Below are 144,179 nucleotides of genomic sequence, written 5' to 3'. Positions count from 1 at the left end.
CGTGGATTACTTCTTCCGTGCTTTTGCAGTATTGCTGACGAACTGCATACTCTCAAAAGCAAACCATTTCGAAACGTAAAATTTGGAGTGCGCTACAAAAAACAAAATAATAAGTTCCATCTTTGAAGAGAACATGTTTTCAAACGATCTACGTACCTGAACCCGTTATCATACTTTTTTTAATTTTGGCATTTTCTTTTCTAAAGTATGCGCACAATGATTGCCAGTTTTTGATGACTGCATTTTCGGGCTTCTCCAGGTCCGTTGCGATATCTCGCCATGCGCTCACCTTTTTATTGGCGTCCATTTCAGGCTTGGACGATACCGACCAAAGAACTGGGTGCATCTTGACTAACTCTATTAGTTTCAGGCTAAGAGCCTGATCTTTAATGTCCTAAAACAGAATAAAAAAAAATTCACAGTCACATATTTTGAACAGCAACAATACTATACTGTTGTTTTTAACAAACAACTACGGCTCCAGCTCAACCAAAACATGCTTATTAAGGGCTTGCTTGGTTATTATTTAATCTGGCAAATGCCAACAAATCATACTTACATTCATTTCGCACGGCGTTTGGTTATGTTCCATCTTTTCACTTAACACGACCGTTGCTTATAAAACCTTACCCTTTTTATAAACAAACGGAATGTTCCAGATATCTGTCAAAAAGGTTCGCGACAAAGGTTCGTGCTATCCACCAAAATCGGTGAACCTTTTCTGCTCGAAAAAGGTTCGCGAACTCTGCTCGATTCACTTACACATTCAAGAAAAGGTTCGCCGACCGTCGAAATTCGAGCAGGGTTCGCCTCGTGTGACCATACCTAAAAAAATATACGACAATATTGTGTGCATTTATTTTTCATCCAAGGCTCGTCTTTGCCAATTACGCTGAAACCACCGGTTGATCCTAAACCTACAACCGTGGTCAACAAAAGCGGTCCAGTAGTTTGTTCGGATGGTGAAATAGCGAAAAGCTGGTGGAAATTCTTCTTTACATTTTATTGAAACATGATTATTCTACAGGGATGATTTGATAAAGATATGTTACATTTTTAGCTTGATTGGAAACCGAGTCACAATACCATAAGAAACGCAAATCAATACACATAGAAGTGACAGCAATCACTGCTGTATCGACTTCCAACATTTCTCATCGAAAAAACAGTAAAACATTGAGCACTTTTGTATCATATTGTAGATTGAGCTGTTGGTTAACTATTTCAGACACTTATGACCATAAAGCAAAAAATGACCCTTTAGAACGATTGAAAGCTAAAATAACGGCAACGGCAACCAAACTTCGATTTTAAAATAATTAGGTCTTCTGAAGATCTGCATGAAACTGATAAAAACTAGAAAATTAAAATAACTTCAGCAAACTGATTGAATGGTTATAAGCTTACTAAACTACAACGGATAGAGGCAGCAGAATGCACGAAACTATAGATTTAATTATCGATAGAGAGTTTCTCCCTTTAGAAAGCTGGACTGGATTAACAAAAACAGGACCCAACAAAATAGAACTAAGAGTTTTGTATAAAATAAAAGAATTTTTTAGCAGGATAGCATCATCAGAACTTGTAGCGATGCAAAAAGAATATTTAACAAAATTCTTCCTTAAAAAATACGTTATGCTAGTAAAAGGGTTCATATGAAAGATATATGAAAATGATCTTGTCGTTATCGTTCAAGTTTGCTTTGAAGTTAAGATATGTTATAAGAAGTCATCAATAATTCACTTTCACTTTTAATTTAACCATTATATTACAAGTCTCTGGTTGACATTATTTTTCTTTAACTATAACATTCAATTTACAAGTGTATGGAGTAATGGGATAAATATACATTTGTTTTCTTCAAGACCAGTAGCCAAACAAATCAGTTTACTCTCTGTTGCTTCGCATATTTCTTCAGAGGCTGAAACATGTAACAAACAAGTTACCGAAGAAAATGCGCTTTCACATCACCATATATTTCAGATTCAGTTGATTCTTTGGCTATCCTATCTTTTCTGGCCATTCTTCTACGGAAGCTGCTTCGTTTCGTAAACTCTTCTTATTTGCCTTTCCCGTCAATATACTTATTTGTACATTAATCCGGTTTTTTTTCAATTGATGAAAATGTTTGGGAATGATTGCTTGATTTCATTCAGTTATCAAATAGATAATTTCGAGTGCTCAAAAGAAGCAAAGCACTTTTTCTTTACAGTCCACTACTCAAAGCCATCTGTTAGAGTTTGCTCAAGACTACTTTTTCCGCCATTTGTTAGAGTTAGCTCAAGATAGAACAGTCAAGAATGAGAAATAGAAAGGGATGATAGACTTTGCTTTGCTGTTTCGATCTGAAACCGGATTGACGAAAATATTTCAAACTTACGTCTTCCATTAGATTGCATCTAAGTTGAACTCGAACCGTACAATGTAAATGCATATGACAACTCGAACTAGAGAAATTTTTTTTCTTGGGTATAAGCTTCAGATTAAAAGAATGTGCGTAAGGTTCACATATGACTCCACTTCTTGGAAAGAGTGAGACACCAAAAATTATGCAAAACCTTACTTTTCTATGGGACAACGCTGAACGCTTATCCCATTCCATTGCATTGATTGTCTAAGATAAAAGCACGCTTTCAGTGAACCAGAACAATAGCTACAGCAAACTTAATATGCATGAGAATCAATACAACAAACTTTTTAAAGGAAACGGGAGGATCCCTTAAGCAAGCAGCTTTACTAAGGAAACTATTCCACCTGGAGGAACCTGCCTGCCTAGAGAAATTATGAATAGGTGTTTTGAAAGGGTTTATAAAAAATTAAGGCAAAAATATTACAATTACGTTTCATTTAACATAAGTTAAAGGATATCAAGAGACCACGAATGTCACTCTCAACATGGTTGAAGAAAACCAACGTGCAAAATTTAAAACAGATACACAAAACATATTTTAAAAAATTTGTTCGATGGCAATTATGTGATCGAATCACCTCACTTGTGCATATTATTGCATAAACAACACGCGCTAACCAAGCGGTTGGCATACAAAGGGTTTACCAACAAGCTAGCTGGTAAACATGAGGTAAACGCACTCAAAGTGCAGCGTAGGCTATGTACTAGCTTGCACCGGAAAACCACCCTTTACAACCTCGACCAATTACAGCACAAGTTGACATCATCTAGCCGAGTCAACTATTTCGGCAACCGTCACAAACACTTTTCCTAAAAGACGTGTAAAATCGTACAAAAAGTTGGTATAAATAAAGAACCAATAGTTTAACAAAAGAGATAGTTCATTGGAGATAACGATAAATTAAACCTCGTATCTATTTATTGATTTCTCCTAAAACGTCGAAGTCCCCCTACCCGAGGTAAGGCCCGTTCCGTACCGTCTATTTGGGAAAACACCTTAAGTTTTTCCTTGCTGTCTGGTCAGCAGAGTCCGCCCGCGACTGTGCGCGTAAAAGTTCTAAACGGTTAAAGTTTGCGATGCAGCAAGTCCACCAGCTCCACCATCTACCACAATTATCAGGAAATTGTTGCAATACTACTGTGTAAAAAAAGTAAGGTGACTGTGGTGCTCAAACTGGATGCGTCAAAGGTATTGGTGGATTGTTATTTTTTTATTGTTGCTATATGTGTTTTACATTTTTACAGCAAGTTTCATGTAAAAATATTCATCCAATTAGGAGATACGATTTATTTTGTGCGCTACTACACGTATAACCCTCGTTTGGTTAGTTTTTTAGTTCTGGCTTATTCCTTGCACGGTATTTATTCGATTGATTGATTGTTTTACAGTCTGAAGCATAGTTACAAGTCTCGTCTACAGTAATAATGCATATCGTCTTGTCAATTTAGTCGGATAGCGTTGTTTCATCCACTTCAACGCTACGTCTTTTTTCAAAAAAATTCAACGATTTTGGTACCAGTCGAATTCCAGGCCCAAAACCACCTCTAAAAAGTTATTTACTGATTCTTTCGATAATTTTATATTATCGGTGAAGTCTCTAATCATCAATCGACGATTATTTAACATTCTTCTTCTTCTTCTTCTTGGCGTAACGACCTCTTGGTCATGCCTGCCCGATAAGGGCTTACGAGACTTGTTTCCCTGTTGTACGTGGATAGTCAGTCCTCTCGTACAGGGGAGGGTCCGGTCTCGGTTGGGATTCGAACCCACGCCGTCGAGGTGGTGAGCCCCGGCGCTCATGGGCCGATTTTCTAACCGGCGCTACCGCTCAGCTGTCGCGGACCCCCATTTAACATTAATTCCCTAATATTTTGAACGTGAGCTTCGTCGAATGAGGAATCGTTGAGAGTAATGTGTCCCATGACGCCCTTTTGGCCATTGTGGCCCAGGCGGCCATTTCGGAATTCACTAAACCCCTAGCAAAATTTTTTTTTTCGACATTACTGCATCACCAAAAGCTATTTCAACGAATCCGCAGCTAAAAATTAGTTACGCATACAAAATTTTAACCAAATTCTTTGTTCCACAGATGTGGCCAGGGACGACAAACAAGGGTCATACGTGTAGTAGGCCACAAAAAACATTATATCTTCTATCCTGATTAATATTTTTACATGAAATTTGCTGAAGAAGCCAAAAACACATATTTCAACAATTAAAAAATTATAATCCGCCAATACCTTGGACGCGCACAGTTTGCGTACCAAGGTCACCTTACTTTTTGGACACAGTAGTACCTTCTCCATGAACGCCATAAATAAGAAAACTGTGCAGCACGTCACCGCTTTGTTTTTTTTTTCAGCAGCCTTGAAATCGAGTTAAAAAGACCTTAGGTTCTAGGCAAATATCCTCTTCCATCCTGCATTGCAACTATCCTTAGCAAATCGCCTTGAGAAAGCCTAACCGTCGTCGAAAATCCAGAGCGTAGAATCGTCCCCCGCACAATCTATCTCGCTTCGCTCGTTAACCTTCGCTGTAGCTTTGAATGCTCAAGGTCAAAACTTTTTAAATTATGTGCATATTGCTTACTTGCTTACCTTTTGCTATCTTAAGTCAACGTAACACCCTAACGCAATTTGATAGGCGATACGACGGCCGAAATTACTTGTAAAACATCTGCCTAAACTATAACGGAACCGCTATCGAACAAAATATATTTGAAAAACTATTAGAACTTGGATGGTTTTCCGTTTAAGCTTTCAATCAGAAAAGCCAAAAAAGTGGTTAACTGATACCAAGAAACTTTAAGACGCAATTACTGACTAACGATGGTTCAAAATGTCTATAACGTTAAGATTCATGATAGTTGCGTTATATAAACCGTGTGACAATGCGTTTCTCTGGCACAGCTTCAAATGTCCTTAATTTTAATTTTTCTGTCCGTTAATTAAGAGCATAACCACAAGCTGTGGAGGAAACCATCCTATTGACTCGGTGACCTACCAACCTGGCTGAGGTTATGGTAAGACAAGTTATTACGGCCTGGTTGCACGATCTAATTTTTGCCAAACAAATTGTAAATAAATCTTGTAAGATTGTGTTAATTTGAGTTTATTAAAGCTTCAAATCAGAAAGAAGATGGTAACTTTTTCAAACTGTTTGAACCTTATTTAAATAAGGGTTATTCCGATATAAGAAAGGCTTATTCGCTAGCTTATGATATACTCATGGCACAAAGGTAATGAAACATTCATCGGGCCTCACAAAAGAATTGTTGATCAATGAAGACTTTACCTGAGGGCAGTGCTAAACTCTGTCACGATGTAATAATTTTTTGACTTTCGTAATGCCAAATTGAGTCAAATTTAAAAAGCAGGGCTAATACCAATGATTTGTCAAAAACCAATAATTTTCTGATGTTGCGACAAATGTGTCCATTCTTTTAATACAGCTTAGTCATCGCGTTTGAAAAGCATTATCTCAATGGGGAAATACGTTAAATGGCTTATGGCATAACGTGTTCGACCTTTAACGAGACCACTTTTCATTCCTTTTAAACACTTCTTAATCGAGAAGTCGTATTATGAATAACAAAATTTTAACCATCGAAGTACCGTTTTTGCTGTAAATCTTTATCTTATTTTTACTCACTTCTTCCTGTTTGATAAATTTTTATTTACAGTCTTTTAAAAAACTGATTATTTCTTCTGAATTAAAGCCTGCCGATTGCAACACGTTTGTTAAATAAGCAGTTTGTTTTATCTCGGATTCATTAACCGGTATACGAAAATAACGCCACTTGCGTTCGAATATTTTAATCGCCATATTGAAGTCAATGTGATACGCATACCAGACGATACTTTTACCTTCCGAGTCCAGTTCACTCAAGCAATTAAATTCTTTATGTTTGTCAATCATGTAGAAAAGAAATGAAAAGATATCCCGCTTATTTAAAATTTCTTTTGCCCCGGCTGATTTGATGCAATAAAAAAAAGCTGCATAGTTTTTCTCATTACCGATTTCTGTCACAGCTTTAAAATTGAAATGTTTCATCAAGCAATGTGCAAGAACTATCCATGATTTTTGAATTGCGATATGTAAAAGATTTCTCCCGGTTGAATCTTTGTAGTCTAATTTGTTATTTGATTTCAAAAATTTGCAAATACTGATACACAACTTAGAGCGTCTTAGATAGTGTTTGCCATAATAGCTCAAAAATATTACTGGGTCTTCAGGTATCTGAAAAATGTGACGAGTTACAAGACATTCTGCTATATCAAAGTTGCCAGTATAAATGGCAATTTGTAAAACATTTCTTGCATTTGAGTCCGTATAATCACATTTCTTGTTGTTCACCAGTATGTCGCAAGCTTTTTCGCAAACTTTTCTGGTGGTGCACCTAATTTTTGGAACAAATTTCAAAATATCTTCGGCATTAAAATCATCAATTTCAAAGTGGCTTAATAGTTCTAAAATATCCGTTTCATTTAAATTTTTGAGAGGCTTAGAAAACTGCCTTTGTATAATTTGATATGCAATATCTGGAACATTCTTGACCGCATGATAAAAAATACTCTCGCCTTTCTTATCTTTATGATTGAAAAAAACTTCTGGTAAATCCTTATAAAACTCTGCTACCATATCGAAAATTTTCGCTCGAATCTTGCTTTTAGCTGAATTCTTTTTCACGCAACTAAAATAAGCATCGTAATGTTTACCTGTTGAATCTATTTCTGTTGTATTGCTTTCCAAATCAAGCAACATCTTAACTATATTGAATTCAGCGCTTTCAATGGCAAGAATTAAAAGATTTCTTCTTAAATCATCAGCATTTTCAAACTGCTTATTGCCTTGAACCAGAAACTTCAATGTACTCTCATGCCAGTGTATGCGATTGTTCAGAAGAAGATGTTGAATCCATGTATTGCTAAGTTTATTCTTAAATTTCAGAAATAAATGATTTAAAATTGAAAGGTTTTTGGTGTGTATTGCCAAACATATCAGCAGCTCGGTACCGGAATCGATACCAAGTTTGGACGGGAGTCTTAAATCGTGTGGAATCGTGTGACATAACAGATCGCTCTGCATTAAAAAGCTCTTTTCCAGACTTTCTTCAACAAGTTTTTTCTCTAATGTACCATCCTGAAGATGAGCGATTTTGTGTTTTTCACAGTATTTTTGGAAAGCATCTTGAAATTTCATTGGATCCTCTTCCATAAATGCCACTAACATCAAAAGTTCACTCTCAAGTCCAAGGGTGTCAGGAATATCGGTTTGGCATTTTACAATTAAGAACTTGAGAGCATTGATTGACCGTTTCGCTTCTGCTTCTTTCAATAAAGTTGCTCCTTTTGATGATATGTCTATGCCTGCCTGCTCTACGACAATTTGAAACAAAAGAGAATCACGATCAATACATTTCAAAAGAAAAATCAAGTCTTTCTGTTCAGATTGCGATTCGGACAAATCAGTTGTCTTAAACCACGGATTCCAAACCCATTCCCTTGAACTAGCTTTCTTTTGCTGATGGATAAGAAAAGACTGATGCACAAACTTTGAAAATAAAAGCTTTACGAATTCTGCCCTGCGATTCCGTCCTACACTTGGTGGTACCGTAAGAATCTTGCTTTCAAATTTGAACAGCTTATTTAACCCAGCTCTTGTTCGATCCTCGTTATCAGTAATTTTGATTCGTAACATTTTAAATGCAAAATCAAGAGCAGTCCAGCAAAAGAACTGGTCCTTTCGATACTCATAATCTTTTCTTTCCATCGAATCAAGAAGTAAACATACTATTGGTTCCCTACGGTAAAGCAGCGCTAAGTGAAGTGCAGTTCTGCCCCAAGCATCTGTTTGCTGAATCAAGTCTGGACATTTTTTCAGTAACATTGTAACCTTCACTATCGATTCATCTAAAACAGCTGCATTAATTTCGTTGCTTTCGCAGATCTTTGTTTCCAACATCTTCCTCACGTCTGCAAAGTCTTGTCTTTCAAACATGTTATTTTTCAAGAAGTCCCTTACTTTGGAATTACCAGCATTGTGGAAGAACCATAGAGCTGCAAAGTAATCGACAAATATTCTGTGAACAAAAATTGGCACATCATCAACCACTCCGTTAATGACGCCGGACTTTTCCGTTGAATTTTTCAATTTTAAAATATAACTTTTGCCAGCCTCCTGCTGTTCTGGTGATAAAAGCTCCTGAACTTCCTCGTTGAGAGCTAAAATTGCTAAAATAGAATGTGTTTCATTCATAATTTTTTTGCTCTGCTCAGCAACATTTCTTGCATTTGGAGTTTTAGAGCAAGTGCCATCCTTCTCCAAAGTGATAGTAAGCTTCTCACTGATAAAAAAAGAAATCAAACACAAAGGAGAAAACAATTTTTCACATTCGCTGAGTGTTTGCTGCGGATTTATATAAGATTCGTCGATCAAATTTTTTTTTACTATTTTGCTCAAAACAGTCATTCCCAGCCATAAGAACAAAGGAATGGTAGCCATGTTTGAAAGAAACATATTCAAAAGTTGTATGTGCAATTCCAAAATATTTCCTTTAACTTGTTCCTTGAAACTTTTATAGCCTTCAAACATTTGTGAAAGAAATCCAAAAGCGAACCCATAAATTTGCTTCTTTGAAAAATTTGGCAAGTAAAAATATCCATCTGCCCCCAACGCACTATCCATTTCTCGTTTGAAATCGTAAGGACGGCTAGAAACGAACAGTTTACAAACTCCTTGGAGACTATGAAGAGTTTCTAACATCTTAAGTACAATATTTTGGTAATCCGGAGCGATTTCATCGAACCCATCCATCATAACAATGAGCTTGCGGTGGTTGAATTTACTCAGAAATATCCGAAGCATAACCAAATGTTCTGCAGAACATACAAGTTTGCTTTCATTGAGCACAAGACTTTCCTCCGTGAATTGAAAATAATTTGAAAGTGTGATCGCAGTTTTTCGCAAATCGGTTCTTTTGAGAGCTCTTTCCATATTTTCATGGCAATCCAAAAAAACAAGCAAGAAAAGCAGTCTTATTGTTTCAATTTGAATATTCTCTTGACCATTGAACTGCGTTTCTGAAAAATCTGTAACATGGCTTATTAAATTTATTTTGATAACCCAAAAATCTTTCAGATCCTTCCTCGATTGAAGAAAATTTGCAAGCCACGTCATAAAATATGATTTTCCTTGTCCGGCATGGTTGAAAATTTTTACTGATTTAACTTTCAATTCAGGCAAACTTGGTTCGGGTAAAAGAATATTTGGAGTGTGCAAATGACTTACTGTCTCAAACTTTTCGGCAGACAGCTCCTCCGTTTTGTAGAAACGCCCTCCTAATAAAAACCTTTCTATAGGCACTCTTTTCTGCGTTCTACTCTCTGTCGTGAGTTCATCATCCATATCAGTGACCAAATTAAACTTTCTGTAGTAGCATATTGATCGACTTTCTGGTTGCGTCGCACCATATTCGAGCAGCTCACGGTGAATATAAAATTCCTTTATGAGTTCGTACCGATCTTTGTTGATGTTACGACGCAAGACCGAGTTCTGTTCAAAGCTTAAAACTTCGGCAACGTAACTAAAGACATCTTTATCTTTGAATATATCTTCACACGGAGTCAAGGTACCTAATAACAAAAAGTTTTTACAAACTATTGTGTCTTTGCAATCATCCGTCAAATGTTCAAACAAAAGCGGTGAATCAGTTTTATCAGATTGACTGTACTCATCGAATGTTATAATCATTTTTTTATAGCGGCTGTTGTTTTCAAGTGAATTCCAATTTGAATATTCGGTGAAAAGTTCTTTTGTTGACCTTTTGCTTAAGGCGATAACCAAAATAAGTGGAAAATCTATTAAGCTGAAGGCTTTTTTTACTTTTTCGTTATCTTGAGCAAATTCTTGTTCGTCCAAAAACAGAAAGTGCAATCCATTTTTAATTACATTTCGCACGTGTTGACAAATTTGATCAATGAACCACGAAGGGTAAAAGTTTCTCGACACGTGTACTTTTTCTAAAGTTGTTTCTTGAGTTTTTTTATCTGAAAACCACGTTATGAGTTTTTTAAAGAGTTTGGACTCCTTCAATCGTTCAATTTTGCATTTGTACCCTTCGTTTCGAAATGATGCGCAGTTTTTTTGGGTCAACGAATCAAGTTTTAGGTAATGCAATGAAAATACAGAACAATCGTAAAACTCTGATACATTCTGTTCGTTTACTTGTGCTCCAGTGTCTCCCATGTGCTCCATAACCCAGGTTGAAAGTCTTTCGTAGATAAACTCCTGCGACGGTTTAGATAGATTTTCATCAATTATGTTGGCAATGTAGGGAAGCTGGTTTTCCTTCTCTAGATTTGTGCTACAGATCAGCCTAAATGAGTTATAAAACGCCTCTATGTCATCTAGCTTCAATACTTCCGGGAAATTATCCACTTCATTGTCTGGGTTTTCTAATTTTCCATCAATTTGTCTGAAAATTTCTTGAAAAACAAAGTCAAATTCTTTGTTTTTAGGTTCGAGAACTTTCAAACATTCAGCTTTAAAATGCTTCATAAAGGGATGGTCAGCAACTTCAGGTTTATCGAAAAATTGTTTGTTTAGTGTATAAGACTTGTTTGTTTTGGTATAGCCGGTGATCATTTTTTTGATAAGTGGTCTATATTTTTTAAAAACAGGAACATTAAAAATGATTTGTTTTTCGCTGAGCACACTTGTGGCTAAACGTTTTGCCAGAATTTGCAGATCGGAGTTTTCCATAAGGTAATTTATTATTGGATCATTTGTTTCTGTATCAAAATTCTTCCATTTGAGTTTATACACTGATCTACTTATGTCCGTCAGAACAGATGACAAGATATTATCATGGGAACAGGTTTCTAAGTATGGTTTGAGATCTTCCCCAATTCCAATGGTGGAGCAAATAGCAAATATATTCGTTGCCTTTGAATCTTTTTTAAGTGACCGATAATCATTGAAATACTGATATAAAGCATAATCTTTTTTTTCGGTACATAAAAGGTGTTTCAGCTCGATAGTTTTTTTAACATTTGCTTTTGTCTTTGCTTGTATAAACAAATTAAAAGCTTCACTACCAATTTTACAACGAAGCACGACATCGTCAAATTTTTCTGTTTTTTCATCATCGCTGTTGATTGTGAATTTAACTTCCTTTTCAGCACGCATTAGCTTGACCATAGAGCAAATCACCACCAAAACTATTTGTTTATGAAAAGTAATCCCTCTCAGGTTTGCTGCAACACCTCCTCTTTTGCTGCAATCCGATTTATCAGAGGAGTGTGGCGCGGTAACTTTGTTTTCGTTCTCACCTTTGCCGATGGGACTCCTTGTTGAGTTGCTTGAAGCCATTCCAAGAATTTCGGAATAAAAACTGTCGTCGTCCGGATTTTCTTCGTTGAAGGAAGAAAGGGAAGAATTGATGATCTCGGGCGTCCGCATGAGTTTCAGAAGCGGAGGTAATCTCGAATGAGGCTGATACAAACACCTCGTTGCCACAGCATTCTACAACAGAGTGAAAGAGTAGAAAATTAATTTGTTAAACGAATCGCTTAAATCATCCTACATAACAAAGTATGTAAACTGTTGCAATCTTCCCCATTTGTTTTAAATAAAACTTTGACGTCTGGCTTTTATGTTGGCTAAATTCTCTTGCTTCTGAATTGAAATATAAACCGTATTGCTTCGCAAACTATCAAAAGAATAAAATCCCGTCAAGTTTGATTGTGATTGAACTCTTATATGATATTAGCTTATAATAAGAAATTCTCTTGTCAAGATGTAAATTATGAAAATCTTCAAAAAACACTGAACCATTTTTTATCAATCTTTGTACACACATTCCTTTGGTATGAGAGAAGGTTTCTACGAACACTTTAAGTCCTGAGTCTTTAAACTTTGTTTTGTTTACCGATTTCCTATTGCTAAACTTTCGTTTGTTTGTTTAGTTTACATTCAGCAAAGAAATTCCAAGTGCGATTTAAACGAGCAAGTATAAACGGTCAGAGCTCCATGCCTTTCGACATACTGGAAGATAGAACAATCGGCCCCGCAACAGGAGCCGCGCTCCGGAACAGTTGATGTGGAGCTGGCTGCGGAGCCGTAAGTGCACTCTCGAGTGCACATCGCTTCTGTAGAGTTAGCACTTCACGATGTGAAAACGAAAAAGTTAATTTAATTAATAGTTGCAAGCACCGATCATATTTTTGAACGTGCAAACATTGAGTGATTATGTATGTGACTGACTTTATGCGATGCACTGCATGTTCCGTGTTGCTCAACAGTTTTCGGGTATTATTGCCTAGGTATTTTCGAATTCAGCGTTTACTTTCGCTAAGCAAATGTTTCCGAAAAGACTGTTTGTAACGTAATACTTGCGCGTAAAACTGTGAAAAAAATACCTTTAGAGGTCTAAAAATGAACATTTATGTTTTTACAACGGTTGCAACACGGGTACGCATTATGAAAAACTCGTTGATCGTACAGGTAGTATCGGGACAGCGTTTAGCCAATTTCGAAAAAATTATGCCTTTTTTGCGATGGTTTTGCATTCAGGTATGGTACAATGGTCCTCACACATGGTCGCTATGCTTTTTTTGGTCATTGTAAAGCTATGGTGTTGATGAAATGTGAAAAATTTCCTGCGGCATCCAAGGTGTTCTTTGACCAGTGTTTTGCGTTCTTAAACACTGGTAAGGACTCGGGGAGGTTCAATGGGCACTTGGTTAGATCAGGCAGGGAACTGCGGGACCATTCAAGTAGCTGCTACGTTTCAAGCTAGCCAAGGTTGTGTTAGCCTCAGAATTGTTTTGGTTTTCGTGTAACAAAACAACAAAAACTTTAATGCCACTGTGCTTGAAGGTTTTTGAATATTTAAACATGAACATTATTCTTAAAACTGCACACGTTCAGTTATTTTATGTTATGTTTATTTTTACGGATGAAATGCATTTTTTAAAACCAAATCATAATCAATTTATTAATTCAATTGCCTCTTCAAAGGGGTGTAGGAATGCTTAGAAAACCCTGCATTAATTTGATTTTACTTAAATCTAAGAAAATAAAAACTCAAATTCGTGGCATACTGGCAGACAAAATAACTTTTGATTACAAATTCACTTGCGATTTCCGTTTTTAGCAAACAATGTTTCACAGCGACAAAACAATTATTCTTGTCATTCACATAAGTTTAATTTCTCAGAAGGATCCAGCTCCGGCTAACTGACTGTTTATTAATAACTCACTTGCGTTCACCGTTTTTCACAATCTTAGTATCAAAGCAGGCATTACAGTGTTTCTTGTTATCCCCGGTTCGTAACACTAGTTTTAATATTCAGATGGATCCAGAATCGGCTTTTATTTTATTTTCCATTGAACTTTGATACGCTTTTGAGAAAAGAAATAATAATAATAACATGCCCCACAGCTTAAGCGAAACAAGAACCTTAAACTTATGCTTGCATAATTAACATTCTTTTCATCTCATCTTTTGTGCACTCTTTAGCTCTGATCTTCCACACACCTCTCTGAATGAACGTTTGGCCAACAACTGGCGAACAATGGTTTGCTTTTGAACACGTCAAAGAACATTCAGCATACAATTTGGCAATTCGTTTTCGGTATTCTTCATATCTTTGCCTCGTTTTTACCCGTGGTAGGGACAGTAGCCTTTCATGTGTGGTACTGAAGGGAATGAAGTTGTTTGATGTGGACACATACCATCTTACGTTTTCGTGTGAAAGGACTCGACAGTCGCAAACGGGTTTAAAGTGTCAGTCGACATTTTAACATAACGGTACGAGAAGATCATTCTGACATATAGCTCGCAGTCCCTCAGACACAAACGTTTTAATGCTTAACATTGCGTTTGAAGTATAGATTTGGACTTGTGATCTTAATTTTCGTTGATGATCAAATGGCCTTGGGTTTGAGAACCCTTGCAAGTGATCTTCATTTTCTCAATCTTATCGGCTATGGCACTTTAGCAATCATACTTATATAAACTGTTTGATCTCTCCATTTGCATACAAACAATGTGAATGAAGCAAAAGACACTTGCTCATATTGAGCTTCAAATTTGAATCTTAGTCAAGAAACTATTAAAATAAACAAGTTGAGCATTGCCTTTTTGCCGAAGGAAAATCCAATCATTGTTAGGAATTCTAATGCACGACCCTTAAAACCCTATTTTGAATGTGAGAGCAGCTTTTCTCGCTTTGCAAAACACATCGGAGAGTGGTTCTTAAACAAAACGATTTTCGAGGACAAAAAAATTAACTTCTTGGTATTTTTTCATATAATTAAGCTGGGAAAGTCCAGACCCAAGGAGAGAAAAAATGGCGTTTCGACCCGAACCCATGAAAAATCCATACAAAAAAACCCCTCCACAAAGGGAGAGTTACCCCGCAACCATTCTTCCACTGATTGTCATACCCCTCACTTCCTGATGACAATCCAAATGCTGTCTGCTCTATCGTTCCGTCCTTTTCTCTCGCGTTATGTTCCCAACAGCATAGGCTTGTGCGTGTGAGCAACAGCCCGTTGAGGAATTGTTTACATTTTGAAACAAACGGTCATGCTGTGTGCTGTAAATACTTGGTGTATATTTAATTCCATAAATCCTTTGAAAATGTGGCGGCAACCCGAATAAAAACATTTGCGAAATAGTGGCGTTTTCTATCGGCGATCCGATAATCGTGAAAAAATGTTCGCATCGTAGCAATCTGCAGCAAATATCGAAGCTTTAGTTGTAGCTGCTGTACCTGTGGAAGCAATTTCTGCCAGTTGAAAATCGAGATGGAGTTTATGATGAAATGGGGCTTTCAACACTACTTGATATCGTAGATAATAATTTGGAGCGCAAGCGCAAGAACATTATTAGGAACCAACCGTAAGCCATCGATAGAGATAATGGAAATAAGCGGCGGCCTGTATTGGTATCATGGAATAGAAAATTTTTTATCTGTCCAACTATAAAAAGTTTGTTTCAAACAGTGCATTTTTGAAGCATTATAATTGTAAGTGTAAATAGCAAATTTTTATTTCTTGTTTTTTAGCAATGCAACACTTATTCATGCCAACATATATCAATGGATGGATTACCATTGCATAGAGGTGGCAGCATGGAGTTTTGGCCAATATTATGTAATATCCATGAGATGCCGAAAGTACCAGTGATGACGAGAACTATTTTCTGTGATAGAAGGAAGCCGACGAACGTTGAGGCATCTTACGTCTCATGGTCATGGAGATGAACAACCTCGTGGAATATGGAGTAAACATCAACGGGAAACATGTGTCGATACATCTAAGGGCCATTATTGCAGACACTCTAGCAAGAGCATTCATAACAGGTTGACTACAAAACTTATCGGTAGTCAATTTCACATGTATTTAATTTTTCTTTCATTTAATTTTCACAGGTCACAGCAGTTGCATGAAATGTACCGTCGTAGCTCAATAAGTCAGCGTTGCTCGCACCATTGTATTTTCTGGGACACAAGCAACACAACGAACTGATGGAGGATTCAGGCAAGGCGCCTATCCAGGGCACCTAAGAACGATGACACCTCTTTAAGATTTAATATTTTTTTACATAGTCCGAGGATGTCGTGGTAGCGGATCGTTTGCATCTTATCGATTACAAAGATTATCATCATGAAGCGACTGCTGGTGGGCTGGCGAAATGAAACAGTGGTAAAGTAATAATGCAAGCCTTGCAGACTACAAAACTCATGCAACTAATGAAAGAAGAGTTGTTCTCTGATTCACTTACCAGAAATCGATGGCTGAGATGCTGTATAATATGTAATCGTTTTGAAGGTTACCGTTGAAAGCTCGTGCTAAAAATAAATGATACACAGTATATGTCTTATAAATGGCACAAACAAAAAGTTTTATCTTTCTAACATGATTACAATAATTACCGTTATTTGTCGATGCTAGTGGAATTTGAAACGGTACACTGTGACGATGGAATGTCCTGAGCCGGTTTTCAGTTGTTTCGGTTGGTTTCTCATGGATTGTCCCGGTGGATGTCGTAGCATGAATACTTTCACTCATAACACTTTATTGGCGGGTGCTTTCTGAGAAAAACATGCTGCAGTCACTGTCAATCAAGTGTTAAAACCTAAAAAACAGCACAATGGAAAAATCAAGCACATTTTTCAAATGCACAAGAAAATTTCGTCAAATTTTTCAACTACCAACTTCTAGTTTCATGATTTCATACTGCCTACTTTATTCCGCGCGTGCACTTTTGAGAAAATGTAACCATCATTAAGTAAAATAAAACAGACAATCAACAAGACACTTTCCAACATCGCCGATGGATCAACCGGTCTGCGCATCGTATGGTATGTATAACGATAAGTGTTCAATCCTCACTAACCAAACAATATAAATTTCTCTTCAACAGCTACCTCCAATGTATTCACGACCACTGTTAACCATGCCCGCGACAGTAAAAACAGAAAGAATATCGAATCAAGTGTGCATTACAGGAAGAGGCTGAGAGGAGAGTGAAGAGGGAAAGATAGAGGAATGAGGAGGGAAAAACAGACCTAGAGAGGATATTATTTTTGAACCTAGACGGATATTTTTTTCGAACCCACCATTTTGATTTGAACCCCCCATAAAACTTGAATCTGACAGCTCGTCAATATCGCCGTCAAATCGGGTCGAAATTTACTGCGCATCGTGCCCTGGACCGACCCGTTTTCGACGCGAAAACGAGTCGGACCAGGGGCCGGAAATATTTCAAAAATCCCCTTGGGGAGTATCAAACATAACATCTAATTCCAAGAATGTAAAACAAGACTTGTGCGTAAGTCTGTTAAGTGAAAAGTGAAATTCCTTGCAGACTTACGTTAAGCTAGTTTTTTAAATTGATTGTCTTTGTTAAAAAAGTATGCGGATAACTTACCAAGTGTCCTACAGGCTGATAACGCTAACGGGTTGAAATAACTTGGAACTGTCGGGTTTGAAACTGCACTGCTAAAAGAAGATGAAGAAAATGTAAAAGATTATAACTACAGTTAAAAACTTCCTTCCATAATGTAAATTATCTTAATTGTCCTCAAAACGAGCTGTAAGGAAGAAATACGTCGTTGCAAAATACGCATTAGCTAGCATCATTCGATTTTGCTGGGGCCGCCAGGTACAAAGATTAACGTTTATGTTTTTGCTACGGTCGCAGCACGGATACGCATTTTGAGAAACTCGTTGATCGCACAGATAGTATCGGGACAGCGTTCAGCACATCTCTGAAAAATCTATTAAGAAATATTAGAATGTGTTGTTTCTGAGCGATGCTTGTATCGCTAGCACAAGGAAACCGGGCGTGCAAGATGTAGTGGTGGAAGAAAGCCAACCGTCAAGCGGAGGGCAATCTCTAACCCTACAAGCAGTAGAGTTGAAAATGTGCGCACTGATTGAAAATGTAATGAAAAAGGGACTAAAGGAGATAAAAGAAGAAGTGTGTGTGTGTGTGGAGGTAGAGCGCGAAGTCAAGTTAACGTTGCGCGATGCTAACACCACCACTTTGAGAGCCCTCAATAAGCCGAAGGTTACCGTTGAGAAGCCTTCACCGGTGAGTGCCAGAGAAAAGGGGAGTGAAAGCTTTGCTACAGTAGTGGCCAAAATAAGTGGGGTGCCTTATATTTTGGACAATAACGTTCTAAATATTATTAGCAATTTGGACATAGGAAGAGCTGTCACCAAGCCCGTAGCAACCAAGAGTGCTGAGGAGGGGGCTGGCTCTGGGCCCAAAATTTTTTAAAAGGACGTGGCGAAAATAGTGGATCAAAAGCTCTCCAAGTCCTTGGTAATACACTGCGTCCCAAAATAATAGCCTAACTCAGTTTTTTCACTCATATGCTATTTCAAATGATCGTCAGTTAAACCAACCGACAGAAACATATTCCTTAATCTAAAAGAAATGTGTTTCACTTCTAATTTATCAGAAAAAAAATTTAATGACAACATTTTTTAAAAAAATTTAAAAAACGGAGTGTCCCATAATGATAGCCTCACTTCAAAAATCATTCAAATTAACAAAGCAACCCAGTTCCTAGCCTCGTTATTAGTTGCCAAAAGCAATTTTTAAGTTCTCTTATTCTAATTTGTAAATTAACTTAAACAATGGAAACAGAAAACAACTCTAGGAACGAGAAAAAAAGTCAAATTGATGCTAATCGCTTTAATGGCAAGTCAAATGATGAGATTGGTGTGCTAATAAATAGATTCACAAACGTCATTAACGATTATGTACAATATTCCAGTTAATATGGGCTTCAGAAGTCTCCTGCTCGTCTTCAAAATCTTTCCTCGCGTGATAATTGGAGGATTTGTTAAGTTGCTTTCAATGCAACCAAAGGTTGCCGTAGGACAAAAAACGATTTCTGGTTGAATGTGCACACAAATGCTGTGTTGCGAGCTTTGAATTCATGTTTTGATATTGTAAGAGAGTCCATGAAGAAAGTTTCTGCCCTCAAACTTCACCAAAAAGTCGCTAGATTGGAGTTTGCTACAGCACATATGACATGCAAAAATGAGTGGAGAAACGTAAGTTGTCTGTTTGCAGTCTTGTTCAGATTTTAAATTATAAATTTGTGTTAGGTGAATTATAATAACTACAAAAAGTTTAGTATTGATGAATCGGATGGTTATATCCATTACTGGCTAGATTTGAGACGATAGCACGATTTTTCTACCGTCGCAATTTTGAAGGTGAATCAGTCATGATTTGGGCTGCGTTCAGTGATCTTAGTAGAAGTGAATTGGCCATTCTACCTACACGTATGAACAGCGATATGTTTATCGACATCCTGGACAATCATTTAAAGCCTTATTTGGAAAATCACAACACTCAACAGCTCATTTTTGAGCAAAAAAATGCTGCCAAGCACACAACCAAGACAACAAGAACTCACCATGCACGATCGAGTATCGAATCAATGTCTTAGCCAGCCGTTTTCCCAGACCTTTAAAGATTAGAAAATGTTTGTGGAAGGCTAGTTCAACATATTTATGAAGATGGGATACTATACGAGACCATATAGGAGCTAAAACTTGTTATCGCAACTGCTTGGCGTAGCTTATCACTAAATACGTAAAAAAAATTATCGGAGAGCATGCCATCACGAATTTTCAAAGCAACAAATCGTTATGAGGGACCCACTGATTATTTTATCATGGGTTTTGAATCCATTTGTGCTATAGTTGTTGGTATTTAAATCAAAATTTTGAGTGAGGCTATCATTTTGGGTCACCACTGATGTTAGTTTCTTGGAACAAAAGGGATTGTTAATTCGTTTTCTTCAACAATATTTATGCAAAGTAGTCATTGTATACATACAAATATTTGTGTTTTTTTTTGAAAAAAATTGTATGTTCGGTATTTGCCCTGTACAGAAAAAACTAGGTGAGGCTATCATTTTGGGACGCAGTGTAGTACCGAAGGTGGATCAATCTTGCGACAAGAAAAGAGTCGAACTACGCGCCCGGTTGAATCTGAGGAAGCAGCAGGTGTCGGACTTCCGCAATGTTAGGAAAGATCAGGTTTTTGTGCAGTGTCCTGCAGTCACGTTGGATGAGGTTAGGAAGGAAGTGCAGAACAAACTTGGGGATGCTTATTCCTTTCGTTTGCCGTTATCTAGAGTAAGGATAATGGGAAAGACGGAAAAGTACTCCGACGAGGACGTGATTGCACTTCTTAAGGAACAGAATGCAGGGATCCCGTTCGTGACACTTCAGCTTGTTGGAATGTACGAACGTTGGTTCTACAAGTACCAGAAGTACAATTTCGTGATCAATGTGGACAGGGAATCGGCACAATGTCTAGAGGACCTCAAAAAGGTCAAAATAGAGTTATAGCTGGTATAACGGGTAGTGTCAGGTGTGACCCGAGTATATGACGTCTACTCTCCGTCAGCACCTGTCTCTAGAGATCAGGAAGATCGGTCCCTTCGAATTGGAACGTCAAGGAGAACGGACGAAATATATCGAGAACACAACACATTATTATAGGTTTTGACAGTAGTGCGATAAGCACTTCTGTTCATGTATTGCGGTGTTTCCGGTGCGGGCAGTTTGGGCACAAGAGCACCGGGTGCAATAAGGAGGAAGCCTGCTCTAGGTGCAGTGGTGCACACAGGACGTCGGAATGTAAGTCGGCGGCCTTTAAATGTGTGAACTGCGTGTCTGCGGGTTCTAGGGGGAGCGCGGAACATACCGCTTTTAGTGGCGTGTGCCTCATATACAAAAAACAGGCGTCGAAGATTGCTAAGCATTCCCAATAGCAGAGATTGCTGAGGATAGGACAGCGATATGAAATCATGTATTGCAATGTCGCTGGCCTATCGTCAAGCTTTGTTCTGCTACGCGACTCTGTAGAAAGGATGCAACCCGCTTTGGTCCTTCTATCTGAGACGCATACAACGGAGTGTGAAGCATTTGATCAGTTTGGTATACCGGGGTACAGGGCCGTGTCCTGTTTGTCCCACTCACGATAAACAGGAGAGGTTGCAGTTTATGCTGGGAACTCGGTTGTTTTGAAGGTGATTCTAAACGAATCACTGGAAGGCAACTGGTTTTTGGGGTTCACTGTGACTCGAGGCATGGCGGCTGCAAACTATGGCGTTCTGTATCACTCACCTAGTTCAAGTGACGCACGATTTGTCGAAATTCTGGAGGACTGGTTAGACAGATTTCTAGATTTTGGCAAGCGTAATGTCGTGGTTGGTGACTTCAACATTGATTGGTTCAATGATGCGAGGTCCGAAAAAATGAAGAAACTTATTGACTCGGTGTGCCTGAGGCAGAAGGTTAGTGCAGCTACTCGTATTACGGATAATAGCAGGAAATTGATTGACCATGTGTACTGCAACACAGACTCAATAAGCGTGGTAACAGATGCTTGTGCAAAAATATCTGATCATGAAACTTTGCTTTTAAACTTGAATGATGAACGTTTCAAGACAGTTCAAAAACAAGTTGATTGCTGGAAGTGGCACTCTAAAGAGGGTCTTTGTCAGGCGATCACATTGGGTCTACTACAGAGGGAAACTACAAATTTCCATGAAGCTGCAAATCTATTGAAGGACAAGCTCATCCGACGAACTTCACGCTGTCCACCAATTATGCAGTTTTTTATGTTTTAAAATTTGAAATTGAGTAGGGTAACTGTACCTAAATTGGTGCACTTAGTACTGTCAATACCAAATAGGTGTAATTTATGAGTCTTATGGACACAATTTTCTACATATTTGAATCAACTATGATCGAAACATGATTTTTCTTCTGGAAAACATCTATTTTCACCGTAAACCATACAATTTCGTTCGATCTCAAGGGATTTCTAGGAGCTAAACATTCGGTCCCCTAATAACCTCATTTCAAAATTCTTGCCTCTGTGACATTGTCCATAAGCAGCGTCACAATCAATCGTGTTCCATTAAAACGTTTAGGAGCTTGAAGGTTTTGAATCATAATAATTACACTCCCTACTGTAAATCGCAAAAGATGCGGCGGCATACCATGCAAATCCAAAGAATTCAGAAATTTCACTAGTTAATTCACGGCTTCGTGTTCAATTTCCACACGGTCGATTGATTTGTATGATCCAAAATCTCCCGGAATTTGGTTTAGATCTGTTCAGTTGAGGTAATTTACATCTATAGTTTTCGCAGCTAATATAGCACGTGAGCTCAACCAATCGTAGTTAGCATAATTTCGTTTTTTTTTATAGAGCATTTATATTTAGTGAGCAAATTTGGATACACATTAGTTATGAGATCCTCTTTAGTTGAAGTGAATTGGCAAATGGTAGTGGGAATTTATATGAATCCACTGGAAATACCAACCAGAATGTTCTATGCTATTGCAAGTGCACTCGCATATTCATAGTCAATCGTATGGTTTTTACGTATTGCCACATCCGAAGAAGCAATATATTCCTTTCCGTGCGCGTGTCATGCAAAGGGAATGGGTAAGCTGGCTGAGTGTCACTGAACAGCTGCCGAAGCATCGCTCAATCAAGTAATAATTATAAATAAAATGCGGTATGGTGGACCAGCAAACCAGGATCAGTCATCTCAAATATTTGCCTGCCTATGTGTGACTGCAAGGCCACCTACTCTTAACATTTTAAATCTGAATTTGCTTGATAATTTGAATTTGATCGATATTGGCCATGTTTTTTATTTTCAGTGCGGAAACCGAAAAATAATTTAAAAAAAAGTAGATTTTTTGTGGAAGTGGTGGATGTGGTGGACGTGGTTAAGCTGGATTTTTTCAGTGATGTAGGTTGTTGGAACCGCTGTAATGTATCGGTCCAACGAAGCTGTCAGAACGGAAACGTCGCCGCGATGGCGATGTTTTGGAAATATATAAAAAGGATCGAAGGATGCGCCTTCGTCCTCTTAGTAAAAACGTAAGCGAGAAAGCCAGACAATTTTTTGGCTATTGCGATTACAATAAAAAGGTGTTTTCACAAAGGCAAGAAAAGCTGGACATTTTATATTCTCGCTCCACGTAGAGGCCGTTAAAGATTGTCTTTAACATTCCAAAAAATTAGTTTGGAACTAACATTCCGTGAGTTTCTGTCGGAGCTTTCGCGCCGTAAATTCGTTCGTGAAACGGGAACGTGCGCGTAGAAATCTGCTTATCGACGACTCATTTTTTCGTGATAGCGTGCGTTATAAGTAAGCCGACGTTTAGTTCGCGAGTACAGCGGAGTGAAGATGAACATTAATACTCCGGTGCAGGGAATAAGTGATGTAGTGAGGTGTTACTTTGTTTCACCCGCGAGGAGCCCAACGACAGAACGCGATGGCGTCCACAGCAAACCGTTCGGCCCGGGACCATCTTATTCGGCTGCGGAAGGAGTAATGCCTCCAAAGGGCAACGCCGGGTGCATTACGTTGCGTGATGCGAAACCTGCGAGTTCGGGGCCCAGTTGGCAAGTTTCATCAACATCCTTCGCATTGTCGTCAAGCGACACGTCCGCCGAAGCAACGACGCGCAGTGAGACGAGTCGAATGGCTCGTATAGAAGAAAGGAGACGGAAAATGCTCCTTGATTTGGCGATGCTGGATCTGCAAATTGCCGACGCGAGAAGAGCGGAGGATGAAAGGACGAGGGCACATTATGCACCTAACCCAACCGAAGTGCCCGTTGCGGCGCATGATCATCCCGGTGCGACCCGATTAGAAATCGTAGCCGAGTTCGATGCGAGCAAGGAAACCCGGCCGGCCGGGTTTGATCATCGGGGGACGCGCGAACAAGAATATCGCGAATGGTTCCGGACCATGGCGCTAACACTCGGACAAGGTGAGGCAGTAGATGACCCGACGAGAGGTCATCAACCTTGGATGTTTGGCCACGCGAAGGAGTACGGCACGGGAGTTGACGGGGGAAAAAACATTTGCCTCGCATGGGGTCAACCACCGCAGACTCTCCCGACACCATTTTATGCCATCAACACTACCACACGCGCACCAAATACTTCTACACAATTATGCTGCACCACGGTTCCGAACCAAAACAAAGTGGTTGGTTGGCAAAGGACACCGACAGAATTTTCGGCGACGCGCAGACCGGGGAATGAAACGGCACCAACGGAGTACGATTCCACGAAGCTTCGAACCGCACACCGTTTCGACACGACACACACTCTGGAAACCACAGGCACTTTGGAGGTTTCGAAAAAAAACGAAACTGACGAGAGCACGATGTCATCATGCTCCCAGGAAACGACGATGGTTGATCGGAATTTGGCGCGGCTGATCGAAGTGACCATCTGGGTCCAGCGACGCTTCCGAGCGAGACGGATGTTGAAGCTGCTCGTTCTAAGCGGACATTCGAGTCGCCAGGGTAATACACATCCAAACGGTCAACGCAAAAATCATAATGTGTGCATCACAAACGACGATATGAGCATCAACGCCCGGCCGATCGCGAGCGCTGCCGACCTGGGGCGGACGTACGATGTCAAGCTGCTGGAAGCGAACGGCCAATACGGTGACACCGAACGCCACGACTCTCTACCTCACATTCTCGTCTCGAACTCGGTGTCGCACGTCATGCTCATCCAGATCGGTTGCGGGGAGTTTACCAGGACGATCAACTGCTTGTCGTTTAGTTGCTCGGACAGCGGGAACGTTCGGGCTGCGATCGACAACTTGCCGGACAAGATCATCTCTTCTTGGGACGAACAGACAGCGGAGAGGGAACGAAAGATCACCGAGACGCGGTGCTTGATCGATAACTCGTTGGCGGCGGTGTTCCATCCGATCGAGGAAGGGCAGATCATCACGATCGGGATTGACCATATCACATTTCGGTCGCTGAAACAACACGGCATGCAGTACAAGCGAATGGATGCGTTCTTGGGCAGCGAAAAGTCGAAGACGGCGATCTCGTTCACGCAAGCGAGCAAACCCAGGTGCTCCAACGTTATCGGCCGGTTCCTGAAGCAGGCATACCCGGGGTCACTATCAATGATGCGTGCGCAGCGTGACGGTGAGTTTGTAGCGGGTGTCAAAGACGGGTTGCTGCTGTTGTTGCTCTTTGACGACCCACTCCACATGCAAGCGGAATTGGGCGTGGAGGATCGTTTCGGCGCAATGAAGGTTGTGACCCATTGCACAGGCTTCAAGCTACTTATCGCTGCTGTTGCAACTCTACTTGTGACCGACGGCAAGCACTGGCGGCTGCAGATGCGGTAAGGGGGCGTGTACGTAAGACCTGCAAGTAAAATTGCAGTGTTAGATGTAGGTAGTAACTAGTAAACTTACCTGTGAGGTAGCTGATACTTAAGTTGAAAAAACACACGCGGTTTGATGCGTATCACAACAGCAAGTTCGACAGCTAGGTTAAGTGCGACAACGGTGACAGATGACAGAGCTCTATGACAGGCGATTAAGCTGCGTGTAGACACGAGCACCTGTTTCATACGTTAACAAAAGGTAAGCCGTCGCCACACTAGGAGGGAGAATGTTGGAACCGCTGTAATGTATCGGTCCAACGAAGCTGTCAGAACGGAAACGTCGCCGCGATGGCGATGTTTTGGAAATATATAAAAAGGATCGAAGGATGCGCCTTCGTCCTCTTAGTAAAAACGTAAGCGAGAAAGCCAGACAATTTTTTGGCTATTGCGATTACAATAAAAAGGTGTTTTCACAAAGGCAAGAAAAGCTGGACATTTTATATTCTCGCTCCACGTAGAGGCCGTTAAAGATTGTCTTTAACATAGGTAATGTATGTAAGATAAGATTCGTATTTCATAATTATTAATTTGCACACTATTTTAATGAAAAAAGCCTTTTTTCGAATTTTCTGAATTTAAAGCTTGTTCTTTAAAATTTTCACTCTGTTCATTTTTCTAAAACCTTTAAAGGACCAATAGGAAGAAATCGGCAAAAGATTTCGTTGGAATAAGTTCGGCCGTTTTGTGTTTTCGTAAAAGACTGATTTTTTTTTACATGGGAAAAAACCGTTTTCACCGAATTTTGTCATTTTTCGGCTTTTTCTTAGGAATTTTAAATTTCCGTAACATTCCTTGGGTAAAAAGGAACAAATCATACGAAGACTTCATCATGATTGATCCAGCCGATTTAGAGTTTTAGCATCACGAACATAAAAACATACATTTTTATACATATAGAGAAGAAGAAGAGATACACTACAGAGTGCTGTCAATAGTTTAGATTATGAAAGGACCGTGGAGACTTGATACTCTGGCAGATGGTATACGTAGGCTCTGGAAGGGAACATCCAAACGTAATAGTAGGGAACTTCGGAAACTTCTTAAAAGCATGATGAAACCCGACAAGAATACTGCTTCCTACGTGAAATTCGATAACTGTTTCGAGTCCGATGAAGCGGTGATCGCAGGAAGGTTCAACAACTTTCTTGTGAATAGCGTCACGCTTGTGAACAGCAACATTCCGACGGTAGACGAACCAGTAGACCTGAGACAAGTTGATGCTCCCAGGCATAGATTTTCTTTTCAACCAATAGACATGAGCATGCCAGGGCAGATATGTTTTGACCTTACCAATACGGCAGGAATAGGAAATGTAAATGCAAAAACATTGCAGGAGTGCTTCCATGTGGCTGGGGAGACGCTCCTGGACTTGATTAACCAATCGATGGAGAGGGTTGTTTTTCCGGATACATGGAAGGAGTCATTGATTGTACCTATTCCAAAGCTGACTGGAGCTATCAAGGCGGAAGAGTTCCGCCCCATCAACATGCTTCACACTGTCGAGACGGTCCTGGAAGTTGTGATCGAAGACCAATTGGTTCAATACCTGGATCAGAACGGCCTGCTCGCCCGGAAGCAGTCGGGATATCGGGAAAGACATTCCTGTGAAACCGAACTTAACCTGGTGCTTGCAAAGTGGAAGCGGTTGATGGACAGTGGACAGCCGGTGCTTGCAGTTTTCTTGGATCTAAAGCGGGCATTTGAAACAATATCGAGACCCTTGTTGCTCACAACACTTCGACGATTCGGTATTGAGGGGAAGGAACTCAGTTGGTTCAGCGATTATCTGACAGGTAGAACCCAGAGGACAATTTTCAAAAAATCTGTTTCAGATCCCATTGAAAACACCCTTGGGGTTCCACAAGGAAGTGTTCTTGGACCAATTTTGTTTATCATGTATATAAATGACATGAAGCAGGTCTTACGTTCCTGCGAGAAAAATCTTTTTGCTGATGACACAGTAATATTTATATCGCGAAAGGACGTGAAACAGGCAGAGTCCCTTTTAAATGCAGACTTGGTGGCTCTGGATGGCTGGTTGAAATACAAGAAACTCGCATTAAACATTAGTAAAACACACTACATGGTGATGTCGAGGAGGGAGTGGATCGGCCAGCTTTCCATTGCCATCAACACGGAACCAATTGACCGAGTCTCCCAGGTGAAATATTTGGGAGTCATTCTTGACGACGGACTTACATTCAGTGCACATATTGATGGGGTCATCGCTAAGGTGGCAAAGAAGTGTGGGGTGATAAGTAGACTGGGGAACAACCTAAATTTTTTTGGGAAAGTTCACCTCTACAAATCCATTATCTCACCACATTTTGATTTTTGTCCATCAATATTGTTCCTCGGCAATCGGACACAGCTCAAAAGGTTGCAAAAAGTGCAAAATAGGGTAATGAGGTTAGTGTTGTGTTGTAGTCGGTACACGCCGTCTGCTGTTATGCTGGATGTCCTGCAATGGATGTCGGTAGAGCAGCGGATAGTGTATCAGACTATGATACTAATATTCAAACTCCTGAGGGGCTTGTTACCGGGGTACCTTGGAGGAAGAGTAGTTAGGGGTTCTGACGTTCACCGGTACAACACTCGAAGGGCTCATGATCCTAGAACGTCGAACTTTTCAACAGTATTTGCCAGAAATTCTTTGTTTTGTAAAGGTATACAATGGTATAACAGCATGCCTAGAGAGATTGCCGAGGCTGCAAACGTTCGCGAGTTCAAGCGCTTGTGTGCCGTGTACGTTAAGCAGGTTGTTAAGTAGCACCCAGTAGAATGTGCAATGTCTCGTAGTTGTCTATTGTGAAAATTTAATGTTTGTAAGCATCGCACTTGTCATCACGATCTCACAGATGATGATGATGAGATTTTTGTTTTGCAAATTTAAATGTAAATAAAAAAAAAATGGAACAACATATCTTTGAGACACGCGCGCGTAAAAGTGGAAATTTGAAGTTGATCTTTCTGTAGGAACTGCATCAGTCGCTCTTGTGCAATCACGTAGCAGGCGCCTCGAATTCATCCATTGATGATATTTTCGACGTGACCAACTGTTTCACGGATAAGGTTTGCTTAATTTGCCAATCCTGGAAAGTGGTAACTCCCCTCCATATGTTGGATAAGGGAGATACCGGCTACACGAATAGGAGAGAGCATTTTTTGGCCGTGCACTCCGGAGAGCGGTTCCACGACTCCTGTCTTATGGAAGTTGTGCTAACCGCTGTACGCAAGGAAAAGAGAGCTGACTGGTCTTTTTCGTGAAGGGTCACTTTGATCCCACCACTTCGTGATTTGCCTTGGATATTGCTTACAAATATCTTATGATAACTCCGCCATTCTCAAACCTGTGTTGGGGTAAGAGGTGGGACTCATCATCATCTTCCAATGATTGGTTGATCAGTGAAAGAAGGACCCCCCCAACTACATGGAAACAGTCACGCAGTACCTAAGCATTCACTTTGCTAATTCCAGCCTTGTTCTCTAAGCTAAAACAAATCGATTTGAGCTTTACAATCGATATTGTTTCGAACCTTGGGTTACTATTTTTTCTCAATGCCAAAGGTTCAGCCACGGAAGGAATACTTTGATGAATTGAGTTGACACTATCAACAAAAAAAGTGTTCGATCTTTCAGCAATGGTGCTTTCCTCAAAAATGGCGCATCTTTCAAATGTTACACTTAAACCAGTCTTATCCTCTGGCTTAAGCTTACAACCGGATATGGTTCGGTTCGTAGAAGACTTGGAATACCCAATTTGGTAAAACCACGTAACCCACCAACTCTGTTTAAAAAGAAATTCAGGTGTGTATAATCCCAAATGAAGCCCCCCCGTACCCGCTTCGTCGTCATTTTTTCCACATGTGCGCCTGAAAGTATGCTATAGGTGGCACATCAATTCAGTTTGAATATTTGAACCGTTGAATTTCCGTTAGAAACTGTAATGACTTGAACTAATCGGTAAAACTGAGCAAGATGGAGATCATAAACCAATGAGATGGACTGAAGAAATAAGTTTGAAACGGCGGCGCGCCCGCAGCGAGCGCAGCGAGCGGACTGCGCTAGGTCTACCGAAAAAGAGTGTTTGTTATAAATTTGTGAAATAAGGGCACCCCTAGGTTGATGGCGTAGCCGAATTTTGATAGACTCATGTAAGTGATGCATGAGGGAGTTTATGTTGTACATCCTTTCCAGAAATCATCATCTTTAATTTAACGAGAATTCAATTCAAACGGTTCACACAACGGCACGGTTCACCAATTGCATACCTTTACGGTGCATCCGCTCACAAATGGTGTAGCCACAACAGCGATTTCGGCTGGGGGGGCTTCATTTGGGATTCTACCCTCAGGTGTTTTTCGATCAGCTTATTTATATGAAAAAGATGCTCGATAACTAGTCCTATCCATAGTAACTTAAGTGTTGAAATGGCAAATTTTCTCTAAACACTCGTTTGGCCATCGCATGATGCATTGGCGACATAACCGGTATTTATTTTAGTTCTTTCTTATGAAAGCTTTTTAATCCACTCCATTGTTTAAAATGTTTATTCTTTTGAATAGTTCCTCTGAAATATCGGCTTCCCTATTCATATTTTACAATAAAATATCTTGCGCGGAAGATTTGTTTATTAAACAACTTCCATAGACACATCATACACTGCGCCCCGAAATGTTAGCCTCGAACAGTTTTTTCACTCATATGCTATTTTAAATTATCATAAGCTATAATCAACGACAGGAACATGTTTCTTAATCGAAAAGTAATGATTTTCACCTATTTTTTATCAGAAAAAAAATTAAATTATAACATTCTTTTAAAAATATTAAAAAATGGAGTGTCCCATAAAGATAGCCTCACGTCAAAAATCCTTCAAATTAACAAAGCAACCCAGTTCCTAGCCACGTTTTCAGTTGCATAAAGTAATTTTGAAGTACTCTCACTTTAATTTGTAATATAATTTAACATATAAATATAATTATAATATAATATATTATAAATATATAATATAATATAACATCGAATGCGGAAAACAACTCTAGGAACGAGAAAAAAGTCAAATAGATGCTAATCACTTTAATCGCAAGTCTAATCATGATGTTGTAACTACAACCGGTAGAGTCACCGAAAGAAGAAGATTTGTAAATGCTTTTGGACGTGATCCACTGATCAGTCAAAATATTAATTTATTTTCTCCTTCTCACTATTGCGACTGGCGCATATTTCTTCGGCGCTGCTTTTTATATAAATCCTCACTAGCGCCCTCTTTTGGTAACGATCCTTTGCCCCCGGAGGCGTATGACACGTCCCCACAAACACTCCCACGCAGGTGTCCCCATACGGCCCTGTCATTTCTGACATTGTCTCCCCAAATAATCGATCAATTGATCGGCTTATTTTCCTTTGGCCGTCGTAAGGACCTCGTGTTTGTTTTGCTACCGTAGCGGGTGAGTGTTTTTGTTTATGGGAGCGAAATTTACTTTTACTTATAATTTTAGGGTTACAATATCTCGTGGAAATTGGAATGGGTCTCCCCGTAATGCCTTCGCTCTCTTTAACGCGCCGTCTCTTCACTGGGTCAGTCTGTATCTTCCTTCTTCGCACGATTGGCATCGACAAAGAAGCTAACCTCGCCTTCTTTGTTGCGACGTCCGAGCTGTCCGTACGTACAGCAATTCCTCTGCCGTCCGCAATCGTTCCGCCACCACGAGCCACAGGTAAACTCGCTAACGCCGCCAGAGCCGGATCGTTTTGGGCATCGGGGCTGGATGATTTTTTAAGTGTCCGTTGGCACGCGGTGTCAGCTCTGGGACCGCAGGCAACTGTAGTATCCAACGTTTTAACCGAATGACTCGTTTTCAGTAATTTGGAGGATTCCGGCATCGACGACGGTGCTGATGCTGCCAACACGGGCGTTGCTGGTGGATCTGTGTGTAATGGGACAGTTCTCACCGTTGGAGCTGTGGTGTCATCGAAGCTGTCTTCCCTAGCCGCCTTCACCTGCCGTTGAAGATTCACGCGCTCTACGTTGTTGTACTTCCACGATGCTGAATCTGGAATGTTGTCACCGGAACAGATGTGGTAGCCACAGTAGATGCTGGCTTGGACGCGTCTCCCCGTGCGAGGACCGAACACTGTCCAGCCGAGACGTGATTTTGTTGCAACTGGCTCGTTTTCCTTGCCCTCAACGCTGCAAAGCGGCTGTCTTACGAAACAGTTGTCAATTCCGATGAGGATCCTTGGCTTCACCTTCTCATATGACCTCAAAGGAAGCCCATGCAGATAAGAAAAGCGCTTGACCAGTGTCGGCACCAGGAGGGTCTGTTCGGGCAGTGCCAAATTGCGCACAGTGTGTACCGTTTCAAGTACACATGACTGACTTTGTTCCCCTAGGCCGGACAAACGTAGCGAGAGTCGAACTGACTCCCTTTCTACCCGCGTTGTCTCCCCGGTCCAACGAAGGCGAAGAGGATCCGGCGTACCTACGATGCCCAATTCGTCCACCAGCCCCTGCTCCACAAAGGCTGATGACGATCCATCGTCGAAAAAGGCGTACGTTTCGATCGACCCATTCGGCCCGTGCACCACTACCGGAGCGTAGCGAAACAGGACTTCCTCGCAATCCGCTGTGTGCGTGTTGCAGTTAACCAGCGTCCGGATGAGTGCGGGTTCGGTTGCCTCGTCATGCAGCAGTTCATGATGACTTGATCTGCATCCGTCCTTGCCGCAGAAGGTACTAGAACGGCACTGACCCGGGTGCCGACCCAAACATCGTCTACATAGTTTGCCGTCTTTCACTATCACCCAGCGACTTTCAACCTCCAGTTGGCAAAACCTTTCACAATCCGCAAGTTTGTGATTTGTCCCGTTGCATGCGTCGCACCGTCTTTTTCCTTTTGGTGGCGCAGGATTGTGTGTCTGCAGTGCCGGTGTTTCTGAGGGAAGTGTAGTGATGTGTGTGAAATTTCGGCTTACCTGACCGCGCTGACTTTGTTCGGTTTGTGTTGTGTCGTAAAGCGGAACCGATAAGCTTGCCGCCCGTACAAGTCGATCCAACCAGTGCTCAAGGTCCATGAGCGTGACTGCTGGCAGGTCCAGACGGTGATCGTTCCAGCGCAATCGTTCGCTCGGTGGCAGCTTTTCTACGATCTCATGGAGCAGTGTTGCGTTGCACTGGTACTCCCATAAGCCGCACGCCTTTACGGTAGCACACATGTTCAGGACAGCTACTCCGAAATCCACCAGCGTCGCGGGTCGTGTTGCATCGGGCGAAGGCATCCTTCTTAATCTTTGGACGAGTGAGTTCGCAATGATCTCCGGTCGCGCAAACAGCGTACGAAGCATGTTTATCGCTCCGTCCAGGCACGATGGCAACAGCAGCCCCGGTAGTTGATGTAGTTACAACACATGAGATTGGTGTTTTAATAAACAAATAAATCCGAGTTCTTCGCAAACTGCTACGACTGCGATCATGACGTTAGCATTTAAACCAAAACATGGCTCGATGGCCCAATTCCTTCGTCGATGTTTTATGATTGTGGTCGTTGAAATGTTTACCGTACTGATCGCTCACCAGCTAACAGCTCTAAGACAAGAGGAGGAGGTTTTCTAACTGCAATTTCTCCGAAGTTCAACTCATCTGAATGCACTTGGAACTCGAACAGAATAGAATGCATATGGGTCCGAGAGGGATCCTATTCTTCGGCTTTGTGTATAGGGTGTATTTATATTCCTCCTGATCTCGCGAATGATCCACATACGGTCCACTCGTTTTGTGCAAACCTTCGAGCCATGAGATAAAATTCTTCCAAAGCAATGCTCGTGTTTGGTGACTTCAAACAACCTCATCTACGTTGGAGCACCCTACCGAACGGTGTGCAGAGCATAGAAAGCATGCTGTCTCATATTTCAAATTCTTGCTCGATGCTCTTGGATGAAATGAGTTATTGTTATCTACATTAGCTGAATTCCGACAGCAACGCTCGGGGTGCTATCATGGATCTAATTTTCGCCGAGAAAAAATTTGCCAAAGCCCGGCTGTGACTGATATTTGCCTCGACCCATTACCACAGCTAGATGCTTATCATCCAGCTCTCACCTCAAGCTTTTCCATACAGTTAGCTCACACTTAATTGAATTCTGTCCCATCTATTCTGTTGCATTGTCGTTGGAACTTCAGAACAGCTTATTTTGTTGGACTATGCTCTGCTTGCCGTTGGCTGGGATAGCGTGATGTGAAGCTCAGACATCAATGAAAATATTCAACAGCTCAACAGCCAGATTGTTGACTCGTTCGATCAGCTGGTTTCACTCAGACGCCCCCCGGTGACACAACCGTGGTACAACCACTCTCTTCGGCGCTTCAAAAAAAGGAGAGCCAAGCACCACCGAAAATACGGACGGCATCACTTTGAGCGAAACCGGTAGATGAACTTCAAAGCTGCGCGCAAATTCAAATAGCATAACAAGCAGGCGTATAAAGCTTACTTCAATAAGACACAAAGCAATCTGAAAAGCAACTCGAAGAGTTTCTGGAGTTTCGTCAACCGTAAACGGTCTGCCGATGACCTACCATCTACGATGCATCTTTGCGGCGTTTCATATTCTGGCAACGAGAATTTATGTGGTGCGTTCGGTAATCACTTTGCTTCGCTCTACAGATCGTACGTTACATCTCCATCTGAAGTTGTCAGTGCAATCAAGGGTCTTCACGATTCTGTCGACATATCACGATTCTGTCGACTTTGCCAACCCTACCGGAAGCTGAGGTCAACGCGGCTATAAAATAGTTGAAGCCTTCCTTTGCTGCTGGGTCCGACTACATACCCAGCACAGTCATAATTCGCTGTAGAGTGGCTCTCGTTCCATTTATTATGAAATTGTTTGACAAATCTCTGCAGTTAGGAAGCTTCCCACTCATCTGGAAATCATCGTAGATGTTCCATTTGTAGAAAAGGCTAATGAAAAAGACATCGCTAACTACCGGGGCATCTCTATGCTCTGCGCAATCAGCAAACTGTTCGAAGGGCTAGTCAGTAAAAGTTTGTTCTATGGATTTGGTCAGTTCATCACCCTGGATCGACATGGATTTATCCTAACCCGATCGTTGGATTTTAATTTTGTCAACCTGCTTAATAATTGCTATTACTGTCTCGAAGAGAACATACAGCTAGACTGCGTTTACACAGATTTAAATGCGGCATTTGATAACGTTGACCATTTTGTTTGATTGCCAGTTGACCTGGCTAAATTTACCATGTATGGTGTTAACAGTGATATTGTGCTCTGGTTGAGTAGCTTCCTTTCTAGAAGATCAAAACAGGTAAATATAGGTAAGCCATACTCTGCTACATTCACAAACGCTTTTGGTGTCCCGCACGGCAGCGTTTTAGGGCCTTTGCTCTTCGTTTTATTTTTAAATGACTTTGAATTACCTACCTGATGCTTGCAAACTATTGTACGCCGACGACCTTTACATTAATTTACCAGTTCTAATTTCACCGGCTACCATATTATTAAAAAGTGTTTGGATGAATTCAGCTCATGGTGCATTAGAAATAATAGGTGGAATGGCATACGAAGTTGTTTGATGTTAACCACGGCTTAAATTAAGCGATTGTCTATTTTAGCCGCTCGAGTTTGGTATCGCGTACTTTTTCAATGGACCATGGTTAAAAGTTAAACCATTGATACAAATCCTACTTTGACGCTTCGATATCAAACAATTTGAATTGAACGTTTTCCAAACAATTTTTAATAAAAAAACTCCTTTGCTGTTTTTCATTATTAATTAATATTGTTACTAGTTTTTTTCTTGGCATTGGAACATTTTTATCAACTACAAATGAACAAATAACAACACGATTAGGAAAACACAAACTTGTGAAAACTTTTACCTAGTGTAATTCGTAAAAACATTGGCCATAGGCCCACAAGAGGTGGGAAATTTTACAACGGGAATCAATGCAAAGTAAATCTTCTGCCATTCTGCCAAAATTAAAACGACTGATTCGTATCGATGCAAGGCATTTGGGTCAACAGTTAATTGCATTCAAATTATAAAAAAAAATAAAGAAAGGTTTCCAACGCTGCAACTTCGCCCGATCACGCGCTAGGCGAAATCAGGCAACACTGCCTTGTTCCTTGGTTCCCCCACTACCACTTCGCTGCTGGCTGAGGCTTCCCCGACCGCTCAGTCTTGGCTGAGCAGCCGTCAATGATGGAGGTACCCCTCGCGTCAGCGTCCAAGTGTGAATTGCGTTCTGTAATACGTTTTTTTAGTGCAAAAAAGGCGACACCCATTGTAATCCATCGTCAACTAGTTGAAGTTTACGGGGAGAAGTGTATGGACATAAAAAACGTGCGTAAGTGGAGCCGCGAGTGCAATTCCGGGCGCACTAATGTTCACGACGAGGAGAGAAGTGGCCAACCGTCAGTCTCGGATGCAATTGTTGAAGCCCTAGTGGTGGCAGAAATGCTCAAAAACCGCCGTGCGACAATTAGGGACTTGGAAGAGAAGCTTGGAGGAGTGTGTAGCGGCGAAACAATCCGTCATATCCTTGTGAACAACTTGCAGTATCACAAAGTTTCTGCGTGATGGGTGCCGAAACAGCTGACCAAAGACCACATGAAGCGGCGCATGGAATGTGCGACCAAAGTTGTAGCCAACGTTTCCCTTGACCTGCTCAAGAAATTTGGCTGGGACATCATCGATCACCCTCCCTTTAGTCCCAACGTGGCCCCAAGTGACTACCACATGTTCCCCACCCTGAAAAAAACATCTCTGAGGGAAAAAAAAGTTTGAAAGTGACGCGGAGGTTCAGAAAGAGGTCAACACCTGGCTGCGCGAGGAGGACGGAGAGTGGTATTCTGCCGGCGTAGACAAGTTCATCGTGCGGATGCGCAAGGTGTTGGAAGAAACTGGCGATTATGTAGAAAAGTAGCCAAGACCGTGGCCTTTCCAACAGTGTAGCGCTTTTTGTAAATAAATGTCATTTTCTATGAAAACAAAAATTGGAAACCTTACTTTATTGTCAGCCCTCGTATCAACTTTTATTTGCAGATTATCTTTATTCAGGAGTTTCTTTGGCATGCCGCTAGTCCCAATTGGGTCCGAAGGCGTACCGTGGAAACGCGAATTAGTTTTGCGGATATGGTTTATTGTTTAGGTTTGGGACTGTTACAGTACAAGGTAATTTATAATGTTTATAAAAGTGTACAGAGCCAGCGGTAATTTGTAATAAAGATAAAAAATTGAGAATGAAAATATTTTGCGGAACTGGGGGAATTATGTTTTTATGATGACCATCACTACACAGGTTACTCGGTGGCCGCCATTACTGACCCATGCGCATGCGCAAATCGCCCACGACGGTAAATCAGACTGTCGTCTCGTCCGATCGGATCCGGTCAAGGAAGATCCGAAGAACGGCCGCTGAAAACCGCCGCACTACATCTTTCACGCGATGCTACACATTTCTGCCGGTCGGGGCTAGGGTTTAGTGCACTATTTTGATATAGTCTTTATCTTCCGCACACCTCTCTGCATAAACGTTTGACAAACAACTTGCGATTCATTTTTTGTTTTCTTCAGGTCCCGAAAACTTTCGGCCTTATAGATTGTCAATTATTTTCGAATGTCGTCACATCATTGCCTCTTGTTCACCTGTCCTTTCGACATCTGACTCTTATGTGTCGTACTGAAATAAAAAAAAAACTGTTTTATGTGGTCGCATACCGTTTTTCATTCTCTTGTAAACCGATTTAACAGTCACAAAGGACATGAAAGTGTCGGTCCGCATTTTGACATATTGGTACGAGGAGACCGTTCTTTAATATTGCTTGCTATGTTAATCCAACAATTTGAATCAAATCGGTTAAAAGGTCCTGTAAATCGGCCGTTTTAGCAAGCACTGAAACCGAGTCCTGTAAACGGGTCCTGTAATCCGATCTTGTTTTCGGGCCCTTTAAACAGGAAATGTTGCCGGGGCTTAAAAATTGGATATTTACCCAGGCCTTGCAACCAGGTCCTTTCTACGTGCCCACTTATCGAGCCCTGTAAACGATTCGCGTTATCAGGCTGCCTAATGGGGCCCAATGAGAACAAGGAAGAAGTTAAATTGCAGATTGCAAGTTAGCAAAAACATGTTTTGCAGAATCGTCTACCGAGGTGCAAACATTGCGATCGAAGCTTTATTCAAATGATGTAATAAAATCGATCCGCTGGGGTTCGCGTCAGCCGAGCGGTAGCGCCATTTTCAAAATCAGTCTTTGGGCGCAGGTTTTAGGAACAGTCTGCATTACTTACGCCAGCTGACAATTCGGCTCAGAAAAGATATTCTGGCCGACGATGAAAACAGTGAAAATGGAAACTTCGGCGATCAGTTGAGAGCCACAATTATGTACATGACAAAATGTGGAAAGGAATTGCATGATCGGATGCACTGAGCTTCGTTGCGTTGCAGAATTTTACAAAACAGTATACGGTTTTGAAAAAAAACTCGATGGAAGAGAATAATAAATATCGAAGACGGTCAAGGTTTTCAAAAATTTTAAATGTAAAAGGTTGAATTATACATTAACATTTTTTTCTACTTAACAAGAGCTTTGAAGCTACACTGTCAGCACGGGAACTCGTTTCTGACCGTTTGCTTCAAATAGCTTCGTTCAGATCGTGAATTAATGAGGATGAGTCTCTCATGACAACTCCGGCTTTTCATTATCAATATTTACATTTGATTAAATGGAAAGCCCTAAGAAAAGAAAACTAATACCCTTCTCAGTAGATAACTTTTTTTTTCTTAGTTGTGAAGTTGTGGGCAAGTTTTTTGGAGTCACTTAACAACTGAATATGACTTGAACCAAATGATAGATTTAAACCAAGCTATGATAAATTGAACGATACTTGTTAAGTTACTTCTGGTAATCTCGCGGCAGATTATTTCCTTACTCAATTTTTTAAGGTATTGCAGAATTTTTGGCTTGGAGTGTGTTATCTCGGAAAATAACTAAAAAGTCAAGTTTAGTTGATGGTTCGAAATTGCATGTGTTTTTAACCAATTTTCCTCAATTTTGATCAAAAACTAAAAATAATATTATCGCCACAACCTCGTCTCTGAAAGTGCTCAATGGAACAGCCCTATTTTTTCTAACCTTTTTCATATCATTTTTGTAAGCCTTCGTTGATTATATATTCCACTATTTTTTTGGCAGCGTGAACAGAGATTTTATTTTTTTTAACGCTTACATGAATGTTTAACACGTTTTTTTGATTTTTTTTAAGTGAAGCCGTTGGTTGTCCATTTGTTAATTTTCTGTTGAATGCACTTCGTTTTTGTTACCATTACCAGTATGGAATATTGTTGACAAGGAAGTAAAACAGTGTCTTTTTATGACGCATATTTTTTGCTGCTTCATTTATATGTATTAATTCGTTCTGATTTGTATGGCCGATCACCTATAGCAAATAACGCCTGCTTGAAAAATTACGCTTCTTTTCTTTCGCTGCTCTGTGATAAGCGACAATCTTGTGTAACCATTTTTCTTCATTGGCTGCTTACTTCAGGCCTTCCTTTATCGTTATGGTGTTACTGCTGTCAATGTTTTTCGTTTGAACAAGAAAAGAAGTTAGGAAGGGGAGCATACACACCTTTCCATCGCATTTTCCCGAATTAAATTTAAAAACGCAATTGGCAAATTTAAATCGGTTTTGAAAAAGGTAAGTTTTAGAGCATGAGTGCATATAGCATATTAAACCAGCTTTCACAAAAATAAAAAGCATCGGACATACACATTAAGTTTTGTCCATAAAATTATACAAAAGCTGTTTTTTGACAGATGTTGAAATAACACGAATAAACATCTGTAGTACCATTGCTTTTTGATCACAAACTTAAACTCAAAGAATAAATATGACAATTACGATCATATACTTATCAAACATATTTTGCCAACGAGACAGCTTAATTCAAACGCATCACTACGACGCACGTCAGATGTTCAGAAAAAAGCATTTTATTTCAGTGAGGTTTAAAAGAAAATCAATCATCTGATGTAACAATCCATATCAGCGATTGAACTTTAAACGAAGCTTTGTTTATATTTTTTGATTTCTTACTCTCAACAACGGTAAAGGATAGAATCCAACCTTAGCTATTTTTAAGAGGTGCAGAACGATTTTCTCGTTTGCAAAGCGCACTTTCTTTAAAATGGAATCTACTCATGCGCCCCTGCTTAAAAGACTTTCTAATCCACACAGCGGGCCATTAGAAATCGTTGGTCTCAGATTGTATCTCAAATAGCATCAACATCATTTTAGATAACACTGAAAGTCTACGAGCAGTGCTTCTATGATTGAGTTACGGTCTTTATCGGAAAAGGTAAGCACCACGCGCTATACCGGTTCTCACGGGCAAGCAGAAGACGCCAACTCAGCAGAACCACCGAGACGAGCATCACCGGTTCCCACGAGCTGTACCAGACGCCGAATCAGCAGTTCACGCACACTCACAGCTGAGGACAGTTAGGCAAAGCAAAGTTAGGAATAATAAGTTTTAGTTTAAAATTCAAGAGAAGAGGTCATGCCTCATAAGCAATAACGAATATTGTTTTTTTTTTTTTAAATTCAATTCTTCGCCCTCGACTCATCTATACTTCTAAAATTCTTGTGTCACGGTGTTAGTGTTCAAACTCCTCCTAATCGACTGAACCATTTAAACTCAAACTTTGCACACACGTTCCTTAGGTATGAGAATAGGTTTTTAACTATTTTTCATATCTGAAAATTTTATACTTTTTTAATTAATTACAATTATCGATCGCCATACATTGGTTTGTTTGTTTTGTTTACATTCAGCAATGTCACATAAAGGAAACTTTAACAAGTATAAACGGACACAGCAACATGCCTTTTCACAGACTGTGGTGGTGAGTTTAATACGTTGGTGGTGAGTTTAATTCAAACAAGTCGTTTCATATAAGTGACGATAGTAAAATCTTTGTAAATTTTTGGTAATAATAACTAATGTTGTTAATTGGTGATAATAGAATATGTGTGCAAATTATTGATGCTTAGAGCATTGAGAAAACCTTCTCATTTACCAGTGTTGTGAAAACGAATTTCAGTATAGCTACTACAGCGAGGCTATGAACTCGCGAATAAGGACGAGGATGCTTATTCGTCACGTTCACATGGAATCCAACGTGGCGTAAGTTTTACTGTTACCAGGAAAAAATGCGGCGCATAGTCATGATATAACAAAACGTGTGTTCACACATTAATGTCGCTGATAAACTCTTTTACAAAACTACATGTATTTAGTCCAACACGCTATGATAAGTATCGAGGATCTTTGCATGGTAATTGAAAATTTGGCGCTAAATTTAAGTTCGCCAAATCGTTGTGCATCTAATTTGATGGACACTTAAATAAGTCGTGAACTGCAGCATAATATTGCAGTCATGTTGGATGTCGTTTCTCACAACAATGTTGACTGATGAACAAGCATATGTTAACGATCGCATTATCAAGGCAGTATCAACGGGACAAAGTGGTATCTTTTTTTGGATGCCCCAGTCCGAACTAGCAAAACATTTCTCATATCGCTCTTGCTTTCCAAAATACGAGCAAACAATGACATTGCAACACCAGTTGCTTCATCTGGAATTTTAGTTGAAAATGGAGGTAGAACGACCCATTCATCATTTAAGCTACTACTTAACATCAATAGGAACCCAAAAGCCGTATGAAACATCAATAATCAAACACTCATGGCCTAGGTCATGGAACAGTGAAAAATAATTATCTGGTAAAAATGCACCATGGCAAAGAAGCATTCTCTTGAGGCGCTGACTCAAAGACGTGAAGTGTAATAAAGATTGTTCCAGTAAAACAGTAGGTCCGTGCAGTACACTATTCTCGATATACGCGAATTCGCAATATGCATTTTTTTATAACTGACAGCTCATAAGGTTGCTCGACTTCTGATTAGTCAATTTGACTTTATTTTGGTAGAATGAAGTTTTTGATATGCACTTTTTAACAGAGATATAATGATACAATAGAAAAAATGGAACGCTTATTAGTGATTTGGATTGAAGATATGTTAAAAAAGCGGTTCCCACTCAGTGTCAACTCTTCAATATGAAGTATAAACGATATGGCAAAGGAAATCCGCAATACGCGGAAATTCGATATACGCTATTGCGTTTGGTCCCAAACATTCGCGTACTGCGGAGACCAACTGTACTGTGTTTCTTCTCTCAGGTGATTTCAAGCAAACTCTTCCCGTAGTGCCACGATCCACCTATGCTGATAAGATCACCTAAACTTGTCTTACTCATCGGTGTTGTGGAGCAATTTCGAAAAACTTTAGCTAAGCATAAACAGGCACGTCCAAATGCTACAGGATCCATCAGCTTCTACTTTCTCCAAACAATTATTAGACATCGGCAATACACCTTAGCAGATTCTTAAAAGCTCTAATAGAAACCCGATTTGGAAAACAGATATGTACGTCATACATGGCTTACCAGGCGTACATAAAACATCGTTCATTCAATTGGTCTGCTTGATTAATAACAAAATAAGGATGATAATCATTAGCAGCCTCACTATAAGCTTATTACGACGTAAAAAGTGTAAATACAATGAAATTAATGTACTTAAGAAATATAATGTGACCTTTAAACCAATTTTTAACAACATCAAACGGGTCAGCTAGTAATTGTTTATTAACAAAATATGTGGTTTTAAAAACCTTACTTAGTTGGGCAACAATCTCAATTTTTTTCTGAAAAATTTAGCTCCACAAATCAAATTGATTTCTGTGCATCAATTTTATTTCTCGGCAATCAAACACAGTTACAGAGACTGCAGTTATTGCAAAACAGAGTAATGCGAATGATTTTGTATTGCGGCCGGTATACTCCTTTGATTGTTATGCTTGACGTCTTACAATGGATGCCGGTCAGACAGCGGATAGTGTTCCAAACTGTAGTCTTTGTGTGCAAAATTTTGTAATGCCTGGTACCAACGTATTTGACTTCCCTGCTATCAGTCTGAAATACAAGACTTCCCTGCTATCTGTCTGAAAAAGCCCGAAATCCGTTGTTTTTTAAAGGAGAACAATGGTACAACAGGATGCCGAGAGAGATTAAACAAGCGCGAAATCTAAGGGAGTTCAAACGCCTATGCGCCGTTTACGTCAAGCAGGTAGTCTGACGCTGTGCTTGTAATGTATTAAGTAAATAGTGTAGTTTTTGAGCCCCGTAGTATTGCATTGGTCAACACGGTCTTTGACTATGGTGATGATGAGTAAAAAAATGAACAGGGACTTTTTATTTTTATTATTTAATTTAACTTAATAGAATGAATGAGTCTATATAGTTTCCAGACACGCGCGCGTAAATGAGGACAATTGGTGGACATGGCTGTACGAAAAGAACTAGTAGTATCTACATGACTCGCATTATCAACCAATGGTAATGGGCGGTGTGAACTACAAACAGAGCAGAAATACCCTTTTACACTCCGGAAGGTGGTGCCTCGTTAACCTTAGGGGACTCGGCGATTTGCCTTTCAAGGTGATTGCTCGGGACCGTTGTATGCAAGGAACAAGATCAGGTCCCTTAAGTAGTACATGTGGGTTTCACCACACTATCAACCATTGATAGCTGGCGGTGTTAACCAAATCTGTGCAAAAATAACTGCCCTACTCCGGAGAGTGGCCCCCTTTTGCTAGTTGGGAAATCTAAGATGTACCTCCTTGTGCAATTGATGGCGACCGTTGTATGAATGGAGCAGAGATGGATGCGATTGTTCTGGAGAGTAATGCCCCAATGCCCCCTCTCGTTTGATGATTTATATTCAATATCGCAAGATACTTTCGTCCTTCTCAAACCTATGTAGGGGTTAGTGGTGGGACTCATCATCATCATTATCATCATCACTGCAGGCGCAGAGCAGAAAGGCACCGCGGTAATTTGTTACTGAAGGAATGTCCCTTTTTTTGTGGATGGGGCAAATCCAAGAATTTTACAAATATGGTTGAAAGCCCCGCTGGATATCGAGCGCTCAAAAAGAGAGCTATGAACGGGCACCAAACTCGACTGGCAATGGGAGCTATCGGATACGTTTTGCTCTATCGATCGATATGGTATATCGACCAACAAGTGTTCATTTTCGGGATACTTGGTTCACTTGGCAATCGCGAACGTTGAAAGTTATCTATCGATACATCAGTGGATAAAACGGCTGTCAAACGCGAACAAATTTGTCGAGCAGTTGCTATATCGATAGATACTGCTATCGCGAACGCTAGAAGATGAACCCTATCGATCGATATACTATCCACTGCTAGGGACCAGTCGATAGCTAGTTTAAAGTTCATTTTTGATGGTGGTACACTACAAAATCGACGCGAATCCACAATAACTAACACTAGTGAGCAACACAATTCGTTATTTCCACCAAATTCACTGGTTTTATTGATATTTCTTTTCAATTATTTTCTTCTGTTTACCAAATGTATCTCTTGAGCAGTATGAAAAGAATACTTGGATCCAGCTGGATGACGATTGTCTTCCATGCGATTTTTACATCCATTGAAAAGTAGCTAATTAGCAGCCAGAAAACTGGTTGCCTAATCGACCGATAGATTTATATCGACCGATACAGAAAAAGCGTACGCGATGCAAAATTCGAGTAGATAACTTTATCGACCGATAAAAATTCATCGATCGATTCGTGAAACCTACTTCGTTCGCGATAGGCGTCAATGTTTCAGAAAACAGACCGGGAGACCATCCGCTCTTGGTGAATATGACATCATGAGCCAACGGATGGATCGATCAACCCGATCGACTCCCACCGGGACCTATGTGACATATAGAGCGCCGCTATGGGTGGTCGATAAGCCCGGCGCCAAATCAGCCTGGTTAGTGACTGGTGTGGTAAACACCTCCTTAAAGTGGGCAGACAAAATCGACGCGATACCAAAATTATCGTCCGCAAATATGTCATCGCGGAACATGCGAGACGGGAGTGAGCTCGAGTTTCGGCGATAGTTGACAAAACGCCAAAAAGGAACGCGGATTGGAATGGAAACGGGATTGTAGATGAATTATATTGCCCTTAGACCGAACACGATTATAGCCACGGTGCGCCACGGATGCGTATTTAAAAAAGCGCTTAGAATACGACGAGTGGTGTAGCTGATAAATACATATTGTCCGAGCCCAGAGAGCGCAGAATGTGGTCAGACCAGGGAGGGGTAAGGCGGGGTTTAAGGAAAGAAGTGCAAGGCGAAATTTCCTGAACTAGTAAGGCATTGAAACACTGCACCCCTTGGCCGATCGTCGGATCTTAAAAAAACAAAAGACCAATCGACGCGGGAAGGGATATCGTTCAACTTGCAATAGCAAGTTTTTGCAAAATTAAGGAGCCTGAGAGTATTAATCAAGGGTCGACTAGAAACACTAGGTTGCGAGGTGCAAGTAAAATTAACTGCTGAATCAAACGGTGGGTGAAGTGGGTCAACGGGCAGAAGAGGTTCGACGGCCGGAAAAACGCGGCAGGCGGCGATGGCCGCTGTGTTCGCCAGCACAAGGTCCAGTTGGCGATCGTTCACATTGCGAATCCCACTCAGCTGGTGAAGATCGTGCATGTGCAGTAGATTGATGAGGCTGAGGGCGGCAGGTGAGGCGGCGCACGGAGTGAAGTACAGTACCGTTGAGTTTTCGATTGATGGGAGGTTGGTGCAGGCATGTGTCCAGGAAACGAGCGAATGGTTAAAATCACCGATGATGATAAGCGATACGTCGCGGGATGGTCTACTCGAAATTGCGCCAATACACTCCAATAGGTTGCTAAGCGTCCTGCGATCATTGTTGAGGTAGGGCGGGATGTAGACGGTCCCATTAACGATGTGTTGTCCGCTGGTATACACGTCGATCCAGACAGTTTTCAGTGAAGGTTAATAAGACCGCAGCTCGTGCGAGGGAAGCCGATGAGAGCACGCGATCAGCACTCCTCAACCTCGTGTGCGTGTTGAGTTTACGTTATTACGATCACATCGGTACACCGCGTAACGGTCAAGATCGAAGAATAGGCTGGTGGGCAATGAGGGGTCAAGCTAGGTTTCAGTGAGGAGCACAGTATCGAAGTCATACTCCGACATCGCCAGTCGAAAATCGGAACTCTTCGTGCGCAGGCTGCTGTCGTTCTGATAGAACCAGGCGCAACGTTGTGAGCGGGGGTCGGGGACAATCGATCGGGTTAAAATTTGGTTTCGTTGGTCGGTAATCTGCTATTGTGTTGGAATGGTGATGGGAGTGGTAGGTGAATAACTCCTGCTGGCTGGTACTGGAACTCTCGGGTCGTGCCCAGAAGTGCCCACCCCCAAGCCAGAACGATACTCCGAGCCGGACAGTATACCATGGTTTGTGTTTCTTCGATTTATGAACTCCTTGAAGACTGTACCCACGGGCCACGTGGTAAGTGACAGAGCATTCAGTTTATGCATATTATTCAAGGTAAATGAGAAATAATAATTAATTTTTGAAATAATATTCAAAGAGCACGTGAGTTATGCATCCCAACTAAGGTTAAGATTTTTGGGAAATCATAGGAACAGATTTTCACTTATATCTATGTTTTTTTCTGTCAGTATTCATCGTTTTAATGCTTAAGACTCAGCAAAAGTTAACGGTCTAGGCCGAAAGCTGATTAACTGGGTAGTTTTGAGTCCAGGTGCACATCTTTCTTCTGGTCGCTGGAAGAAGTCGCCCTCAACAAACGTGGTTTTGATACCTGAAAATTTCGGGGCTCTGATACCTGAAGATTTTGAAAAAAACTGACACTTTTCTCCGCAGGTACAGTTTTCTGGTTCGTAAAGCACCAATGGACTAAGAATACGCCTCAAAGATCAATTTTCGTGGGTGTAGTGGGGTATTTTCCATCGTTTTCACTACGGGTAAAAGAAGTTTAACATTTGTTCCAAGAATGCGGAGTATCAAACCAGGTCAAAGTGGGTTTTCAACAGGCAGGCTTATTTCTGTTTCGAGCGGGGGAAGAGGTTTTTTTAAAAATCGTTGGGTATTTAAGCAAAAAACAGATTTAATATAAGCTTCGGCGCAATGTTTGTAACATTTTGTGTCAGGCAAACTTCCCGTTGATTATATCACTTTGAAACCAAAACGATATGATTAAGCAGATCTTTTTGCAAGGCAAGCGATAATTGACTGATTATTTCACTTCGTTTAAACTGTTTAAAACCGACTTCTGCAATACATTGCGGTTTTTCGTTTGGTGCACATGTTTGTTGGTGTTTTCTTTAACTTTGAAAAGCAGAGTTACGTTTAAGAAAGAGAGTATTACGCACTCGTTGTTTTTAAACCAGAAAAAAACCGTCTTTAAGGATTTTTTTTTTAAATCGTACCTTTAATGTTCACTGCAATACTTTTACTTTGTTAAAAACCTTAAGAAATATCTTTAATGTCCCTTCATAATATAATGAGGCTACAAGGATTAGAAAATGTAACGTGCATTCACGAAGAAGGTAATCTATGACTTTTAAAGTCTTATACTTTCAGAAACTTCAGTTCTTGGTTTCTGAGAGTTTTTATTTACACTTTCCCCACTTCTTGCTTTCATCATCTTGGATTTCTAGGAAGAGTGGTTTTGATCAAAGGTTTGTCAAACTATTACGGGCGTTACCGTCTGCCACGACGAAGCCTTTCTTTGCTCCGTACACGTCATTTTGATTCGAAGAAACCAAAAGAGCGAAATGGTCGACAAACTTTTTGAACAAAAATGAGCACGAGTTTTGCCACGTCGTCCGACAGCCTAACATGCAATGTTTTTCCAAGCACCATGCAAAAACTTGATCAAAACGCCGCCAAGTTTGTTACGCTGACTTTAAACGATTCTACTTTGCATTTCTTTTTAAATTATACTTCTCTGGCTGAGTCATTAGTTTTGTATCAGCATTACCTAGCAGAAAGTGCATCAGAGCAGAAAAATATTCAAACGGTAGGTATATCATCCATAATGAATAAGCTTATTTTTTATTTTTAAGTTAATTTTAAGGCTGATTCATACTCCAGCCATGAAAGTACATATTGCTTGTGTGCAACGTATCCGCACAAAACCTCGCACTCAGCGGAGATCATATATAAATTCACGATTTGAGTGCATGTTTAAATGCTGTTAAAGCGTTGTTCGTTGTTTTTCAGCTACCACTTCTTTAAACTTGATATGCAAAAACAAATTTTTTCCACTGGTGTACGCTTCGCGGTTCGTTTTGTTTATAGCATTGTTGAGAAAGTTTACATAAAGCACAATTTTCCATAAATTTATTTTAATTTAAAACCGTACTATGCGGCGTTCCAAAAATTCAACTGCGGTTTGTCGCTTTTCCAACAAAATAGGAGCGATGTTTCCTTGCGACCCTTTTTTTTACGGCTTTTCTTCCGCTCCTTCTGTTGGACTCATTTAACGCGATCCTATCTATCTAACCCTGAACCCCCCTGACTGTCACATTTGCCATCAATCGTGATCATGTTGTTAAACGAAGTTTACAGGCATCTTTGATTTTTTAATACAACAGCTTCGGAACAAGTAACCAAATTCCATAGCTGTTGAGAAACATATGGTTAAACGTCATATGACCCAGCGAAGGATATAATTGCTTATGTCGACAGCCCATGCTCTAAAAAACACGATTTATTTGAACATGTTCCCTGACATGTACAAATAACATGTTCTCCACTTAATTGTTCGGTGCCGACAAGTAAACTTTTTGCCAAGGAAAGACCAGTGCTTTGAGTAAACATATTACTATACTTTAGGCAAAGAAGAAAGATGTTCTTATCGAACTATTTAGTAGATTCTCAAGAATGTGTTACATGTGTTAATAAAATCAAGAATAGCTGTATAAAACATTGCTTTGATCTCATTCCTCTTATATCCTTATCCACAGGATGAGCAGCAAAGGGAAGAAATTTGCGGAAAGGTTCGTGTCCATTAGCTAACAAAACAAAAATAACTACAGTACATCACGAGGGCTAAAACGGCGTTGAAGAAAACGCAAACGAGTACGACTTACGCTGGAGAATCGAAAAAAAGAAACTTTTGGAGACAAGAAAAGATCACATACTTGCTTTTTTTGCTATTAAGCGTAAACTTTGAGCAAGTTGTGTGTTGCGTATATCGAAGGAAATAAACATAAACAAAAAACTATTTTCAAAGAGGTCAAAGCGTTTAAGCAAACTCCAGGAATGTTATGAGACCATCAAGTAAAACATTCAATCCGGTACAATGTAGAACTGTTTTTGTTTGGTTGCAGTATGTTCTTTATTCATGCTACGTTGAGTTCGTCAATATGATATCGACAACGCACTTGTTCATCCATCATCATACAAGAATGCTACCGTACATGACAAATAAGTAATGGCTGTTTCAAACATATGATAACTTTTCAATTTTAATCAAAAATAAGGTTAAGAAATGCTCGTGAAGCTCTAAGAACTCATTGAAGTAAATAAAAACGCCAAGTTTCCCTGCTCAGAATACGCTGCAAAAATTTTTTAAATCGTTTAAAACAATACCGGACTTTTTTGCAACGATGGATAAAAAATTACAACAAAACCCATCGTATGGCAGAGCCTTTTTCATTTAAAAATAATTTTTGAGTTAGTTTGCGTATTATTTCTACTTCTTCTTGTCGTAACGACAACTTTGGTCATGCCTGCCCGTTAAGGGCGTACGATACTTGTTTCCCTATTGTACGTGGATAGTCAATCCTCTCATACAGGGGTGGGTCCGGTCTCGGTTGGGATTCGAACCCACGCCGTCGAGGTGGTGAGCCCTGGCGCTCATGGGCCGATTTTCTAACCGGCGCTACCGCTCGGCTGTCGCGGACCCCCAATTTTTTATTAATTGCGTATTATTTGAATAAGTTGTTTTCGTAACGATGCTTTGGGTAGAATAAATCTGTTATTAAAACATAGCGCAAGCAGCTTCTGTTACTGTTCATCGACTAAATCACACACATTTCACTCTTTTAAGTCGCTTTTTTAACGTTAAAAAGTAACACCATCATGCTTACAGTTTCATACACTTTAAAGATTGACAAGACAAACAAAGAAGATTGTTTTCGAATGATACTGAAAGGTTCAATCAAAAGACTTTGAATTGTTTTGTCGTTCATATTTTACATCACAACACACTTAAAATGTTCTAAAAAGCAACACCAGTCTCCGTTTCATTACTAGCACACTTACATTTACGAGCACGTTTAGATCGGTCACATAAAATATGCTATTTGCTTGAACATTCAACCAAATGAAAAGTAACACCAAAATGAGACGAGAAATCAAACAAGGTAATAACTTCAATGTTAATCATCAAAACAAGCCAAACATACCCTGTTTTCATATGGTATCTCTCAAAACATGAATGTTTTGATCGTTTCACTTTCCAATTATGTTACTTGTATAGGATGATCATATGATCGATTTATCAGACGGATTTTACTGACGAAGAGTAATGTCACATTCTCGAGTTACACCCAACACTACCCGTTATATCAGTTTTTCTTTAAATTCTAGTTAACAACCCCGTTTCCCATTTTTAACTTACAACGATACCTTACCGATTGTTAATTAATCCAGGTGATCTTTCGACCTCATTAAAATTTCTCTAAAAGGAAGGTACTCTCTGCGACCTCTGGAAAGAAAACAAACCTTTAAATTGTATCAACAATAAATAAACTAGAATTCAAGCTTCTCTACAATTTATTTCATCATTATAAACAATATTATTGCCATCGTTTGTAACCGATAAGTAAGATTTTTGTGTATTTCTTCCACACTCAGTGTTTTCCAATAGCGCGCATAAGACAAAAGAAACTTTCTGTTGTTTTTTGTTCCATCGGTTTAAACACTGCGATGCGAGCCTAACAAATTTCAGACAAGGCAGGCAGTAACGAGAAGAAGTTCAGTTCTGCTCTTCGTGCACTGAGCCAGGTCGCCAATAAGCATATGACGTGTTTTTGTAAAAGTATTTATCATGTTCGCTAAGAAAGCTACGTTTGCAAAGGTTTAAGAACACTAGCGTGGCAGGTTTCGCGAAATTTGCTCTTGAGAATCGTAATTTCTACTTTGAAAGACAATCACTTAGCATATTTAACGAGCAAAACTTCTCGCACGTATTGCGTTTTTTGAGTCAGTTTTGGAATTCATGATTTATTTCTCTCATGACGATTAACAAATGTTGTGCAATATGACAGACACGATGTTGTTTGTGGTTGACTGGGAGCACATTTACACTTAAAGATTTTGCTTTCGAAAATGCGCCGAAAGTATCGAAGAATTTTATTCGGCATATTCGAACCGTTTGTCTGCTTTTTCTGAATAAACTCTTCTTGCTGTTTAATTCAACGGCAAACTTGCCGAATTTTTACAAATCAACATAACCTCAAACTGCATATTTTACTTGTCACGCAGTTTCACCTTTTTGACATCAGCATTTCTACCAGGTTTATAAACGTTGAAAAGAAAATTGATCGAATATCGACGACATCAAGCAAAACAAATTACCTTATTGTTAAAGTGACACAAAACTAAAAAACAAAAAGTTCAAAAAAGTCTTTTACGCATAAGCTAAATTGACCGAGTCGCGATGACAAACGCGCACACACACACACAATTACACACATTAACAGAACGACAGGAGACACAACTAGGACACGTCTGGTTCAATCAGTGGTTGGCTTCAAAAAGAAAGACTCCTCGTGTTTCTCTTTGACAGATTTTCTTGCCCACGGTACTCAAAACTAGGGTGAGCTTTAATAAAAGCTGGTTAGAGTAACATAGTCAGCGCAATGCCAAGGTGCCTTATGGAAAAAATCTAAATTTTACAAAAATTGGTGAAAACTTTTATAGCCAATCACATATTTTGTCAAAATTAACCATCCGGCTCGGCTAAAAGAGGCACGCAAGCTATTTCGGATCAATTTTGGGCAGGCATTACATTACCGCACAACCAAACGCGCAGAGTTTGGCTAAAAAATGACGACATGATATGATTGCATGTTACTAAACCTTTATAACGTCTCTAATAAACCCAAGCAAAATGCTGCATATGCAATGTGCAAAAACCTTTTCCTAACTCTTCTATATACTTGTACGTGAACAAACGAGACACGAGATCTAAACTGCAGCGCGACATCCCGTCTCGAAACGCTACGTCACCTTACAGGCGATTTAACGCCATATAAGAAAAGTGTCGCACAAATTATGCTAGAAGATGCTGGACACAGCAAAATACGCGACGTTGCGCAACCTCAATTGTCACTTCGACAGGTTAAAAAACCGATAGCTGGACAAAACGTTAACGCATTCTTTTTCCAGCCTTCATAAATGTTTATCATTTATGAAACTTTTAACGGTGCTTGTTGGAAACGTTTCGGTCCAACGAAGCTTGCCGAACATAAACGTCGCCGCGACGGCGATGTTTTAAGAAGGTATAAAAAGGATCGAAGGATGCGCCTTCGATCTCTTAGTAAAACGTAAGCGAGAAAGCCAGACAATTTTTTGGCTATTGCGATTACAATAAAAAAGGTGTTTTCACAAAGGCAAGAAAAGCTGGATAATTTCTTTTCTCGCTCCACGTAGAGCCCGTTAAAGATTGTCTTTAACAGTGCTAAACAGTAAACTAACTGTTGTTACACAAGCAGAAAATGCCGGATAATCATATACCTTCTACGGTTAATTAACATATCCACCATGTGTTGGTCATTTTGTTCTTAGTCTTCTTAAGAATAAACATAAAAAAGACGTTTTTTGAGAAATCGTGCAACTCACAATACATAGCTTCTCGATGTTTGTTTTACGTTGGACGTTTTTAAAGACGATTCCCTCGAAATCGCCTAGCAGGTACCAGCTTCAAGGAACAATGGTTTGGACCCCCAGGGACATGAAAAAATTGTTATGTGTGCTTTAAAGTGTGAAGAAGAAGGTGAATATAAGAAATGTATTCACCGCTTTAGTAACAATTATCAGGCTTTAATTGCTTTTATAGCTTAATTGTACTATAACTTGCTTTTTATTTATCTAAAATGAAACTAAGCAAAGAAATAAAACATGCAAAGACAAATCGCTGGGCTTTAAAAATAAGCGTCGTAATCGTGCTCCATTGTTTTTTCTTTCTTTGGAACAGTTTGCTAGTATGCCTTAAAAATCGTTGGCTGCAAGAATTCCAACGGATGCCAAAGATTTCTTATAAAAAATGTTGATGTTTTATTTCGGCCAAGTTGTAGGACTGTTTTATTTCTGGTGTTAACAATACCGGGGCACTTGGGGTCTTCCGCGTGTTTTTTACGATGCCAAAGAGCTTTTTGCTTTGGTTTTCTCAATTTTTAGTTTCTCTACCCATCTACAGGTCATGTAATCTTACATAAAACGCTGAACAACTGCTGCGTCTGCAATGGCTACTCATTGCCTGGCCACCGTGTTTGATCATTCAATCTTGATGAGAATTAACGTGCGAACAGCAACGCACTCTGTGAAATTTGTTTACTCACCATTCAAGATGTGTTCACATTCACAAGACTACAGTGCGTGTCAGGAGCCAGCAATGACAGAAAAAAAACTGATGTGATCGGATGCGAACTGGAACGGAGGCAGTACATCTGTTCGTGCATCCGGACGTCAGAGTGGTATTTTTGACGTTTAAGGAATTTTTTTGACACCAAATCGAACAAAACAATTGTGATCAATTCAAAGTATTTCAAATTGTACCGTAAAGATGACCATGTGCTTAGTTATTGAGCGTCCGCGGCTTTATGTAGTGAAAACAAAGGGAAGTGTTTTTTTGTTGAACAACAATAATAATTCGTTACTACTTTGTGAAACCCTTTTTATTGCTTGAACTTGTTTAACTGGGGCTTTTAATAAAAAAGGAGGTAAATTTTATTTTCAGCGATATAATGATGGATGTAAGATCAAATACCTCGGCGAGCAGCAAACAATGATCGAACTAGACCTCCTTTTAACAAAGATCGTTTTTCAAATGGACCAACGCGTTTTGTATCGCCTCACGTAGAGAAACCAAAGGCTTTGGGTGGTCAAATTGAGGTAATGCAAGTCAGAGTTGCAAATCCACTTAAACTAGAAACACATTAAAGCTGGTAGCAACGGCCTCAAGATGCTCAAAATACAACATCTTTTTCGGCTTCCGTTTAGGTTATTTTTTTCGGCATTGTTTTTAAACTATGTGCAAACAATCAACGCATACATACATAGAAAATATCCATCTTTGTATAAGGAAATTCATAAGGGATATGCCACAATGGCGACCAGCGAAGGGCAACTACCTATTCAAAGCCCATTAACAGAAGATGTGGTCATTTTCTCAAATATCTTGAAAAGACCTTTGATTTGCGGGGTCTGTTGCTGTAATTGTCCGACGTTCTTATAAGTTGGCAAAATAGCTATTTCATCCATTATCACATGGTTTGAAACCGGTTTTTGAAGCTTGCTTCCTTCAGTTTGGCGTTTAGCTTCGTTCTAATGGTGGGTACACAGAATTCAAAATCCGAATCACAACAAACAAAATAATCGCGACATCGACACAATACTTACCATTTAATGTCGGTTTAGAAATCGTCACTTACTTTTCCGTTAGAAAAATGTGCCAAACACTTCCAAAGAGGGGATCCCTGCTGTTATAAGTTCGGTTGATCACGACAATCTTCTGACGTAAAGAAAAAATGTTTTTTGCATGCATTGAAAATTGGGCACAATTGTATGTAACACTCCTTAAACAACATTGACTATGTAGAACGACAGTTTTATTTCAAATTCAGTGTAAAATTCAGAACGAAATCAGCTTCTGGGTTCAATCATTGTCACTTCGTGGGTGAAATGCGTTGGCTTAGGTTAAACACATCCAACAATCGAGGTTCTGCTGTATTTTCTTTGTCTTTCTCTATCCCATCCATTTTAAAAAGTTCGATATGAGTAAAATTAAATGTTTCACATTGTCTGTAATGAGCAATAAAAGTAGTTCGTTGGTATTGTATAACTGAGAAGAATTTGTTTTCTGTTTGTAATAGTTTGCTGTACGCGCACTGCTAGCTTTCCTTTTCCGATCCCCTTATGTTTCGTGCTGTTTGAAGAGCAATCTAGGATAATACGTCTCCGTTTGTGTGCAAGGCAGCGAAAAGTCATTAAGATTTCACTTACGGTAAATTTATGCTTCAAATCGTGTTTTTTATCTGTCAGCCTCAACCGATCGGTAACCTACGATGCCTTTTCTGTTCTCTACCTGGCTTTTTCTCTAAGCTACCGGGCTAACGGACATGCTGAAGGCCATCAGCTTCTATCTCAACATAACCGTAAAGCCTGACAATCAGCAAAGCCTCGCTGCCAGGCGGCGGGGCTTGTTCTCGCGCAATAAACAACTGTATGGTGGATCTTACAAGTCACAGCAGACGACCGCTTTTTATGACAACGGATGAGAACGACCAGGTAGATGTTCGATAAAACTGTTTACACTTGAGGAAAGTAATCTCATTTCACAAAAGGTCGCAGTGCTGCATTTGTAAGTGTTGGCGGTCGATTGGCGTGACCATCAAAATCGTCTCCTCGTTATCTCCCGAGCTGAAAGAGTGTGTCATTGAAGTGAAGAAAGATCCGCTAGTTGCGGCGAGAATGTTATGATTCCATGTTCTATTCTGTTTAAAGGTGTCTCTTTTCTGTCGGTGAGAAAGTTATCTTTTTGAGAGAAATGTGCTACAGCAAGTTCCTGGCAGCTTTTCTACTTACGGACGGATGTATGCTGTCAATAGATTGTCACAATTTCTGTAAGAATTTGTTCTAGACTTTGCAAACCAGCAAACAGCAACCACAACAAAAACAACCTTGTTTCCCAGAACTCAAACCATAAGCCAAAAGACACGGTGTGACATCGCTTTTTACAGAAATGAGTAATTAAAACCCGGATTCAAATTTTTCATAAAGATTCAATCAGATAAACACTGCAATTGTTCCTCAACAGAAACGACATGTCAACGACGACATCGGCAGTCACGTTTGAGGTGACCAGCACAGTAGCAGGAGGAAAGACACGCTTCTGGTAAAGGACTCGATGAAGAATGTGGAACATCATCGGGTTTGTTTTTTTTTCATTTAATTCACAAAAGTGACTTGACTGAGTTTTTAAAATTTCAAGGAAATTACATGATGGCAAACGTTATTTCAGCAGAAATAAGAGATTTGCACACCCGCGTTACCCTTATAATCAAATCTCAAACAACTTAGGCAGGTCCTACACTTTGAACGAATGTTGCTCTTGTCAATGCGAAAGATGCCCTTGGCAGCGCGAATTACGTCAGCCAACGTGAACCTCCATATGAAAAAATCATTTACGTTCGCGCTGCGTTTATAAGTTAAGAAACTCCAACGAGGGCGAACGTTCAATTTTACCAAGGTTTTAATATCATCAACTTGGTTTGAACTGAAGTTGCTCAATTTGAATTTGGTTTGAACTGCTTAAGTTGCGCTGAAACTGTCATTCGAATGTAAACAAGTGATTGATTTCGAGATTGTGAACGCTTCAAGTTGTTGTTGATTTTCAGTCAGGGTAAGTAATATGTTCAAATTATTGAAATAAGTTAAATCAACATGGTGTTTCTAGACAGCAGAGAATACAGAAGACGCTTTGATTGACTGGTGCGAAGCATGGTGCTCGTTCATGAGGCTGCACATGCTCCAACAGCGTAGCTATAGGAAACGAATATGGATGCGGCCGATGCTATTGGAGAAGGAAGAAAATGGGGGTAATCTACTCCGAAAAGTATTGGAGGAGGAACTGGACAACACCATCATTAGTTTTATGAGGGATTCGAGGCCGGAATTCGATTATCTGCTGACAATTATGACGCCGAAAATCCAGAAACAAGACACCTACATGCGACCTGCAATAACAGCTCGAGACAAGCTTATTATCACGCTCATTTTCTTTGGGGCTGGAGATAAATACATGAGCCTAGTGTATGCATATCGGGTGAGATACCAACAATATACATGTGCATATAGGAATTAGGTTCAGTTTATGATGGTATTTGTTCTGCTCATCAATGTTTAGGTATCCAAGCAATCTATTTCTTTGTTCATTCCACTAGTTTGTGATTCACTGTTGCTGTTGCTTCGGGATTACGTGTAGGTATCATAATTTTTTTTATTTTTTATATTTTAACAAAACCATTTTTGGTCATTTGAATCTGTACTAACCAAACCAAAAAAACCTATTGATGGTGCACTTACAATAAAAAGTAAATACAGATGGTACACTCTTGAGATCAGCACAATCAATCGATGTTCGAATCTTACATTATATTATATAGCGTATTACGTCCCCAACATCAACGTGAGCCATACGATGACTTTTGCAAAGAGCATAGGCGAGTCCGATATTTAAGTAGCAGTCTTAAGACGGCTCTGCTTATTTCAACAGGTAGAAGAAAGAAGCCGAAAAAAACTTTAACTCTAGCCTTAACTAAAGGTTCCCTAACCTTTACTCCAAAAATCAAAAAATATTTACAACTTTACAATTTTACAACTAATATTTAAACCTGAAAAACGAAAAATGTAAATTCCAAACTTAAATAGCCTAAGTGTAATATAAAACTACATTTAAAAGCCTAATCTAATGAGAAAACTTATTGAACTAATTAGGAAAAAGGTACTCAACGTCTTCTTCTGCTTCGAAAAACTCCTCAACACTCCTCCCCATCCTCTGCATCTGCCTTGCAGATTATCTGCCGCACCGCCACTTTTACGGCTTGCCTCCTCTGCGCCGACCACTCGTCGAGCATTCCGCCAACCCATCGACCAAACTCCGCCTCCTCAGTTTGAGCCTTCCGTCTTTCCTATATAAGCCGGTCGGACGTCTCCGACACTTTTTCGAAGCCCCTTAAAACGTTTTCGTTGTATTTTAGATTTGCCTCGTCCCATCTTCGCTTTGCACGAACGCTGGGACGAAAAGCTGGGACGGGTGGAACTAGAATGAAAAGGAACAAAATTATTAGGCAAAAACTATATTTGATGAAAACCTGGGATCACATTATTGGCTCACACTAAGAGGCTAAACATATTTTTTGTACTAGCATTAAGTATCTATGCTACATTGATTACTACATTTCACTCATAATAATTCAAATATTCTTTCCAAGTTTCCAGAGTCACAAGAAGAATGGCTAAAAGTGTCGGATAAATTTGAAGTTAAATGGAATTTCCCACATGCTTTTGGCGCTATCGATGGCAAACATGTGCAGAGCAAAGCTCCAAAGCACAGTGGAACAGATGACTTTAATTTAACAAGCAATTTTTCAGCATCGTCTTGTTGGCAATGGTTGATGCCAATTAAATCTATATGTTTGTCTTCGTTTGAGCAAAAGGAAAAATTTATGATGGCGGAGTTTTACGACATTCTCGTCTATTCAACTTGTTAGAGGATAATTTGTTGAACATTCCCGATCCCCGAGTTCTGCGATCGGACCCGACATCTCCAAAGATACCTTAGTTTTTGCTAGGTGATAAAGCTTTCGCCTTTACTACTTATTGTCTCAGACCTTTTGGTGGTATTATCAATCCAGGGTCAGTGAATCGCAATTTTAACGAGCAACACTCGCGAGTTTGTCCTACTGTAGAGATGGCTTATGGTATTCTAAGCAGTAGATTTTGAGTTCCTTAAACAGCTATCCAATTAGAAATGACCATTACATCCAAAATTGTGCTCGCCACTGTTTACTAGCATAATTTTATACGCAGACATGAATCGATTCGTTTGAATGATCGAGATATCTACAGGGTTAATGGAGAAAGTTAATCTAGAAAGAAGCCAAAATTCACACGGTCCATTGGATCTGCGTGGGATTTCATCCTGGACAAGCGACCAGCTTATGCAAATCCGTTTATAGCTAGCAAGTAAATTTGTTAATATAGCCAATCGCCCTCTTAAATTACGCTTAGAGGTGACGTTGTTATTCGCAAGCAATAGCATGGAAAGCGAGTGAAGGGAGGGCGAAAGTGAGATGCACTCAGCTAACGCGTTAGTTTCCCCTATAACGCTATACTGTGTTGCAATGGATACCAAGGGTGCACGATGGAAGGGGAAATTTTCCTTGCGCTCCGATTTTTGGTCATCGATGGTTACTTTGATTAACGATGGTTACTTTGCCGGAAAATAAAACAAAGCAAAGCGGAAATCAGCTACATAGTTTCATTCACTGTTTGTAATAGGAAGAAAATGATACTTTTTGATTTGAGGGACAATTTTTTCGAACATTGCAGTTACTCTTGCGAAATGTGGAGCTGCAACGTGATGAAAATAACCATCGCAGAACAAAATCAACAATAAACCTACATCCATAAGGTTGGGCCCAGTAAACGGGCCTTTTACCGGGCCACGTAAGCGGGTCCTGTTAACGGGTCGTGTCACCGGGCCATGTAAATGGGTCCTGTAAATGGACCCTGTAAACGTACACTATAGACGGGTCCAGTAGCTGGGTCCTGTAAAAAGGCCGTGTTACCGGACCGTGTAACCGGGCCCTAAAAATTGGCCGTGATACCGGCCCTGTTACCGGGACCAGTCAACGGGACCTGTAAACGGGTCCTGTTACCGGGCCCTGTAAACGAGTCCTGTAACTGGGCCGTTTTGCCTAGTAAGTAACAAATAAACGAACAATTAGAATAGTTTGCGCAACGTGTTGATAAATGATCAAATTTTTGCTAACCACAATTACAACACTAATTTACACAATTAAATGGTTACAATAAACTCAACGAGTGAAAAGTTGGTCCGGGCAGGTAATTCGCCGACAAAAAGCTCATGGCTTTATACGCAAACCACGTTGGGTTGGCTATGTCATCTGTGGCTGCAAATAGAATTGGACGTTATAAACAACAATGTGGGGTCCGCGACAGCCGAGCGGTAGCGCCGGTTAGAAAATCGGCCCATGAGCGCCGGGGCTCACCACCTCGACGGCGTGGGTTCGAATCCCAACCGCGACCGGACCCTCCCCTGTACGAGAGGACTGACTATCCACGTACAATAGGGAAACAAATATCGTACGCCCTTAACGGGCAGGCATGACCAAGAGGTCGTTACGCCAAGAAGAAGAAGAAGAAGAAACAACAATGTACAATCATAACTTTTAATGTTAAGCTAACCAGATCCGGTTCTCAAGCTGTCTTGGTGCTTTTTGCTATAATGCTGGTACGAGCTTTGAAGTGATTTCCACTTCAGCCGAAGCTACTGGTACGGCAAATTCAGCTCCGCTTCCAGGACTTTGGCCTTGGACATTGCTTATGAACTGCATACAAGTTTCATTGGGCATATCAACAGTCTGAAAAGATATGCAAGCAATATTACTAGAATATCCTCCCTTTTTGGTCCATAAGCACTATTTAACACAACTAATATCGTGCATAGCCTTTGCTTTGCAAAACCAAGCTTACTGGGAATTCGTGCATTGTTAAAATACTACAGTTACATGTAGAGACCGGCATTCGACCGAAATATGAAAGCAAATGAAGCAAAATTAATTAGCGTAAATCAACACAAGCATCTTATCGAAAATGCTTAATTCAGAACACTTTAAAAAAACAAAAATTTTTACCACATCTTTATATGTTACCGCTCGCAATTTCCAATCTTCCTTCCGAAATGCAATCTGCGTCGGGGATTCACACTCGCACGTACCTACAACCAAACAATTGTTCGTGTGTTGTTTTTCATACATCGAGCCCAAAAATTATTCGTCTAGACGAAAACTTCTTGAAAACCCCATAATTTATAGCTATCTAGGCTCCAAAAATGCATTTAAACGGCTAAGGTCGGTAGAAGATTGGTTAATTTGTATATATCAATCAAATTTGTTACTCCAACTTCACAACACTGGTGGCCATGGTATAGCCATGACCAAATTTGTCAAGACGGTAGGCGGTACTCGGTCCCATTCTGCTTGTAAGGCGCCTTTTAATTCTTCCTTGTTAGAGATTGTACGTTTTCGAAGAGAATCATACAAAATCTTCCATAACTGTTCCATCGGGTCCATACCTGGACTCTGTGGGAAGCGAATGGAGTGGTTTTGGGACATTATATCGAAGCCCCTACTTATTAATTACGGCTGTGTGCATAGGATCCTTATTTTGTTGGAATAGGAATCTTCCTTGAAATTATAACTTCTCCGCGCTTTTTATACAAATATCTTTGAAAATTTGAACGCAGGTTTTGTGATCCAATACCCCATCAATGAAGTGCAACTGCATCGCTCCTGCGGCACTCATGCAACTCCAATCGATGTCGGATTTTTCACCATGTTGCATCGTTGAAACAAGATTCTTTGTTTGCATCTCAATATTGCACTTTTTTGTGGTTAAAGCACGTGGCCGAACTTTTCGTTGGTTATTCACGAATGTTTTTGAGTTGGAGAATCGAATAATTACCGATTGATGTTTTAAAAAAAACTAGCCACAAGTTTTGCTATCTCGTTGGTAGATTTGCATACATTAAGGAACCGTACGATTAGTTTTTCTCTTCCAAGGCTATCTCCGACTCCTTTTGGCCTATGATGTAAACAAACTGGACATTAAAAAGTTAACACATCAAGCGCTACGTCCAGTTGCACTGCATTCCGTTAAGTCGTTAATTCGTCATGGGTCATCGACGGTGAGTAGTGAGCAGGGCTTGCATGTTCAAGCATTCCTTGGCGATAAAAAACAATGAAAAAAAGGGTGATAAAACAAAGCCTTTTGCAAAATTTTTGTTCATTTCCCGAAGTCTCCTAAACAAATGGTTTCAATAACGAGAACTGACCAAATGTATTATTTTGAGAACCACGATATACCATCGACAATAATAACCTGGTTTTCCTTAAAAAAAAAACTCTGTCAGTTCCAGATGACTGAAGGATCGCTTTACATGTTGATTCCAGATCATGGTATGCAAGATATCACTTAAATTGAAATATCATGTCACTTGCGCGATGCGCCATCAATTAGAATCAGAGAAGCCCACAGGAAGCTGGTCAATCTGAAACTAGATGAATACTTTTTACGTAGGCAAAATAATAACTTTTAAGTTTTGAATTTATTTAACTGCTACAATTTAATTGTTTCGCTACCTTTTTATTTTTAGTGCCTTGGACACAACCACACTCGATCTGACCAATGGAATTTGTTCGCCTACTAGGCTTTTAAATCGAGTCTTTCCAACAAAAATTCGTCTAGACGAATACTGTTTTATGTCTCACTGTACATACTGACTCGCTTTCTTCCGGAATATTCTCTACTGCCCATTAGTTATATGGATTCATTTTTTCTAGTCTATAAGAAAGAAACATTGCATTAGACTGTATATTTAGTAACGATTCAAAATTTCGCTTTAACCTGCTGCCGCTAAACGTCAACGTAAAGTAAACAAACTGTTCATATACCACTTTGACAGATCGGACGAATAAGTTCGTTTGCGCTGGTTATTTGGCAAAACTGCGCTACTTTTAGTCGTTCGCATCGGGCGAACTTCGCCCCGTGTTTAGGGAGGGGTAAGGAGAAGTAAAGCATTATTTTCTGAACAATTGTACTGAACGGTTTTGAAACGGCTGTAAGCTTCATAAATGCACCATCAACTGCGATTATCTCGAAAAAAGAGAACTTAGAAAAGGCACAGCCGTTACGTTATCAGAGCAGTGGATAAGGAAGCACAACACGCGATAAAGCATAGGAAGGGAAAAGCGGTCATCAACCGTATGCAGGAATTGTTGCAAAGTTGACCGTTTTCCAAATGTTTTTTCCTGTTCTTCAGTTTCAACAGACAAGACATATATGATTTACCCCGAAAATGACCCAATATCCGTGTTTTGTATTCAGTATAACACATCTTAACCACTTACTCAAACACGCCAAGAAATAAAAGGAACGTTACATGCATATTTCAATTACCGAAACCAAACGATTGCGATATGCAGTGCAAACAAAGGGAAGAATATTTGAGTTTTAAGACAAAGTTCATGCTTTACTTTTTTTTCAAAACATTTAAAGTAAACCACTGCACTTTTTATCGTTATCTTATGTCTTGCTTCAGAAGAAACTTGAGTTTTGTTTCAACAAATTTTGCCTACGTACAAATATAGAAATGTGTGAATTTTTTTTCAAGAATTCAAAACGAGGTGCTAGAATGAGCGAACCATTTAATATTTGTTTTCAAACCATAAAGGCATGTGCATGTTTCAAAAAACAAATGAAACTAAAGAATATCTATGTTGTAAAATTTCAGCGACTTGTAAAGTACATGCGTACAATTTTCAAGCCAAAATTTCGTAAGTTAAATTTTTTTTCGCCGTACAGATCAATCTGCTATTTAGGATATATCCCTGTTTCAAATGCAACGTGGGTGCGAAATAAAGGAATTTCTCAAGTATTTCAGGTGGAAGGAAAAACTAAAAAATTAGTCCTTTATTGGTCTATTTTTTCACACTGAGTGTGCCACGTCTGTGGCCCCCCTTTATATTCTTTTGTCCGTGAGCTCCAGGGGCAAAATAATCCGTTGGTACTCAGCCCGTTACGTTAAGCTGCTATCGTTACAGGGTTTCTACAAACCATTTGAAACATTCTCCCCGGCATGGTCCTTCGAACCGGAATGTTACAAACACTTTCGACGGGGTGAAGAAAAAGAAATATTAGGAATCGTTTCGTTCGCACGAAACCAAAATTTTACTATTTTATTTCCCGATGTTTGTAACAGAGTGTGAGGTTTTCCCGCTTTCCCTCCGTATTTGTCAGTTTCCTCGTTGTCTTTTCATCTGACAGGTGCGGTGAGAGAGATTTCAGACTTACGGGTCCGAACTGTCTCTGACAATCTCATTTAAAACTTAGTGTAAGGTGTTGGTTCAATTGGACAGTGCGATCGAGCGAAGCGAGCACCTTAGCGAGATGCACTTTAACGACAATTTCGGCCTTGAGCTAAGCTAGAAATAGCACAGTTGCACGGGCGCAAAAAAGAGATGTACAATTTCGACGCATCGATTTTCTCACGCACTTTACGGTGCTGACACCCGATGTGATTTTGCAAAGGAAACTATGGATGCAGGATGGTTGAACATATTGCCTCTTCAGTTACGCTTAGAGGTAACGTTGGCAATAGATTGCAATACCGTGAAAAGCGAGCCATGGGAGTGCGAAAGTGAGATACAGACAATTTCGAAAATTTTTACTTTGTGCTTCGATAGCAATTGCATAGTTGAACGAGCGAAGCGAGCGCGAAAGTGAGATGCACAACTACGACGTTCCCGTAACCCCTCGCACATAACGGTTCCCCCACCCGCTGTGATTTTGCTAAGGATACTATGGACACAGGATGGTAGAACACATACATATAAAATAGCAAAGCGTAAACGTGCAACAGAGGTTCTTTCATTCAATGATTTTAGAACGAAGGGATGGATACCAATTTTCTGAAGCGTTGAGAAAATTCTCTTGCGCCGAATACTTTGCAGCACTTCATTCACATTGCAAGCTACATGTGATGCTACCGCAGGACCACATTAACAACAAAATAGCGCTAGGCTTTGCTTGACTTTTATATCTTCTGAATAAACATATACATAACAACCACCCGTGTTTATAATGTCATGGACAACATTTCTCATTTCTCAAACCGTTACGCTGCTCCTTTATGCAATATGCACGAATCAAAAGATTGCTAAGCAAATAGATTGTTGTTACCCTGAAATAATAACAAGCTCGTTGGTTTGTTTTAAACTTGAAAGATTTTTCTTCTCACGAGTGCTATAGAAACCATACAACAACTTATCCATCGATCCCATTTACTGTGGATTCTGCAGGAATCAACTAAATAACGCTGAGAAAAATAACCTTAAAAATTCAAATCTCGCGCAATTGGCGCAGGTTAACATAAGAATGAATTGTCTATCGAAGTTTGCACTCTGGTCGCAGGATTTTTTTGGGTGAAGACTCATAATCTAAAAACAAATTTGAATGCTTGCTAACGGAGGTACGCGACAGCCGATCGGTAGCGCCGGTTAGAAAATCGTCCCATGAGCGCCAGGGCTCACCAACTGTTGGCGTAGGTTCGAAACCCAACCGATACCGGACTCTTCCCTGTACGAGAGGACTGACTTCCCACGTGCGACAAGGAAACAAGCCTTGTAAGCCTTTAACGGGCAGGCATGAACAACAAGATCTTTACGCCAAAAAAAAAGAAGTATGCTAGATAAAATTGTTTAGCAAAGTCAAGCACTATCTACTAAAGAGACTCATCTCAAGAAAAGATATTCAACATGAATATTTCTGCTTATTTAAATTTGACCCATAACTAAACTCAACATCCTGCCTGACAATGTTTTTCACAACCCTCCACGCTATCTTGAATCTTTTCGATAAAATACTACGACTAAGCCAAACATAGTAAAAACTTTTTTTTACTCATTGTTGCAAATTTATCCTTTTGCCCATTGTCATTGCTGAAACTATAATGGGAATTAGAAAACTACAAGAATATTCAAAAATGGTACCGGTTGACATTGCTGGTGCTTTAAAAGTTACAAAACAATACTTCGCAATTTTCTCCATTTTCATCCAGATGACCAAAAAAGAGAGTTTGAGATGGCCGAAAAGTCAAATTTGTTTTTAAACTTAAACCAGTGATTGACAAAAATCGGGCACTTTATGGTGTTATTGAAAAATGATCTTTGTCGCACAATCGATACAGTATTGGTGTGCAAACCTGGGAACAAAGCTAATCGAACCTTTGTTTTCGATACATCTCGAACGCTAACGAGAGTATGTCAGACACCACACAACCACATAGTTCTGACTTAAAAAAATGCAGAACAGGTTTTGAAACACTACATTATAATTTTCCCGTTCGATCCCAATTTTACCCAATCTTACTTGCACAATATTCGGCTGCTAGCATGTGAGAGAGTAACCACGAATTCAACTGTCTTCAACCCGAAAGTTCGTAATACCTGAACGTTCATATTGAAATATCTATATCTATAAAATTCTTGTGTCACGGTGTTAGTGTTCCAACTCCTCCTAAACGACTGAACCATTTAAACTCAAACTTTGCACACACGTTCCTTAGGTATGAGAATAGGTTTTTAACTATGTCTCATATCTGTAAATTTTATACTTTTTTAATTAATTACAATTTTCTATCGTCATACATTGTTCTGTTTGTGTTGTTTACATTCAGCAATGACACATAAAGTGAACTACAACAAGTATAAACGGACACAGCAACATGCCTTTTGACATACTGTGGTGGTGAGTTTAATACAAAAGTGGTGAACTTAATTCAAACAAGTCGTTTCATATAAGTGACGATAGCAAAATCTTTGTTAATTTTTGGTAATAATAACTAATGTTGTTAATTGGTGGTAGTAGAATATGTGTTCAAATTATTGTTGCTTAGAGCAGTGAGAAAACCTTCTCATTTAACAGTGTTGTGAAAACGAATTTCAATCTACACAGCGAGGCTATGAACTCGCGAATAGGGACGAGCATGCTTATTCGTCACGTTTACATGCAATCCAACGTGGCGTAAGTTTTACTGTCACTAGGACAAAATGCGGCGCATAGTCATGATATAACAAAACGTGTGTTCAAACATTAATGTCGCTGATAAACTCTATTACAAAACTACATGTATTTAGTCTAACACGCTATGATTAGTATCGAGGATCTTTGCATGGTAATTGAAAATTTGCCGCTAAGTTATTATTATGTTTTAAGTTCGCCGAATTGAAGTGCATCTAATTTGATGGACACTGAAATAAGTCGTGGACTGCAGCATAGTATTGCTATCATGTTGGATATCGTTTCTCACATCGTATCAATATTGACTGATGAGCAAGCATATGTTTACGAACGCATTATCAAGGCAGTATCAACGGGACAAAGTGGTATCTTTTTTTGGATGCCCCAGTCCGAACTGGCAAAACCAAAATACGAGCAAACATCGACATTGCAATACCAGTTGCTTCATCTGGAATTGTAGTTGAAAATGGAGGTAGAACGACCCATTCATCATTTAAGCTACTACTAAACATCAATAGGAACCCAAAAGCCGTATGAAACATCAATAATCAAACACTCATGGCCTAGGTCATGGAACAGTGAAAAATAATTATCTGGTAAAAATGCACCATGGCAAAGAAGCATTCTCTTGAGGCGCTGACTCAAAGACGTGAAGTGTAATAAAGATTGTTACAGTAATACAGTATGTCCCTGCAGTACGCTATTCTAGATATACGTGAATTCGCAATACGCAATTTTTTATAACTGACAGCTCATAAGGTTGCTCGACTTCTGATTAGTCAATTTTACTTTGTTTTGGTAGAATGAAGTTTTTGATATGCACTTTTTAACAGAGATATAATGATACAATAGAAAAAATGGAACGCTTATTAGTGATTTGGATAGAAGATATGTTAAATAAGCGGTTCCCTCTCAGTATCAACTCTTCAATATGAAGTATAAACGATATGGCAAAGGAAATCCGCAATACGCGAAAATTTGATATACGCTATTGCGTTTGGTCCCAAACATTCGCGTACTGCGAAGACCAACTGTAGAGTGTTTCTTCTCTCAGGTGATTTCAAGCAAACTCTTCCCGTAGTGGCACGATCCACCTATGCTGATAAGATCACCTAAACTTGCCTTACTCATCGGTGTTGTGGAGCAATTTTGAAAAACTTAAGCTAAGCATAAACAGGCACGTCCAAATGCTACAGGATCCATCAGCTTCTACTTTCTCCAAACAATTATAAGACATCGGCTATACACCTTAGCAGATTCTTAATAAGCTCTAACAGAAACCCGATTTAGAAAACTAATATGTACGTCATACATGGCTTACCAGGCGTACATAAAACATCGTTCATTCAATTGGTCTGCTTGATTAATAACAAAATAAGGATGATAATCATTAGCAGCCTCACTATAAGCTTATTACGACGTAAAAAGTGTAAATACAATGAAATCAATGTACTTAAGAAATATAATGTGACCTTTAAACCAATTTTTAACAACATCAAACGGGTCAGCTAGTAAAAATATAAAATTTAAAAAACAGGCCGACTTGCCATGATAAACTGCCCACAAAGTTGGTGCAAAAGGAATGCAAAATATGTTAATAAAATTGAAATGGTTGCTGAAGCAGATTGGTTAATTAGGGGTCAAGGGCTTAGGAAATATGACCTTTTCTTTTGATAACTTGTTTCAGTCAAACTCCTGTCTGACGCTATACTTGCAACCTTAATGACAACTCCATTAGGGCGTTAAAAATAAGCACACTTTGTCATTTACTCTCGGGTGCAACACGTTTTTTAGGCAGGTTTCCATTGTTGAAATTATCAACAAAACATAAAACCAATGAATGTAATTGATTGAGATTTGCTTTAGTTTGGCATCACTTTTGGATGACATTTCTATTCATTATTTCAAAAAGTACTTTTACACGAAACGGGAATTAACAAATCAAAACGAAATATGAAATATTTGATGAAGTGACACAAGTTTGGTAAAAAAATAGAAGAACATCGATAATCGCTACAACATGAAAAAGGACGACCTGTAAATTTAGTATGCTAGTGCCATATTCAAACACGACTGAATTGAGTCGACCGAAAGCACGTGCTATAGAACAACCGATTCTGTGCCAAAACTAGCAAGCAAAGTTGACCTTTGAAAGGTTCTTTAAAATGTTTATGAGTGAGTGGTCAAAACATCTTGCTATTAAACGTGCCCTGGCTTGTCATTGTGTGCAGAAAAGAAATGTTGCGAACGATATTCAAAACTTATTGAATCCTTTTTTTCACATTAAGGTGTAAAATGTTTTTCTTTTGAGACATCGCATCTTTTCAGCATGGACGACAGATCACGCTGAGGATATTATTATTAGTTGTCCCTCCCCTCCGTGAAACCACCGGCTCCAGTAAACTCTTCAGGAATCAACATAACACATAGAATTATTGTGGGGTCCAGTCTGACTGGTAAACTCACCAAATAAGCACATCTTAATGGGTAAATTAATAAATTTTTAGAATGTGATATCAAAATGTGCAACATGCAAGATGATGAATAAATCAAACGCTGATATGCTACCCTTTAAAAAACGGGACATCCTTAATTTGTCGACCTCATGCAAAAAAATGATCATGTAATTGGTGCTGGTTACAATTCGAATGAGAAAGTTGTATGAGCTTTTCTTCGTTTGCCTTGCCATTATGAGGATAGAAACATGCAAAATGGAAAGAAAAGCTGAAAACCTTGTGTTGAATGAAATTTTCCAAATGTTAATTGAAAACTTGGTACAATCTTTGCAAAAGATCTGTTGAGCGCAAAAAAATTTGCAATTAATGTACCCACGCATTTATGTTTGCCTGTTTATCTTAACATTTTGTCCTAAACTCTAAACACGACAAAACGTCTCTAGATTTTTTTCTCTCTGCTGCTATTGAAGTTTTAAAGGGCATTGAAACTTTAAATCAGTTAATCTTGCTGTGCGAAAGCAACGCTAACATAGTACAACCTAGCAATGAGTTACATGAATAAACAATTAACAACAAAAGTATCAAGCACTCACTATACAGATTGCCATTACAAAAGTACTCAAAATTACGGCCATCCCTTTCTACTTTGGGCTATATTTTTATTTTCAAAAGAGTTCTGCTTAAACAATTACGTACTACAAGATTACTGTTAATTTTTTTACATAAAAGCTAGAGAAAAAGCTTTTATCGCATAAGTCTGAAGCCGGGCTGATTTATCTAGTTAGACACAAAAGCTTAGTCATATCTTTTTTCAAATGATTACTTATCTGCTACATTACCCGTATTTGTCTTTGCAAATGTTGTATCCGAATGATGTTTATCTTCAGCCTGAGGTCTTGTTTTTGTATAAATAAAACTAGCTTCTTTTGATATTATTTTGCTTAATGATGAACTTTTGATGAACGCCAATAGTCTAGCCTCCTTCTTATTATCTTCTTTCAGCCTTTGGGGTACTGTTTCTTTTTCAATGGTGCCAATTTCCTGCTCCTTGTGGCCTCGTTGCGCTTAAAGGTCATTTATGTGTTGCCTTTTGGTCGCTACCAGTTGCACTGTTCGCGTTGCTGTTTTGACTTTCCTAATAAACCGCCACCCTATGGCAGGTCGAACGATTCGTTATCGGAATCAATACGTTAGCTCGCACCTTGGTAGTGGGACATTGATTTCGATCCTTCGGCACCCAGGTCAGGACGTCCATACGTCGGAAATCTACTGCTAGCGATATTACCGCTTGACATGACCTTGTTTAATTCGGTCGCTGTATTCCGTTCACTCTGTTGCGTTTCCTGGTAGAAATTGGAATCCGACAGTCGGCTATCATCAGCTTTCGCGGACAACCGGTTGTTTTCGCCAATGTCGTTTTTCCTCTCTTTTCCAGATTGTCTTCTTCGTTGGAATCGAACACTCCCTCGCCGAAGCTAAAGTGCTTGCCGATTTGCTAATTGGGACTCCTCTGTTAGGTGTCCTCCGTTTGGCCCTTATTCATGGCTTAAATTTTTGTTCCCGTGCCAAAGAAAAGTTAATTTGGATCTTGGTCGTTGTGATGAGCTTCCACTTGACGTACATCGCATTTCTTCACAACCGCAGCAAACTTTATGTCTCTATTTTTCGTTGTTTGCCTAGGTTTCTACTCGGTGGTGTAATTTCGTGCGGAATAGGTACTTGTTATTCATGTTGCTTGGATCTTTTTTCGTATTTGTTGTCGGCGATGCCTCTACAAATTCGGTGGTCTTCAGATGGAGCGATTGTTAAAAAGTTTGTATTTTTCGAATAAAAAATGATCAATGCTTACCATTTCGAAAATGTCTGCAGTTTTTTCAACACTCTTCGAATCATTCGTTTTCAGCGTCTCTGTGCAATGAATGGTCGAACCGGATTTGTTAATAACGAAGATTGATGTGTTAACGGAAAAACAGTCGTATCTTCATGTTATTTGCACCATTTTGAATTGCCTCACAAAGGGCAGCCAAAGGTTCCTGGTGTTCGAACAGAGCGCCAGGGTTCTATTGATCTGTATGGGATATACCACTAAAATGAAGAACGCACAAAAGCTGGAAGCAACATCCTTAAAAAAAAACAAACCATAAAACATCTTCCTTGGCTTCCGTTTGAGTTCGTTTTTCCGGGATTGTATCAAAATTTTGTGCGATTAATCAACTCGACAAGTGACAGCAAATTACAATACTGAACAAAGGCTGGCCCTGGGTTACGTCACCAAAAGGGACTTGGACAGCGACGAAAACCGAAGCTAGCGGACTAATGTTCTCACGTTTATAAAACCTACTCAAAACTTGACTAACACAAAAGAAACGTTTGATGTGATCATTATTCTCGTCTGTATTTTAAGTGGTTGATAAGAAGGTTTTCCTCAAACTCAAACAAAGTTTGTGTACTTAATCATCAAATTTATGGCCATCAATCGTTTTATATTCCATTCTACTTCTTTTGTTTCCATGCCGTGTAGGTTTACAATGATACATTCAGGGCTTCGATTGGAAGATATTTTTGACTCAACAAAGTAGTCTGACGCAGAAAACCTGTACAACTTGTTTATGAGTCCATGTTCGGATCTCCTGTCATACAAAATGCATTGAACCATATGAGTAAAGAACAAAGCACGCTACTATAAACCAGCTTCGAACGATTTGTCAAACGACGAAAACCAAAGCCAGCCTGTACCTACAAATTGCCAACAAGGAAAACATGGAACATGTCAAAATTTGTATCAATAAATCCAAACAGGATATGCAACGAAAGCTACCACCGGTTAACAGCTACCGCTCCAAAGCCTTTCAAAAGATGTTATGGTTATTGTGAAAATTGTCTTGAAAAGACCTTTCATTTGAGGGGTCTGTTGGTGTAATTGACCGAAGTACTAATTCGCTATTGACAAAATAGCTAATTGAGCCATTATCACATGTTTTTACCAAGGTTTCTGAAGCCTATTTGCTTCAGATTGGCGTGCAGCTTCGTTCTAATGGTGGGTTAACAGAATTTCCAAATCCGAGTGACAATAAAAAAAAATTGCGACATCGAGACAAGACTCACCATTCAATGTTGGTTTAGAAATCGTTTGTCCTATTCTGAATCCCCATACAATCACAACTTACTTTTCCGTTAGAAAAACGTGTCATACACTTCCAAAGGGAGGATCCCCGTTGTCATAAGTTCGGTTCATCACGACAATCTTCTGACGTAAAGAAAAAATGTTTTTTGCAGGCATTGAAGATCGGGCACAATTGTATGGAACACTGCATAAACAAGATTGACTATGTAGCACGATAGTTTTATTTTAAATCCGATATAAAAGTCAGTACAAAATCAGGTTCTGGGTTCAATCATTGTCACTTCGTGGGGCAAATGCGTTGGGTTAGGTTTAACACATCCAACCATCGAGGTTCTGCTGTATATTCTATGTCTATCTCTATCCCATCCGTTTAAAAAAGTTCTATATGAGTAAAATTAAATCTTTCACATTGTCTGTAATGAAGCAATAAAAGTAGTGTGTTGGTATTTTAAAACTGAGAAGAATTTGTTTTCTGTTCGTAATAGTTTGCTGTCCACACACTGCTAGCTTTCCCTTACCGATCCCTGTTATGTTTCCTGCTGGTTGAAGAGCAATCTAAGGCAATACCGCTCCGTTTGTGTGCAAGGCAGCGAAAAGCCATTAAGATTTTACTTATGGTGAAAATATGCTTCAAATCGCGTTTTTTGTCCGTCTGCCTCAACCGATCGGTGACCTACGGTGACTTTTCTGCTCTACCTGGTTTTTTCTTCAAGCTACCGGGCTAACGGACATGATGGCGGCCAACAGCTTCAATCTCAGCATAACCGTAAAGCCTGACAATCAGCAAAGCCTCACTGCAAGGGGGCGGGGCTCGTTCTCACGCAATAGTCAACTGTTCGGCGGATCTTACAAGTCACAGAAGACGACCGCTTTTTATGACAACGGATGAGAACGACCAGGTAGATGTTCGATAGAACCTTTTACACTTGAGGAAAAAAGTCTCATTTCACAAAAGGACGTAGTGCTGCATTTGTAAGTGTTGGCGGTCGATTGGCGTGACCATCAAAATCATCTCTTCGTTATCTCCCGAGCTGGAAGAGTGTGTTATTAAAGGGAAGAAAGATCCGCTAGTTGCGGCGAGAATGTTATGATTCCATGTTATATTCTGTTCAAAGGCGTCTTTTTTCTGTCTATGAGAAAGTTATCCTCTGAGAATAATGAGCAAGTGCAAGTTCCTGGCAGCTTTTCTACTCACGGACTGATGTATGCTGTCGATAGGCTGCCCACATTTTAGGAAGAATTTATTTTGGAATTTTCAAACCAGCAAACAGCAAGCTCAACAAGAACAACTGTTTTTCCCAAAACTCAAACCATAAGCTTAAAAGGCACGGTGCGATACAACTTTTAACAGAAATGCATACTTAAAACCAATCAATCAATTTTTTAAAAAAGGTTCAATAAAATAAACAATCCAACTGTTTCTCAGCAGTATCATTATGTCAAAGCACATTGTCCGCTAGAAAACGCGGCGTTTAATTGTAAACAAACTTAGAAGCAAAACGTACACAATCATGACTTGTAGCCACATTTTAATAAGCTGTTATAATTATCTAAACAATAAGGCCTAACAAAAGTATAAACATAAGCCTACGAACGGAAGCGGCTCTTTTTTATTTGACTGTGAAGATAGCCCGATTAAATATCGCGTTTTTTTTTACGCTGGTCATTACAAAATAAGCGTTAGTACTGTTCCGATGGAAGTATTTTTTACACAAACCATGCCATTTCATTCCATTCACGGGACAAATGTTTGAACCCGCAAACGAAGGAATAAAAGGTGTGTGGTTTTGTTTAGGGACGTTGATAAAGGACGATTGATAGTCAGTTTATGGGAAAAATACACCTGACCGATAGTCATGTATCCGATAGACCTTGAATAGTAGAACTTAGAAAGAAACCCCATACAGCGTTTTACAGCTCACCTAGCAATCGGGGCAGTGTATGTAGAACATCAAGAATGATAGCCTACTGCAGAGTATTTGATGTAGAATAGCAAAACCCACAAGTGGCAACACATACTAATATCTGAACACCGAACACTAATTTAAACGGGTTTTGAATTGAATTGTTGAAAAGAGCACAATTGCGCAGATCCAGTCACGGAACCTGGCCTGGAACTTCACACGAACGAACGAAAGAAAGAAGGTATTTGGTAGGCATTTTGAAGCGAATATATTTTTTTAAATTAAGTTGGGTTTAATATAGCAGCATACCATACAGTAACTATGCCTTGATTAGTATCATTTCATTAACGACGGGATTCAGAAAATCACAAGAGAACATCAAATTTCTCGCGTGATTCTAAAGTCGACCACATTTTTCCTTTAAATGACTTAGCATACATTTTTTACAAACAAAAATAGGCACGGTATTTAAAATACGAAATGGCCTGCCGACTTTCTGACTCACACCGCATTTTGAACATGGGCGAAACCAATAGGAATCCTTCATTAATAGACGGGGATCTTATACTTCATTGAAATGGCTTACATTGGACTGTTACGTATGGCTTGGTGACAGTTATTGAGTTTTGGCCGTGATACAACGCGTTTTTTTGGCCAAGCTCCTAATGTCATAAGCCATGGAACAAAACTTCCTATTGAGACATTGTCCTTTAAACCGGGATGAGGTTTTGAGTAGATGCAGCGTTTTATCCTATTTTGATGGGTACTTAGGTTCTTAACTATGAGAAACTCATCATGTTTCTTTGCAATTAACCTGTATTACCCAGGCACTGCATTTGGTAGGTGTATAAAACAGGGAGTATTTGTGGACACAATAATCAATTAGTAGTGGTTGACATATGACGATTATTGTCCCTGTTATTTTTCTCTGGCTGGATTTTGGCTGCTGATAATCAGGAAATTATTATACGCAGTCAATGTAAAACACATCCCTCAGGTAAGGCCTTTAGTGATGAACAGCTCCTCTTTTTATCCTTATAACTTAAAAAATAATTAGTTATCTAATTATTATTCAGCCATGAGCATGTTGCAAGCTAGCCAGAGACCCAATATCATATCAGAATAACCGAGTTTTGAATTAGTCTCTCACAGGATGATAGAGCGTCTGAATTTTTCAACCGGGCTAAGGCTATAAAAAAGCCTTATATTATCCTTTCTATTAAGTTTAACTCGATTTAAATGAAGATTCGCACTATAACAGTTGGCCGTTTAACCGGGTTAAGTATTTTATGATCTCTGTAGAACGCATTTCTCAGACACAACCCGTAATTACCAATACTTATACCATTTTGGTTCGGTATGAATCATAACAAAATAATTAGAACCTGGTGAATTAATATTTTAAAAAAATAACCGGGATTAGGGTTAGCCACACACAGTTAGATACAGCTTAAATCTTCTGACCGGGCTGATGCTTAGAGTAAAGCATCGTTTTTTTTTATCTACCGAAACTTCGCTAGATATTAATGTAAATTCTTTCATCAACATGGGCCCGTGTAACCGGGCCGTTATACCTAGTTATGTATTAAATAATCGTAAAGGTAAGGTTTTCGGGGAGATGCTTTGGGGTCACTCCATTACTTGAATGAAGTGACGCACCAAAAGTGATGCCAAACCTTACTTTTCTATGGGACCTCGCTTGAGGTAAAATCGAAGGATCACTATAGAAACCAATCAACTCGCATGGAGAAATTTAAGGATCGTCATACTGCCAACGAGTGCGCATGGGCTAAAGTTAAGGATCGCTATATCAACCAGCTTAACTGGGGAAACTATCTCGCCTGGGGAAATAAGATCTTCTTCCATCTGGCTAAACCTGCAGGCCTGGAGAAAGGGAAAACCGATTAAAAATTTGAAAGGTGCAAAAATTACAATTGCGCTGCTCCAGTCACGAAAAATATTAATCGCGTTCAATTGAACATGCATTCCAGGATTACCAGAAATGTATGGCTCAGCATGGTTTCATAAAAATCAACACGCAAACAATAAAAGGAAAACATATATAAACAAAGATAGAAAAAATCCTTTACTAAATGAAATAGGACACCGGTAGATACGCAAAACACAAGGTGTTACGGACAGATTGAAACAAAAAAAAATTAAAACATATGCACAAAACACGAAACAAAGTTGCACACAAATTACAAATAAAGAAAATCACAGCAGAACATCATAGGTCCGGTATTTAAAATATGCAGTGGCCCGCAGATTATCGCACTCATAATGCATGTAGAACACTGGCGAAATCAGAAGGAATGGAAAGCGTATCCATAAAAGAAAGTAGGATATGTTATACGATGTGCCTGCAGATCATCTCACACAGGCGAATTAAACCGGGAAAGATGAATGGAGGCGATTGTCCTATTCCTAACCATAGCAATTGGTAATTGGCCATTCCCTACCTTTGTTTGTAATTCGGTGTCCATAATAACCCGTTTTGAAATAGACCGATTCAAAAGCAATCTATAACCGACCAATATTTTTCGCTCATGATAACCATGACACATAGATGCTTCCTATTGAGTTAAGGTTCCTCAAACCGAGATGAGGTTTAGAGTTGGAGTAGCTTTATATCCATTGAATCAACTGCATTCTCTTCACTACATTTTAATGCAGATTACACCATAAACATGGACCCATATACTCAGGCCTGTAGTGAAGAAAATGAAAATCAAGATTGCGAGTAGAAATAGACAAATATGATTGAGGAGATATTTTAATTTGATCAGGTGAAAGTCTTCTTAATTAAAAGTTAATCGTTTTGACCCAATAATTTCGTCAATATTTTGAACCTGGATTGTTTTATTACCATTGGGCCATGAGCATGTCATAATCCAACCAGTGAGCCGATGTCATATCAGAATAAACGGTATATGATATAGGCTCTCACAGTTTGTTAGAGAAACTTTATCTATCCGGGAAAAGGCATATAATGAGATAGAATATTACCCTGTGCATTAGACTTACTCGATTTAAATAATGAATCTATACGAAACATCGACCAATCTAACCGGACTAAGAATTTTACTAGCTCTGTAAAACGCATTTCTGATACACTACCCGCAATTGCCAATAGCTATTCTTTTTGGTTCGATATAAATATTTAGGTAATAATCATAACCTGGTGATTAATATCATGTCATACGAAAACCATTGAGCCAATATCATATCAGAATAACCGGGATTCGGGAAATCCATACACAGTTAGATACAGCTTAAATCTTCTAACCTGGCTGATGCTTAGAGTAAAGCTTTTTTTTGGACCTACCGAAACTTCACTAGATTTGAGTGCAAATTCTTTCATCAACATGGACCTGTGTAACCGGGCCGTTTAACCTAGTTAGAATAAAATGTCTATAGAAGTTTGCACTCTGGTCGCAGGATTTTCCAAGGTGAAGACTCATAGTCTAAAAAAAAATTTGAATGCTTGCGGACGGAGGTACGCGACAGCCGATCAGTAGCGCCGGTTACAAAATCGGCCCATGAGCGCCAGGGCTCACCAACTGATGGCAAAGGTTCGAAACACAACCGATACCGGTCTCTACCCAGTACGATAGGGCTGACTTCCCACGTGCGACAAAGAAACAAGCCTTGTAAGCATTTAACGGGCAGGCATGAACTACAAGATCTTTACGCTAAGAAAAAGGAGTATGCTTGATAAAATTGTTTGGCAAAGTCAAGCACTATCTTCTAATGACATTCATCTCAAGAAAAGATATTCAACATGAATATTTCTACTTTTTTAAATTTGACCCATAACTAAACTAAACACTCTGCCTGACAATGTTTTTCACAACCCTCTACGCTATCTTATATCTTTTAAAAAAAATACTTCGACTAGGCCGATCGTATAAAAACTAATTTTTACTCATGGTTGCAAAAAGATCCTTTTGCCCATTGTCATTGCTGAAACTATAACAGGAATTATAAAACTACAAGAAAATAAAAAAATGGTACAGGTTCACATTGTTGGTGGTTTTATAAATACAAAAATATACTTCGCAATTTTTTCATTTTCATCCAGATGACCGAAAAAGAGTGTTTGAGGTGGTCCAAAAGTTTGATTTTAAACTTAAACCAGTGATTGAAAAAAAATCGGGCACTTCATGTTGTTATTAGATAATGATCTCTGTCGCACAATCAAAACAGTATTGGAGTGCAAACCTGGAAACAAAGCTAATCGAACCTTTTTTTGTCGATAAATCTCGACCCCTAACGACAATTTGTCAGACACCGCATAGTCACACAGTTTTGAATAAAAAAATGCAGAACAGATTTTGAAACACAACTCATACATTTTCCCTTTCTATCACAATTTTACCCAACCTTACTCGCGTCCTATTCGGCTGCTACCGTGTGAAAGACTTACCACCAATTCAACTGTCTTTAACCCCAAAGTTCGTAATACCTGAACGTTTGAATTGAAGTACAAAAATAAAAAATACACGGTCTTCAAAAAAAAGATATCTGCGAAAAAGATAGTACGGGCCAATTTGCCATCATAAACTGCCCGCGAAGTTTTTGCAAAAGGAATGCAAAATAAGTTAATGAAAAAGAAATGGTTGCTGAATTAAATTTGTAAATAAGGGGTCAAGATCGCCAACACTTACAAATGCAGCACTACGTAATTTTGTGAAATAAGACTACTTTCCAAAAGTGTAAACGGTTCTATCGAACATCTACCTGGTCGTTCTCATCCGTTGTCATAAAAACCGGTCGTCTGCTGTGACTTGTAAGATCCGCCGTACAGTTGACTATTGCGCGAGAACGAGCCCCGCCGCCTTGCAGCGAGGCTTTGCTGATTGTCTGGCTTTACGGTGATGCTGAGATTGAAGCTGTTGGCCTTCATCATGTCCGTTAGCCCGGTAGCTTAGAGAAAAAGCCAGGTAGAGAACAGAAAAGCCATCGAAGGTCATCGATCAGTTTAGGCTGACGGACAAAAAACACGATTTGAAGCATAAATTTACTATTAGTGAAATCTAAACAGCTTTTTGCTGCCTTGCACACAAACGAAGACGTTTTATCTTAGATTGCTCTTCAAACAGCAGGAAACATAACGGGATCGAAAAGGGAAAGCCAGCAGTGTGCGGACAGCAAACTTTTGCAAACAGAAAACAAATTCTTCGCAGATGATAAATAACAACACACTATTTTTATTGCTTCTTTACACACAACTGGTGGTGGCAGAAGCAGGATTCAGAAAATGCAACGATTTCTTCCCTAGACGGATATCAAACAATCGAATCCCGTCTGACTCAATACATCGGACTATTGAATCCCAAATTCTCAAGAATTGATTCGAATGTGACTAAATTAGGATTTGATTTCATGGTTTTTCTAAAAATGTTTGAGTTTTCGTGACTTCTTTAAAATCTGTTCTGCCTTTACCAGTAACTATTTGACTTTAATGCGAGTCAAATTTGTCACGTAACGAGTCGATCTAGTGACAATGGAATTGATTCCATTTTACCCAAATCGAACATTTTTTTAAATGGATGGGATGGAGCTTGACAACAAAAATATAGCAGCACCTCTTTTGTCGGATGCAATCTACCTAACCCAACCCCATTGAGAGCACGAAGCTACAACGATTGAAACCAGAACCTAAGTTTGCACTGACATTTTAACTGGAGTTAAAGTAAAACTGTCGCTCTACTTTCATAATCACGCTAAGACAGTTTTACCTACAACTAGGTATAACGGCCCAGTTACACGGGCCCATGTTGATGAAATAATTTGCAATAGCATCTAGTAAAATTGTGGCAAATTCTGTAAATCAAAGGCTCAGCCCAATTAGAAGATTTAGCCTGTATCAAACTGTGGGAGGCAAAAGTTAAATCCCGGCTCACTGACTGCCTTATGATGGCTGAATAGTAATGAAACATTTATCGGGCCAAACGAAAGAATTGTTGTCAAAGAAAAATAACGGGGCCAATACCCGTTATTTGCCAAGCACCACTAATTGACTAATGTGTCGACAAATATTCCCGGTCTTATCGTCTCACTAAATGGAGTCCCCGGGAAATACTGGCTAATTGCAAAAGAACATTTTAAATTTCGCATAATTTAGAAGATCTAATAAAGTGAACACGTAGAGTCAATAGATGAAAAGCTACATCTACTCAAAACCTTATCCCGGTTGGAAGAGCATTGGCTCTTTTTACGATCTCAATTTAAAAACCGTTAAATTCAAAAATATAATGCAATAGGATTAGTGTTCGGAGAGTTTCGAGTGTTCGTTTTATGAATTTCGTCATCCAAGTATCCTTTTGTTTAACTCAAGCGAGCTGATTGCCAAGGCGATCAAAGTACAGAGAAACGTAGACGACAGGCTCTGTAGGTAGACTGTCATAGACTCTGTAAAATAACGCTTCAGGTTCTACAAAATTGACTGTTTATTGTTTACCAAATTTTGTAATTGTTTTTCTTAGAGGCGCGTGTGTGTGGTTTCGTGTGAGAGACGGCTCAGAAATTTGTGTTTTGGGAACTGACCTGTAGTGCGTTTCTGTAACAGGTTTTTTGTGATTGTGTTTTTGTTTCGGTGATAGTGATTTGTGTCGAAAACGGTGTCATATGTGCTTGTTTTTAAGTGTTTTTTTTTTCTACTTTTTTGTGTTTGAACCTTTCGAATATTTTTTTGTGCATTTGCAGTGTTAGAAAATACACAGCAAAAGTGATTCAATTGATCTGAGCCAGCCTGCCCGCGCCCTTTAAACACGGATTTGGTGCACATTTTTTAGAATTATCTGATGAATCAAACACATAGTGCCCGTGAACGGCATTTTACAAAATTTAGAACCATTTTGAAAATCCCGTTCTACTTTTTTCCAATCGAGTTGGTTTCCCCAGGTCAACTGTGATTTCTATAGCGATCCTGCCATTTTCGCCAAGGATGCTGATTGCTATGGTGATCAATGCAATGCAATGGGATGAGCGTTTCCAAAATGTCCATACAAAGATGTGGTTTTGCTTCGATTTTAGTGCGTCACTTTATCCAAGTAGGAGCGTCACCCGTGCAGCGTTAGGTTTTGCAGCGTTACTTTAAGGATGTTTTATAATAAGATTGTTTTCGATATTTATTGCCTGCAAAAAGCATTGTTTTCTTTTGTAAGATAATTTTCTTGATATACTGAAATTATAACAACGGTGACCCTCACATTGGAAGTGTGTTACACGTTTTGATAAGAAAATAGTAAGTTGTTTATTGTTGGGGATTTAGATGCGGTTGAACGATTACTAGATCAACATTGAATGGATAAAATCGTCTCAAAGTCGTGACGTTTTCTGTAATTTAGGTTCGTATCTGGGGATTCGGCATATTTACCACTAGAACGAAGCTGCACGCAAAACTGGCATCAACCAGATTCAAAATCCTTGCCACAACTAGGGATGATGGGTATAAAAGCTTATTTGTCAAAAACTTTACTTTACTATTACTTGATCAATTTGAGAAACAGATCCCTCACATAAAAGAACTTTTCAAGACAATTGAAACAATGGCGAGATCTGTTTTTGAAGGCCTTTGAATCGGTAGTTCTTGAGAATAGTTGGTCTTGGTCAGTGTGGCATATAATAAATGAATTTCCTTATACAATTCTTTGTATTTACTTTATTTTTAATGATATTTTGTTGCTTTTTAGTCTTGTACTTTTTTGTCACTTGTCGAATTGATTGTCTACACATAATTTTTATACAATGCCTGATAAACCAACTGAAACGAAAGCCGAGAAAATGTTGTATCGTATGTTGTTAAAGGCCGTGGCTTACACCTTTCTTGTGTCTCCAGTTTAAGTGCATTGCTAAATTTTACTTACATTACCTCCCTTGGACTACCTGAAACTTTCTGCTGCTCCACTTGAGGCGATTAAAAGTGGTGCAAAAAACTTGATGCACCGATCTTTGGTCCGTTGAACAACGATCTTTTTTATAGAGAGGTCTGATTCGAACATTGGTTGCTCTACGCCAAGATGGTTGATGTTACATCTATCAGAGAATCGCTGCGAACCAAACTTACCTCCTACTTTAAGTTTTAGCCCCAGATAGACAAGTTCTAACGAGAAAAAGTTTTCAATAAACAAGGAAAGTCTAAACATTGTTGTTTACCTATAATTAACACCACTTCCTTTCCTCGACATAAGGCAATCGTGTGCTTTTTTTGCGTAAGATATGTACAGTTGGTGCAATGTAGTTTGCATCCGACCACATCATTTTTTTTTTTGCTGTCAGCGTTTGCTCCAGGAATGCTTTACAGACTGCAAGATGCAAACATATATCGAATGGAAAGTAAACAAATTTCTAAGAGTGCTTTGCTGTCCGTAGATAATTTCTCAAGAAGAATGAAAAAGAATGATCAAACCTGGTGGCCTTTTACTGAGAAGCCATGGCAGACGCGTCAGTTGCAAGTTGTTTCATGTCAGAAACCGTGTCGTGTAGGCGAGAAAAGAAACTGATTATTGTTAAAACCGAAGCAGATAACTCTTTGGCATCGTTAGAAGCACTCGGATTACTCCAATGTTTCTGTTATTGTAAAATCACATATATTAGAAATTTTTGTTAACGATTTCTTCTAATCAGCGATTAGTACGCTAGAAAAAAAAAAACAATGCAGCAGTCTTAAAACGCCTATTTTCAAAGCTCAGCGATTGGTCAAAACATGTTAACTTTTTTGTTAAGTTTTATTTAAGATAAACAAAGTTTTTTTTATGTGAAACGACATAAGCTTGTGGGACAAGGCCTCTCTTCGAAGAGAGTTTGTGTTACCGAAAGGCGGTATATTATTGATCGTTGGTCAGCCGTTCATGATATCGGACGGTGCCAGACTCGAAATTCGATTGCACACCTGTGGTATGGTGTTTTCTCGTGCTACCGCTGCACTATGGGCACCACCAACATAAACAAATAGCAAGTCATAATTTACTTAAGCTATGAAAGCAATGAAAGCATAATAAATTAACTTTAGCAATGAATCAACTTCTTATATTCACCGAAATAACACTGAGTTTACAGACAGAGTCTCAAAGGAAAGAAGGAAAGTTTATTTGAAATAAACATCCGTAACACAAGCAGTGTCTTTCTTACACTTTACTGGCCAAAAATGCAACTTCTTCAGCGCCTTGGGAAAACATGTTTCGATTTGTGTTATCTCTATACTTCTCTCTTACAAGCACAAATTGCTTTTTTTTTGTGTAGCTGCAAGTAAAACACAGAAGCGTTTACATCTTCACATTGTTTCATTCTATGTTGTCAGTTTTATGGAGCAAAAAATATGTTGGACCGACAAAGATAGGACTGTACTGAGACCCAAGCGATGTTTTGTTTTCATTGCTTTTTGACACCCTTTATAAATGGAAAACTTCGTTCAAAATTCCTTCTTAAGCACAATTCGACAAGAACACTATAAAGTTATGTATTTATATATACTTTCGTGCAGTCTTGCAGAATGCTTACGAAAAGCACTGGTCTTGCGTCAGAAAAAAGTAAGCTAGTCCGTACTCAACTGCACCACGAAAATCGTTAGCTAGCGCATTCAATCCTGGATGGTTATTTTTAAATAGCTTTTTTTAGATCTACTTTAAAGCACTTTCCCATCTACTTTATCGTTCAAAAAGCTTAAACGTATTGACGATGCGTAGAAAAATATAATCTATCGATCTTACATATTTTTTACGAATATCTTCTTCATGCAGAAGAAATAAACGGATTTCTTTGCCAAAAAAAAAAAATTTGCTCAGTCACATCGCTTTGCTAGTAGGTAAAGTCGATTTGACAATTTAACGAGGCCGTAGACAAGATTGCTCCAAAGTGGCTTTTCGCTTTGTACAAAGTCACCTTCGTATCACAAACCATTGTGCTTCGAAGCTAGTACCCGCTAGGCGATTTCGAGTGAATCGTCCTAGAAAACATGCAACTTCGAGAGGTTTAGTAATGTGAGTGGGACGACTGCTCGAAAAACATCCTATATTTGTTTCATCTTCATACAAAAAATAAGCACCTTTGTTCACATGTAGGTTGTTTCAAGACTTTTATTTCGAAATGCCTAGCGGGTTGGATAGCGTGCTTTACATCCATGCTAGAATAATTTGAAAGAGGTCTCCATTTATGCTTAAAATTAAAAAACAAATAACCCAAACATCGGGGATATTTTACTTCACCGAACAAGGTGTATATTTTTCCGGCATCTCCTACTTGTGGAAGAGCAGTTTATTTGCGTGTAACCACCAGAAAAAACTTTATTTAAAATATCGATGAAAACTGAGTTTCATAAGAAATTACTTTTATGAAGGCTTGAAATAAGCAGAATAACGCTAAATGCGATTTTTCTCATAGAATGTGTTAACGTGTTATGAAGTTGTCGATTATTGTAACATATTGAATTGAAATTTTATAACAGCAAGCGCAATGTCACATTTTTCTCTGTTACTACACCTGGCATTGTTAAGCATGGTTTGGGCGACATATTTTTCATAAAGAGGCAACCTGACAGGCGACGTCGCGATACTTTATGGGACGTCACGCTGCAGTCTTGACCACATATTACGTTTGTTCAAGTTCAAGTTTAAAGAAGAGTAAGTCAAATTTATTTGAACAATGAAAATACAGCATTTTAAATGAAATAGGAAAAAAATAATAGAAACAAGCTGACGAGCAACCCTATCGTGGCGTTTTTAATCAACTGCACTCGGTGCGTATGATTGTTCGGTGATGTAACGCCTGATCAAAAATGATTCGAAAAAGCATGCGTGCCTCGTTGAGCAAAACTGGATGTGTAGTTTTGGTAAAATATGTGTTTCATTTCGATGGCATCAACGCAATGATGTGTAATTCACTAAACATAAATAAATCATGTAGATTTTGTCATTAAGACACCTTGGCATAGCGCTGACCTTTACTGTAAACACCCTTTATTAAAGCTGCCCAGAGTTTTGAGCACCGTGAGCAAGAAAATCTGAGAAACCACGAGGTGGATTGCCTTTTCAAGCTGACCTCTGAGCGAACCAGACGTGTCATACTGGGGTTTTCTGTTGTTCTGCAAATGTGTATGTGTGTGTGTGTGTGTCAGTGCGGCTTGGTAATATAAGCTTATGCGTAATCGGCTTTGGTAAAATAAATGTTATTTGCCTTTTTCTTCACGTTTACATTAAGGAAAATTGTTTTGTTTGATAATATGTTAATTTGTTCAAATTTCTTCTCGACGTCGACTATTCTGGAAGGAATGCTGGTATCAAAATAGTGAAACTTCGTGAGAAGTAAAATTTAAAGTGTTAGGTTATGTTGATTTGTTTGATAGCGGCAAGTTTACAGTTGAATAAAACAGCCAGAATTGTTAACACACGAAAAGCTGGCGAGAGGTTCACCTATGCCAAATAAAATTTAGCGATACTTTTGACGCACTTTACAAATAAAACGCCTAAAGTGTTGATGTGCAGCCAGTAACCTAAAAACAAGATCGTGTCTTACATATTGCACAGGATTTGTTAATCGCCATGAAAAGAACCAATCATGTATTGCGAAATTATCTCAAATGAAGACCCGTACGAGTGGTCTTGCTCGATCAATATGCTAAGTGATTCTAATAAAAAATAGGAAGTACGAATTACAAGAACAAATCTACAGAAGCTTGCAAGGCAAAAGTACTTTCACTTTTGACAAAAGAAGCTGTGTTAGCTTTAATGCTCAAACCGTTTCCAAGAAAACCTAATATGGTTATTGGCGATCTCGCTTAACACACGGAGAAAAGACTAAACCTGGCCTCGTTATGGCTTTCCTGAACAGTAATTGGCAATTTGCGCATCTCGGTGTTTTAACCGTTGGAGGAAGCAACGGCAAATAGTTTCTTTAGCCACATGTGCTCTAAACGCAAACACAGATTTTTAAGGAATGCAAAAAAATCTTTGTCTTCTTTTTAAAACGGTGGCTAGATTATTTTAACCATGCATGAAATAATTTGTACGGCAATACGGCCAGGCCGTTCCTTCTGAAAAATAAAAAAAAATGTGTAGTAAAGCATGAATTGTAATATGTCTATTGTTGTCACAATTCACATTTTTTTATTTCCAGAGTTGGCAGAGAGTACTTTCTTCAAAGAGAAATTTCAAACAACTTGGCAGATCACTAATATTTTTTAACTGTCGGAAAGTAATCAATGAAATTTGATTAAAAAACCGCGTGTTTAACTAAAATTGGCAGTAGAACAATTTTGTTCAATGAAGAAGCTACGATCTGATTTTATTTGCCCTAGCATGTACAATTTCGTTCGCATGTTACGAAATTAAACCTTATGTGACTTGATAAATTCATAACGTTTCAAATCATTTGTGATGTTAATCATGAAAAAAAAAGTCCCTCTAACGTCGTTTGTTTGATCATTTTTGGATCGTTTAAAGCAAATTTAATAAAATACAACCGTCAGTCGTCAAATGCAATCTTGAAAATCTAGGAACCTCGAGAGACGATGAAGTTTGTTGCAAATCATTCTACAGAGACTTCAAAAAGAGAAAAATGTGCGATTTTATCGACGAACAAAAACTAATACTGCTTGCCCAATGTTTTAAGATGAGATTTACTCTGCTCTTTAATCGAAATCAATCTGTTTAATTTAAAAGCTCAAAAGTAATAAAAACGTAGGATGGTACATAACACGATGGGTCTCCCTATAATTGTTCTTTGCATCGTTGAAAAAAAGTCCAGTCTGTCTTGTAATGGTAAAGCATTGCAGCAAACAGTCTATGTAAAATTTTTTGTAAAAAATTACAAAGAAGCCTAGTTTTCGATGAACAAAACGAGTGCGTATTACAGCCAGTTTTGTGCGTTAAATTGAAATGAATGACGAACCACCGTGTGTAACAAATCCAATTTAAAACGGACGATGACAAATTTCACAATTTGTTAAGTCTCGAATACTGTGAAAAGCTGCAGAACGACCTGCTTAATCATTTTAATTTCTTTTCAAAGTTATCCACCACCAGGAAAGTTCGAGAAACTCAATCTGTGACAAACATCGCATCCAAACTTATTTTAAATCAGCTGGTTCCTTCAATACTCAACGCTTTTTAAAGTGCATCATCTTGATACTAAAGGTAAGCTTGCTTTTAGAAAAACCTTAAAATGCCATTTTTCGATACACCGCAATCTTGTAGAATTTTTTCACCTTTTCTACCCATACTGCAAACGATGGAAAAACCCCCACAACGCCTACGATGTTTGATCATAGACGCTAATAAGTCCTTTGGTACATTATAAGCCAGAAATGTTATACCTGCTTAAAAGCGTATCTGTTTTGCTCTCTGAAAGTTTTCTTCGAAAAACTAACTAATCTGTTTACAAGAAAACTACGATTGATTCAGGTAACCTCTTTAAGCGCTTAGCAGAGCGAACTTTACCTGGGCACAAAACTACCCAGTTTTCCAACAAACGGCCTTGAATGTAAACCTACACTGGACGTAGTGCATCGAACTGCTGAAAACATCACATAATGAAGCGAATGGGAAAATATTACGCTTATTTTTAAATGCAAAATTATCGTGCTCTATGAAATTTATTGAAAAAGAGGAGGTGTAATTGTTATAAAGTAGGCTTCGAATTGGTCCTGGTAGTCTGAGCTAAGCGTAAAGGCGCCAGTTTTGTACCTGATTAGGTAAATACCTGCCCGATGAGAAATGTGCCTACATCCTGTACACGTCTTGTGATCTTTGTACTAGGGAAAAAATAGTTCTTATGTTTCATGACTTGTGTGAGATCCATCCGCTTTAAAATTTAACCGGTCAGAAGTTTTAGTTTTTCTTTCAAATGCTTTAGCAATGACAATGTTAAAACACATTTACGATTTCATAGAGGAGCAACCCAGACCTTTTGACCTTACTGAAATTTAAAACTTTGTCTCAACATCTGACGTGCAACGATAAACGTGCATGCAGTGATGCATTTGAATTAAGCTGTCTCGTTGGAAGAATATGTCTGATTATTGACTGGTCCACAAAATCATTTTAAATCGATTAAAGTGAGGTCAGGACAAATAATCATTTTACAAAAATGTAACTTCTTGTGATTTAAATATTTATCAAAAATAGAATAAAATTTAAACTTTTGTTCATAGGATTTACTTAAACTAAATTTGTATGTCCGATGGCTTTCAAGCTGTATGGAAGTGCGATATGCAATCATTGTTTAACAATCTTTACCAAATCCGTTTAAAACCACTCCGTGGCAACAGTCAAATTCATTCGGGAAAATGTCAAAAAAAGGAGTGTTTGCATGTCTCACAAGCTCGTCTTCTTTCAGGGAGCAAACCAAAGACAGCAGCAACAAAACGGTGTTAAAAGAAGTCCTTACACTGGCAAAAAACAAAGAAGGGCGGCAAAACAAGATTATCGCTAAGTCCAGAGCAGCGCGAAAGCAGAAGCGTCAGGTTTTTAACAGACTTTGAATGCTGGGCGAGATCGACCGTGCAAAGCAGAAAAAGTGGATGCCTACAATTGATGCATCAAAAAGTATGCTGCATAAAAATCTTCATTGTTTTACTTTATTTTCAACACCTTGGAACTTGGTGAACATCCATGTGAGCATTGCGACTGCGTCGAATAAAAGTGATTTAAAACGGACTCACGACGGTAAACGAAGCAAAAACTAAACTTTCCCTTTCTGAAACAAGCAGCCAAAAACTCTATATGGCAATATAAACTTGGGTTTTAAAGTGATCTACAACGAGAAAACTTGAAGGGACTCAACATGTTTCGTGCAAACCATCTTAGTTCAGTTGAAATCTGTTATTTTTGTTATGTTGAATTGGTACTTAAAGTGACACACAGGTACACCTATTGCTGAACCATTGATCACAGGTACACCTGTTGCTTGATACATCCATTTTTAAAAGGTTCATAAATTTGACACAAATTTATTGGTCATAAGAGAAGTACCTGCAGTAAAGGTCATTTCATTTGTTTTCTTTGAACTTTCTTTTAAATCTTATGTAAAGGCAGTTCAAAAGGTAAGCCAAATTAGTATCAAGAGACCCATCCAAAGGCTCAGCAGAAAAAACCGATACTAGTCTTTTTACTATCTGAACATCTTCTTTCAATCTTATTTCAGATCGACGAAATCGTGAAAGTGCTGTGCGGTCGAGTTATCCTCCAGTAGTCGGAGAGCGCAACATCTGGATAAGATGGTAAGTTTAGTTAAACATCAGAATTTATTGCCAGCTGGTAAGAACGTTTTGGAGTCGCCATATGCGGCCAAGTGTTGTCGTGCAAAAAATTGATTTGGTCCTGCTGGTTCATGTACTAAGTAAGAATTTCCTTCAATGGGTGACTCAAACACATACGTGTTCGTTGGTATACGTCATACGTGAATATTTCAAATGGATTTCAGTACTTCAAGGCTACTGCGTTGAGGGCAGCGCCGGTGCCATCCAGAGTTCATAAGACAGCTCTCCGTTCAAACTGTAACGGTTTATGCTTTCCATCCGTCGCTTTGTTTTATTCTTCAAGCAAAGTTTCAGTAAAGAGTGGTTTGAAAATTTTCGGCGCTGCAGCGCGAATGCGAAGCAGTATGAGTCAGTCGCTGCGTCTCGCTCCGAACCACGGGGATAGGAATGAGTTCATTCAAAAGTGGTAGTAGGTTAGGTCTCAGGTGACAAAACGGCGCTTTAGGCTACAGGGGTTGAAGTTCAGTGACACGCAATGCCCAGTCTTCTAAAGAATAGCAGGCGTGACGCACAAGGCCGTTGCGATTCAAATGAGTTTATTTCCTTAAACAAATGCTATCTTTGATTTTGCATGCTAACTTGTCATCAGTTTGCTTATCCACAATTTTGTAGGTACCAATCCTTTCTTTCAACAGGTTTTCGGCAATTGTTTTGATATCGATGGCAAGGGTTGTCTGTTTACACCAGTGTGGTTCGTGTTATAAAACACAACAATCAAGTAAAGCTTACCACTTAAATCATGAGATTTCGTTTCGCTTTACTATCTATTGAGTTCTTTGTCGTGTCCATATGAAAATTTCTTGGAAGATTCTTGAGCGTGCCTTCACAAATATTTTAACATAAATAATATTTAAAATTAAATAAATATTTAAAAAACACAGAATTTTTATATGAGATTCCAAAAAAATTTACCTTGCACATCTATGGAACAACACAAAAATATGTAGTCCTATAGAAGATCAATTTTTTTGTATTCCAGCAACAGTTGTGGTCCTTGAACTAAATAACTATAAAAATTCTGAAATTTATTAATTTTTTAAAAACATGTTTTTCAAATGGTAACATTTCCAATAGAAAAGTTTCATTCGGTTTCACGAATCCTTTCCATAAAGCAAATATGCCATACGATTTACATACGCGGCACTTAGTTTAATTCAGAAAATGTTAGCCACGCAATATTTAATTCATTTATATATTGAGGAGTTTTTTTCTTGTTCAGAGGTAAAACAAAAACGACAGCAAAAAGGAGGTTTCACGAGCGCAATCCTTAAGATAGATAGACCCAAAAAGACACAATAGTGAATAGCAAGGACTAATATTTCCGATGTAATGGGACTTAAGTAACGAAAAGAGCCCTGTCCCTAGTTGAAGTATAATTTTTCGCTAAGCAAGCATGAAGCAAATGATCTTTAACTTTTAACAGTGTTTTACTTAACTTTGTACCTTTCACAAAAATTTAAAGGTTTTGAAAAGCTATGACCCGAGGAATAAGCACTGAAATACATCACATGACAAATCCAATGTAAAATGCATGAATTTTTAGTTACATGGTTGTAGATATGAAGTTTGAAATTGCATGGAACCTCAAATATAATTTGAATTTAATTTTTCTGTTACAAGTCGTGCAGGCTAAAAATATTTTTTTTCGATATGTTTCGATTGTGTTTCGACTATCTCATTACCTTCAATTCGAACGCAACTTAGAATTTCCACAATTACTAAATAAGTATTCCGCATTATTTTGTTTCGTTGAACCATTCCATCACTAAAATTTTCCATTGCAATTGAAAGCAAGCGTCACTCATTGCAATCAACTCTGCGGCTGTAGGTGAAAGTGCCACATAAGTTTGTGAACGATGCCCCCAACCGTATATTAACAACGCTACTTTGTGTTGCAAGCGTTTTAAAAAACGCGGTGTTTATTCGGGCTATCTTCACAGTCGAATCAAGAAAAGGAACCGCTTCCCTTCGTATCTTATATTTATACTCTCCGTATCGCGATGGCCGTTTCGCGATGGCCGGTTCATTTTCAAAATGCCCATCGGGGCCATCATGCGCGCATCTTGATCGGGCGAAATTTCGCCCAACCAAGGTAAGCAGTTAAGGAGTGTTTCTTCGACCTCTCTTACTCTATAAACCCTGCCTGTCACTGCCTGTCACTATTGTTTACTACTCGATTCCACTACCGCGTGGATACCAATCTAGTTTAAAAGTCGTCGGCCAGTGTTACTTTGTAACATTCTCCCCACCGGTATGCTACGTGAAGTGGCCTACCCCTGTTTCTGGCCGACATCTAACACAGCGATATTGACGGCCGGCCGTTCGATTATTCCGCTCAAAGTTTTAACTTGCACGCGTCGTACTTGCCCATCCGCGGATCGGTATGTTTTTATCACGTGCCCCCGTGGCCAGCAGTTCCGAGGGTTGTTTGTATCCGCTACGAGGACTAAGTCTCCCTCCTCAATTGGTTTAGTGGATTTGTGCCATTTAGTCCTCCTCGTCAGATGGGGTAAGTACTCGGTAACCCATCTTTTCCAGAAAAGATCTGCGAACTGTTGTGCTGACTTCCATGACCTCCGGAGCGACGGCGGCGAGTCGTCAAATGGCACTGCTGGTTTACTACCGTTGGAACTCCCTAAAATGAAGTGATTGGGAGTTAGTGGGGCTTCGGCTTCATCTTCAACTGGTACGTCTGTCAACGGTCGCGAGTTTACAATCAACTCCACTTCACTCAAACTAGCTCGTAGCAGCTCGTCGGACGGGTTATGTGGAAGGGCCAGTTTGGTAAGCGTTTTCTTAATTGATTGTACCAGTCGTTCCCATGATCCTCCGAAATGTGGCGCAGCAGGTGGATTAAAAATCCATTTCGTTGTAGGTTGGATGAATTCTGTCATCAGGCGCTCTTGATCCACTGCTGCCATCGCTTCCCGTAGCTCACGTGAGGCTCCTACGAAGATTGTGCCTCGATCACTGATGAACTCGAGAGGCATTCCCTTCCTCGTGATAAAGTTGCGGATCGCAAATATGCAGGAATCTGTAGAGAGGCTATGTGCGATTTCGATGTGGATCCCTCGCGTTGTCAGGCACGTAAATATGACTCCCCACCGTTTTTCAGCTCTTCTCCCCACTGAGACTAGCATCGGACCGAAGTAGTCAATTCCGGTGTACGAGAACGGTCGCTGAAATGCTGCTAGTCGCTGGGGCGGCAGATTTCCCATTGCGGGGTTTTGAGGGAGCGCACACTTTACCTTGCAGTATTGGCATCGGTGCCTTACCTGGTTGTACGTGGCCTTGAGCTGCGGGATGTGATACTTAAGGCGGACCTCATTGACGACTGTTTGGTGATTGGCGTGCTTGTACTTGCTGTGGTAACTGTGAATCAGCAGTTCAGTGACGTAGTGCCGTCGGGGGAGAATTATGGGGCGCTTGGTATCCTCGCCGACCCATACACATTTCTCGATCCTGCCTTTGATGCGTAGCACTCCATTCACATCCAGCATCGGGCTTAGCTTATACAGCGGGCTCGATTTCTGCAGTGGTCGCTTCCAAGGGTGCTTCACACATTCTTTACTGCTGAGTACATGTATCTCGTCGGCATACTCAGATCTTTGTACATCTCGATAAATTGCGTTTTCTGCACGCTCCAGCTCTTCATGCGTCAGGCTATCAAGTTGCTTATGCTCTTTGGCTATGCCCTTCCTGCAATTTCCCAAAAAGCGGTATACATAAGCTACCGCCCTTAGTAGCCGTTGCCACTTTGAGAATCTGGTGAACTCGATATTTGGCGTCGTGACCGTGTGATGTAGCAGGCTATGTCGAATCTCCTCGCTTGTCTCTCCGGGTTTTTGTTCGACTATGGGCCACTGATCCTTTGGTTCCCATAGGAAATCAGGCCCACGGAACCACCTACTCGAGGGGCTGAGGTCTGGTGGCTTTTGCCATTTTGTTCCTTCGTCCGCTACGTTGAGCCGTGTAGATAGCCAGTTCCACTCTTCCGGGTTTGTAGTATCTAGTAGCTCACTGACCCTAACTGCCACGAACTGGCTGTATCGGCGATGGTCGGATAGCAACCAACTCATAACGGTGCGCGAATCCGTCCAGAGGAATCGGTGAGTTATAGCAATTCGGTGGGATAACTGTATCGTCTCTGCTAAGCGGGCACCTATGACTGCGGCCTGAAGTTCGAGTCGTGGGATGGAAACGAACGTAATAGGGGCCACCTTCGTCTTTGAGCCTACTAGGGCGCACTCGATCACACCGTTTTCCTCGAATCGTAGGTAGGCGACGGCTGATGCCCCATTTTCACTGGCGTCGCAGAACATGTGGAGCTCTACTCTTTCTGCGTTGGCCGTCGTCTTACTCCGATAACACCTTGGGACGCTGACTCTTTGAACATTGGGCAACGCGGTTACCCAGATTTGCCACTTAACGGCGAGGTGTCCGATAACCTCGTCATCCCATGGGCTCTTAGCGCGCCAAAACTCCTGTAGAAGTATCTTCAGATACATGAGGAAGTTTCCTATTAGCCCCAAGGGATCATAAATTGCCATAAGCGTTTTTAGTACTATCCTCTTCGTAGGTGCTCGCTCACCAAGCAACACTCGTGGATCGTACCTCGGGGATATTTTAAACGTAAACACGTCCGTCGCTGTGTTCCACCACATTCCAAGGACCTTTTCCGTCGTCATTTCGCTCTCGACAGGAATGTCCACTCCGTTGTTCTCGTTGCCATTCAATAATATTTTCACCGTGGTGGAATTGGACAGCCAATTCCGTATCTCAAACCCGCCTTGGGAGTGTATATACTGGACGTCACGGGCTAGATTTATGGCTTCTTGCTCTGTTTCTACGCTCGCGAGCATGTCGTCCACGTAATGCTCGTACTTTATACACTCCACAGCTTTGGGTAGTGTAGCCTCGAACCTTTCCGCATTTACGTTCTTGACGTAGTGCGCGGTGCTGGGTGAACACGCGGCACCGAATGTCATCACTTGTAGTACGTAATGCTGTGGGTCGCTACCGAGTTTCCCGTCGTTCCATAAGAACATTTGGCTGCGCTGGTCGCGAGGGTTCATGTCTACCTGGAAGAACATCTCGCGGATATCTCCCGTCACTGCCACCTTGTACTCTCTGAACTTAAACAGGACCATGAGTAGACTCACCAATTGGTCCGGGCCGGTGAGTAGCATGGAGTTTAGGCTTACTCCGTTCGCCTTTGCCGCCGCATCGAACACTACTCGAATCTTCCCAGGCTTATTCGGATTGGTCACCGGGAAGATCGGCAGGTACCAGTCGTTTGGCGTTCGAGTAACCTGCTCCTCGGGAGTGAGCTTTCTGACGTACCCTTTCTGCTCGTACTCCACGATCTTGTTGTGCATTGCTTTAGCCAGGTCGGGATCTCTTCGCAATTTTCTTTCGAGACACTCGTGTCGCTTTAGGGCCATTGCTCGGCTATCAGGCAACTTAACATCCTCGTACTTCCACAGCAGACCAGCCTCATAGCGATTATCCTTTAAGTGAACGCTGGTTCCAAGCAACATCAGCGCGCGTTCCTCATCCCGCGAACGTAAACTTGTAGTCGGTCGGTATATTCCAAGTGACTCTAGCGTGAAGTAGTCTTTCAATGCCATGTTTATTCTATCATCTCTTTCTTTGTTACACGGACAGATGTGGGCATTTACCGATGCCATCTTTACCTCTTTAGAGCCGGACTGTTTGTATGGCCCATACAACACCCAACCGAGACGAGTTTTTGAAGCGGCTGGTTCGTTCGGCTCTCGTTCCACGGTTCTCAGCGCCTGTCCAACGAAAATGTTGTCGACCCCGATAAGGATTCGTGGAGCCTTGGCGGTGTACCCACGCAGCGGAAGTCCCTTGAGGTACTCGTACTCCTCGCTTATGACCGAGGGCGCAACCGACTGCTTCCTCAGACTTAAGCTGGCAACGGTGTGTACTGAGTGAAGGTCGAAAATTGCCGAACTTTCAACTCCGGAGATTTTTAGTGACACTTCAACCGATTGCTCCTCTCGACGTCCTTGGTTTCCCGTCCAGGAGATACAGAGCGGACGGGGTTGTCCGACAAGACCCAGCTCTTCCACCAACGAGTGGTCCATAAAGGTCGCCGTCGAACCGTCATCCAACAGTGCGAGCGTATTGATGGTTCTACCCTTTCCGTGCAGCGTCACGGGGATGTATTTGAGGAGCACACCATCATACGGACCAACGTGGAGGTTGCAGCTCATCGTTTTCTCGGCGGCTCTGCCCGACTGGCGTTCTCGTACAAAATCCTCGTCGTGGAGCAGCTTGTTGTGCCGTCGGTTACACCCGTTCACACCGCACAACACATCCACACGACAGTAACGCGGATGTTTCTTCAGGCAGGTTCTGCACACGGCGTGGGTCTTGATGTGCCGCCATCTCGAATTGACGTCCATGCCGAGAAATTTGCCGCACTCTGCCAGACTGGAACACTTCCCTGAACACACGGAACAGGGTTCCCCATGATTTACGGTGACGGGCTCTGCAGACTGACCTGAGACATGGACGTTTACGTTAGCGTACTTACGCGGGTGGCCTGAGCGACCACCACCTTCGCGTTGTAAGTCCCGGGAGATTGGCTTAACACCCTGGCAAGCTGCGCTGACTAGCTCCTTCATCCAATCGTTGAAGGCCAACAGTGTTGCCCCCCCGTTGATGTTCCGTTGGTAAAACCAGTTCAGCCTCACCGTCGGTGGCAGCTTCTCCACCAGCTCGTTCAACAGCGATCCTCCGCTGAGATACTCCTGTAGACCGCAGCTCTTCATCGCCGCACACAGGTTCCTGACCGCGACACCGTAATCGACCAGGGTGTCAAATCGGTCGTCCTTTGGTGGTGGCATCCGTCGAATTTTGGTCATCAACGACTCCACAATGAGCTCCGGGCGGCCATAGCACTCTGTCAGGATGTCGATTGCCTCCGGTACGCTTGACGGATGGTATAAGCAACTTTCCACGGCGTCCCGTGCCTTCCCCTTAAGGCACTGCTGAAGTCGAAGTAAGTTCTCCTCGTTGGTGTACCCGCAGATGGCCGTAGAGTGTTTATAATTGGCAATAAACACCGACCACTCCTGCGGGTCCCCGGAGAACGTTGGCAACTCTCGGCTCGTGCACTTTCTTGCCGAAAGTTGGCTTTGGTTCAGCAGCTCGAAGCTTTCGGAGTGGCTTCCGTTTACTGCTGGTTCCGGCTGCCTCGCAGTGACGCGCGTAGGCTGCCGGAGTGAGGCGTGAAGTAGGCGTCGTTTTTCCTCCTGCCGACGCTTTTCGCACTCCTCTATGACGCGCAATTTTTCTTCGAGCATTCGTTGCTCACACTGCTCGTCGATCCGTTTGAATTCCGCTTCCAGCGCTACATTGGAGTGTGCGGCTGCAGCACTTAAACCGCGATGGCGGATCTGTTCGTGATGGCGCACTTTCTCTAGTATGCTGCCATGCTCGCCTGGCGCGCTTCGCGCGCGCGCATCTTCACATTCAACGTCCATCGCTCTGTATTCGTCGTCGAGCTCATCTGCGATAGACGACGCTGAGTCAATGACGATGTCGCCAAGCTCCTTCATCACGGCCGCTAGCTCACGCTTGGCGTACCGAGCTCTCCGCACTAACTCGTCCACTTCGCTCACGGATGACCCTCTTGACGTTGGCCTTTCCGTGGCGGGCCGCATGATCGTTGAGCTGGCCAACGGGTCCGAAGTGGCCGGCTGCACACTTCTCCTGCTTGGTGGCCTCTCGGTGGCGGGCGGATGCTGCTCCTGCCCTGTACCAACGAACTCCTCGGTGCGCGGGGCCACTGGACGGAACATAACTTTTCTCGTAGGTTTGTAACACGATCCGCGAATGATCCTTCTGGTCACTATGCGACTCAATCGCGTTTACCTCGAACGGCGAATGTTCCTGGGTGTAGTCGCGACTCAATCGCGTGAACTTATCACCTCTCGTTCGGCGGAAAACACTCGCGGGTTCACTTATTACTTATCCCGTTCAACGGGAACCACTACGCGCGTTTTTTAAAAAAATGTGAACGATGCCCCCAACCGTATATTAACAACGCTACTTTGTGTTGCAAGCGTTTTAAAAAACGCGGTGTTTATTCGGGCTATCTTCACAGTCGAATCAAGAAAAGGAACCGCTTCCCTTCGTATCTTATATTTATACTCTCCGTATCGCGATGGCCGTTTCGCGATGGCCGGTTCATTTTCAAAATGCCCATCGGGGCCATCATGCGCGCATCTTGATCGGGCGAAATTTCGCCCAACCAAGGTAAGCAGATAAGGAGTGTTTCTTCGACCTCTCTTACTCTATAAACCCTGCCTGTCACTGCCTGTCACTATTGTTTACTACTCGATTCCACTACCGCGTGGATACCAATCTAGTTTAAAAGTCGTCGGCCAGTGTTACTTTGTAACAAGTTTGTTTTCGTGATGTATAACCGGTTATCGCACCTCCAAACCGAATTAAGAATCCAGAACTCGACTTCATGTCCCGATGGTTTTTGTCAAAAACTGCTCCGCAAAATACACAAATATTTTAATTCTGAATTTTTCGATCCTAACATCAATTTGCAATTCTTTTTATTCAGCAAATATCCCAAAATCTATTTAAATATATGCTTGATTGCTAGACTTTTGAGCAACGATAGATATCCTGGCAGCTCAGTTCAGCCTGTAGTGCAAGCGGCTTAAAGCAGGCCAGAAATTAATTTCAAGTAAAGCATATTGCTAGAACGTTTTAGTTCTTTCTTCTCCTACCGTTGATAAGGTAGCCAGGATTGAATGGGGTTCACAATGGGGTTGAATTTTTGTTTTTGTTTCAAATAACATCTTCAAGCATCTCTTTTAATTTCGTTTTAAAAAATAAACCGTGAATCGATTTTCGTTCCCACGTTGAAGTGTTACTGTAGAAACCAAACGCTTAGCATTCACCAGCTGTCTGCTGAATTGTCTTGAATGAAATATTTTCTAACATACCATCACTTTTCGCTTGTTAATGTTACGTAGTTACGACTGCCATCTCAGGATTTTTATTTCATTTTTACAAAAAGATCAAGATTTACAACCTCCAGAATGTCTGACGCTCGTGACCCAGGTACACTTAAAGGCAAACGAGTTTGCTCTCCAATATCACGCATTTTAAGCTGGTGTTTGGTGCCACTTATTAATCGTTGGCAGAAACTAAACCCAGAATCGACTTCTGCAGACTGTCAAAGTTGATATGACCCAATCTGCGATGGCACAAGTCTACACTTGCCTTTGATCAGGTTCACAGAGCGTGTGAAAATGTCTGCAGGTTCAATTTGAACAAAAGCGTTTTGTCTAGTTCCAGTAGCAGTTAGTTTCCCATTGAATGTTAAACCGTGTTTTTTTTCCTTCTCAAACGTTTCATTAAGTTCTCGATTTACGAATGGATTCACTGAAAGCAAATACATCGAAAATTCCAGCACTTTTTGAAGTTTTTTTAACAGGAAAGGCTAGTTTATTTAAACAACTTGTATGCTTTTAATGAATGCTGCGCTTGGCGATGATATTCTTATTTCCTCCATTTTCGACCATAACAGCACCGTACTATTTCGAAATTTTTTCTATTTAATTTGCAGATGTCATGATAGGATATGATGCTACGGATTCAAAATACAAATCGTCAATTTCTTCATTGCTTGCCAACTATGCAGTAAACCAACCTTTTTTGTTTCGTTCATTTTGAATTCGTAAGAAATATGCGTGAACTTGTTGAAACGTTTTTATTGCGGAACAAATTTATCTAGAACGGTTTGATTCTAGAGCACCGCTATGCTAATCAAACTTGTGTTGCCTTCTGTTACTTGCGGAAGCAGAACCTGGCGATAGAGTCTTTTTGCTAGCTTTTAAGAACTTACCTTAGAGGTCCGCATTAAACGAAATGAAGCGTGTAATTTTCATCGTGCAATGCTTCATGAACCGTTGTGAATTGCAGAAATGACTTTATTATGGTTGTTAACAAAAGAGTGATTACTTCTGCTTTCCCTTACTCCACACATGGTGGCTGAAATTCACGAACTTTATTTTCGAATCCCATATTGTTTTCCTCTAAGGAACCTGTTATGATGAGCTTGAGTGTAACAAATTGTTTTAAGAGAAAGAATATTGCAGAAACAATTAATTTCCACGAAAGATTACTTCAGCGTATTCAATGAGACTCTTTAAAACGTTTTCCCACGTATCGTTCATGCAACAACCAAATTTTAAAAGATCTGTTGAATCCAACGGGTAAACGTGCTGAGTTTGATGTTTTTCCACAACGATAAAGTCAATGTTCACATCTGCTCCTGTCAAAAAATTACCGAAACAATTTCTTTTTTGATTCAATAGTCACGTCAAATCGCTATAACCCAAAACATACTACACAGTGTTAGAAATCTAAATCTCTCAAGCTATAAGCTACAACCTGCACACTAGACTTTAACTCCGGCCTCGAACACAGATAATTTGCGTTCCTTATATTTTTGTCGAAGCTCGGTCTATTCTTTCCTGTCACTACACTTCAACAGAACAAATTTTTTTAATTAACCCCCTAAAGTATCTTTACTAAAGGATTCAAATCGACACAAGAACTGTTTTCAAAGATATTATGTCAAAACTACCGCAACTCAGAATCTTCGGTTGCACGTTTACGAATGTTGGACAATGTATGGTTAAACCCTTAAGTGACAACAAAAAAATTGTTTGAATCACAAAATACGACTCGAGTTATAAAGGTAAAAATAAAACAAGCATCAGTTGATAAACAAATTTTGCAATTTTAAGCAAACAAACATACACAAACGTAACGAAGTGCTCCATCTGAATTTAATGAGTCGATGTCAAAAACAAGTGCGCGAAAAACGACGTGCCTTGAACATCTTTCAAAGACACAACATCAAATTGCAAATAGTATAATCGTTGGTCTGTTCTGTAATGAAATTTCATGTCCAATGGCTAGCAAGTACTTTTCGTCTCTGTATGACAATGCTTCAACATGGCTTTAATTCGACTCCACAGTTTGTGGAGCTGTTCAAGAGCAAGTTGACATTTCGCTGCCTTCCTTCATCGAAGACGAGGTACTCACTGCTGTTAAAAACTTCAAGCCTTCGTACGCAGCTGGGCCTGACTTGATCCGCAGTGCGTTAATATTCAACTGTAAGGAGGCCCATGAGCGGCCGGGGCTTACCACCACGACGGCGTGGGTTCGAATCTCAACCAAGACCGGAACTTCCCCTGTACGAGAGGACTGGCTTATCCACGTGCAACAGGTTTTCGACAATCGATATCTCCCGTCAAACATGAAAAATAGATCTATCGAAACCAATTCATGTGCTTCCTGAACTATTGTTCGCTTAGTAAACTATAACGTCGACAACGCCGGCCAGGTCGACGCTATTAATACGGACTTCCACGCTGCCTTCGACTCAGTCAACCCTACCCTGCTGCTATATAAACTGACAAGGTACGGTGTTCATGGTGGCCTTGTCCAGTGGATTCGAAGCTTCTTGACTGGTAGACGCATTCAAGTAAACATTGTCTCGAGACTCTTTGCTCCATTCATGCACGCTTCTGGAGTTCCCCAAGGGAATGTCCTAGGACCACTGCCTTTCGTGATTTTTTTCGACGACGTCGTATTACACTTGATAAAGGTCGCTAAGCTCCTGTACGCTGATGATTTAAAAAAGTTTGTCTCTGTTAAAGATGTCTCCGACTGGCATCATCTTCAGGACTGCCTCACTCGTTTCAGCGCTTGGTGTTCAGCTTATGGGTTGCGATAATAATGTTAAGAAGTGTTCTGTGACAAGCTTGTCTCGTAAACAGTCTCCTTGAAGTATTATTTATCATGCTGAAGGCTTCTTGATGCCACGTTTGGAGGTTGTCACGGACCTTACTGGTCTGCTAAACAGTAAATTGACGCTTTCTGACCACTTCAACTCAACAATTGCCAAAGTTCCACGTCAACTAGGTTTAATTTTTCGCGTTTCTAAGAGCTTTAAGTCCGCTTTTACTTTAAAATACCTGCACTGTTCGCTAGTAAGACCAATTCTTGAGTTTGCGTGTACTGTCTGGCCACAAGTTCTACCAGGGGAATTGATAGATTGGAGAACGTTCTGAAGAGGGCAACACGTGTCTTGTACAATCGTTTGCCATGGGCTTATTGTATGTCCCGTCCTCCTAATAGGACTCGCTGTTTATTGTTGGGTCTCAATTCTCTAGAAAATACTAGCATTGTTTCTTAGTGTACTTTGTTTTGAAACTTTTCTCAGCTTCGGATGTCGCTCCCGATCTCCTGGAAAAAACTAATCTCTATGCACCGTTGAGGATGTTGAGAAAAGTAAACGCTTTACAGCCGGAGTTCCGCCGAGCTGTCTTCTGTACTCAGGACCCGGTGTTTAAAATCTGTTTACTAGATAATGTAGGCCAGAGGGCCAGATAACTTCATATTTAATAAATGGAATAAAATGAAATGAAATTAAATGAAATATGGCAAAACGTGATCTAAATGTGACGAAAATTCATGACATCGACCGAAGCCAGCAAACCGTAAGGACTAGTCACATCTTTTTGAGTTAAAACAATTAATATGTGTTCATGTGCGTCAATCGATACCTTCGGCTAAAACCGTTTGAGTACAAAAAAGCTTATATTTTTGTATTATCGTTTCTAAAAAAGATTCTTTGCATTTTGTCTTTACAGTTATGTGAGATGCCCTCTTGAAGTTCTTCATAACACGTTTCTTCTTCCAACGGTATGTTATTCATACGGTAAGGTATCAGTCTAAACGCATCACGCCGAAATCTTTAAGTAAAGTTGTTTTGTCCATAATATACCGGCGATGCAATAATACGCCACTTAAAAACAGTCACCGAGACCATCCAAGTAATGTTACCATCCCCTGTGATGTGATCTTAGAATGCTTATTTCAAATGGCATATTTGGAAAAACAAGTTTTAAATAAAGACGCGAAAGATGACCAAATTTTTTTTTGGCATAAATACCATGCCACATCAATACCGTTTTTTTATGTCAGACTGATCTTGCAGTTGTTCTTTATACATTTTATTTTACACACTGATACTAGTGGTTCTTCAGAAAAGGTGATAAACTTTCACTCCGACGCCAGTTGACTCACCAATACATTGTTCTCGGAAGAAAATCACTTGATTTGAAATCAATGTTTTTTAATTACTTTAATTTTAAAAAAGTTTGATACTGGGACATGCAAAAGAACATAGAACGAGCCTGATTCGCATCGATAATTATACTTCAACTGGATCATTTTTATTTAATCCAAGCTGACCCTTGCCTATTTGCCCTTGCCAGTTGGAAACATATCGTTGTGATTTAACCATGTGAACAAATACTTCCGACAAAGTGCATGACTCTAAACTTTGTTTATGTCGAAACGGATGAATGTGCAGTTGTCAAAAAAACTTGCTGATTTAACCCAATGCAGAAAGGTTAATTTGGAACGAGGCGTTATTGTGTGATAAGACAAAATTAAGTGTTTATATTAGGTGTCTGGATGTACTTAAAAGAACAGAAAACGCAATGTCATTGATGTTGAAATCGCAAGATACCGATGCGGATATTTATTAGCAAACTCAAGATTGTGTAGACTTTAATACTTTGCTTAGGTTTATACAGTCGTGAAAACGACTCAAGATGCAATTGCATTCATGCAATTGCTCAACGGTTCTCAGTTCGATAAATTTTTGCTGCTGGGTTACTTAATTACCCTCAGCCTACGGTATAACTACGGTGAACATATGTCTGCTTAATTTTTGAAAACCGCTCAAAGTTTAAGTTACGGTTCAAAAATGACTTCATTGAAGAGCATTCCACTTCAGACACGAGAAACAGCGGATCATCATCGCAGAATAATTCTGCACCACGGGTTAAGGTTCCGAGAAAGTTTGTGACTATGTTCATTTTTTTACTTCTACATTCATCCGTTAAATCTCGAATTATAAGTTTTTTTTTCAGTACTACAAGCTGGAGAAAATTGGCTTATTGTGATGAGCACTTTGTCATATGTTCCTTTAGGCGCATTCCAAGTTGAAAACATAGCTGCAGAGTTGGTATTTTCATTGCCGCTGCAGTCTATTACCAAGATCAGTGGAAAATCCATACATGAAAATATTTTTTGTACTGTTACGACATGTTTAGAGAATTCCTCTTCGTTCAAAAATAAATAAGCGATATTATCTCCAAGTCTTTTTTGCAAGCACTTTACAAGTTGAAGCACAAACCACGCTGGATATTCGTCTTGCTGAACAGAAAACTGTTTTATAAAAACGCTATCAGTAGTAACGTGGGACAGGTAATTTTCGAGGTCTATAAAAAGAGTTTTATTGAGCAATGTGCTTTCTTTGCATTGAAAATCATTTTCAATCAATGATTTGCAATACGAATTTGATATGGCGTCAATTTGCATATATTGAAATGAACGCTGAGGTGTTTCTAAAAAGCTTTTTAGATTGTCTTTTGTTAAAACTGCCCCGTCTCCTTTTCTCATCCACTTTTGCAACCACCTAAAAAGTTTGTCTGATAAAAAGCTTAGTGCTGGTGGACTTTGCGTTGGTGGGATGATATTATTGACACAGGCACAAAAATCTTTTTCATCTACAGGTGTTTTACAAACCAATCTGAAACAGGTAAGAAACTTTTTAATTTTCGTGGCATCTGGCTTTTTCGGTAAACGGTTTGCTAGATCATCTGGAAGGTTTTGTTTTGGAATAACTAGCTTAAAGCGTCTTTTGGAAAGACTTTCCCAAATATTATCAGGACTACACAGGGTTGCATAGGCTTCAAAAAAAGCTTTCTTAAAATCACTCTTGGCCACTTTTTTTTTTTTTTTAAAATGATTTATCTACTATATAAAATGCAGGGTTTTCAGTGTCAATTGACACCATTTTTTTTATAAGATTTTGAAACTCTGCAAACGGTGAATTATTTAGAAAAATTGTATCGTTTTTAAAAAATTTACTTGCCAAATCGTTTGTCAGTGTTATCAGCAGTGAATGTTTTTCAATATGATCTATTAATGTTTCCGACTTTTCGATATCAAACTGATAAACTTCTTCGCTCATTGATCTTAGCAAAGAATCTTCAAGATTCGCGGTTGAACAACGTTTCACAAACGGATTCAAATCTTCCGCCAAACCAGCCATTGTACAAATAACCAACCTACTTCTTTTCTTCATGGCTCCGTAATGTAAATCAAAAGCATTAAAATACATGCTAAGCGAGAAACTACCATTTTTGGGATTAATGATGTCTTTCAAACTGATTACCGCATTTGCGCTATCTTGGCACTTGGCTTGAAAGTAAAGATAAAAACTCTTGTTTCCGTGTGTGCAATCGATGACCAAATCATCAAATTTGATTGCTTTCTTATCTTCACTGATGATTTTGAAGTTGAAAGTGGGATTCTCTTGCGACAGCTTGGCCATATGGCATATAACCTTGAATGCCATTTGTAGTTGATAATCAATGCCTTTGAAAAACCTGGCTGTTCCGCTCTGCTGGTTTTGAGCAGAAGCACCAAAGTTTGATGACACGGCTCGTGGTTCAGCCATGCTTAAAGTTGACGCGAAAGTCGATGCACTTTTTTAATTTGATATAGATGGTTGATTCGGTACGGGTTGACTGATGCAACAGTTACATATAAAGAAACGTTGTCTTCTGCAGCCGTTTGGATAAATTCGTCGAGGTAGTGTGGTTTTGTACTTAACTGCGTTGGTTTTTTATGTAGATGCAGTGTTGATGAAGAAAGGGCAGGACTAAAAGAATCACTGAAGTTCTGAACGCTGTAATACAACCTCACTCAGATTTGATGTTCGAAACTTCGTTTTCAGCTATTTCCTGTGGAAGATAGAACACATTTCAAAATAGACATACTAGGTGTTCATACAATTTAAATTTTGTCACATCTTTCGTAAAGACAGAGCAGCGAAAAAAGAAGATTTCTAAATATTTACTCCCTGTTTATCTGCTTTACGACACTTTAATTCTTGAAACCCAACAGCTTTGTAAAGACAGTGCAGTGAAAAAAGTAGATTTTACAACATTCAATCTCTTCTAATCTGCTCTACGATGCTTTATTTCCTTGAAACACGAAAGAATGTTGATTATTTTAATGCAACGGTTCTCAACTAACAGGGCTGAGGGCTCACCCATGCCTCAAGGCATCTTTAGTCTAAGCTCCGTAGAGGTGTGCAATTCACAGAAGTACGCATAAACAAAGTAAAAAATTTAGTACAGATTCAAGTTCATTGCCAGATGTAATTAAGTAACCCAGCAGCAAAAATTTATCGAACTGAGAACCGTTGAGCAATTGCATGAATGCAATTGCATCTTGAGTCGTTTTCACGACTGTATAAACCTAAGCAAAGTATTAAAGTCTACACAATCTTGAGTTTGCTAATAAATATCCGCATCGGTATCTTGCGATTTCAACATCAATGACATTGCGTTTTCTGTTCTTTTAAGTACATCCAGACACCGTAGCGAAATTTCATCCGAGACAGATTGTGGATTTGACGAAATCCCCTCACCATGGATAAGGCAGGAAGATAAGAGTATTTGTTCAAAACTATTCGTTCAGAAAAGATCAGTATACCAAACAGAGCAGCAAATTACCAGGTTTTCACAAGATAATACACATTTCATTACAAGGTCTTCCCCAGCGACGTCGAAAACTGTGATTTTATTGAATCATGCAGGTTCTGGTAAAACTTTTTATATGATTTGGCTCGCGAATTCTCTTCAAACGATGCAGTCTCTTAAAGAGTTTTTAGTTATTAAAGTTAATTTGATAGAACATTCCTCAAACTTTGATGATTTGCAGGATCTTTGTTCAAAAATGAACGAAACTATCGAAATCAATCTGCTTTTCCGGCTATTCTTTGTGGATTTGCACGTGACACAAAAATTCGATCCAAATATGTCTAAGTACTGCAAAGCAGCAAAAAGAATTTCAAATTATCTTCGATTCTCAGCAGAAACTTGGGAGATTCATAGCTACAACTCAAACTGCACGGCCGAGGAGTCAATACTGCTCAAAATATTTCTTAGCAAACTCAACAACAAAAAACTGCTAGTATTGTTCGACGGCTTTGATGAAATAGCTCCTGACTACACAAACTTGGTGCTGAAGTTTATAAAAAGTTTAAGTAGAGTCGATGGAGTTTATAAGCTTTATCTTTCAAGCCGTTTTTATGACTTCAAAACAACATTTCAATCGGAACTAAATCAAAACATATACTATTCTTTGCTTGATTTTGACGATAACAAAGTTTTAAAATTTATTCGGTTAAACCTAACAGAAAATTCGGAGCACTTCAAAAATAGCGGAGAACTTGTGCAGCACGGCATGGTCGCAATGTATGCTGATTTGCTGAACAAAATTTTATCAACCATGCAAAACATTCCTTTGTTGTTAGCAATGGGTATTGAACTGTTGCAGATTGAACTTTCCAGCCATATAAATGAAATCACACAAGAAATCATGGTACAGGTACCAAAACCTGGTAAATTGTCCATTTTTAGCATTGTTCAAGATTTTATCAAACAGAAGCTTAAAGTTGGTATAGAAAAAGATGGAACGTGCCTTAAAACATCTAGTGCTTCCCAGTTTTTGAGAGACAGATTAGAGAGCATTAACACTAGAACTACCACGTTTTCAACGCAGGCAACTCTACCGCGTCCAGTCAAAATGACTGGTTGTTCAAAAGTAAACATTTTTTAAGATCTGATTATTATTTTTATATAAATTTGAGGGTTTAGGTTTTGATGAATGAACTATTGATTGGTTGATACTAATACCACTAAAGAAAATATGTTTTAACCTTATTTACATTGCAATTTACTTGTTTGGTAAAATAACAACAAAAAAACAGTAGTTTGTGGAGTTCCACATTCAAAGTTTGTTTTTATTAGTTGCTTCGTCATTTCTTTTAACGATTTCAGTTTTTTTTAGTTCACATCATTCAACAAAAACTTAACTAAAACTCACATACATTCGTTAGCAAAACATTTTGTACAAATGTAGACCTTATTTGTACCGCATTTTCCACATACTTTTTACACACGTAACACAAGTTTTTTGTTTTATTGTTGTTACAATATCCCACTTGACACCATTTTCTTGTAAGAATTTAATTGTTCACCTCAGAAAATGTTTTTAAAAGTTTTTCTTTTCCAGAGATGTTTTTTGGAGCTTTCTCAGTTTTTGTCTCTATCCACTCCTCTGTATGCTCTTTTGCTAGATAAAACAAGAATCTTTTGCGTGAAATGTTGATTCCTGTTGTTTATTTGTATAGTATCCACGCATTTATTCCAGAATGAAAATCCAGAAAATCCAGAATGTTAAAAAATACATGAAGTGGCCATCGCCAAGAGTCAGATTTTACAGAGTATTTTTTGGCCATCTGATCAACAATATCTACACCATATTTCGTGTTATTGTAATATTCGATGGATTCAGGTAAACATTTTCCTTTTTTGGCCACAAGGACCGATTTATGTTTTGTGCTTAGAATAATAACTTTCTTCTTGGGTTTTGTATACCGTGAGTGACATATTGCCAGATTTGTATGCAACAGATGAAAAAACGGGGCATGGTGTCCTTTTTTGTGGTATGCTTGTAAAAAATTTGTCAATAGTTACATTTCTTCCTGCCATAGTGTATGGCTCTATGAGTCTGAGCACAACTCAACCCCTAAGGGTTGAGAGATTTCCAAGGTATGAAAACCCATTTAGAACGTATTTTGTTTGCACATCACAGGTCAACCAAAACTTGATGCCAAATCTGTCCGGTTTATTTGGCAAGTATTGTGTGAATCGGCATCTTGATTTCGTTGGAAATAGTTGTTTATCAGTTGTTATATTTTCCCCAGGTTTGAAGCAGTTTTGGCTATTCAGAAAAAAACTTTTTCCAAACTATGGATAACATTTATCGGATATCAGCATTATTTATCGGCATTGAGGCGTCCAGATCATTTTTCTTTGTAATCGAAACGAATATATTGTAATATTTCTTCATACTCCTTTCGACACATAGTGTTTGCAAATAATGGTGGACTTCATTCTCGGCTCAATAAATAAGACAACTTAAAATATTTCATTTCGTATGCACCCAGTGCATATAGTATTCCCAGAAATGCTTTTAATTTTGCTCTCGGTAACTTCCATTCTTTTTTCAACACACGCAATGCCTCGACTTCCGTACAATCTTTCACATGTTGAAATTTTGGATCATCGATGAGAAGTGAAAACGCACTTATTACACTTTTCGTCATGATGTGAATTGATGAAACTGCATACAATTTTTTTTATCAAAGAGTAAACTCTATATTGCGGTTGGTAAGTCTGTTTCTGATAAAAATGCTAATTTTGTTTAAGCATTTTGCACAGAAACAAGCTGTTCAACATTCGAACAAAATACCAGTCAAAATGACTGGTTCCGGTAGAGAAGCCCATGACGTAACTTAATCTTAATATTTAAATGAATATTTTACTTTGGAATACAATGGATTGAATATTCCATTGAATGTGTAAAAGTCATGCATTAACATCGGTTGAATTATTTCACCCTAAGAAATAATTACGTTTGAATGGTACCGGACCAGTCAAAATGACTGGTCCGGTGTTTCTAGTGTTAATGAATCTCATGCATTGTTAGGTTTGTACGCAATAGTAGGTGAAAGCAGAGCTAAATTACTCGCATCAGCAGACCAAGTGAGGAAAGCGGAAAGCTACATTAAAAAATTACGAGATGGATCAGAAAAAACTGGCATTGCAGTTGGACTTGAAAAATATTCACCTCTATTTTTTCACCGTTTTTTTTGTGAATATTTTGCCGCCGATATGGCTGTCGCAGGTCAGCACATACATGTCGTGAACGGTTTTCGACACTTTTGAACAGTTTTACACTTTTTTTGAAATCTGTTGATGTTTTCCGTAGCTTTAACATGTTTTCTCAAGTGTGCCTTCGTTAGCGCAAAAAATATCTCAAATGGTCTGGTCTTGGTCGACTGCATGATGCATGAGGGTTGACCACACAGCAGCTTGTCGTACAGTTTCCGGGCCCGATGTTTAATGCATGCCTAATTTGCAGTCCGTTTCGATTTCTTCTGGATTTTGTACGATTTTAAATTCAATCTTGCCTTGTCTCATTGGACGTTACTTTTTAACGTACCCATTTGTTGAGCCACATCGCGAATGGAACTTTCCTATTTTTGCTTGATTGCTTTTGCTCTTTCCCGGTTCTACTGTTGGTCGATAGGACCAGGTTTTTAACCATTTTTAAGCGTATCGCCGAAGCTAAACGCCTCCCAAAACTTTTGGATGGCGGCTCGTACGGCTCCGATACATACACCTACCGATTTCGCCAATTTCCTTAGCGAAATGTAAGGAGTCGAACACCATTTGGGCAGAACGCTTTTGCGCTTTTTGACGGAAATGCCCCGCGTTTTAACAGAAACGGTTGAAAAAATAGTTTGGATGCACTACCAACTAGGTTTGAATGTAAACAATCAAACAGCCGAAGAATCAACTGTTTGGGGTCATCCGTTTTCCAGAAACGTAATTTAGAAATCGTGCTTATACTTTATGGGACACACGTTAGTTTTGAATTAAAAAATGCAGAACAGGTTTTGAAACACTACACATTAATTTCCCCGTTCGATCACAATTTTACCCAATCTGTACTTGCATCCTATTCAGCTGCTACCATGTGAGAGACTAACCCCCAATTCAACTGTCTTCAACGCCAAAATTCTTCATACCTGAATGTTCGAATTGAAATTCTAAAATAAAAAATACACGTTCTTCAAAAAAAAGATATCTATGGAAAAGATAGAACGGGCCGATTTGCCATCATAAACTGCCCACAAAGTTGGTGCAAAAGGAATGCAAAATACGTAAATAAAATAGAAATGGTTTCTCAAGAAGAATTGTTACTGAGCGGTCGAGGAAAAAGGAAAAATGTCCTTTTCTTTTGAAAACTTGTTCGAGTCAAACTCCTGTCTGACGGTTTTCTTGCAACCTCAATAACAACTCTAATAGGACGTTAAAAATAAGCACTCTTTGTCATTTACTCTCGGTTGCAACCCGTTTTTTGTTGCCAGGTTTCGATTGTTGAAATTATCAACAAAAAATAAAACCAATGAATGTAGTTTATTGAGTTTTGCATTTGTTTAGTATCATTTTTGGATGGCATTTCTATTTATAGCTTCAAAAAGTACTTTTACACGAAACGGGACTTAACAAATCAACAAAAAAATATGAAACATTTGTTGTAGTGACACAATTTTGGTGAAAAAATAGTAGGACATGGATAATCGCTACAACATGAAAAAATACGACCTGTAAACTTATGACGCTAGTACCATTTTCAAACACGACCGAATTGAGTCGACTGAAAGCAAATGCTTTAGAATACCCTTTTCTGTGCCAAAACAAGCAAGCAAAGACAAACTGATAAAGGTTCTTTTAAATAATAATGATTGAGTGGTCAAAACATTTGCTATTTAACGTGCTCTGGCTAGTTATGGTGTGCAGAAAAGAAATGTTGCGAACGATATCCATAACTAATTGAATCTATTTTGTGATTTAGGTGTATAACGTTTTGTTTTGAGACATCGCATCTTTTCCACATGGACGACTGGTCACGCTGAGGACATTATTAATAGATGTCCCTCCCTTCTATGAAATCACCAGCTCTAATAAACCCTCAGGAATCAGCATAACACATAGAATTACTACGGGGTCCAGTCTGAACGCTAAACTTAAGAATTAAGCGCATCTTCATGGAATCATTAAAAGATTTATAGAATGTGCTATCAAAATGCGCACAATGCAAGATGATCGCTGATATGATACATGTGAAAATACGGGACATCCTTAATTTGTGGATCTTATGCAAAAAAATGATCGTGTAATTGGTGCTGGTAACAATTCGAATGGGTAAGTCATATGAGCTTTTCTTCGTTCGTCTTGCCATTATGAGGATAGAAACATGCAAAATGGAAAGAAAAACTGAAAACGTTGTGTTGAATGAAGTATTCTAAATGTTAATTGAAAACTTGGAGCAATCGTTTCAATAGATCTGTTGATAGCCAAAATATTCGAAATTAATGTATCCGCGCATTTATGTTTACCAGTTTATCTTCACATTTTGACCTGAAGTCTAAACACGACATTACGTCTTTAGATTTTTTTCTCTCTGCTGCTATTGAAGTTTTAAAGAGCATTGAAACTTGAAATCAGTTAATCGTGCTGTGCGAAAGCAACGTTAACATAGTACAGCCTAGCAATGAGTAACATGAATAAACAATAAACAACAAAAGTATGAAGCACTCATTATGCAGATTTCCATTACAAAAGTGCTCAAAATTGCGCCCATCCCTATCTTCGTTGGGCTATATTTTTATTTTCAAAAGAGTTCTGCTTTAACAATAACGTTGTTGTAAAATCTCAACTTTAAAGCTAGAGAAATAGATGTTTTCGAAAAAGTTTGAAACTATGCCGATTTACCTAGTTAGAAACAAAAGCTAATTCATACCTATTTTGAAACGATTGCTTATCTGCTGCATTACCCGTATTTGTCTTTGCAAATGTTTTAACCAAAGAATGTTTATCTCCAGCCTGAGGTCTTGTTTTTGTATAAATAAAATTAGCTTCTTTTGATATTATTTTGCTCAATGATGAACCTTCGATGAACGCCATATTTCTAATCTGATACTTATTATCTTCTTTCCTCCTTTGCGGTAGTGTTTGTTTTTCAATGGTGCAAATTTCCTGCTCCTTCTGGCTTCGTTGCGCGGAAAGGTCGCTTATGTATCGCCTTTTGGTCGCTATCAGTTGCGCTGTTCGCGTTGCTGTTTTGACTTCCGCCTTAAAAACCGCTACCCTATGGCATGTCGAACGAATCGTTTTCGGAATCAATACGGTAGCGCTCCCCCTGGGAGTTGGACATGGATTTCGATCCTTCGGCACCCAGGTCAGGACGTCCATACGTCGGATATAGACTGCTAGAGACATCACTGCTTGACATGATCTTGTGTAATTCGGACGCTGTATTCCGTTCACTCTGTTCCGTTTCCTGGTAAAAATTGGAATCCGACAGTCGGCTACCATCAGCTTTCGCGGACAACCGGCTGTTTTCGTCGATTTGTATGTTTTTTCTCTTTTCCAGATTGTCTTCTCCGTCGGAATCGAACACTCCATCGCCGAAGCTATAGTGCTTGCCCATTTGCTAATTGTGACACCTCTTTTACGTGTCCTTTGTTTGGCTCTTCTTCGTGGCTTAATTTTTCGTTCCCGTATCAAAGGATAGTTCATTTGGATCTTTGTCGTTTTGATGAGCTTCCACTTGACGTTCATCGCATTTCTTTACACCCGCAGCAAACTTTTTATCTCTTTGTTTTTTGCATAGGTTTTTGCTCGGTGGTGTTATTTCATGCGGAAAACGTACTTGTTATTAACTTTGTTTGCATCTGTTTTCGCAGTTGTTGTCGGCGATCCCTCCACAAATTCGGTGATCTTCAGATGGAACGATTGTTAAAAAGTTTCTATTTTTCGAATTAAAAACGATCAATGCTTACCATTTCGAAAATGTCTGCAGTTTTTTCAACACTCTTCGAATCATTCGTTTTCAGCGTCTCTGTGCAATGAATGGTCGAACCGGATTTGTTAATAACGAAGATTGATGTGTTAACGGAAAAACAGTCGTATCTTCATGTTATTTGCACCATTTTGAATTGCCTCACAAAGGGCAGCCAAAGGTTCCTGGTGTTCGAACAGAGCGCCAGGGTTCTATTGATCTGTATGGGATATACCACTAAAATGAAGAACGCACAAAAGCTGGAAGCAACATCCTTAAAAAAAAACAAACCATAAAACATCTTCCTTGGCTTCCGTTTGAGTTCGTTTTTCCGGGATTGTATCAAAATTTTGTGCGATTAATCAACTCGACAAGTGACAGCAAATTACAATACTGAACAAAGGCTGGCCCTGGGTTACGTCACCAAAAGGGACTTGGACAGCGACGAAAACCGAGGCTAGCGGACTACAGTTCTCACGTTTATAAAACCTACTCCAAACTTGACTGACACAAAACAAACGTTTGATGTGATCATTATTCTCGTCTGAATTTTTAGTGGTTGACAAGAAGGTTTTCCTCAAACTCAAACAAAGTTTGTGTACTTAATCATCAAATTTATGGCCATCAATCGTTTTATATTCCATTCTACTTCTTTGGTTTCCAAGCCTTGTAGGTTTACAATGATACATTCAGGGCTTCAATTGGACGATATTTTTTGTTCAACAAAGTAGTCTGACGCAGAAAACCTTTACAACTTGTTTATGAGTCCATGTTCGGATCTCCTGTCATACAAAATGCATTGAACCATATGAGTAAAGAACAAAGCACGCTACTATAAACCAGCTTCGAACGATTTGTCAAACGACGAAAACCAAAGCCAGCCGGTACCTACAAATTGTCAACAAGGAAAACGTGGAACATGTCAAAATTTGTATCAATAAATCCAAACAGGATATGCAACGAAAGCTACCACCGGTGAACAGCTACCGCTCCAAAGCCTTTCAAAAGATGTTATGGTTATTGTGAAAATTGTCTTGCAAAGACCTTTAGTCAAGACAACGCAAGCGTATACATTGTGGACAACGCCATCGCATACATTGTGGACATCGCCAGAGCATACATTGTGAGTCAACATTCGATCATCGCGACGCGGCCCCCGGACCACAACATTATGCTGAGTTGCAGCTTCCCATAGCAACGCGGACCGCCCGCATTATGCTGAGATTGCAGATTCCCGCAGCGACGCGGACCACTTAGAATCAGAAGACCGTGAACCAACGATCCAGATCGCGAACCGATCATCAGTTGGTATCCAGCATCCGAAACCGATAGTTGAGTATTAACCCGCACATTATGTTGTAGGAAATAAAGTTTAAGTTTTTTTAAAACTCAAACACCAGCAGCAGTGCGTTAACTGGCGCCCGAATAGGGACCGCGCTATGTGAAATTAAGTACAAGTGAAAGTGAAAGTAACCACGCTAGAGTGATAGTTACCACCGAATCCCAAACTTAAAAAGACTTTCCTGATCGCCGAGTGCAGCCGTGTAAAAAGGATCCCGAGTCACCTGTGCAGTTAGCAGCTCACACAGGACAAAAAGGAGCCATCCATTACACCGAGAAGGAAGTCATTCACATTCGGTTTTCCTGAAATTAAACTACGCCCGCTAGAGGAGCAGTAAAACACAACGCCCGTCAGAGGAGCATCATAAATCATAAAACCATCGCCCGATACAGGATGCGTATGGTACTGTAAGTAACAAAAAAAAAGAGTAAGTAAAAATTGTGAAACAAACACAAAATTGTGAAACAAAAATCAAGTGATTACAAAAACGCGATTAACAAATATTAAGTAAAATTACCTAGTGAAGTGAAAAACGTGTTAAAACAAAAAAATCCTGGAGGATCTTATAAATTCATTACAATCTTTTTCCTTCAAAATGTCAAGACCAGACCTTGACCAAATTATTAACCGCATTGCCGCACTCAAAGCGTGCAATGTCGCCCCCACTCAGATGGATTATTCCGATCCACCGCTTTATTTTACAAAGCCAGATGGAACAAGTGTAAATCCAGAAAGTTTTGAAAAAATCCCTGATTTGGTAAAGGATCTACCAAATTTCACTGGGGATCCCAGCGAACTGAATAGCTGGTTGAACGACGTAGACAGCTTGGTAAAACTGTACCAAACTAAAAGTACAGACACACTTGAACTCCAAAAAAAATACCATATGATCTGCAAATTTATTCGCAGAAAAATCCGCGGTGAAGCGAACGATTCACTCGTTGCTTCAAACGTAGGCATTAATTGGAACCTGATCAAAAAAACATTGGTCACGTATTACGGTGAAAAGAGAGATTTGGAAACATTAGACTTCCAACTTATGAGCGTGCAGCAGAAGAACCACTCACTGGAAGTTTACTACGACGAAGTAAATAGATTGCTCTCGCTTATAGCAAATCAAATATACACTGACGAAAGATTCACACACCCCGAAGCCTCAAGAGCTTTAATCGAAATGTATAACAAAAAAGCAATCGATGCTTTCATGAGAGGACTAGATGGAGACGTTTATAAATTCATTAGAAATTATGAACCGACATCCCTTGCAGGAGCCTACAGCTACTGCATTTCATTTCAAAATATTGAGTGTAGAAAAATGCTAACCAAACCAAGGCCTTACCATCCCAAACCGTTCACGGAAAACAGAAATTTTAATAATTTCGCCCAAAAGAACAACCAACACTACCAACAAAAACCATTTAACAATTTTCAACGTCAACCGCCACCAGAGCCTATGGAAGTTGACCATTCCATCAGAACACAACAAGTGAACTATGGAAACCGCCCTAACTCAAACAACGTTCGACCCCCAAAACGTCCCAGGGTCAACAATATCCAAACACAGCCAGGACACTCAAATACGGTGAACCACATAACGGATGCCAATCCGCCACAACAATTCGAAAACGGTAACCCCGCGAACAACACAATAGATAACAACACATTACAATCGTTCGAGAGATACCTCCGAACCATTGAAAAACAAGAAGGATGCAACTTCAGTGACACTGTCGAAGTCGCAGAACTTAATTTTTTAGACTAAACTCGGCGTTGCCTTATTTTCTTTTTTATGGTAACGCCTCGGTGCCATTAAAAATGCTCATTGATACCGGTTCTAATAAGAACTATATCCACCCGAAACATGCTAAAATTTCCCATAAAATCGATAAACCATTTTATGTATCTTCTGTAGCAGGAGATATAAAAAATGGAAGCTTATTCACAAGCTCGACTATTCAAACCATTTTCAGATAAAATGTTAAAATTTTATCATCTTGAAAACTTGAAATCATTCGATGCCATAATAGGGCACGATTCACTGACAGAAATCAAAGCAGTTATTGATACAGCCAATGATGAATTAATCATTGACGGCACAAATGTAATACCCCTACAACAATATGAACTACAGGAAGTAAATAAAACAAATATCCGCGATAATCATCTCAACCAAAACGAAAAAATACAGCTACATAACCTATTACAGGAATATCAGGATCTTTTCCAACCACCTGATTCTAAATTACCTTTTACCTCACAAGTAAAAGCTACCATAAGGACAAAAAATGAATCGCCAATCTACGGTAAAACTTATCCTTATCCCCAAGCACTTAAAGGTGAAGTTAACAGGCAAATTGAAAAACTACTAAATGATGGAATTATCAGACCTTCAAAATCCCCATACAATGCACCAGTGTGGATTGTTCCAAAAAAACTGGACGCTGCCAATGAAAAAAAATATAGACTTGTCATAGACTACAGAAAATTAAATACTCAAACAATAAGTGATAAATATCCTATTCCGGATCCATCTACTGTTTTAGCCAATTTCGGCTCAAATAAATTTTTCACTACCCTTGATCTAGCATCAGGATTTCATCAAGTACCCATGTCGGAGAACGACATCGAAAAAACTGCATTTTCGATAAACAATGGAAAATATGAATTCGTACGCATGCCCTTTGGATTAAAAAATGCACCCCCCATATTCCAACGCGTCATGGACGACACTTTGAGAGAACATATCGGAAAAATATGTCACGTTTACATCGATGACATTATCATTTTTAGTGAAACAGTTGAAAAACATCTGCAAAACTTGAAAATTGTCTTAGACACATTGCGAGCCGCAAATTTCAAAATACAGCCAGACAAATCCGAATTCTTAAAAACAGAAGTAGAATTCCTCGGATTCATTGTCTCAAGTGAAGGACTTAAGCCAAACATAAAAAAAGTTGAAGCCATAAAAAAATTCCCAGAACCACAGAACCTCAAAGAACTAAGAAGATTCTTAGGACTGTCAGGTTATTATCGCAGGTTTATTAAAAACTATGCTCACTTGGCAAAACCCATCGCAAAACTCCTAAGAGGGGAGGATGGCCATCGCCAAATTTCAAAAAACGAATCCAAAAATGTTCCTATTAAATTTGATCAAAATGCAAAGAACGCATTCCAAACTTTGAAAGACATAATATCTTCTAATGATGTTTTAGTTTTTCCAGATTTCCAGAAGCCATTTGAACTGACAACAGATGCATCAGATAAAGCACTAGGAGCCGTGCTTTCACAAAAATGCCACGACGGAGATAGACCAATAACCTTTATTTCCCGAACTCTTTCCCAAACTGAGGAAAATTATGCAACAAACGAAAAGGAGATGCTTGCCATCGTGTGGGCACTACATACACTGAGAAATTTCATATACGGAGCGAAAATTAATATCCATACTGATCATCAACCATTAACATTTGCTTTATCACCGCAGAACAACAACGCAAAGCTGAAAAGATGGAAATCATTCATAGAGGAACATGATTACCAGTTATGCTACAAACCAGGAAGATCGAACGTCGTAGCCGACGCCCTTTCCAGAATACAAATTAATTCACTAACACCAACCCAGCACTCAGCTGATGAAGACGATAATTCATATATCCCTTCAACAGAAGCACCTATTAATGTTTTCCGTAACCAACTAATATTTAAAATCGGAACTAATTCCTCTTCCGAACTAATAAGCCCTTTCCCGAAATTTAAAAGGCATATTTTCATCGAACCAAATTTTACTACTGATTTTATCAAAGATAAATTCAAAAAAATTATTAATCCAAACGTAATTAATGGAATTTACACAGATGAACAAACAATGGGAATTATCCAAGAAGTCTATAAAAACCTTTACAATCCAAAAACAGTTAAAGCTAGATTTTCTCAAATACAAGTTGAAGATCTTTGCGACGTAGAAAAACAAATCGAAGAGATTAAAAATATCCATAATTTTGCACACAGAAACGCTAAGGAAAATTCATTGCAATTTATAAAAAAATTCTATTTCCCCGGAATGCGAAAAAGTATTCAAAATATTGTTAAAAATTGTGAGATATGCAAAACCGAAAAATACGACAGAAAACCACAAGTATTTATACCAGTAAAAACACCAATACCGACATATCCAGGAGAGATAATTCATATTGAAATATTTGCATACAACGCAAACTTTTTATTTATCACGTCAATTGATAAATTTTCAAAGTACGTTAAAATTCGACCGATAAAATCGAAATCAATTGCTGACATAAAGGAAGTATTACTACAACTTTTATATGACTGGGACTTGCCAGCCCAAATTGTTATAGACAACGAATGTACTTTTGTATCGAGTGTAATCGAACAATCAATACTAAATCTAGGAGTCAAAATCTTCAAAACTCCAGTTAATCGTTCAGAAACTAATGGTCAAGTAGAGAGATGCCATTCGACTATCAGAGAAATAGCGAGATGTACGAAAAAACTCAATCCAGAAATGAGTATTATAACATTAGTGCAACAAGCCGTTTATAAATATAATCATAGCATTCACTCATTTATAAAGGATACACCAAGAAATGTGTACGTAGGAGAACGATCAGATGATCCACAAGAAAGAGCAAGAATAAGAGAAGCTACAAATGAAAGAATACTCGAAATATTCAAAAAGAATGATGAAAAAATCAAAGATGAAAAATATAAAGACTATGAAGAAAACGAATATGTATATGAAAGGAAGAAAACAAATAATAAACGCGAAAGTCGTTTCAACATAATAAAAGTAAAGGAGAATCATCCAACTTATATAATCGATTCAAATAATCGAAAAATACACAAAATTAATCTAAGGAAATGAGGACAAAATATTAATACAATCTTTAAAATTCTTTTAACTATCGTTACAGAGTGATTACAACCCTGTTTATCAAGCTTATAGTAGCAGATATAAGCATATATGATCTAAGTAATAATCCCTTAGCTATAATACCAATAAGTAAAGCTAAAGTTCAAATCGGATATGTAAGGACGATACATCCAATCGATTTAGAAAACATAGAAGAAGCAGTAGAGAGAACGTTAGAAGAAATTCCAAATGGAATCTATACGGCATCAATTGAAAGTTTGATTAACATAAAAGCTAGAACGCTACAGGAAACCTTTAGAAAAATTAGACCGTTTACAAACAGAGAAAAACGATGGGACACGATCGGAAAAGTTTGGAAATGGATCGCAGGAAATCCAGACGCCGACGACTTACACATTATTAACTCAACGATAAACTCCCTAATTGCTGAAAACAACAAACAAGTAGTTATCAACCTAGGTTTAAATGAACGACTCCAACAAATAACAGAAGTCGCCAACACGGTTATCAACATTGAAAATCAACGATACGAAACGCACCAGACAGAGATTCGTCAATTAATCCTGTTATCAAACATGAACATGCTACAAGAAAAATTAGAAGTAATTGAAGATGCCATCATACTCGCGAAACACGGGATTCCAAGCAGCAAGCTACTATCCCTAGATGATCTAAACTCCATAGCCCAATTCCTAGAGAGTAACAACATTACTTACCGTACTCCAGAGGAATTGCTAGGGCAATCAACTGCGCAAGTTGCTGTAAACCAAACGCATATCATCTACATACTAAAGTTCCCCAAAGTAACCACACAAATGTACGAATACGAATACATTGACTCCATAATCCAGCACGAGAGACGGATTATCGTAAAACAAAATTTCATAATACGAAATCGAACGCATGTATTCGAAATTACGGAAAGATGCCAAGAGCAGGAAGATTTCTACATATGCCAACAAGTAAATCTGCAACAACCCACCAAATGCATAGAAAAACTCGTGAAACGAGAAGACGCTGAATGTCAATACGAAAAAATTTACTCGAAAGGATTGGTGAAACGCATTAATGACGCCAATATTCTCATTAATGATGCAATCGCAGAAATATCATCAAATTGCAGTAATGCAAACCAAGTATTGAACGGGTCATACTTGATACAATTTGAAAATTGCAACATAATCATCAACGGAGAAATTTATTCAAACAATGAAGCCATCATTCCCGGTAAACCATTCCACTCGACAGCGTGAATAAAAGTCAACATAAGCGAAATTGAAGACAGACCACCGATAGAATATCTAAACAATCTTACGTTGCAACATCGAGAAACGCTACAAAGTATAAATCTACAGAACAACTCCATCAAATGGAAAATTCATGCATTCGGAGGAACTTTCATGTTACTATTCATATGCGCAACCGTAATCTGCTTATTTGTCAATAGAAGGAGAATGGTAAAAGTAAACATAAACCAAGAACCGCAACGCGGAGAAACATTCGTAAGCAGACCAACATCATTCCACGCAGCAACAAGACTTTGAGTACAAAGTCATTTAAGAAGGGAGGAGTCAAGACAACGCAAGCGTATACATTGTGGACAACGCCATCGCATACATTGTGGACATCGCCAGAGCATACATTGTGAGTCAACATTCGATCATCGCGACGCGGCCCCCGGACCACAACATTATGCTGAGTTGCAGCTTCCCATAGCAACGCGGACCGCCCGCATTATGCTGAGATTGCAGATTCCCGCAGCGACGCGGACCACTTAGAATCAGAAGACCGTGAACCAACGATCCAGATCGCGAACCGATCATCAGTTGGTATCCAGCATCCGAAACCGATAGTTGGGTATTAACCCGCACATTATGTTGTAGGAAATAAAGTTTAAGTTTTTTTAAAACTCAAACACCAGCAGCAGTGCGTTAACTCTTTCATTTGAGGGGTCTGTTGCTGTAATTGACCGAAGTACTAATTCGCTATTGACAAAATAGCTAATTGAGCCATTATCACATGTATTGACCAAGGTTTCTGAAGCCTATTTCCTTCAGATTGGCTTGCAGCTTCGTTCTAATGGTGGGTTAACAGAATTTCCCAACCCGAATCACAATAAAAAAAATAATTGCGACATCAAGACAAGACTAACCATTCAATTTCGGTTTAAATATCGTATGCCCTATTCTGAATCCCCATAAAATCTCAACTTATTTTTCCGTTAGAAAAACGTGCCATACACTTCCAAAGGGAGGATCCCCGTTGTTATAAGTTCGGTTGATCACGACAATCTTCTGACGTAAAGAAAAAATGTTTTTTGCAGGCATTGAAGATCGGGCACAACTGTATGGAACACTGCTTAAACAAGATTGACTATGTAGCACGATAGTTTTATTTCAAATCCGGTATAAAAGTCAGTACAAAATCAAGTTCTAGGTTCAATCATTGTCACTTCGTGGGGCAAATGCGTTGGGTAAGGTTTAACACATCCAACCATCGAGGTTCTGCTGTATTTTCTTTGTCTATCTCTATCCAATCCGTTTAAAAAAGTTCGATATGAGTAAAATTAAATCTTTCACATTGTCTGTAATGAAGCAATAAAAGTAGTGTGTTGGTATTTTAAAACTGAGAAGAATTTGTTTTCTGTTTGTAATAGTTTGCTGTCCACACACTGCTAGCTTTCCCTTACCGATCCCTGTTATGTTTCCTGCTGGTTGAAGAGCAATCTAAGGCAATACCGCTCCGTTTGTGTGCAAGGCAGCGAAAAGCCATTAAGATTTTACTTATGGTGAAAATATGCTTCAAATCGCGTTTTTTGTCCGTCTGCCTCAACCGATCGGTGACCTACGGTGACTTTTCTGCTCTACCTGGTTTTTTCTTCAAGCTACCGGGCTAACGGACATGATGGCGGCCAACAGCTTCAATCTCAGCATAACCGTAAAGCCTGACAATCAGCAAAGCCTCACTGCAAGGGGGCGGGGCTCGTTCTCACGCAATAGTCAACTGTTCGGCGGATCTTACAAGTCACAGAAGACGACCGCTTTTTATGACAACGGATGAGAACGACCAGGTAGATGTTCGATAGAACCTTTTACACTTGAGGAAAAAAGTCTCATTTCACAAAAGGACGTAGTGCTGCATTTGTAAGTGTTGGCGGTCGATTGGCGTGACCATCAAAATCATCTCTTCGTTATCTCCCGAGCTGGAAGAGTGTGTTATTAAAGGGAAGAAAGATCCGCTAGTTGCGGCGAGAATGTTATGATTCCATGTTATATTCTGTTCAAAGGCGTCTTTTTTCTGTCTATGAGAAAGTTATCCTCTGAGAATAATGAGCAAGTGCAAGTTCCTGGCAGCTTTTCTACTCACGGACTGATGTATGCTGTCGATAGGCTGCCCACATTTTAGGAAGAATTTATTTTGGAATTTTCAAACCAGCAAACAGCAAGCTCAACAAGAACAACTGTTTTTCCCAAAACTCAAACCATAAGCTTAAAAGGCACGGTGCGATACAACTTTTAACAGAAATGTCCGCTAGAAAACGCGGCGTTTAATTGTAAACAAACTTAGAAGCAAAACGTACACAATCATGACTTGTAGCCACATTTTAATAAGCTGTTATAATTATCTAAACAATAAGGCCTAACAAAAGTATAAACATAAGCCTACGAACGGAAGCGGCTCTTTTTTATTTGACTGTGAAGATAGCCCGATTAAATATCGCGTTTTTTTTTACGCTGGTCATTACAAAATAAGCGTTAGTACTGTTCCGATGGAAGTATTTTTTACACAAACCATGCCATTTCATTCCATTCACGGGACAAATTTTTGAACCCGCAAACGAAGGAATAAAAGGTGTGTGGTTTTGTTTAGGGACGTTGATAAAGGACGATTGATAGTCAGTTTATGGGAAAAATACACCTGACCGATAGTCATGTATCCGATAGACCTTGAATAGTAGAACTTAGAAAGAAACCCCATACAGCGTTTTACAGCTCACCTAGCAATCGGGGCAGTGTATGTAGAACATCAAGAATGATAGCCTACTGCAGAGTATTTGATGTAGAATAGCAAAACCCACAAGTGGCAACACATACTAATATCTGAACACCGAACACTAATTTAAACGGGTTTTGAATTGAATTGTTGAAAAGAGCACAATTGCGCAGATCCAGTCACGGAACCTGGCCTGGAACTTCACACGAACGAACGAAAGAAAGAAGGTATTTGGTAGGCATTTTGAAGCGAATATATTTTTTTAAATTAAGTTGGGTTTAATATAGCAGTGAGGCAACCATACAGTAACTATGCCTTGATTAGTATCATTTCATTAACGACGGGATTCAGAAAATCACAAGAGAACATCAAATTTCTCGCGTGATTCTAAAGTCGACCACATTTTTCCTTTAAATGACTTAGCATACATTTTTTACAAACAAAAATAGGCACGGTATTTAAAATACGAAATGGCCTGCCGACTTTCTGACTCACACCGCATTTTGAACATGGGCGAAACCAATAGGAATCCTTCATTAATAGACGGGGATCTTATACTTCATTGAAATGGCTTACATTGGACTGTTACGTATGGCTTGGTGACAGTTATTGAGTTTTGGCCGTGATACAACGCGTTTTTTTGGCCAAGCTCCTAATGTCATAAGCCATGGAACAAAACTTCCTATTGAGACATTGTCCTTTAAACCGGGATGAGGTTTTGAGTAGATGCAGCGTTTTATCCTATTTTGATGGGTACTTAGGTTCTTAACTATGAGAAACTCATCATGTTTCTTTGCAATTAACCTGTATTACCCAGGCACTGCATTTGGTAGGTGTATAAAACAGGGAGTATTTGTGGACACAATAATCAATTAGTAGTGGTTGACATATGACGATTATTGTCCCTGTTATTTTTCTCTGGCTGGATTTTGGCTGCTGATAATCAGGAAATTATTATACGCAGTCAATGTAAAACACATCCCTCAGGTAAGGCCTTTAGTGATGAACAGCTCCTCTTTTTATCCTTATAACTTAAAAAATAATTAGTAATCTAATTATTATTCAGCCATGAGCATGTTGCAAGCTAGCCAGAGACCCAATATCATATCAGAATAACCGAGTTTTGAATTAGTCTCTCACAGGATGATAGAGCGTCTGAATTTTTCAACCGGGCTAAGGCTATAAAAAAGCCTTATATTATCCTTTCTATTAAGTTTAACTCGATTTAAATGAAGATTCGCACTATAACAGTTGGCCGTTTAACCGGGTTAAGTATTTTATGATCTCTGTAGAACGCATTTCTCAGACACAACCCGTAATTACCAATACTTATACCATTTTGGTTCGGTATGAATCATAACAAAATAATTAGAACCTGGTGAATTAATATTTTAAAAAAATAACCGGGATTAGGGTTAGCCACACACAGTTAGATACAGCTTAAATCTTCTGACCGGGCTGATGCTTAGAGTAAAGCATCGTTTTTTTTATCTACCGAAACTTCGCTAGATATTAATGTAAATTCTTTCATCAACATGGGCCCGTGTAACCGGGCCGTTATACCTAGTAATGTATTAAATAATCGTAAAGGTAAGGTTTTCGGGGTGATGCTTTGGGGTCACTCCATTACTTGAATGAAGTGACGCACCAAAAGTGATGCAAAACCTTACTTTTCTATGGGACCTCGCTTGAGGTGAAATCGAAGGATCACTATAGAAACCAATCAACTCGCATGGAGAAATTTAAGGATCGTCATACTGCCAACGAGTGCGCATGGGCTAAAGTTAAGGATCGCTATATCAACCAGCTTAACTGGGGAAACTATCTCGCCTGGGGAAATAAGATCTTCTTCCATCTGGCTAAACCTGCAGGCCTGGAGAAAGGGAAAACCGATTAAAAATTTGAAAGGTGCAAAAATTACAATTGCGCTGCTCCAGTCACGAAAAATATTAATCGCGTTCAATTGAACATGCATTCCTGGATTACCAGAAATGTATGGCTCAGCATGGTTTCATAAAAATCAACACGCAAACAATAAAAGGAAAACATATATAAACAAAGATAGAAAAAATCCTTTACTAAATGAAATAGGACACCGGTAGATACGCAAAACACAAGGTGTTACGGACAGATTGAAACAAAAAAAAATTAAAACATATGCACAAAACACGAAACATAGTTGCACACAAATTACAAATAAAGAAAATCACAGCAGAACATCATAGGTCCGGTATTTAAAATATGCAGTGGCCCGCAGATTATCGCACTCATAATGCATGTAGAACACTGGCGAAATCAGAAGGAATGGAAAGCGTATCCATAAAAGAAAGTAGGATATGTTATACGATGTGCCTGCAGATCATCTCACACAGGCGAATTAAACCGGGAAAGATGAATGGAGGCGATTGTCCTATTCCTAACCATAGCAATTGGTAATTGGCCATTCCCTACCTTTGTTTGTAATTCGGTGTCCATAATAACCCGTTTTGAAATAGACCGATTCAAAAGCAATCTATAACCGACCAATATTTTTCGCTCATGATAACCATGACACATAGATGCTTCCTATTGAGTTAATGTTCCTCAAACCGAGATGAGGTTTAGAGTTGGAGTAGCTTTATATCCATTGAATCAACTGCATTCTCTTCACTACATTTTAATGCAGATTACACCTTAAACATGGACCCATATACTCAGGCCTGTACTGAAGAAAATGAAAATCAAGATTGCGAGTAGAAATAGACAAATATGATTGAGGAGATATTTTAATTTGATCAGGTGAAAGTCTTCTTAATTAAAAGTTAATCGTTTTGACCCAATAATTTCGTCAATATTTTGAACCTGGATTGTTTTATTACCATTGGGCCATGAGCATGTCATAATCCAACCAGTGAGCCGATATCATATCAAAACAACCGGTATATGATATAGGCTCTCACAGTTTGTTAGAGAAACTTTATCTATCCGGGAAAAGGCATTTAATGAGATAGAATATTATCCTGCGCATTAGAATTACTCGATTTAAATAATGATTCTATACGAAACATCGACCAATCTAACCGGACTAAGAATTTTACTAGCTCTGTAAAACGCATTTCTGATACACTACCCGCAATTGCCAATAGCTATTCTTTTTGGTTCGATATAAATATTTAGGTAATAATCATAACCTGGTGATTAATATCATGTCATACGAAAACCATTGAGCCAATATCATATCAGAATAACCGGGATTCGGGAAATCCATACACAGTTAGATACAGCTTAAATCTTCTAACCTGGCTGATGCTTAGAGTAAAGCTTTTTTTTGGACCTACCGAAACTTCACTAGATTTGAGTGCAAATTCTTTCATCAACATGGACCTGTGTAACCGGGCCGTTTAACCTAGTTAGAATAAAATGTCTATAGAAGTTTGCACTCTGGTCGCAGGATTTTCCAAGGTGAAGACTCATAGTCTAAAAAAAAATTTGAATGCTTGCGGACGGAGGTACGCGACAGCCGATCAGTAGCGCCGGTTACAAAATCGGCCCATGAGCGCCAGGGCTCACCAACTGATGGCGAAGGTTCGAAACACAACCGATACCGGTCTCTACCCAGTACGATAGGGCTGACTTCCCACGTGCGACAAAGAAACAAGCCTTGTAAGCATTTAACGGGCAGGCATGAACTACAAGATCTTTACGCTAAGAAAAAGGAGTATGCTTGATAAAATTGTTTGGCAAAGTCAAGCACTATCTTCTAATGACATTCATCTCAAGAAAAGATATTCAACATGAATATTTCTACTTTTTTAAATTTGACCCATAACTAAACTAAACACTCTGCCTGACAATGTTTTTCACAACCCTCTACGCTATCTTATATCTTTTAAAAAAAATACTTCGACTAGGCCGATCGTATAAAAACTAATTTTTACTCATGGTTGCAAAAAGATCCTTTTGCCCATTGTCATTGCTGAAACTATAACAGGAATTATAAAACTACAAGAAAATAAAAAAATAGTACAGGTTCACATTGTTGGTGGTTTTATAGATACAAAAATATACTTCGCAATTTTTTCATTTTCATCCAGATGACCGAAAAAGAGTGTTTGAGGTGGTCCAAAAGTTTGATTTTAAACTTAAACCAGTGATTGAAAAAAAATCGGGCACTTCATGTTGTTATTAGATAATGATCTCTGTCGCACAATCAAAACAGTATTGGAGTGCAAACCTGGAAACAAAGCTAATCGAACCTTTTTTTGTCGATAAATCTCGACCCCTAACGACAATTTGTCAGACACCGCATAGTCACACAGTTTTGAATAAAAAAATGCAGAACAGATTTTGAAACACAACTCATACATTTTCCCTTTCTATCACAATTTTACCCAACCTTACTCGCATCCCATTCGGCTGCTACCGTGTGAAAGACTAACCACCAATTCAACTGTCTTTAACCCCAAAGTTCGTAATACCTGAACGTTTGAATTGAAGTACAAAAATAAAAAATACACGGTCTTCAAAAAAAAGATATCTGCGAAAAAGATAGTACGGGCCAATTTGCCATCATAAACTGCCCGCGAAGTTTTTGCAAAAGGATTGCAAAATAAGTTAATGAAAAAGAAATGGTTGCTGAATTAAATTTGTAAATAAGGGGTCAAGATCGCCAACACTTACAAATGCAGCACTACGTAATTTTGTGAAATAAGACTACTTTCCAAAAGTGTAAACGGTTCTATCGAACATCTACCTGGTCGTTCTCATCCGTTGTCATAAAAACCGGTCGTCTGCTGTGACTTGTAAGATCCGCCGTACAGTTGACTATTGCGCGAGAACGAGCCCCGCCGCCTTGCAGCGAGGCTTTGCTGATTGTCTGGCTTTATGGTGATGCTGAGATTGAAGCTGTTGGCCTTCATCATGTCCGTTAGCCCGGTAGCTTAGAGAAAAAGCCAGGTAGAGAACAGAAAAGCCATCGAAGGTCATCGATCAGTTTAGGCTGACGGACAAAAAACACGATTTGAAGCATAAATTTACTATTAGTGAAATCTAAACAGCTTTTTGCTGCCTTGCACACAAACGAAGACGTTTTATCTTAGATTGCTCTTCAAACAGCAGGAAACATAACGGGATCGAAAAGGGAAAGCCAGCAGTGTGCGGACAGCAAACTTTTGCAAACAGAAAACAAATTCTTCGCAGATGATAAATAACAACACACTATTTTTATTGCTTCTTTACACACAACTGGTGGTGGCAGAAGCAGGATTCAGAAAATGCAACGATTTCTTCCCTAGACGGATATCAAACAATCGAATCCCGTCTGACTCAATACATCGGACTATTGAATCCCAAATTCTCAAGAATTGATTCGAATGTGACTAAATTAGGATTTGATTTCATGGTTTTTCTAAAAATGTTTGAGTTTTCGTGACTTCTTTAAAATCTGTTCTGCCTTTACCAGTAACTATTTGACTTTAATGCGAGTCAAATTTGTCACGTAACGAGTCGATCTAGTGACAATGGAATTGATTCCATTTTACCCAAATCGAACATTTTTTTAAATGGATGGGATGGAGCTTGACAACAAAAATATAGCAGCACCTCTTTTGTCGGATGCAATCTACCTAACCCAACCCCATTGAGAGCACGAAGCTACAACGATTGAAACCAGAACCTAAGTTTGCACTGACATTTTAACTGGAGTTAAAGTAAAACTGTCGCTCTACTTTCATAATCACGCTAAGACAGTTTTACCTACAACTAGGTATAACGGCCCAGTTACACGGGCCCATGTTGATGAAATAATTTGCAATAGCATCTAGTAAAATTGTGGCAAATTCTGTAAATCAAAGGCTCAGCCCAATTAGAAGATTTAGCCTGTATCAAACTGTGGGAGGCAAAAGTTAAATCCCGGCTCACTGACTGCCTTATGATGGCTGAATAGTAATGAAACATTTATCGGGCCAAACGAAAGAATTGTTGTCAAAGAAAAATAACGGGGCCAATACCCGTTATTTGCCAAGCACCACTAATTGACTAATGTGTCGACAAATATTCCCGGTCTTATCGTCTCACTAAATGGAGTCCCCGGGAAATACTGGCTAATTGCAAAAGAACATTTTAAATTTCGCATAATTTAGAAGATCTAATAAAGTGAACACGTAGAGTCAATAGATGAAAAGCTACATCTACTCAAAACCTTATCCCGGTTGGAAGAGCATTGGCTCTTTTTACGATCTCAATTTAAAAACCGTTAAATTCAAAAATATAATGCAATAGGATTAGTGTTCGGAGAGTTTCGAGTGTTCGTTTTATGAATTTCGTCATCCAAGTATCCTTTTGTTTAACTCAAGCGAGCTGATTGCCAAGGCGATCAAAGTACAGAGAAACGTAGACGACAGGCTCTGTAGGTAGACTGTCATAGACTCTGTAAAATAACGCTTCAGGTTCTACAAAATTGACTGTTTATTGTTTACCAAATTTTGTAATTGTTTTTCTTAGAGGCGCGTGTGTGTGGTTTCGTGTGAGAGACGGCTCAGAAATTTGTGTTTTGGGAACTGACCTGTAGTGCGTTTCTGTAACAGGTTTTTTGTGATTGTGTTTTTGTTTCGGTGATAGTGATTTGTGTCGAAAACGGTGTCATATGTGCTTGTTTTTAAGTGTTTTTTTTTTCTACTTTTTTGTGTTTGAACCTTTCGAATATTTTTTTGTGCATTTGCAGTGTTAGAAAATACACAGCAAAAGTGATTCAATTGATCTGAGCCAGCCTGCCCGCGCCCTTTAAACACGGATTTGGTGCACATTTTTTAGAATTATCTGATGAATCAAACACATAGTGCCCGTGAACGGCATTTTACAAAATTTAGAACCATTTTGAAAATCCCGTTCTACTTTTTTCCAATCGAGTTGGTTTCCCCAGGTCAACTGTGATTTCTATAGCGATCCTGCCATTTTCGCCAAGGATGCTGATTGCTATGGTGATCAATGCAATGCAATGGGATGAGCGTTTCCAAAATGTCCATACAAAGATGTGGTTTTGCTTCGATTTTAGTGCGTCACTTTATCCAAGTAGGAGCGTCACCCGTGCAGCGTTAGGTTTTGCAGCGTTACTTTAAGGATGTTTTATAATAAGATTGTTTTCGATATTTATTGCCTGCAAAAAGCATTGTTTTCTTTTGTAAGATAATTTTCTTGATATACTGAAATTATAACAACGGTGACCCTCACATTGGAAGTGTGTTACACGTTTTGATAAGAGAATAGTAAGTTGTTTATTGTTGGGGATTTAGATGCGGTTGAACGATTACTAGATCAACATTGAATGGATAAAATCGTCTCAAAGTCGTGACGTTTTCTGTAATTTAGGTTCGTATCTGGGGATTCGGCATATTTACCACTAGAACGAAGCTGCACGCAAAACTGGCATCAACCAGATTCAAAATCCTTGCCACAACTAGGGATGATGGGTATAAAAGCTTATTTGTCAAAAACTTTACTTTACTATTACTTGATCAATTTGAGAAACAGATCCCTCACATAAAAGAACTTTTCAAGACAATTGAAACAATGGCCAGATCTGTTTTTGAAGGCCTTTGAATCGGTAGTTCTTGAGAATAGTTGGTCTTGGTCAGTGTGGCATATAATAAATGAATTTCCTTATACAATTCTTTGTATTTACTATATTTTTAATGATATTTTGTTGCTTTTTAGTCTTGTAATTTTTTGTCACTTGTCGAATTGATTGTCTACACATAATATTTATACAATGCCTGATAAACCAACTGAAACGAAAGCCGAGAAAATGTTGTATCGTATGTTGTTAAAGGCCGTGGCTTACACCTTTCTTGTGTCTCCAGTTTAAGTGCATTGCTAAATTTTACTTACATTACCTCCCTTGGACTACCTGAAACTTTCTGCTGCTCCACTTGAGGCGATTAAAAGTGGTGCAAAAAACTTGAAGCACCGATCTTTGGTCCGTTGAACAACGATCTTTTTTATAGAGAGGTCTGATTCGAACATTGGTTGCTCTACGCCAAGATGGTTGATGTTACATCTATCAGAGAATCGCTGCGAACCAAACTTACCTCCTACTTTAAGTTTTAGCCCCAGATAGACAAGTTCTAACGAGAAAAAGTTTTCAATAAACAAGGAAAGTCTAAACATTGTTGTTTACCTATAATTAACACCACTTCCTTTCCTCGACATAAGGCAATCGTGTGCTTTTTTTGCGTAAGATATGTACAGTTGGTGCAATGTAGTTTGCATCCGACCACATCATTTTTTTTTTTGCTGTCAGCGTTTGCTCCAGGAATGCTTTACAGACTGCAAGATGCAAACATATATCGAATGGAAAGTAAACAAATTTCTAAGAGTGCTTTGCTGTCCGTAGATAATTTCTCAAGAAGAATGAAAAAGAATGATCAAACCTGGTGGCCTTTTACTGAGAAGCCATGGCAGACGCGTCAGTTGCAAGTTGTTTCATGTCAGAAACCGTGTCGTGTAGGCGAGAAAAGAAACTGATTATTGTTAAAACCGAAGCAGATAACTCTTTGGCATCGTTAGAAGCACTCGGATTACTCCAATGTTTCTGTTATTGTAAAATCACATATATTAGAAATTTTTGTTAACGATTTCTTCTAATCAGCGATTAGTACGCTAGAAAAAAAAAAACAATGCAGCAGTCTTAAAACGCCTATTTTCAAAGCTCAGCGATTGGTCAAAACATGTTAACTTTTTTGTTAAGTTTTATTTAAGATAAACAAAGTTTTTTTTATGTGAAACGACATAAGCTTGTGGGACAAGGCCTCTCTTCGAAGAGAGTTTGTGTTACCGAAAGGCGGTATATTATTGATCGTTGGTCAGCCGTTCATGATATCGGACGGTGCCAGACTCGAAATTCGATTGCACACCTGTGGTATGGTGTTTTCTCGTGCTACCGCTGCACTATGGGCACCACCAACATAAACAAATAGCAAGTCATAATTTACTTAAGCTATGAAAGCAATGAAAGCATAATAAATTAACTTTAGCAATGAATCAACTTCTTATATTCACCGAAATGACACTGAGTTTACAGACAGAGTCTCAAAGGAAAGAAGGAAAGTTTATTTGAAATAAACATCCGTAACACAAGCAGTGTCTTTCTTACACTTTACTGGCCAAAAATGCAACTTCTTCAGCGCCTTGGGAAAACATGTTTCGATTTGTGTTATCTCTATACTTCTCTCTTACAAGCACAAATTGCTTTTTTTTTGTGTAGCTGCAAATAAAACACAGAAGCGTTAACATCTTCACATTGTTTCATTCTATGTTGTCAGTTTTATGGAGCAAAAAATATGTTGGACCGACAAAGATAGGACTGTACTGAGACCCAAGCGATGTTTTGTTTTCATTGCTTTTTGACACCCTTTATAAATGGAAAACTTCTTTCAAAATTCCTTCTTAAGCACAATTCGACAAAAACACTATAAAGTTATGTATTTATATATACTTTCGTGCAGTCTTGCAGAATGCTTACGAAAAGCACTGGTCTTGCGTCAGAAAAAAGTAAGCTAGTCCGTACTCAACTGCACCACGAAAATCGTTAGCTAGCGCATTCAATCCTGGATGGTTATTTTTAAATAGCTTTTTTCAGATCTACTTTAAAGCACTTTCCCATCTACTTTATCGTTCAAAAAGCTTAAACGTATTGACGATGCGTAGAAAAATATAATCTATCGATCTTACATATTTTTTACGAATATCTTCTTCATGCAGAAGAAATAAACGGATTTCTTTGCCAAAAAAAAAAAATTTGCTCAGTCACATCGCTTTGCTAGTAGGTAAAGTCGATTTGACAATTTAACGAGGCCGTAGACAAGATTGCTCCAAAGTGGCTTTTCGCTTTGTACAAAGTCACCTTCGTATCACAAACCATTGTGCTTCGAAGCTAGTACCCGCTAGGCGATTTCGAGTGAATCGTCCTAGAAAACATGCAACTTCGAGAGGTTTAGTAATGTGAGTGGGACGACTGCTCGAAAAACATCCTATATTTGTTTCATCTTCATACAAAAAATAAGCACCTTTGTTCACATGTAGGTTGTTTCAAGACTTTTATTTCGAAATGCCTAGCGGGTTGGATAGCGTGCTTTACATCCATGCTAGAATAATTTGAAAGAGGTCTCCATTTATGCTTAAAATTAAAAAACAAATAACCCAAACATCGGGGATATTTTACTTCACCGAACAAGGTGTATATTTTTCCGGCATCTCCTACTTGTGGAAGAGCAGTTTATTTGCGTGTAACCACCAGAAAAAACTTTATTTAAAATATCGATGAAAACTGAGTTTCATAAGAAATTACTTTTATGAAGGCTTGAAATAAGCAGAATAACGCTAAATGCGATTTTTCTCATAGAATGTGTTAACGTGTTATGAAGTTGTCGATTATTGTAACATATTGAATTGAAATTTTATAACAGCAAGCGCAATGTCACATTTTTCTCTGTTACTACACCTGGCATTGTTAAGCATGGTTTGGGCGACATATTTTTCATAAAGAGGCAACCTGACAGGCGACGTCGCGATACTTTATGGGACGTCACGCTGCAGTCTTGACCACATATTACGTTTGTTCAAGTTCAAGTTTAAAGAAGAGTAAGTCAAATTTATTTGAACAATGAAAATACAGCATTTTAAATGAAATAGGAAAAAAATAATAGAAACAAGCTGACGAGCAACCCTATCGTGGCGTTTTTAATCAACTGCACTCGGTGCGTATGATTGTTCGGTGATGTAACGCCTGATCAAAAATGATTCGAAAAAGCATGCGTGCCTCGTTGAGCAAAACTGGATGTGTAGTTTTGGTAAAATATGTGTTTCATTTCGATGGCATCAACGCAATGATGTGTAATTCACTAAACATAAATAAATCATGTAGATTTTGTCACTAAGACACCTTGGCATAGCGCTGACCTTTACTGTAAACACCCTTTATTAAAGCTGCCCAGAGTTTTGAGCACCGTGAGCAAGAAAATCTGAGAAACCACGAGGTGGATTGCCTTTTCAAGCTGACCTCTGAGCGAACCAGACGTGTCATACTGGGGTCTTCTGTTGTTCTGCAAATGTGTATGTGTGTGTGTGTGTGTGTGTCAGTGCGGCTTGGTAATATAAGCTTATGCGTAATCGGCTTTGGTAAAATAAATGTTATTTGCCTTTTTCTTCACGTTAACATTAAGGAAAATTGTTTTGTTTGATAATATGTTAATTTGTTCAAATTTCTTCTCGACGTCGACTATTCTGGAAGGAATGCTGGTATCAAAATAGTGAAACTTCGTGAGAAGTAAAATTTAAAGTGTTAGGTTATGTTGATTTGTTTGATAGCGGCAAGTTTACAGTTGAATAAAACAGCCAGAATTGTTAACACACGAAAAGCTGGCGAGAGGTTCACCTATGCCAAATAAAATTTAGCGATACTTTTGACGCACTTTACAAATAAAACGCCTAAAGTGTTGATGTGCAGCCAGTAACCTAAAAACAAGATCGTGTCTTACATATTGCACAGGATTTGTTAATCGCCATGAAAAGAACCAATCATGTATTGCGAAATTATCTCAAATGAAGACCCGTACGAGTGGTCTTGCTCGATCAATATGCTAAGTGATTCTAATAAAAAATAGGAAGTACGAATTACAAGAACAAATCTACAGAAGCTTGCAAGGCAAAAGTACTTTCACTTTTGACAAAAGAAGCTGTGTTAGCTTTAATGCTCAAACCGTTTCCAAGAAAACCTAATATGGTTATTGGCGAACTCGCTTAACACACGGAGAAAAGACTAAACCTGGCCTCGTTATGGCTTTCCTGAACAGTAATTGGCAATTTGCGCATCTCGGTGTTTTAACCGTTGGAGGAAGCAACGGCAAATAGTTTCTTTAGCCACATGTGCTCTAAACGCAAACACAGATTTTTAAGGAATGCAAAAAAATCTTTGTCATCTTTTTAAAACGGTGGCTAGATTATTTTAACCATGCATGAAATAATTTGTACGGCAATACGGCCAGGCCGTTCCTTCTGAAAAATAAAAAAAAATGTGTAGTAAAGCATGAATTGTAATATGTCTATTGTTGTCACAATTCACATTTTTTTATTTCCAGAGTTGGCAGAGAGTACTTTCTTCAAAGAGAAATTTCAAACAACTTGGCAGATCACTAATATTTTTTAACTGTCGGAAAGTAATCAATGAAATTTGATTAAAAAACCGCGTGTTTAACTAAAATTGGCAGTAGAACAATTTTGTTCAATGAAGAAGCTACGATCTGATTTTATTTGCCCTAGCTAAATGTGCATGTACAATTTCGTTCGCATGTTACGAAATTAAACCTTATGTGACTTGATAAATTCATAACGTTTCAAATCATTTGTGATGTTAATCATGAAAAAAAAAGTCCCTCTAACGTCGTTTGTTTGATCATTTTTGGATCGTTTAAAGCAAATTTAATAAAATACAACCGTCAGTCGTCAAATGCAATCTTGAAAATCTAGGAACCTCGAGAGACGATGAAGTTTGTTGCAAATCATTCTACAGAGACTTCAAAAAGAGAAAAATGTGCGATTTTATCGACGAACAAAAACTAATACTGCTTGCCCAATGTTTTAAGATGAGATTTACTCTGCTCTTTAATCGAAATCAATCTGTTTAATTTAAAAGCTCAAAAGTAATAAAAACGTAGGATGGTACATAACACGATGGGTCTCCCTATAATTGTTCTTTGCATCGTTGAAAAAAAGTCCAGTCTGTCTTGTAATGGTAAAGCATTGCAGCAAACAGTCTATGTAAAATTTTTTGTAAAAAATTACAAAGAAGCCTAGTTTTCGATGAACAAAACGAGTGCGTATTACAGCCAGTTTTGTGCGTTAAATTGAAATGAATGACGAACCACCGTGTGTAACAAATCCAATTTAAAACGGACGATGACAAATTTCACAATTTGTTAAGTCTCGAATACTGTGAAAAGCTGCAGAACGACCTGCTTAATCATTTTAATTTCTTTTCAAAGTTATCCACCACCAGGAAAGTTCGAGAAACTCAATCTGTGACAAACATCGCATCCAAACTTATTTTAAATCAGCTGGTTCCTTCAATACTCAACGCTTTTTAAAGTGCATCATCTTGATACTAAAGGTAAGCTTGCTTTTAGAAAAACCTTAAAATGCCATTTTTCGATACACCGCAATCTTGTAGAATTTTTTCACCTTTTCTACCCATACTGCAAACGATGGAAAAACCCCCACAACGCCTACGATGTTTGATCATAGACGCTAATAAGTCCTTTGGTACATTATAAGCCAGAAATGTTATACCTGCTTAAAAGCGTATCTGTTTTGCTCTCTGAAAGTTTTCTTCGAAAAACTAACTAATCTGTTTACAAGAAAACTACGATTGATTCAGGTAACCTCTTTAAGCGCTTAGCAGAGCGAACTTTACCTGGGCACAAAACTACCCAGTTTTCCAACAAACGGCCTTGAATGTAAACCTACACTGGACGTAGTGCATCGAACTGCTGAAAACATCACATAATGAAGCGAATGGGAAAATATTACGCTTATTTTTAAATGCAAAATTATCGTGCTCTATGAAATTTATTGAAAAAGAGGAGGTGTAATTGTTATAAAGTAGGCTTCGAATTGGTCCTGGTAGTCTGAGCTAAGCGTAAAGGCGCCAGTTTTGTACCTGATTAGGTAAATACCTGCCCGATGAGAAATGTGCCTACATCCTGTACACGTCTTGTGATCTTTGTACTAGGGAAAAAATAGTTCTTATGTTTCATGACTTGTGTGAGATCCATCCGCTTTAAAATTTAACCGGTCAGAAGTTTTAGTTTTTCTTTCAAATGCTTTAGCAATGACAATGTTAAAACACATTTACGATTTCATAGAGGAGCAACCCAGACCTTTTGACCTTACTGAAATTTAAAACTTTGTCTCAACATCTGACGTGCAACGATAAACGTGCATGCAGTGATGCATTTGAATTAAGCTGTCTCGTTGGAAGAATATGTCTGATTATTGACTGGTCCACAAAATCATTTTAAATCGATTAAAGTGAGGTCAGGACAAATAATCATTTTACAAAAATGTAACTTCTTGTGATTTAAATATTTATCAAAAATAGAATAAAATTTAAACTTTTGTTCATAGGATTTACTTAAACTAAATTTGTATGTCCGATGGCTTTCAAGCTGTATGGAAGTGCGATATGCAATCATTGTTTAACAATCTTTACCAAATCCGTTTAAAACCACTCCGTGGCAACAGTCAAATTCATTCGGGAAAATGTCAAAAAAAGGAGTGTTTGCATGTCTCACAAGCTCGTCTTCTTTCAGGGAGCAAACCAAAGACAGCAGCAACAAAACGGTGTTAAAAGAAGTCCTTACACTGGCAAAAAACAAAGAAGGGCGGCAAAACAAGATTATCGCTAAGTCCAGAGCAGCGCGAAAGCAGAAGCGTCAGGTTTTTAACAGACTTTGAATGCTGGGCGAGATCGACCGTGCAAAGCAGAAAAAGTGGATGCCTACAATTGATGCATCAAAAAGTATGCTGCATAAAAATCTTCATTGTTTTACTTTATTTTCAACACCTTGGAACTTGGTGAACATCCATGTGAGCATTGCGACTGCGTCGAATAAAAGTGATTTAAAACGGACTCACGACGGTAAACGAAGCAAAAACTAAACTTTCCCTTTCTGAAACAAGCAGCCAAAAACTCTATATGGCAATATAAACTTGGGTTTTAAAGTGATCTACAACGAGAAAACTTGAAGGGACTCAACATGTTTCGTGCAAACCATCTTAGTTCAGTTGAAATCTGTTATTTTTGTTATGTTGAATTGGTACTTAAAGTGACACACAGGTACACCTATTGCTGAACCATTGATCACAGGTACACCTGTTGCTTGATACATCCATTTTTAAAAGGTTCATAAATTTGACACAAATTTATTGGTCATAAGAGAAGTACCTGCAGTAAAGGTCATTTCATTTGTTTTCTTTGAACTTTCTTTTAAATCTTATGTAAAGGCAGTTCAAAAGGTAAGCCAAATTAGTATCAAGAGACCCATCCAAAGGCTCAGCAGAAAAAACCGATACTAGTCTTTTTACTATCAGAACATCTTCTTTCAATCTTATTTCAGATCGACGAAATCGTGAAAGTGCTGTGCGGTCGAGTTATCCTCCAGTAGTCGGAGAGCGCAACATCTGGATAAGATGGTAAGTTTAGTTAAACATCAGAATTTATTGCCAGCTGGTAAGAACGTTTTGGAGTCGCCATATGCGGCCAAGTGTTGTCGTGCAAAAAATTGATTTGGTCCTGCTGGTTCATGTACTAAGTAAGAATTTCCTTCAATGGGTGACTCAAACACATACGTGTTCGTTGGTATACGTCATACGTGAATATTTCAAATGGATTTCAGTACTTCAAGGCTACTGCGTTGAGGGCAGCGCCGGTGCCATCCAGAGTTCATAAGACAGCTCTCCGTTCAAACTGTAACGGTTTATGCTTTCCATCCGTCGCTTTGTTTTATTCTTCAAGCAAAGTTTCAGTAAAGAGTGGGTTGAAAATTTTCGGCGCTGCAGCGCGAATGCGAAGCAGTATGAGTCAGTCGCTGCGTCTCGCTCCGAACCACGGGGATAGGAATGAGTTCATTCAAAAGTGGTAGTAGGTTAGGTCTCAGGTGACAAAACGGCGCTTTAGGCTACAGGGGTTGAAGTTCAGTGACACGCAATGCCCAGTCTTCTAAAGAATAGCAGGCGTGACGCACAAGGCCGTTGCGATTCAAATGAGTTTATTTCCTTAAACAAATGCTATCTTTGATTTTGCATGCTAACTTGTCATCAGTTTGCTTATCCACAATTTTGTAGGTACCAATCCTTTCTTTCAACAGGTTTTCGGCAATTGTTTTGATATCGATGGCAAGGGTTGTCTGTTTACACCAGTGTGGTTCGTGTTATAAAACACAACAATCAAGTAAAGCTTACCACTTAAATCATGAGATTTCGTTTCGCTTTACTATCTATTGAGTTCTTTGTCGTGTCCATATGAAAATTTCTTGGAAGATTCTTGAGCGTGCCTTCACAAATATTTTAACATAAATAATATTTAAAATTAAATAAATATTTAAAAAACACAGAATTTTTATATGAGATTCCAAAAAAATTTACCTTGCACATCTATGGAACAACACAAAAATATGTAGTCCTATAGAAGTTCAATTTTTTTGTATTCCAGCAACAGTTGTGGTCCTTGAACTAAATAACTATAAAAATTCTGAAATTTATTAATTTTTTAAAAACATGTTTTTCAAATGGTAACATTTCCAATAGAAAAGTTTCATTCGGTTTCACGAATCCTTTCCATAAAGCAAATATGCCATACGATTTACATACGCGGCACTTAGTTTAATTCAGAAAATGTTAGCCACGCAATATTTAATTCATTTATATATTGAGGAGTTTTTTTCTTGTTCAGAGGTAAAACAAAAACGACAGCAAAAAGGAGGTTTCACGAGCGCAATCCTTAAGATAGATAGACCCAAAAAGACACAATAGTGAAAAGCAAGGACTAATATTTCCGATGTAAAGGGACTTAAGTAACGAAAAGAGCCCTGTCCCTAGTTGAAGTATAATTTTTCGCTAAGCAAGCATGAAGCAAATGATCTTTAACTTTTAACAGTGTTTTACTTAACTTTGTACCTTTCACAAAAATTTAAAGGTTTTGAAAAGCTATGACCAGAGGAATAAGCACTGAAATACATCACATGACAAATCCAATGTAAAATGCATGAATTTTTAGTTACATGGTTGTAGATATGAAGTTTGAAATTGCATGGAACCTCAAATATAATTTGAATTTAATTTTTCTGTTACAAGTCGTGCAGGCTAAAAATATTTTTTTTCGATATGTTTCGATTGTGTTTCGACTATCTCATTACCTTCAATTCGAACGCAACTTAGAATTTCCACAATTACTAAATAAGTATTCCGCATTATTTTGTTTCGTTGAACCATTCCATCACTAAAATTTTCCATTGCAATTGAAAGCAAGCGTCACTCATTGCAATCAACTCTGCGGCTGTAGGTGAAAGTGCCACATAAGTTTGTTTTCGTGATGTATAACCGGTTATCGCACCTCCAAACCGAATTAAGAATCCAGAACTCGACTTCATGTCCCGATGGTTTTTGTCAAAAACTGCTCCGCAAAATACACAAATATTTTAATTCTGAATTTTTCGATCCTAACATCAATTTGCAATTCTTTTTATTCAGCAAATATCCCAAAATCTATTTAAATATATGCTTGATTGCTAGACTTTTGAGCAACGATAGATATCCTGGCAGCTCAGTTCAGCCTGTAGTGCAAGCGGCTTAAAGCAGGCCAGAAATTAATTTCAAGTAAAGCATATTGCTAGAACGTTTTAGTTCTTTCTTCTCCTACCGTTGATAAGGTAGCCAGGATTGAATGGGGTTCACAATGGGGTTGAATTTTTGTTTTTGTTTCAAATAACATCTTCAAGCATCTCTTTTAATTTCGTTTTAAAAAATAAACCGTGAATCGATTTTCGTTCCCACGTTGAAGTGTTACTGTAGAAACCAAACGCTTAGCATTCACCAGCTGTCTGCTGAATTGTCTTGAATGAAATATTTTCTAACATACCATCACTTTTCGCTTGTTAATGTTACGTAGTTACGACTGCCATCTCAGGATTTTTATTTCATTTTTACAAAAAGATCAAGATTTACAACCTCCAGAATGTCTGACGCTCGTGACCCAGGTACACTTAAAGGCAAACGAGTTTGCTCTCCAATATCACGCATTTTAAGCTGGTGTTTGGTGCCACTTATTAATCGTTGGCAGAAACTAAACCCAGAATCGACTTCTGCAGACTGTCAAAGTTGATATGACCCAATCTGCGATGGCACAAGTCTACACTTGCCTTTGATCAGGTTCACAGAGCGTGTGAAAATGTCTGCAGGTTCAATTTGAACAAAAGCGTTTTGTCTAGTTCCAGTAGCAGTTAGTTTCCCATTGAATGTTAAACCGTGTTTTTTTTCCTTCTCAAACGTTTCATTAAGTTCTCGATTTACGAATGGATTCACTGAAAGCAAATACATCGAAAATTCCAGCACTTTTTGAAGTTTTTTTAACAGGAACGGCTAGTTTATTTAAACAACTTGTATGCTTTTAATGAATGCTGCCCTTGGCGATGATATTCTTATTTCCTCCATTTTCGACCATAACAGCACCGTACTATTTCGAAATTTTTTCTATTTAATTTGCAGATGTCATGATAGGATATGATGCTACGGATTCAAAATACAAATCGTCAATTTCTTCATTGCTTGCCAACTATGCAGTAAACCAACCTTTTTTGTTTCGTTCATTTTGAATTCGTAAGAAATATGCGTGAACTTGTTGAAACGTTTTTATTGCGGAACAAATTTATCTAGAACGGTTTGATTCTAGAGCACCGCTATGCTAATCAAACTTGTGTTGCCTTCTGTTACTTGCGGAAGCAGAACCTGGCGATAGAGTCTTTTTGCTAGCTTTTAAGAACTTACCTTAGAGGTCCGCATTAAACGAAATGAAGCGTGTAATTTTCATCGTGCAATGCTTCATGAACCGTTGTGAATTGCAGAAATGACTTTATTATGGTTGTTAACAAAAGAGTGATTACTTCTGCTTTCCCTTACTCCACACATGGTGGCTGAAATTCACGAACTTTATTTTCGAATCCCATATTGTTTTCCTCTAAGGAACCTGTTATGATGAGCTTGAGTGTAACAAATTGTTTTAAGAGAAAGAATATTGCAGAAACAATTAATTTCCACGAAAGATTACTTCAGCGTATTCAATGAGAGTCTTTAAAACGTTTTCCCACGTATCGTTCATGCAACAACCAAATTTTAAAAGATCTGTTGAATCCAACGGGTAAACGTGCTGAGTTTGATGTTTTTCCACAACGATAAAGTCAATGTTCACATCTGCTCCTGTCAAAAAATTACCGAAACAATTTCTTTTTTGATTCAATAGTCACGTCAAATCGCTATAACCCAAAACATACTACACAGTGTTAGAAATCTAAATCTCTCAAGCTATAAGCTACAACCTGCACACTAGACTTTAACTCCGGCCTCGAACACAGATAATTTGCGTTCCTTATATTTTTGTCGAAGCTCGGTCTATTCTTTCCTGTCACTACACTTCAACAGAACAAATTTTTTTAATTAACCCCCTAAAGTATCTTTACTAAAGGATTCAAATCGACACAAGAACTGTTTTCAAAGATATTATGTCAAAACTACCGCAACTCAGAATCTTCGGTTGCACGTTTACGAATGTTGGACAATGTATGGTTAAACCCTTAAGTGACAACAAAAAAATTGTTTGAATCACAAAATACGACTCGAGTTATAAAGGTAAAAATAAAACAAGCATCAGTTGATAAACAAATTTTGCAATTTTAAGCAAACAAACATACACAAACGTAACGAAGTGCTCCATCTGAATTTAATGAGTCGATGTCAAAAACAAGTGCGCGAAAAACGACGTGCCTTGAACATCTTTCATAGACACAACATCAAATTGCAAATAGTATAATCGTTGGTCTGTTCTGTAATGAAATTTCATGTCCAATGGCTAGCAAGTACTTTTCGTCTCTGTATGACAATGCTTCAACATGGATTTATGTCGACTCCACAGTTCGTGGAGCTGTTCAAGAGCAAGTTGACATTTCGCTGCCTTCCTTCATCGAAGACGAGGTACTCACTGCTGTTAAAAACTTCAAGCCTTCGTACGCAGCTGGGCCTGACTTGATCCGCAGTGCGTTAATATTCAACTGTAAGGAGGCCCATGAGCGGCCGGGGCTTACCACCACGACGGCGTGGGTTCGAATCTCAACCAAGACCGGAACTTCCCCTGTGTGAGAGGACTGGCTTATCCACGTGCAACAGGTTTTCGACAATCGATATCTACCGTCAAACATGAAAAATAGATCTATCGAAACCAATTTATGTGCTTCCTGAACTATTGTTCGCTTAGTAAACTATAACGTCGACAACGCCGGCCAGGTCGACGCTATTAATACGGACTTCCACGCTGCCTTCGACTCAGTCAACCCTACCCTGCTGCTATATAAACTGACAAGGTACGGTGTTCATGGTGGCCTTGTCCAGTGGATTCGAAGCTTCTTGACTGGTAGACGCATTCAAGTAAACATTGTCTCGAGACTCTTTGCTCCATTCATGCACGCTTCTGGAGTTCCCCAAGGGAATGTCCTAGGACCACTGCCTTTCGTGATTTTTATCGACGACGTCGTATTACACTTGATAAAGGTCGCTAAGCTCCTGTACGCTGATGATTTAAAAAAGTTTGTCTCTGTTAAAGATGTCTCCGACTGGCATCATCTTCAGGACTGCCTCACTCGTTTCAGCGCTTGGTGTTCAGCTTATGGGTTGCGATAATAATGTTAAGAAGTGTTCTGTGATAAGCTTGTCTCGTAAACAGTCTCCTTGAAGTATTATTTATCATGCTGAAGGCTTCTTGATGCCACGTTTGGAGGTTGTCACGGACCTTAGTGGTCTGCTAAACAGTAAATTGACGCTTTCTGACCACTTCAACTCAACAATTGCCAAAGTTCCACGTCAACTAGGTTTAGTTTTTCGCGTTTCTAAGAGCTTTAAGTCCGCTTTTACTTTAAAATACCTGCACTGTTCGCTGGTAAGACCAATTCTTGAGTTTGCGTGTACTGTCTGGCCACAAGTTCTACCAGGGGAATTGATAGATTGGAGAACGTTCTGAAGAAGGCAACACGTGTCTTGTACAATCGTTTGCCATGGGCTTATTGTATGTCCCGTCCTCCTAATAGGACTCGCTGTTTATTGTTGGGTCTCAATTCTCTAGAAAATACTAGCATTGTTTCTTAGTGTACTTTGTTTTGAAACTTTTCTCAGCTTCGGATGTCGCTCCCGATCTCCTGGAAAAAACTAATCTCTATGCACCGTTGAGGATGTTGAGAAAAGTAAACGCTTTACAGCCGGAGTTCCGCCGAGCTGTCTTCTGTACTCAGGACCCGGTGTTTAAAATCTGTTTACTAGATAATGTAGGCCAGAGGGCCAGATAACTTCATATTTAATAAATGGAATAAAATGAAATGAAATTAAATGAAATATGGCAAAACATGATCTAAATGTGACGAAAATTCATGACATCGACCGAAGCCAGCAAACCGTAAGGACTAGTCACATCTTTTTGAGTTAAAACAATTAATATGTGTTCATGTGCGTCAATCGATACCTTCGGCTAAAACCGTTTGAGTACAAAAAAAGCTTATATTTTTGTATTATCGTTTCTAAAAAAGATTCTTTGCATTTTGTCTTTACAGTTATGTGAGATGCCCTCTTGAAGTTCTTCATAACACGTTTCTTCTTCCAACGGTATGTTATTCATACGGTAAGGTATCAGTCTAAACGCATCACGCCGAAATCTTTAAGTAAAGTTGTTTTGTCCATAATATACCGGCGATGCAATAATACGCCACTTAAAAACAGTCACCGAGACCATCCAAGTAATGTTACCATCCCCTGTGATGTGATCTTAGAATGCTTATTTCAAATGGCATATTTGGAAAAACAAGTTTTAAATAAAGACGCGAAAGATGACCAAATTTTTTTTTGGCATAAATACCATGCCACATCAATACCGTTTTTTTATGTCAGACTGATCTTGCA

General features: G+C 39.2%; 2 protein-coding genes across 2 annotated transcripts in view; both read right to left on the bottom strand.

Moving 5' to 3' along the window:
• Positions 1-11,783, bottom strand: part of LOC131292950 (uncharacterized) — a 15,060-nt gene extending 3,277 nt beyond the window's left edge. The window contains exons 1-4 of the mRNA XM_058321040.1: positions 11,744-11,783; positions 9,881-10,024; positions 9,092-9,289; positions 8,447-8,644 (exon numbers count right to left, since the gene is read on the bottom strand). Of these exons, the coding sequence (XP_058177023.1) occupies positions 8,447-8,644; positions 9,092-9,289; positions 9,881-10,024; positions 11,744-11,783 (580 nt within the window). The remainder of the gene's footprint in view (positions 1-8,446; positions 8,645-9,091; positions 9,290-9,880; positions 10,025-11,743) is intronic.
• Positions 11,784-35,324: 23,541 nt separating this feature from the next.
• On the bottom strand, positions 35,325-96,410 carry LOC131292949 (uncharacterized). The gene is made up of 2 exons (XM_058321039.1): positions 91,851-96,410; positions 35,325-35,465 (listed from the first exon to the last, which is right to left on the bottom strand). The coding sequence occupies exons 1-2, from the start codon at positions 96,408-96,410 to the stop codon at positions 35,325-35,327; spliced, it is 4,701 nt and encodes a 1,566-aa protein (XP_058177022.1).
• Between the last annotated feature and the right edge of the window lie 47,769 nt (positions 96,411-144,179).

This window comes from Anopheles ziemanni, unplaced genomic scaffold (genome assembly GCF_943734765.1).
Source record: "Anopheles ziemanni unplaced genomic scaffold, idAnoZiCoDA_A2_x.2 scaffold_48_ctg1, whole genome shotgun sequence".
NCBI lineage: Eukaryota > Metazoa > Arthropoda > Insecta > Diptera > Culicidae > Anopheles > Anopheles ziemanni.
Note: the sequence above shows the minus strand (reverse complement) of the source record. Positions and strands in the feature narration are given on the sequence as shown.

Excerpts from the sequence above, each read along its gene's own strand:
- LOC131292949 (XM_058321039.1), bottom strand. The coding sequence starts at position 96,410 with ATGTTCCGTCCAGTGGCCCCGCGCACCGAGGAGTTCGTTGGTACAGGG. Across the intron at positions 35,466-91,850 it reads TCAAGGCCACGTACAACCAG|AACGCAATTCACACTTGGAC; the intron begins GTAAGGCACCGA and ends AACGTATTACAG.